Here is a 119,599-nt window from a genome sequence, read left to right as displayed (position 1 = left end):
CCCAATGCATCCTCGCTACTCCATAACCCAAATTGGTTTCTTTGCATTTTACCTGGGCAGGTGTTCAGAATCCAGGGAGGGGGAAGTATGACTGTTTTCAGGGCATTTCTGAGAAAGGTGGCAATGCTCCATGTTGATAGAAAGGAACTGTTCATGTACTACCAGTGCTGCGCTAGAACCTTAGGTATGTTCTAGCTTATGACAAGGTGATCAATTTGATAAGTGTTTGATAAAAAACATTCAACAGATCTCCTCAGAAATAATCTCCCAAAGAATGCCTTTGAAACTATGATACCTTTTTAAGAAGCAGCTAAACCTTAATTTCCAAATTTGATCAAGATTTTAACAGAATCCCTAACAGGATTAAATCAGCCCTTGCTAGGTTCCTTCAGCACACTGTGCCCTGTTCTTCTTAGCTTCTAAGAATGTCAGTTTTAGAATAGAAAAATCTGCCCATTTATTCTTGTGAAAGTAGCAACAGCCAGGTAAGTATATGGCTGTTTTCTGGTTCCTTTCTCCCTCTCACTAATGTTTGTCTGTGCTGTCACTGCTCTCTCAGTCAAGTCATGTTCATTCTGCTCCCATGCAGGTTTGGGGGTTACAGGTCCAGCAGTTTTTGCATTTTGCTTGTTGCAGTCAAACGCTGAGCAGCATGTCAGAGAGCCAGGTCAGAGTGTTCTGCTGAGTGAGGTGGTTACTGTTAGTTCCGTCTCTCTCGGATAACAAAACACTGAACTGTGTGCAAAATCTATGTATTGTAGTACCTGGCCCAGGTGTGAGTAAATCACCTACAGTAGAACAGTCCCTTGGAATTTTACCAACCCTGTTCACCATAATAAATAAATAAATGTTGGCTTTGGTTTATTTTTTTGCTAATGAGTAAACAAATATATGGTGAGAAAACTTTTCAATGGGATCTCTCTGGACAATGTTGCTCCATTAGTTCTGCTCAACCTTCAGTCCCAGGCCCATTATTAAATGCTACATTTATTTTTGTATAAACTGTACTCTTTGTATCCCTTAGTTTTTATGAGTTGATAATTTTATTTTGTATATTTCAAACATATTGAATTATATTCTAAGTCCTGTATTGTTACACTAAAAATCTTGTGATGTTCAGCTTCGGAAGAGAAGAACAAGAGGTCTGTTGTAACAATTAACAGAGCCACTCTCTCACACTGTGGCCAACGATCATTAGATCTGCTCTCGAGCTTAGTGAGCCTTTATTTATTTTCTATACCAATGTAATCAGAAAAAGTGGCTGAATTTTGTATGTGCATGGTTTTTGCTCACCTTTTCAAAGTGGTGGAATACCAGTCTCAAGTACGGCGTTATTTTGTTTAAAATATCCTGATTTCAGTATGCTTACACGTAAAACATGGTTGTCCAGCTAACATTTTATATATACGCCAGTGTCAGTACATGCACGTCGATGGGCTTGTTTAAAGGGCGCAATGAACAGTAAGATCTTGGGCAGTTCATCAAAAAAGGAAAACTGTGAAACTTGAAATCCACATAGGACGCTTCACAAGGGTGAAGTAAGCTTTTCTGTTGCACAGGAGAGGCGAAATTAAGGGTTACTGTACAAATAAGTTCTGTCTAATGGTCTTTTTTGAGTACTTTTTTTAAATTATAAAACATACAAAGGTAAAAAAAAAAAACAACTGTTGCCAAGTATGTTCTGTGTATGTTCTGTGAAAGTACCTACAGCACAGTTGCCTTTTGTTTCATTTATACATGTAAAATTATTGTATAATACAACACTGTTTTGTCCCAAGACGACTGTATTTGCCAAGCTTTGTGCATTGAAATATTTTTATTTATTTGGTTTTGGGCAGTATTAATATATCATATGGCTACTGTTTTATATATTCTAGTTCATCCAATTCATGTATGCTGTAAATGTGCTAGTCTTTAGGATGAAAACCAATAAAAGAACTGACAAGAATAACGAATGGTGGTGGTTGTGGTAAATTAACAGAAACACTTTTGGGTTCCTTAACTTGCTAGCTTTATCTGTTGGAGAATACATTAAGCCAAGTTGTGCATGGAGATATTTTACAGAGACCTGCGAGTCAGGAAGCAGTTCCTTCTAATCCCCACAGAAGTACAGCTGCTATCAATTTTCTGTAGTTAAGCCAGGCACGGTTTTGTCCCACATGCCGTACATTCAGCAGCAGTCAAAGACAGAAACAGTATGAAATTATTTTTGTTCTTAATCTTACATACTTTCTCTGTGAATCTTCTGAGACCTTCCTGAGCTTCCTTCTCTTTCACTCTTCCTTCCATTAATAGAATCCCTTCTCTGCCGCTGCTTCCCCTTCAGCCAGCTCATCCCTCCAGCAGCTTCAGTGCTGCTTTTCAGCAGGGGTAGGTTGTCATTGTTGATTGTCATTTTGGTTTCAGGTTAATTAAATTTTATATAATAGCATAACAGAGAATAATCCAGAGCATTCTGATTCCTGTACAATATGAAGAATAGGACATAAAAACGTAATTCTGCTGTCACTGGGTATTTGAGAACTGCCAATTACATTTTTGTTTGCATGACAGAGGACTGAGGACCGCAAGTGGGGCTCAGTGAATTAGTTACACAGAAAGAAAAACCATACCAGAAAAAAAACCCAACAAGCCCCCACACTGTTTTCATTCAGAATGCAAAGGGGAAGATTCTTGACAGGTGGGAATCCCTAAATTGCAAATGCAAAATACATTTACATACATGTGTGCACATATACATATCTGTATTTCAAAAATGTTTAAGTGTCAAAAATGTACCTACCAGTGTTCATTTTAATTTAAAAAGGTGAGGTGTTTCAAAGATGGTTGAAAGTTTAACATCTTTAAAAGGCATTCCTAGCTACTGGAGAGATTCTCACTTTGAAGCTGACATGGGTACCTATGCAATGATTGCTCCATTCAAAGCCCAAGGTGACTGTGGATCCGGGTTGCCTTGGAACTGTAGCTGTATGAGGGTTGTAAATGATGCTGTGGGGAGCTGCAGAGAGCAGCAATGACTGCGTGCCTCCATGTGAAACCAGAACTCGTTCCATCTCTTTGCCATGACTTTTGCTATACAACAGCCTTCAGGCAGGGCTTGAAGCTCTGGACCAGCCTTCTGTGTACAGGCACAGACTACACTTCAGAAAGGCTTGCCTGCTATCACAAATGTAACATCTTAAAGCTTGAAATGTACTCTGACAAAAGAGAGGGAGATTTAATAGATGCTTGAGATAACAGAAAAACAAGAAGATGATAACAAAACAATAGTAAAGCGCTTGTTTAAATCAGAAAAGGAGTCCTCATCAGAAGAAACTGTAGGCAATTTTGGTAAGCTTTTTCAGTGTTTTTCTCTTTGTGAATTCCTAAAAATTTCTAAGACCCGCCTCAGAAATACTGCATCTACATTGCTGCCAACCACATATGGGTTTGTTTAAAATAGCTCTCCCTAATGAATGACAAGACTTTCAGGCTATGAATGGGAAAGCTTAACTCGATAGCAACCTCTTTTCCTCACATCATTTTAAATGTCAGGCAAACCTTCTGCTCCCAATGAATGAAATATTTTCCCTGTTGCAACTCCCTCCCTTTGACGGCATGATGGTGACATGTGGAGCTCAGTAGTGTTCAACGTGATCAACTGATGGCATGAAAACATAGTTTATAAAAGCCTGGTATCCCTGCCAAACACCCCACTTTTTGTTGGTTTGTTGGGTTTTTTTTCTCTTTAAATTGTGCCAATGTTAAGTTGTTATTTGCCAGTCTGGTCCTGTAATTTCTGATGTTTCCTGTATTCCGCACTGCCTTCAGCATCAAGAACTTATGTTGTATTTGTACGTATACCCCAAGTATTCTGAACGTGAAGTTCTGCAAATGCGTGTTTCACAGATTTTACAGCATAAGGAACTCACAATGCATCCCCTAATGCAATTTATTGTAATGTTTTGGTCCTTACAGTCAAAATATTTGAGATAATGTGCTGGTTTATTATTTATGTGTATCGTTTTGTACCTAACCCCAAATCATTATGCTCGCTGACTGTTACTGAGGGAGCAGGGCAGAGGAGTCTCCGATGGTAACAGCAGCTGTAACCCCAGACTAGATCCCAAGGTCCAGAGCCAGTCACTGCCCATCAGGTTCACTAACTGTGTAATTATTCATAAAGGTGATAAGTTAGAAGAAGAGAGATTACAATGCCCAATGGGAAGAGCACTACCTGGAACGTGAGCAAATTACACTGTGGCTGAAACAAGGGATCTCGGGGTGGGGGAATGGTTTTATTGGTGCTCCCATCAGGATCACTGGACATCTTTTCGGCTGAAACTACACAGGGGTTCCTCAGAAAAGCCTCTGAAAAGGGAGTTTGAAACTATGTCCCAATTGGATGGTGTGGGGAAAAGGGAAAGATGTTCTAGAAGATTCTCAGGCTAATGATAAGGACTACAAAGCTGCTAATTACCCACCGGGTAATGAGGATCAGCCCTCATTGTGATAACTAATTGCTTCAGCCTGCTGCTTCACACAAGCCTTTTCAATCAGCACATCAAAGCATCACGCATGAAGCCCTGACTGCGGCCCAGGTCCCACGCAAGCTGTGCGGGCGCAGGCCAAAGCTGATTTCATAGAATCATAGAACAGTCAGGGTTGGAAAGCGGTAGCCGCCGCCTTTCTGTCGGGGAGGGCAGCAGAGAAGGGAGGCCGCTGCGGAAGGTGAGGCCGGTCCCTTGGCGCAGAGCTCCCGCCTCACATCCCATAGAATTGTAGAATACCAGGTTGGGCCTCAAAGATCAACAGGTCCAACCTTTCTGAGCAATACATGACCTAGGCTACGTGTCCCAGCGCCCTGTCCAGCCGAATCTTGAAAGCGGCCAGTGTTAGGGAATCCACAGCTTCCCTGGGGATATTATGTCAATGGCTTGTTGTTCTCATTGTGAAAAATTAACCTGTTGCTCCAAATTACTGTTCCTCGTGAGCGAAGACTGCTCATCGGTGTGGACTACTCCCTCTCCCTAGCCTGTGGCATCTCTTTCAGAAACATGGTGGTATTCTGTAACCCACCAGGATTGAGAACCCTGTTGGAGTGTTTGTTAGATCCTGCCCTTAAATGAAACTTCTGAAGATAAGTTACTCTGGGTGCTGCTTCTCTTTTAGATTTCTGTTCACTTGGCGTATTGGTGATGCTCGCAGTTTCCATTTTGAAATAGGCAAGTTGATGGGTAGAGTTCATAAAATATTGTAGCAATAAAATATTTATATGAAGAAAGGATAGCTAAGTGCTTTTAATATTGCTTAAATTGTAGCCATGTCTTGAAACGCTGCTGTTTGCCAGTATTGTAGATTTGAGAAGGCCTGAAAAGCAAAATTGAAATAATTTACTCATTTATATATTTAATTTCCCAATACATTTATGAAGTTGCCACTGACTGATGTTGGTACTGGGCAGATGATGGCTCTGGCATCTAACATTGGAATCCTGGAGATTAACTGCTGCCGTGGAAATGTTCTGTTTGAAAGTGTCTGTGACAAAGCCCTCCATGTCACAGGTTTGTAACAGACATGAGGTGGTCCGGCCTGTATGTGCGAGAGACATCTATCAGGCCTTGAGCAGCATTTGTTAGCTGTAACAGGGTGTAGTCATTCTGATATTTCTTTTTTTCCCTATAAATTCTTTCTACCCTCAGAACTTTCTGATTCAGGGTTATTCCTGCTCCGTTTTGTTCCGCTGTTGAATGCTGACTTTCTGTCGCATGTTCTTCATGTTGTATTTTGACCAAACTTCCATTAAGCTCGACAGGACTTTGCAGCACATGAAGTTACATTTTCAATCAACTTCAGTTGCATGAGGGTGTAGGTGTTCCTTGACATGCTGTGCCAGTATGCACAGCTTCATGGTCTGTAGGCAGATGGCTGAAGATATCCTGGACTTTTCTCAGTCCCTTGTCGGATTTAGAATAGTTTCCTGAAACTTTTAGGTCTTCCAAAAAAAGTGAACTTTCCTTATGAAAAATAAGGCTATGCAATAATACCGACGTAGGAGCAGTCTCCGGAAGTGGGTAACACTGCAACACCGCTTTGAGAAGTGACTCATGGCAGGAGCTAGGATAAATCTTTCTGGGGAATATCAGCTAATTAAAGCACTTAATGACTGACTTGAAATATGGCAGTGCTGCTAGAAATTGATGGGATTTATTTTCCTCAACCCCCGCCCCTTTCCTCTAGAGGGTTCAGCAGCAGCTCAGAAAACGCAGGTGCAGTCCCTGCTCTGCCAGGGGGCAGTGGCGCGGCAGCCCTTGCGGGAGTTGAGCGTGCAGGAGGAGCAGCCTGCGGTGTGGTGCAAAGCAGCACGGTGCCCTTGAGGCGCCGGTTGGATTTCCCGTGTCGCTACGGAAACTGGCATCTCCTTAGCTGTCCTTTGCCATGGCAGCAGAGCCAGGGGCTGCCTGCAGAGCTCATTGATTGCAACTTGTGTCTCCACGAGCTGATGCAAAGAGAAGGTGTGGGATTTGTTTTCCCTCGTTGTCAGGCTGGTGTGACTGAGCTCCATGTGTTTGCACCTCTGCGCTCCAGAACAGCTGTTTTACAATGCTCTGCAAAGTGCAGGGAAATGAGAGCTATTGGATACTAGAAAAGGGAAGAGGAAGGCATGTCAAAGGAAGATGAGAGGTTTGTTTGTCTTGCCTTCTTCTCCTGAGAGCAAAAAAGGAAAATGGGCAATGTTTGGTTTTACTATGTGTATCTAAACTGGCTCTGCACTCTAACATGGGCTGACTCAGTACTCGAACCCCACATTTCATCCTTGGCTGTGTGTGCTGGTTCTGCAGTGAGTTACACATTACCGATTCTGTCTCTGCTGCTGCCATCAGCAAAGCTTTGCAGGAGCCACTTTGACTAAATCTGCAAAGGACGCTTGCCACCCATAGCTTGCCTCATTTGTAGCCTTTGTTGTTGCCTGATGTGGTGTTGGGCTTTTTGAGGCTTTCTTTATTGGTAATTGCTAATGAGGAAGTTTATTGCTAAGACTCAGCTCAGCCTGGGCTTCCTTCTCCAACCCCACTGCTGGGAGAAGAGCCAGGGCTTTGTAGCTCCCAGGGATAGCCACAGCCTCCAGCTGTGTTTGTCACACCCAGTGAAGTAACCCAGCTTGTGGAGAAGGTGCTCCTTTGCTGCTTGCACCCTCTACTCTTGCTCTGCAGCCCCACGGAGCCCAGTCACCAGCATGCGCTGCTTTTCCCCTCCATATCCTTGTTGCAGCTCCACTGCATGAGCTGGTTGCACAGGATGCTGGGAGATGAGCTCTTCTTTTTCTCTTCTGTGCCTCTCTTCCTTTCCCCAGCCATCCTCAGAAGACAACTCCAAAAGCACCAGATGGCTCTTCCAGTGCATGGGTTGTTATCCAGTATAACCCCTTTCAGTAAGGCAGTGAAATGCTGCTGGTTTAGGTTGTGCGAGCTCAGTGGAGAGATGGGGAAGTGATTTCTCATCTCACCAGGATGGACTGGCTCTGAGGCAGGCAGGCCAAGTGCTATGAGGCATTTCCAGGTGCAAAATGTTTCCTGGAGTGAACTGAACCTAGGTTAGCTGCCTGTTTTTCACAGTTTGGGGTGAATGCAAGAAGCAGCCTCTTGTTCCTAATTCCATGGTCTAAATGTTCCCTGAGTAGGAGGGTTCTTGCAGTTAGGCTTACATTTCAAGAGCATTGCCAGTCTGCTGGTGTTTTCTTTGCTCCAGGAATGTTCACATTGATGGGGGCTCCCCAGGGTCCTGAGAAATGCTCGTTTTTTGGGTCCTGCTGGGGCTTGGGCAAACACAGAACTAGTTTTATGTGTCTTAAGAACTACTTAATTAAACAGGCAGTTAATAATAGGTAAGATAGAATAGATAGCTAGATTTGAGGCTTATCATCCTAGATTAGGAACCTCAAAACAGTTGTACTTTGTGATAGGAAAAACCAGCCCAGCCTCATGTCCTGTCTTTGACAGCGGCTTCTACCTGATAACTGTGGAAGGACAGAATTGATACAGTGGGGGATTTCCAAGTGTATTTGTACAATATTTTTATGACTTGCATTTTTGGAAGTGTCTGAGGATGTGCTTTGCATTGTGCCACATCATCTCTACTTCCACTTCTCTGGGTATTCATTTATTTCTTTCTGGGCTCTCATAATTTGAGTCCTCAGACAATGAGGATTATGAGGTTTATGCAGGTTATGCATGGAGTACCGGCACTAACCCATGAGTTTGTCATTATGGTGGAGGTTGCTAACCAGAATGTTGCTGGCTTGTCAAAAAACTGTAGCTGTTGTTTGAGGATTTTTGTTTTGTTTTGTGGGGTTGGCTTGTTTTTGCATTTTATTGCTACATTCCTGTCTCTTGTCAGACTACGGATCATGGTAGATCGTAATCTGATCATTATTCTTGTTCTCACGCTGTAAGTCAAGACTGTTACTACAGAGGGCAGCTTTTCCAAGGAAGGAAAACTTTTGAGCTCATGGTAGTTTCAGAAAACTGAAAGGAGTCAACTGCTGTTCTGGTTCCACCACTTACTCTACCAGCCTGATGAAAGATTCAGGGGCAGTCCGTACTTGCAGAGGTTGAGAATGACCATGTGAGGGAATGCAGGGGAAGTTCAGGGTAATCCACACTGAATACTCATGTGCCACTTCAGTATCTGACATGCAGGGCACTGTATTAACATTGTTGGATGGTTATTGGCAAGCTAAGCCAGGAGTCAGGGCTAAAATGGAGTAGAAAAGTGGTGCTTAGAAGGGCAGAAGCTTTGAAGCTGCTTAGACATAGGGTGGGTTTTGCTTTCAAACATTTGCTCTTTAATCAGTATTTATTCATGCATTTTGGCATGTAGGTAACTGATAGTGACCAGAGTTCTGCATGGGGGCGGCATAGGCCTCTTTTGGATCTCGGTAAGGAAGGCATAACAGCACATAGTGTAATAACATGCCATTTTACAGTGTCTCCCACCAGGCTCCCAATACAACCTGGAAGTGAGCAGGGCTGTGGCAGGGCTCTGATACTGAGACTAGCTAGTGGGAAAGAATAAACAGAAGTGAAATACTCAAAGGGGAGAGAATGCAAAGTGGATAAAGTGGAATGAAAGATGAGGCGGAGGGAGGATGGGGGAGTGGAGAAGAGCAGAAACCAGTGTGTTGGAGATTTGAACAAAAATAGAAAATACCTGGATAAATGCCTCAAGTAGGGGTGTAGAAATGAATTGTAAAAAGGTTCTGTGTGAACTGGAGGAGCTGAGTGTCTTGAACACATACAAGACATCACAGGTTAAAAGGGTTCAGCACTGGCGAAACAATTTTGTTAGGTGAGCAGGAAGAGATCTGAAAGTATGTAGAAGGAAAAAGAGGAATGGTTCATTTGTAGATATTTTGACGAAAGAAATATTAAGTACAAGAAATAAATAGTTTGCACTAAGCTCGTCTGGGAAGTTGTAATATTGCGCTTGAAGAGAAGTAAAAGCCTGGTCTGACTAACAGTGTGCTCCGATCTGTTGACTTTCACCACTGAACTGCACAAACTTGCCAGTTCCTCATAGGAGTTTTCGTGCATGAATCTGTTGAGGAACAGCAGGGAACTTTGCCAATGTACAAGTTTTTTAAATGCTACTACTATAGCAGAGATCTATTTTTTTCCCCAGACTTCAGGAAAAATCAGAGGAACTTTTAAGGCCAGGGGGCACTGCTGTGATGTCCCGAATGCTGTCTGGAGCCACAGAGGGGTGCTGTTTATCTAAATAGCAAGGACTCCCAGCCTTGTGCAGAGTGAGGAAATGGCATTACTCACATTTATTGAGTTAGGGGAGAGTGTTTCCGAGTTTGCTGATTTAATCAGCATTCCTGAAACCTACCGCGACCTTCTCCTGTGAGCTAATATTGCTGTGTAGACTAAATCGGTGACTTTTCACAAGGAGGCTCCATTTAAAAACAAAGCCAGCAGAAATGCTGTCCATTTGCTGAAACTCTCTGGTGCTGAACCTGCTGACTTCAGCAATATTCAGGTTTTATTGTTTCAATAGCTGTACCACATAGATTTTTGCATATGGTTGGTCGATGCAAGGGCCCTAAGTCAGCACACAATTTGCCTTATTCTCATTCCACATTCCTGGAACCATTCAACTCACAGCCAGCGGCCAGGTCCCACATTGGCACATCTGAAATTAAGCTCTGTATGACAGGTGAGACATTCTGTGTGTTGGTTGTTGTATCATTGGAGATTTGCTTTCTGTTTGAACTGAGGAGTTTGGAGCATTTCTTTAAGCTGCTCAGTTCAGCTGCTTCAAAGAAAGGAACCCTCTTTTATCCTGCCTTTCTTCCCTCCTCCCTGCCTTTTAAGGTCAACTGATCCAACTGGATCAGTTCTTGGATCTGAGCAGCCACCTTTATACAGCTCTGCTCAATAAAAGAATTTTGCCCAGGATAGTCCTCATGTGTCAGTAAATACAGCGATATTGGGGTTTTCATTGCTTCTTAAGACTCTGTTTTTATTAGTCCCCCAGAGTTTAGGCTAGTGCTTCATTATATTTACTTTGGCTTCTGCAGATGCTTGAGGCTTTGCTTTCTGGTGGTTTGATTTCTTCTTTTCGATATTAAAAAGAAGTCATGTTCCACTTGCTGGTGGATCACACAGCACCAAAGTAAACTAGTAGTAAGTCTGGTTAGCTGTTGCGTTCAGAGGGCTGCTGAAGAGCATGCTGATCCAGTCATCCTGAATACTGCTTTAGTATTTACATGACCAAAACACCAGTTGACCATAAAGTCCATCCTTGACTGGCATTAAATGAAAACAGGCATTGGGCAAAAGACTCAGTTTTGAAGCAGAACCAGTTTAACAAGAGGTGACTGAGCTCTCTTCCAGTTGCTGCAACCATTCCATAGAAGCTGGGTTATTTCCAGTCCCAGCATGTGGCTCTTCTAACAAACTGAGTCATTGAGAGCTGAAGCCATCACTGTTTCATGAGGCCAAAACACCAAAGCGTAGAAAACTTGCTCATAATTGCAGGTTGGGAAAACAGACGAGGCCTGTCAAAGCTGTATTTAGTGTAAAACATCACTCCAGGTGAAACAGTTCCAGCGAAAGATAGCTTCTTTCCTCATGAAGGCAAACACTTGTGCCCTCTCAGTTCTACCTATCATTACATTGCTGTGGGCAGCTTCAGCAGGATTTGATCATGCTTCTCCAGTGTGGAGATCTACTGTTCCTCACATTCTGGAGCCTGTTTTGTCCTACCGTTTCTCAGTTCAGGCTGTCTCTTGCAGAACAGCGGCCATGCTACAGTACATGACTGCTGACAGCTCTGGCAGGCCCAGGCCCAGGCCTGCTCATTGCTATGTTGATTCATTCCAGGTGTCTGTGTCTGAAACAATAACCGTTCTTTCACTGGGATTTTATACCCTGTTCCGATACAAGGTCTTATACTTTTAACAAAGTCTCTAATGTCTTTCGAGAACTTTTTGAACTGGAGCTCATGCTAATTTAACTGATTTCAGTTGTTGGGGCCATACTTACCTACTTAAGGCTTTCAGATTTTAATAATAGGCCAGAAACTTCTCAGACTTTCAAAGTCTAGTTGTTAGAGTTGGCAGAATAGAACTACCCTTTAGGAGCACCAAAATAATTACCAAAATTAACAGTAATTGTTTCTCTTCCTTGCTGGGAACTTTGTATTCCCAATGGCTCCCAGGTCTGGAAGAGAAGAGCTGACTCATGATAGTTTGGCCCCGATGCTGCCCTGAAGAAATGTTTTAATTATCAGCAGGGCTGTGCGCTTCCTAGTTTCCAGGACAGCACGTCTTCCAAACACTTTAAGCTGTTTTATCCTTTAGCCTTTTTACTGGAGATGGAACTTCCCTCATGGTCTGAGCTTCAGTCTCGTTTGTTCTGCTTTCAAGAACACAGTTGCCCCTTGCTTCCCAGATTGTGACTTACTTCTCCCTGTGTTCTTTTATCTTAAGTTGTCCTTCAGCAGGCTGCAACATTTTCAACCTCATCTGAATATTTATATAAAACTTTACAGGTGATTTGCAAAAAACTCCATTTCTGTTACTTTTTAACCTCATCATAAGAGGTTTGGTCTCTCTGTTATTCTGTGATATCTGTGGGTGCTTCCAGCTCATTCCCCCAGTTTTCAGCAATTTTAAAAGTGTTTTCAATGCACATGAAAGGTGACTATGCTGTAAAACCAGTAAGCACACACTTGAGGGAGAAGCAGCAAGCCCTACTTTTGCCCAGGTTTTATTTCACCTAAATTCTGTCCATCATGATTAGGACTTCTGTTTAAGGCAGCTCTTTGGCTTTAACTAGTCAGAGCAGAGTGAAGGTGCTTTCAGAATAACCTCTGAACAGAGGGAGGTAAGACAGGACACTCAGAAGTAAAAAGTCTTTAGGCCTAGGACCTTTTCCTTACAAGTTCAGGGACAAGGACATGCTTTTTCCTCTCTCTGGAAACAGAAAACTGTGTGTCAAAGACCTTGATAGCTGAGGTTGTTTCACCCCTGGAACTCCAGTAATATTTAAGTGGTGCTCAAGAGGAAACTCCTTAAAAGCAAGAGCTGATAATATTCTGAAGGTGGCAGAAGTTATTTGCATTAACACAAGGAACAGCTCATATTTTTTAGGGAAAAAAGTCTAAATTACTTGTGTGTTGCCTTGTCTTTGTTCAAAGGAAAGTGTTTTAAAGCAGAAAATTTCTCCTGTCCTCTCAACTGCTTAAACCACTGGAGGACTATTTGAATCTCAGAATTCACTTCTGCTTCTATCCTCCATGGAACCAAGTCTATATTAATATAAACACCTGCTGGGAAAAAGAGGAGGCATGTTACCTTAGGCAGCTCCATTCACCTTGAATAACTGCAAGTTACCTTCCCAAGTTCCATTTACAGAGAAGCAGGCCCTGGCATGTCAGTATCTTACCTACTTACTCTTTTCCATGAAGTAAGAGACTTGTTTGCCCAGTTACTCAAAAGGGAACTGCATACAAATCCAAGCTGAACATCTTATGACCTTGCATGATTCTAGAAATAGCCAAATTTTAAGAAGAAAGGAGTTCCAGCAGGTTCCTATTCCAGATCTGTATCTTTAAATTTCTGCTGGTGGCAGCATGAAGACAGCAATCTGACAGTTGTAAAGATTTTGTTTACATAGTGTGAGCTGGAAGAGCAGTCAGTCTCATTTATTTAACCCTCTTATTTTGTTGCACACAATATTCCTGGTGGCATAAAGGTTTTAACTAAAATAGAGCTCGTACTCTTTGAAAGGATGGATTCTGATAAAAATCTGTTGTAAACTGTAAATCAGTGCCACTGAGTCATAAGTGAATTTAAGTTGCTAGTGTCTGTTAATATTTTCCTGTAATGGAAGGGTTTGGTTTTACCTGACTTTAGCTTACATGAATGTATGTAGTCACTAGGGCTTGCCTTCCTGTTAATGAAGGGAAACAGACACCTTGAGACAGTTAAATCCTATCTAAAAATAGAAAAGTTCTTGTTCAGACCCATACAGGAAAAGTGTTACAAAGGTAGGGGCGTAGCATCAGCAGGGGCAGCTGCTATTATGCCTGATGTGTGGAAACTCAGTGTGGACATTTTTCCAGCATTTTGCTATCCAGCACATTTTCAAGTGGGTGGCCCTGAGTAACCCGAAAACAATTTCTAGTGCTCCACTTCTACACAAACCCACGCTGCCAGATCTCATCTGCAGTTAAGTTTCTGTTAACATAAAGCTCTACACACAGTAGATTTTGGCCTGAAGCTGCCACTGCAAAATGGATTCATGCACACACAAGTTTAGAAAATAGCAGAATAGAATTACACCAGGCAGATCTTGAAAAAAGCAGTATTTATTTTAAAGTACAACCCAAAGTTGTATCCGTAAGAAATGCACAAGGTATCTTGTTTCTTCCACAAGTCTTGGCTGTGTGCATTTCAGTTCAACTTAAAAATGCATTCAGGTTTACAAATGTACAAACAGCACAGAAAGTGTGTTACAGTCTCAACAGAATGCGCTTACATTCAGCCATTTTGCTCCTACGGTTGTGTGTTGGTTTTGCTGTTGTTTTTCTTGATTATTTTTTTCCCCTCTTTTTTTTTTTTACATTCTTAGAACCTGTGTTAACAAAGACAGCCTTATTTTAAAAAAATACTCTGCATTTCAGCACAAAGTGCCTTTTGATTTTAAATTAGAACTTGGACGATAATACTGGAAAAAATTTAAAAACCCAAACTTGTACTTTACAGAAAAGTTTTGCATGCCAGGACTGCTTTAGAGTTCAAATTATTTCCTACAGAAAGATGGCAGATGGTAAAACATGAAACCAGGGAAACTGTTGGGAATTACAGCTTTGGCTGCAGTTGGGATTTGTGGCCACACCCAGACTTTTTCAAGCTTATCCTCAATCTCACACTACCATATTGCAGGACAGACTTTAAAAAAGAGCAAGTGATGAAAGCAGGACGGGTGGGAGGTGGGGAAGGGGGAGCAATGACCAGCAACAGCCCAAAAATAATGTTTCAAAAATTTGCATTCAGAATTGTATCATGACCTGGATAAGAGTTCTTTCATTTTGCTTAACTTCAGTTTTCATGAGGATAGTGTGAATTAGACCAAGGATCTGAACTTCTTCTTCCAATTGTTGGGCTCCAAATTCTCCAAGGATTGTAGGTCTGTCCCATGTCTTCAGCAGGATTGGCAACGGTGGCAGCAGCAGGTGCAGGAGGAGCAGTGGAGGAGTTTTCACTGCCCATGAGATCGATGCCTGACAGGGTGTTTGTTGGAGTGGTGAAGGGAAGGCCACTGTTGAGGTTACTTGACCAAATGGAACTGCTGAATGGAGTAGTGGACCACAGGCCACTTGGGTTGCCTAGGATCGACTGCAGTAAAGACACAGCCAGGTAAGGAGCAGCTTGGTAACTTCTATTTTCACCCTGTTTACAGCCCCCCCAGTCCCCATTGAAAGAAAAGTATCTAAGCAGCAACAGGTGTGCTGTGGAATCCCTTCCAGCTTCACTGCAATATGGAGTTCCAAACTTCCTTCACTAGAGCTTGCCCAGAGGAACCAAACTGCTAACAGTCACCAAACGTGTCTGGTAACTGAACAGGCTACAGAGTGCAATTACATTACAGGCTTTTAAGCTGTTTTCATTTGAGCTTGTACATCCCCATACCATCACTAATTTAAGCACTACTAGTATCCAAGCTTTAACACACAAGAGCCAGAACTCTCCAGCTTAACTGAACTAGTTAGAATGAGGCAAATAAACATGGTTCAGGACTTCAAAAAAATCAACAAAATTCAAGTTGTAATGGAAGGTAGCAGTGAAATCTATTCCTTGATCCTGTTCTTGCTGTTTGCAAGCTTATCTCCTCCCATTCAGGCAAGGGAATCTGTTTAAATTGTACGCTTTAGATGAACCTACCTGTGCTGAGCCCCCTGTACCTCCCCATAGTCCTAATGTATACTTTTTTTCCCCATCCAAAATTTCTCCAGGTGAAGGGAAAGGGCATTGAAGAACTGGCCATTTTTCACAGAGTTCCAGTAAATCTGTCCTGGTTCAAGACATCTGGAAGTCTCTCACAAATGGTCATGGTGCAGATGCAGGTGCGCTGCTGCAAGATGTCACAAATGCATTTGGGATGCATAGGACAGGTAGCAGCAAGCATGGAGAACACATGCAGAAATTAACAAGACCCAGGTTTTGTCCACTGTTTTATTAAAGCCCAAACAGTAGCAAGCAACAAGCAGGGTAGACTTCTATCCCATGGTGTGGTGGAAAGTGATACCCAGAAGCAGACAAAGTTGGAGATGAGAAAGGTAGCATAACTTTCAAGCTAATATTAGCACAGAACCTGCTACATGTAGGCTTAATGCAACTACATACTTCAGTGCCAACAGATTTAGTGTACATATGCTGTAAATTCAATTTGCAAATATACAGTAAATATGATACACGCAAAAGGAAGTGGACTCATTGAAGAAATGCTGTAAGGTATAAACAACCTTATGTTTGGATTTACTGGGTGGAAACAGGCATCCCTTCCCAAAATCTCTGCCCTCAGGTAATGCATACTAAAGATTAACCAGTATCAGTGTACTCTGCATCTGAAGATAAGAATAAAAAACCCTTTAGAAAAGGAAACAAGGTAGACTCCAAGGAAAAGTGTTCCTTTCAGGGTTTTATTTACTTTTCTGGAATGAAGAAGATACGCTCTGTTGAATCATACCTGAAACTGGTTGGACACTAATACATTATCAAAGGGTCCACATAAAATTTGACACTGAGGGCTGGGCAGGGGTTTTCAGCATACTTAGGTTGGCCAGGCCAATGCTGTTAGAACTCTCCAATGTCACTTGGAAGCTGAGCTAAACTAGGGTCACACTGTAGTCCTGTTACATAACTACGCGGTTATATTTAAGCTACACAAACATTAGGCTACTGAGCCTGCAGCAGGAAACTCCTGCTCAGACATGGAGCCTAACACACTAGAAGTCCACCCTATTTCCTGATGTGGGCAAGAGCCAGTAACTGTTCCTATGTGTCCCCAAAGTGTTTGGGAGAGCTTAAGAGAAAGACAACTGCTCATAATCCAGGAGAGGAGCAGCAGACAAAAAATGAGCTCCCTTTCAGGGCTGGTGGAGGGAAATATAAAGTGGTTGGCACACAAAACTACAGGCAGGGAAATGGAGTAAAGCGAGTGCAGTTAGAAACTTCAGAAGCAGTACCTGCAGTGCAGCAAGGCCTGAGGGGAGACAGGGCCCCGAAGTCAAATGCTATTTAGCACAGAAGCAAAGTTATGCATAAAGTGTGAAAGCAAGAGGAATTATAGAAAAGAGGGTAATACAGAAAGCACTGTGTAAGTGTGGTTTGCAGGAACGGATTTGCTCTTTTGCCAGAAAGGACAGTGCTGGGGGCCTAGTACCTGCTCTCTCATCTAGCACTCAGAGCAAGGAAGTGCAGTAACAGAACAGCCAGGTTTTCCTGTTCTGGCTTACCATAAGCACTTGTAAAAATATCACTGTCATTACAAAGGCTTTGAACATTTCAGTCCGTTTGCTGTTTCTGGTTTATTAAGTGATCTCTTTGAATAACCTCCTTAAAAGGATTTTCTCCTCTGTCCATGAAGTATTTAGAGGGAGAGACTAACAATTCTTCTATACCATTTGTCTGGGTTCCATCTTGATGCTTCCTGAAGCACACTTCCAAATATCTTTTTCAGAAGCAGGCAGGAAACAGAAGTTGGGAGCCAGAGGATTGTTCTGGTGGTCCTCAATCCCTCCTTCTGGCAAATGCTGAGAAATCTGCCCTCCTTGTGACCGAAAAGCAAAACTCTTGCCTTACACAGTTTTAGTGAGAACAAGGGTGGGATCAGTGAGTGTGTGTCTGTAAGAAGCTGTGTGACCTTCTTCAGCCTGCTTACCCTTCCCCCCCAACCTTCCCCCACTCCATCTGAACTGCTACCAGGTGGAGTAAACACTGCCTCTTACTCACTACAAAAGCATTTTCAGAAGACATGATGAATGATTTCAGCTGGCACTGAAGACAGCTGTTGGAGTGTAAGTTTAATCCTGACAGACAGAGGCACAAGGATGGGAGAGCAGTGCTACAATCTGTGTAAAAGTTGCTTTTTCTTCTTCTTTGGCTATACTCAAGATCTCCATCAGAATTAGTGGACATTTTAAAGGCTTTGCCTTATGCTCAGCCCTTGAGTGTTTTTTCTAAACTGAAAATAATACATCTGCAGGCTTTTAGATGCGGTGGGGTTTTTTTTGACCTTTTGTTAATTTACAAGTTGGTGCAACACTGGATTGAGGAAGCAGAATTGAAGTCTGAAAGTTACTATATTGGCCATTTTGCAACTGTTCCTAAAACTGGAAGTGACAGCAGCAGTGCCCAGCCATGGCATGGGAGGAGAACGGCTCTTTCTGCAGTCCCAAAAAACATGGGAATGGAAAACTTTTGTAAGTGCTGCAAGATGCTCTTGGAAGAAATATTTTTATGTAAAGCAATTTATGTGGATTCATCATCCACAAGTGAGCAGACTACTCACTCTCTGTCTGACAGCCATGTCAACTTAACTACACAGAGACAGGAATACATATAACTTCCCTTTTCCTTATTTTTCCACTGTTGGTTTGGGATTTTTTTTACCCAAATTTAAAAAGCCTTTAAATGAAATCAAATGGCAGAGACAGAACAGGTTGGTAACAGGAATAAAACACTGGATTTGGGCTGAATACTTACTGTAGTTGTATGAGTCGGGGAACTTGAGCTTGTTGGCCAGGAGGGTACAGAATCTGTAGCTGAAGGATCCCAGATGGATGATGGAACATTACTGAATTCACTCCAGTTTCTCTGAACATCCTGCCCATAAGCAGATCGAGCTAAACCAAGTTTGCTAAAAACCTCTAAAAATAAAATGAAATAAAACTGAGTATGTTACTCTTCCTCTTTTTCCAAGAACTACAGTAGACTAATACTCTTCACAGTTATTTCCCATTTTTTTTCTAGCAGGTCCTGATGCAGCACAAGAACTGAGATTAGGAAGGGTCACACACAGTCTCATGTGCCCTGCGCTAGTTCTTCTAAGAAGTAAGTTAGCTGCAGGTGAAGCAAGCGAAGGTGCTGAAGGTGCCTCCCATAACCATAGCTCTCACTTGCTTTGCAGCAGTTCCCCCCTCCCAGGTAGCTCCTGGTGCAGGAGGCAGCACTGGCTGTGCCCCAGCCCAGGCCCTGTCCATGTTCTCAGAAGGGGAGGGCAGCACCAGCACTTGTGGTTCACCTGGTCCCATGCACAGAACTGACCCCCAGGCATCTTACTGACAGCCCCCAGAGCTGCTGGTGCTGAGGACTGCCAATGAAGACCAAAGAAAGAACCCCCCCAGCATTTTTCCATAAACATCCCATTTTTTTCAGCAGATAGTATTTTTTTCAGTAGACATACAATCCATTTTACAAATGGCACACACTATGTTTGCTTTTATAGACACCTTAAAAATTACCATGCATCCTCAAACATAGTACGCAAATCTGTACAAGTAATTACACAGAGCATCCATGCCCTGCAATACAGCCTACCTGCATCAAAGCCCATTTCAGTAGTCACTTCTGGAAGGTTTACCCAAATATTTAAGTACACGAATTAATTGCCAGGTTTAGCATGCATCAGGTCATCATGCAGCTATACAAACATTAGAGGAAAGCAACACAAGGGATTGGCCAGTGCTTCATATATACAGCAATGGCTTTATGCAGGTGTAAAGCGCTCAGGCGATCCCTGGCCTGGCAGCACCCTTTTGAGACCTACAGTAGAGCTTCAGGGGGAAGGAAGACTTGTAATTGAAACAGAGAAACTTCAAAAATTAGTATTTCCAGCCAACAAACATTAACAATTTCCACTATCTCTCTGGGCTGAAACGCTGGCTACAGCACCAATTTTTTTATACACCTTCCTATGCAGTCTCTTTTTGGGAGGCAGAGATGGGAACATTGTACTTAAGATCAGTGGAATGGAGACATCCCCTTTTTTTACCTGTGTTTGAATATGGAAAAATATTTGAAAACAAAAACTCACCTCCAGTTAAGTTAAAAGAATTGCCAAATGCAGAAAATGAGTTGAGAGGGGTGAAGTCAGGACTGCTGGGGCTGCTGACAGTACTCCACAAGCCAGAACTAAATATTAGGGAGAAACAGGAAAGCAATACATAACTCATTAACACAGTACTACTGACAGCTTTAACTTACTGATCTAGGTACACATGTATATGTGCAAAAGTATGTGCGTGTGTATATATTTAACTATATATATTTTTTTAATGGTGATAAAGAGTTAGGAAATCAGCTTGGCTTTGTTTTATCAAGAGATTTCAGTGAAATACCATTTTCCTGTGTATATACCCACTTTGGTATATATATACACACTGCTACAGGCATAATGCTCTAATCTACAGACTGAGCTCCAACAGAAACCTGAGAGTAGCTCTTTTGATCAGTTTTTCAGAAAACTTACTTACAGGGTCTAAGCTGTAGCACAGATTTTTTGACAAGCAGCTCAGAAGGGTACAGATGCTCCCACTCTGGCTTTTGGGCAAGCTTCTTGAAAACACAGATGAGTTAACTGGAAGTAGCGATAAACATTTACAAACCCAAACCAAAACACCACCCACAAACTTTGCTCACAAAAGCAATTCCATTGCGTACTGAAACTTGAATTCAAGTCTCTCTCCTACTCCAGAAAGATGACAGGACACTCACTCACTGCTTTTTACAACTGAGGCAGCCATGCACTACCAAAATATGTCAGAAGTACAGCATGCCTCAGGATACGTGACTGAGCACAGCTGTATTCTGCTCCTAGTCGTAACACAAAACCCAGTGATAGTTCAGGTCTCAGTGTTAAAATTGGGAGTGAAAGACACTGCTGTACGGCAAAGATACTCTGCCTGCAAACTATTTCAAGTAACTTTGGTACGCACTGCTCAATATTACAAGAGCCAAGCTGATTTCTCAATATTTGGATGCCCGGGAAACAAGATTGTTGAGTTACTTGGAACAAGGGGGAGAAAGTCCCCATCACATTCAGTACATCCTTTCTGCTTCTGAGTCACTCTCAAGTTCTACATTTTTTTGCAAGGTGAGAGATGCTGTGCCCAAGCTTTGAAAAGCAGTTTAAAACCCCAAAGGAACACGAATAAATTCTGTCACTACCTTCAAAATGCCATTAACAGCTTACAATATTCTTTTCTAGGGCCCTACGTATCTGCCTAGAGAATATAAAAATTACCTGTCAGAGCCATCATTGTCAATGACTGTGTGGGAAATGCTGATATTGCTGGAAACATCTGTCTTGTTCGGAGAAACCTTCGGTAAACCACTGCCACCTGCAAGAATACATATATACATACATACATATATAAAGTTACATTTAACAAAAATAACAAAATAACAGAATATTCAGGAAATACTCAAATATTTAGAACTACAAACTGGTTTTAGTACCTGGGCTCTTGTCATAACCTGCAGCTACAGCAGCAAAAGTGGGGTTACCATTCCTGCCTGGAAGAGAAGCTGCCTTTGCCAGCTTAGGCTTGGTACCATTAGGCTGCTTGCTTTTCATGTCACTTGAAGAGGGGGGGGGGAGGAAAGAAAAAAAAAAAAAAAAGGTAAGGTTTTGGACTTGAGCAGCTTGATAAAAAAGCAGTAATTTAAGCTAGCATTCATGAAGATGTTAACAACAGATCAACAGTTCATGTAATTTGCACATTTTTCCAACCTACCAAGTTGTCAGAAACCCCAGAACAGTATAAATAGCATGGTAAGACATGCACAGTAGTGTCTGCCAAAAAGCAGTTTCCACGGGAAAAGGAAATGGGTGTGAGAAAAGGGAGATGCACCCACTGAAGCACATGGGTTCTGCCAGCATTCTGCCAGCATTCTGCACTTGGGAAGTCAGTGGGAGGTACAGATTTGGACTCACTGGCTGCAGCTGCTGTTCACAATGCTGCTGTAGGTGCCTCCTCGTGGCCCAAAGGCAAAGGATGCAGGAGGAGGAGGAGGAGGAGGAGATGGAGAGGCGGGTGTTGGGGAAGGCTGTCGCTGCTTCAGGAAAGCATCTGCGTTCAGGGTTTGCAGAGAGAGTTTATAAAGGTTGTCTGTGGCTGGAAAGAGAAACACAAAACATCTTCCTGTAGTACCTACATTACAACAAGGCTTCCCAAACTTCTGCTATCCCTTCTGTTCAAACTGAGGAATTCTGACAAAGGCTGTTCCCAAGTAACAGCTCCTTCTCTATATTTATCTGTCATTATTCAGGTTATATTATACTACCTGTTTTCAGAGAGACTGTATTCCAGTAAGAACACTGATATGATTGATAAACTGATTTGTACAAAAGTGAGTGCTGTGGAGAGGGATGACTTTATGTAGACATGCAACCAAGAGGAAGGTGATTTAGCTCCCACTCAAGGGACTTATAACACAACCAGAAAGCTTATCATGGTGTCCCACACTAACCACTTCATTAAGGCATTTTCTCTCTCAAGGACAATCAGCTAATTAGCTTCAACTTTAGCTCCACTGGACTTGACCAAGCAAAACTCATCTGCTGTAGAAAACACATTTTGTTTTTGAGTGGCAGTTCTTATTTCCTCAGTTCCCCTAGCAGCTTCTGAATCCTCATCGATAAAGAGCTGCAGGATGGCCCATGTTCTGCTCACACTGTTTTCAAACCTCCCAAATCCTACCATGTGCTATCAATATGAGGCCTACAGCAGAAAACAGGAGCACTACACAGTGAAAAAAAAGACAGGGAGGTCTTGGACAGACCAAGCCTACCTACGGATGTTTACTGCAAAAGACCAATTCTGTCATCCTCTACCGATTACTTACAGCTGCCAGCCTTGTGAAGAGGCACAGAGTCCCACTCTGGTGGTGGAGAATCCTTTTCCCCTTCAGAGCTGCTGGTGTTTCCTAGCTCCTGTCCAGAACCACTGGGGAGAAATTTTGCTAATACTGATGGCCTGGTCTCCATTAACTTACTGTTGGGACCTATTAAGAGAACAAAAGCAAGTCCGTGGATAGTAAACTGCACAGCTTCCTTCACACACCAGACATAGAATTAAGCACTCAAAAGTGATTACAAACAACCAAACAAAACTCCCGAGGTATTTATAAATAACAGCCTTGCACTACCTCTCATTTTGGGGAGGTTTCTTGATTTAGACCCATTCGTCAAAAGGTGCTGTGTAGATATCTTGGATGGAAAGGTTTTGCGCTGCTTGTTTTCCAGTGGGGGTGTATAAGATAATTCCAAGGAACTAAACGAAAAACAGAGATCCATTTATTTTCAAGCTCTCAGAAGCACTGAAGAGATTTTATATATGCACACATACTTTTTTTATATATATATATATATATATATATATATGCATGATACGGTCTTACAAAAGACTGGTCTCCTGTGGCTGTCTCATGTCAAACTTGTGCTCATCTTCAAAGCTATTTGTAAGCAGAGTTTTGTATTTTTCCTACATGCAACTCCACCCTTCTTAGCCCTGGCTCATTTTCTATCCACACTGCTCCACACATTCATCAAGGCTCACTCACTTCCAGGAGAAGCTTCAGCCTGGAACTCCAGGATTACAAAACCTACTTGGATATATACAGAGGCAAAAAGAGATGGCAACTGCCATTTTTCTACTCTGCCCCCTCTCGCTCTTGTTTGGTCATGCTCTTGATGATACACTATTGCTCTGAATGTACAGGATCATCTTTTAGTTCATAGCACAGAACTGTTCAAACCCACCACTAAATTCATTTGGCTGTACACTGTTCTTTTTCTCCAGCTATTAGATTATGTCTCTGAAACTTTCTAGGGAGTACCTATTTTACCCATTTCTAGCAGAAGAATTCCAAACTGGCTCTCACTGTGGCCTTCAAATACTGTCACATGTAATAAACTTGTGATTCATGTGACTGATTTATATGACAAAGGAAAGTAGGTAAGAATAAATGAAATGAGGAGGAGACCTTGGCAGGCAATGTTTTCAGAAATTTTGAAGAAAATTAATTTATACTAACTCCTAATCTCAGTCTAGCATTAATTACAGCAACAGGGAAAACAGAAGCCTCAGTTTGGTGAAGTTTATTTTTGTGACACTTGGATAACTGTTTTCAGAATACTTTTTCAGAATGAACTAGGTGTAGTAAAATTAAGGTTATTCCTTTTTCTCTTTCCTATTTAACTTTTGCATTCAACCACCTGCCAATAGGGGAAAGGGCCAGGCAGCGGCAGCAGCCTCCTTTAATAACACATCCAGGACTGATCCGTGATACAAAAAAGTAAATTGCATACTGTAATTTCACCAAGAACTACAGGCTTGCATGTTAGCACTGGCTTACTCTGCTGCCACTAGAAGCTCCTGTAGAAACATTAACCCTATTTTGTATATGTGGGACCTGTTACAAAAAGCTTAGCATTGCTTAACCTGATTTGCTTCACTAGATTTGGGTTCTCATTTATGCACCATATCACCATTAAACAATTTATCATTTGCAAGCTTCAGATATTCCCCGATATCAGGAAGGAAGAAGCATCTGCTCAAAGGTACCTGCTGTTGGCATTAGCCACACTGACAGCCGCAGCAGTCAAATACACAGATTTTTATCACTCCATCTTCCCTTCAAGCATGATGGCTCCCCTACTAAAAGGCCTTTATTTAGCTTACCTGGTTTTCACATCTACAGGGATTTCTTTCTTGACACTTGTTAGCAGTTTTTTAGTTTTCTGTTTTACTTGGGCTGTTTCATTTTCAGGTTTTTCTGGTATAACTTTTCCCTTTTGTTTTTCAGGTTCCTATAAAAGGCATTATAACAACTTGTTACTACTTAGGAGAAGTGAAGTCCATCTTGCATCACAACATACATAGTGTAAGCAGTGCTGAGGAAAGAATGCTATTTGAACATGAGCATTTTTGCAGCTCTGAAGGTATTTTTTTAATCCTTAGTGAGTATACCTCTAAAGTGTGGTATCTGTTTTTTCATATTTGGAAAAGGAGAAATGGAAATAACCAGCAAATCAATGTGTTCCAAGCAGATTTGGTGTTTGCAGATACATAACTCCTCAGGCCATGGCCTCTGAGTCTGCTTCAAAAGACCTATACTGCACTTGTGCACAGTCCTGGCCACCTGAAACAAATTCTTCCACCAAGCAAAGAATAGGAGCAACTTCACCACCCAATTTATTGGTTTTTTTTTAACTGCACTTCTAAGTGTGCTGTCAAATAGCCATCCCAAAAAATCAAAGGTGATTTTCAAATCACCTTCAAAACCGTAACTTTTAAAGGATAGTACATGGATTTCTACACCCCGCCTCCCAGCTTGAATCCCTATCTTATCTTTTCCAAAGCTCAAATTTTAGACATGTCAAAAATTAGGCTTTGTATTCTTCTCTTTGCTATTACCTTTGCTTTGGTTGGTTCCCCTAGCACATGCTTTAGGACAGAACATTTACAACAACCTGACCACCACACAAATTCTTAGAGCTTTAGTCTACTACCTAGAAGCATATAAGCCAAATGAGTAATATAAAGGTAAGGGTACTGTCAAAAGCAAGTCAGTTAACTACCTGCTGACAAATTACCACCCCTGAATTGACCCTTTGTAACTGTTGAAATGCATGGGTTTAGTCCGCACCTTAATTATTGAGTAAAACTGATGTCTGTATGTTGGCATTTCAGCCTGGAAATAGAATAGGCTAGGAGTGTGTGGAGAGACAATTACCCAATGCTGCTGACAGCCAGCAGCTTATTGAAGCCAGTCACTCAGGCATGTTCAGTCCTCAGAATGCATGATTCAAGCATGTTCACACTCACAGATGAACAAATCTTACAGAGAAGAAGTGAAGGCGAGAGTTGGGAGAGGTATTTTTAAGTTAACATTCTTCCTTTGTTAGGTTTTATATGAAAGCTGGGGGTGCGGTGGTGAGAAGAGACTGTTCCACCTTTAACAGGTGACCCGCCAGCTAAACAAGAGCCTCCTTTTATGAGCAGTGCCATACCTCTTTGAGAAGTGGTTCTGTATCTGGGTTGGAGGTTTCGGTTGTGGTTGAAGAACTGTCATCATCTGCCAAGGAATCCTTCAGTTCATCCTCCTGTTGCTTTCCTTTCCCTCTTCTGTCCTTTTCTTCCCGCTTCTTCTGTGGCTTAGCCTTGCGCTGAAGCGTTTTCCCTTTCCCTAAGAAGGTAAGGATGCTTCAGTTTTCAGTAGCAGTACTCAAGAGATGAGCGAATTCACTTCATTTTGGAGGATGACCCCCATGATTAAGCCTCTGAAATCCACCATTTGTTTCAATACACCAACCATTTACAGCCACCTCAGACCAAATGTGAGAAACAGCATCACACCTGAAGAACCCTGATCTCATCCATCGCATTTATGCTCCTAAGCCACACCTCTGTTGCCTCTATAGACAGTGGACACCTAGCTACTGTGATTCTTCCCTTCTCTGGTCCTGGCATTCCTTTTAAACACCTCAAAATCCAATCTGACAGTTTAACTATGTAAGAGTAGATTCTGAACTGCAGAAGCTGGCACAAGCTTTATAATCCAAACAAGTGAACAACAGAAATCATTAGCATGTTTGTCAGTTAAAAAGAAAAACCAAACCAAACACAACTTGTAGTAGAACTAGAGCAGATGAGAAAAATCACTAATAGTATTTTAGCAAAGATGTGTAAAACCCCAGCTCCCCAAACCTGAAAATCTCCCACCCAACTGCACCTTCTTCCCCTTGACATATTTAATTTTTCCAGAGTAGACTATTCTAAGAGGTATGACTAAGCTGACTGTGAAATAGTTTGGCTTGACAAATTAAAGTGCTACTGCATCTCCAAGTAGGGGAAACAATGCGTTAAACACTCCAGGGGATGTTTAATCAATTTTCTTGAAGCAATCCCCATACAAGTAAATAAAGCTACTGGAACAATTGCATTTTTTCCTTGCGATTTCTACAGGCTAACTGAAACGTAGCATAGGATAAGCTCAAAATGTAGAGGTTTAAGAACCTTCCCAGTTAAGGTCCTGGCACAATGATAGCTGTCCTATTTCATTTGGCAAAAATGCCCCTCAGGTAAAGTTTGTACCAAAACGTAAATTTGCCTTCAGTATTTTGTCAAATACCAAATACATACCAAAGGAAAGTGCCTGGGTTTTTTTCCAGACTTAATGACTATCAACAACTACAAAACCATCAGAGATAAAATATTCCTTTTAGTGTGAATACAAATAAAAGTGTAAATACAAGTGGATCTTTGTACGGAAACATTCAAAAGGTTAGCTTCCAGCTTATTGTGGGCATTGGGGATTTGCCTCAGAAGGCCTCATTCTAAGATTTAATTCAAATTTCCTCTACATTTGGGATTGCTAAACAGTGTAATGTTCATCATTAGAAAAAACTATGTAAAATGTTATCATGACATAAAAATGTAACGTGAAGCAGCTGTTTGACAAAATACTGATCTAGCCTCCACAGCAGTCTGCTAGTATCCAAGTTTCAGAAAGCTGAGACAGAACACTATGGAGACAGGAATCCTGCATGGGATGTTGAGACGGGCAGTTGTAGTCCAGAAGCTGCTGCTTCTGCAGATGTCTGTGAGTACAGTTCTAGTTATTTAGACAAAGCCAGACAGCAGTGTGGGTATGCAGATCCAGACAGATACCGGAACTTCCCCTGCGGTTTTACATTTTTAAAGAGGGCAAATGGAGATGGTTGGGTTTTATTGGATGCATGGAGCTTTTGTGAGTCAAGTTATGGTTTATAGATACTGTTCTATAAAGCCTGTCCAAAAAGCAATCTACATGCTTAAATCTGATTTACTGATTCAAGATGACAAAGAGGTCAAGAAAACGATCTGAACTGCAAAATGTAACATTCATAACATACTTTGCAATACAGAGTATGTTTAAATATTCAGCATACCACCACGTCAAAGCATAAGTGAAGCAAAGCCTCTGTACAGGGGAAAACCTATGAATTTATCTGAATGAATTTGTAGTTAGAAGAAAGCTGCAAAAACAGGAAAGTCATACTAAAAAAAAAAAAAAAAAAAATGGAGCCCCTGCATTATCACATCCACTCTGAACTGATTTAAGAAGTTTCTGCTCATTGCTGCTTAACAAGAGTGAAGCTTTCATCTTGGTGGTATGTGATCATACAGGTGCTTCAGGGTTTATATGCCTTTCCACATTCATTTTCTTAACTTTAATAAGGAACACAACACCAGCACTGTTTCTGTGCAACAGAGTTGTTAGGAAAAGGTGAAAAAAATCATTAGAATTGAACATAAATTTATAACCAGAGAACCCTAGGACACAACTGAAATACCTATTACAAGAAGCATGATTAGAAGTTTTACTCTAATGGAGGGTTTATAAGAAGGAGTATAACTGACAATTTTATAAATCTGAACGTAGATAATGTATGAAACGCAACACATTATTTTAAGCATTAGACAACTGAAGAGATGGATAAACAATTCAAACTAACCTCATGCAAAGATGAATGGTACTTATAAGCACAGGTGCCATATATTCATTTGCTGACCCCATATCACCAAGGATTTTCTACAACTGCAAGTCCGGGCATGACGAATTCCATTCCCAAGCAATACCCACAGGGTTATACCCATCTCTCCCTCTCCCCTTCCGCTTTCCTGACACACTAGGGTAACTTCCTTTTCCTTTCCTCAAGCCCCAGGTACAAACACTGGAGGTATTGAGGGATGGAAGCCAACCCAAAGACAAAGGATAGCAACTAAAAGAATCTTCTTCAGAGAGTCAGATGCTTAAATATTCATACCTGCTTTCATCAAAACATTCCAAAAACACTGCATGAAGAATCACAAGCTAGCATTGTAGAGAACGTCACTGCCATAAAATAAAAGAAGTGCTCAAGACACAGGCACATCCAGCAGGGTAGGGAACAGCTGAGAAGCTATCACTTTCCATGCTATGAAAACATGACCTTTACAGTTGATTAAGTCTTGTTCTGTGGCTTATATAATGAATCATCCCATTAAAAAAAAAGCAGAATTGCATTACCTTTGTTTTTTGCTAGTGGAGATGGGGGCTGCTCTGTAAACACATCTGGGGGAGGGGATTCTGGGTGGTCAAAGTCTTTTTCCATAGTTTCTATGAGCCCGGTTAGATCTGAGTCCTCTGAGCTGTGCCTTCTGCTCCTGGCACATTCACTATGAGGTGGGCTGAGGAGCGGGAGCTGTGGCAAAGCCCCTTCAGTCTGGTGCTCTTGCTGCTGTTGCCCAGGTGCAAGGGGTTGCTGGAGGGGCTGCTCTGCCAAAGCTGCTGCCTGCTGCTGCGTCGGCTGCTGGTTCTGTCTCGTCCCCTTGGCTCTTTTGCCTGCAGCATGAGTCTGAGCTGTGGCACCCGAATCCAAAGTAAACGGGCCCCCAGCTCTGTTCATTGACTGCATGGAAGCTCCTTGTGCTGAAGTCCTGTTAGGTATGCTTGAACTGGGTTTGGATTTGATGTTTTCAGCATCAGGTGCATTTCTATTGCTGTGAAGGTGTGCTGTTGCATTGCATTGTTTATGATTCCCTGCACTGGATCGTGAAGATGAACTGCCTGCTCCATAGATCCCTCTGGATGAACTGTGATTAGAATCCGATCCAAGTGTGTTCAAGCTGGAAGAGCAACAAGTGTTTAAATATACTCTACAATGTTTCCATTCTTCCACATGAAAAAAAAATAAATCACTATGCCCAACAGAAGCCTTGAACTACACTGTTCTTGGCATATAACTGGCAAAAATGTCTAGCACTTGTTTGTCAAGTCAGCAGCCTTTGCTATTTCCTGTGCGCTTGCTCACTGTACACGTGAACAAAACTCCAGTAAAATGACAGTCAATATATATGTTGGAGAGAACACTGAAAGGAGAAAGTAGTTTTTTTAACTTAAGCCACCAAAGGCAGGAACTTCTGGCCTGCAGTGTTTCTGCAGGCTACACCTTTCTTTTTGGAGAATATTAACAAGAAGCTTGACAGGGTTTGGTTTCAGTGGGGTTTTTTTCTTCTCCTTTTTCCCCAAAAGTTGAGTATTTCTCATAATCACAAAATCCATCTTTTTATCCAAGCCATCTTTTATAAGTAACTGTGAGGATCTTAATTTATTCATTTGTTCTAAAGTATTACTTTCTCATTGGCCTTATAAGTAAAAAGGAAGAAAAGAGGAAAACACTCCACAAAACCCCCAAACATATACTTACTTTCCATCAGATGAAATTCCAACTATTCTCCTGAGATCAAGTGGCCTTCCCATATCAAAGGGAGGGTTTGAGGCCTCAAAGGACAAGCGTCTCCTAAATGGCTCCCAAATTCCTTGAGCTTCTAGATAGGCTGTTCCAATTACCAAGAGAAAGAGAACACTGCAGAGAAGAGAGGCAGTCATCTCAGTATTGCTTAGTTTTGAGCATTTTAAGGAAAATGAATCTAATTACACGAGGCACAAAGATTGTATCTAGTATTGAAAACTGCATCCAAACCACACCTTTGTCTGATAAAAACATAAAATGCATTAATCTAGCATGGTATTACACATCACTAGCACTGAGAATGGAAGCTAGATGCAAATCTGACACGCAGTTGCCAACAATATTAATTGAAAAGAGAAAGATATATAATTAAAGCATTAAAATGGCTTCCAAATGGTCAGGTCTCGCAGCTTGTGGGTGCGATCGCATTTAAAAGCAGAGACCCTCTGTAGAGACTTGGACTGCTGCTCAGGGAAGTAAAATTCCAGAGCACTATTTCAAGGGATTTTACGGCTAACTGCATCTGCTGCAATACCGTGTTGGAGTTCTCCACTTACATAACGCACTGCAGTGAACTACATTTTTGAATGAAGCAATAAAACCACTGCAGAGACCTTCATCGCACTGCTATCACTTTCATCTTCTAACAGGTGGGAGGAGACACAGTGACGATGACTAAAGCTTGCTTTGACTAAACCCTAGAAAGTTTATGAGAAAAGAACTTTAAATTAGCAACTTCAGTTTCTGTTCTCTCCCCTGTTCTGACTGCCGGTTTTCAAGCCAAATGTATGAAACCCAGCATCAATTCACAGAAAAGGACGAGACACCTCTTGCTTCATGTTAGCTGAAAGAATCTTCTCCAGAAGATACCACCTTTTAACTATCACCAAAAATACAAGCAATCCTGGAGACCAAGTCAGCTGTTGATACCTGGTTATCGGTGCTTTTTTCCCCTGCCACAGGGATTAAGAAGGATTCTAGATGCAGAACCAGATGGGAGAAGGTTGGAAAGATAACTTTCATCCAAGATGTTAATAAGCAAGAGAAAAATTAGAGAAATAGCAGGGTTTTTCAGACAAGCTTATATAAACTCTTACTCAAAGGAGTAATTTTTGCTTTGGGTGCCGTGCCATCAAAAATGGAATTATCTTTGGGATGTAAGGAATAAGACATAATCTCTTTCACTTGTTAATTGCTAATGCATGAGGCTAGTTGAAAGTTTTACAAGACTGATACCAACAAGAGCATCATATCTCTACCACCATAGTGCTACACAAGCTTGGAATGGAGTGCACAGGGTTTTGGTGGACTGGATGGCACCTTATCCTCAGCCCCCTGGCACCCTCCTCCATGGCATCAGTACTGGGCTATGTAGAGGTTGTACAGGGGAGGCTGCAGCAAAAGGTCACCTTGAGCTGGCTCTTTTTCACTTCTCCTCCTCTGCCACTCTCTGGGGTAAGGACTCCACTCCCTCTGCTGACGTCGACTTTGGTGTTTTGATACATGAATATGAGCTTTGAAATGAAAATGGAACATATCTTGTTTTGCGTCTTTTTAACTGCCCTTTCTGGTGCTGGGCTGGTGGGGGTGGGAGCAGTGGGGGTTTGGGGTTTTTGACTTTCAGAAAAATTACTACTGAAAAGGAAAAAAGAAAAAAAAAGAAGAAAAGCTGACCTAGCCTGAAGTGTTCAGTCACTGAAATGCCAAAACAAGTTAGTGTGAGGAACACTACACAGCGGGCAGTAACATGGTCTAGACACCCAAGAATTATCTGGGTCCATCCCTCTTCCACCCCCCACAACATGGCTTTATCTTGGCGCACACATATGCCCAGCTAGCAAATTCTTCACAAAAAGGACTGGCTCCTTTGTTGCATTTTCTACATATCCTGTTAAGTTTGACTTAAAACCTTGGAGCCACAAGTATGGTAACAATCCAAACCAACAGTGATTTAGGGAAGGCAGCAATAAAAATATGAACTAGACAAACTCCTACAGTTGTTCATTCCTAGAAATTAAGGACAGCTTCACAACAATATGGAAGTATTGTTTTAGGGGCAACTAACAAATCCCTATGTGATAGCATCCTAAAAGTCAGAGGTTGTATACACACAAGATCCTTGGAATATTATGAAATAGTTACATCAGGTCTCTTCTCTAGTTTGCTGCTAAGAAGGAGGTTTTATACTTATAGGAAAAACATATAGTGAGGGAAAGGATCCGTGTTCTTTTGTAAAGCCTAATTAACACATACAGTACATATAAAATTACCCACATAAGCTACACCTGTAAACTGACAAGCATTACTCATGCTATCAAGAAACTAAAGAGAAAGTAAACTTTAGAATTTCTAGCAAATGTACAGAAAGCCACTTCCTCAGCACTTTCCTAAGTAACTCAAGTATCAGCAAGGAAACAAAGTTACCTAAGTGGACAGAATTTTCCTGTTACTTAGGAAAACGCAGTTTCCTAACTAACACTGCATTACTTAGGAAAGGACTGAAGAGTCAGAAAAGAAAATGTAGCAGGCAGTAACTTTCTTTCCTCAGTCCCTAAAAGGAAACAGAGAAGAGCCAAACTGAACATCAGTGCAATACAGCACAGCAAAAACACCAGAGCCAGCATCTTAGTGAAAGAAAAAAAAAAAAGCAGGACTAGTATGTGTCTGCGATAATGCTTTGGATCCGCAGCACACTCCCCTTTTTCATCATAGTCATCTACAGCAGCAATCCATCTTGCACTAACATAGAAGCTTAACACTAATGACAAAGGAGAACAGCATTTGTTGTTACTGATAAGTAACAACTTGGCTTCTAAGCGTCTATGCCAGGACTTTCTCTGCGTAAAGAGAGTGGAGGAAAATGTCTCTCATCCAAGAGGTGAGCAGGGACACACTGTTTATAACCTCAGATTTCAAACAGATAAAGATATGTAGAGGCTAGACTAGGAAAATGCAGTGGAATTTTCAACTCATATTTCAAGCAGTCATAGCTAACACGTCCCCTTGCTGACAAAAAACTGCACTAATATGCTACTACATAACCTCCAAGTGCACAATGTTGCAAACAACACCCTTCAGTTCTCAGAAATCCCATTATTAGCATCACCAGTTCCCTGTCACATACAAGTGGCAGCGAAGTTTATAATTCGTCCAAGGCATCTGCTAAGCTCATTACAGTCACTGCCTCCTATCTCTCTAAAGCACAGTCCTCCAGAAGGATGCTTAAATTCCCATGGGAATTCACAGTTAGCAGTGCTTTAATACTTAATTAGATTCAATTTTGGCTTAATTCATCAAAAGCCCTACACATTACCAGAGTAAACAGGAGTACATACATCACTTTAGGAAATAGACCCAATCCAGAAGTGTATTATTTTATAGTATAGAACGGTTTGAGTTCGAAGGGACCTTAAAGCTCATTCAGTTCCAACCCCCCTGGCATGAGCAGGGACATCTTCCACTAGGCCAGCTCCCTCAAAGCCCTGTCCAACCTGGCCTTGAACACTGCTGGGGATGGGGGGCAGCCATTTTGCCCCTGGTCTGAGCAGGAAGGCAGTACTCCTCAGCCTTAAACTTTTAGTTCACACTCAATCCATAGGAGTGTTTCTCTCCTTCTGACCTCACCCTACTGGGTTTTTTTCACACCAATAATTTTACGCCAATACAATTTTACACCAATGGTAGTACTCACTGAATACATTATCTCCTTCTTTATAACCTACATGCAAGCAGTGGTAGCTTGTGTGCACATACTAGTAGGAACAGACACACACACACTACCTCATTATTCCTGAGATGATTATGTACAGTGCCAGTTCCCAGTTGGGTCTGGGTAGTGCTTCTGCACACGTTGCTAACATGTGATATGGAAGAGATGCGTTCAAGATAAATACAAATTCAGAGCCGCCTGCAGTGACGAATTTTAATTCCCGTATAACTCTGGAAGCAGTGAAATCAGGTGTAAACCTGAAAACAAAGTAAAGCACATTAGCACGTTTCATATGAACATCTGAAAGTTTGAGGTAATTGATATTAATCACAAATTAAAACAAAACAAGCAAGCAGCCTCACCAATTACTGCCATGACTGGCATCCCAATCAAATATTTACAACAAACAGCCCTATTAGTACAACTAATAACCATCCTCCTCACAATTAGCCTAAAAATACTTGTGTCTTTCAAATACCTCGATACTCTTCACTAAGTTCATAAACACCTATACTTAGCACATCTGATACTGGATTACCTCTGATACACAATATGAAGATATAAGAACTGAAAATAAGTTTTGACCAAATCTGTTACAATAAAGCTATTGATGCAGTAAAAAAATATTAACAGCAGCTGTAAGCAAGCAATGGAACTGACCATTATGTTAGCTACGAAGTTTTTCAGCACTTCACTTTAAGTCACAGCAGCATGCCTGTTCAAAAACATCACCCCTACATTCCTGTCTCATCACAAACTAGGACTGGTGCAAAATCCTAGTGAAGCTTCACTGCCTGCAGTATCTTGTATATCCTCACAGAACAGAGCATCTTCTGAACTGATACTGTACACTGAATAGTTAACTTTATATCCAAGCAGTTAAAAGATCAGTGTTAGGTGTAGAGATCTTTTACAATAAAAGCTGACAGAGTTAAAGAATTATTACCCTTAAGGCAACAAGACATTTAAGACTGAAATGCTGTGCAATACGGTAATAATCCTTAGACTAAAGGCTCTTTTCCACTTACTGCAGCCCACCAAACCCACATTAAATCTGTATCTCTCACTTCTATCTCACTTACAATATGACAATGTCTTTAGAGGCATTGGCGCTTAGTGCAAACTCGTGACAGTTAACTACTTTAAATCCGTATCCTTCACATGTGTAGCCACTGATTTCCATGGTTTTCACATTAATCTGCAGCTGCCCTGTGTTTTCCACTTTAAATGTTCTTCTCAGTGTGAAATTCGGTTCTTTGTATTTCATTTCTAGGAACAAACAGCAGAAAGTGGTTAGCGTTGTGCTCGACAGATATCCTTCACTATATTCAGATTCCAGAGCAGAAGAGTCCTGTCAGTACCGTAGCAGGAAAGGGGCTAGTGAGGCCCATGGAAATCTTTACGTAACCTGCAGGAATGTATCTCTGCAGCCAGACGCTCATCACTGTCAAGGTAGGGAATGTGTACAATTCCAGAGCGCTCTTACTGGGGACAAAACAGAAACCTCCAAACCTCTGACAGCACTGCTGCCTCACAGAAAAAACAAACAAACCCAAAGCAAAACATCTAAGCTGTAAAGTTCTTTGATGTACTGCTCAGCAGCCTGGTACTCCGTGAAAAGTCAGAGCATGAGAACTAAAACTTACTCTTTTGTGTCTCAAAAATAAAATCCATGGCTGAGATACTGTCCTGGTTTTGGCTGGGATAGTGTTACTTTTCTTCCTATTAGCTGGTGCAGTGCTGTATTTTGGCTTTAGTTTTAGGATAATGCTGATAACACACCAGTGTTTTACTTGTGGCTAAGTAATGCTTACTCTAAATCAAGGACTTTTCAAGTCTTTCATGCTCAGCCAGTGAGGAGGGGCACGAGGAGCTGGGAAGGAGCAGAGACAGGACAGCATGTCATGCCCAGTATATAAACTGAGGGGAGTCACTCAGAAGGGCCAGATCAGTGCTCGGATCAGGCTGGGTTATCAGTCAGCGGGTGGTGAGCATTTGTATTGTGCATCACTTGTGCTTTTTTCACTTGGGTTTTATTCTTCTTCTCACCCCTCCCTCCCTTCAATCATTATTATAATACTTTATTTCAATTATTAAACTGTTCTTATCTCAACTCACAAGTTTTACCTTTTGTCTGGTTCTCTTCACCATCCCACCATAGGGGGTAGGGGATGGGGAGTGGGCAAGCAGCTGCATGGTACTTAGTTGCCAGCTGGAGTTAAACCACAACAGCTATGCTTATCTTATTCACAAACATATCTGTGAACCACAACATGCAAGAGGTAGTGACTAAGCTCTACCTGAAATTTTCTTACTGATCCCTCAAAAATAGGGATATAATCTCAAATAATAATTAACATGATACCTTACAAATATGCCTGGAGAGCTGCAAAGCACCAAAGGAGAAACATCTCCATACCAGATACAACTAAGATACAGCTAAGGCTCTTTTACCAGTTCTTTTGGTAATACAGGTACTCTTAGCTGTACTCTTAGCTGACCTCTCAGAAGCAAACCTGTGGCCACAGAGCAAAAAAACCCTGACCCCAGAGAAGAGTCTTGTTGGGATTTAATTTTCATCAAGGAACATACCCTTTTTCCCCCATTGGCTACGTACATAAAGATTCTGAAGGTGTGAGGGGAAAAGAACATACAGAAAGTTACATCTGTGATCCAATTTGTCTTAAAGGTAGGAATTGGAGATTATCCTGTTAAATATACTAGGATCTTCACCTCCTCTCCTTGGATTTCAGTGGATGAAGGGCTTTTTTGTTTCCTGACTTTAAAATTAAACAAAAAAGCTAAAATACTTATTTCTATGCCTAGAGAACAAATTTTAATGTATTTAGATTATTTAAACTTCTGGGGCACTAGAACAGAAAATGTATTTCCACACATTTCAAGTTGTACGTGTAGAATGCAAGTTCTTTTCTGCCCAGTAGAGCAGCCCAAGAAATACTCACTTTCTGAACAGTCTTTTAATAATGCTTCTGTGATTTTAAAGCGTAAAGAACTTCCTGGACCAGGAGGTTTGCCTGCAACCTTCAAGCTCTCGGTCGTTCCTTGTCCTTGTACCATTATGGCATCTATTACAGTCAAATTATTTCTGCGTACAAAGAAAAAGGGGAAACATACATAACAGGATTACGCATTCTACTGCTCCTGCGAGCTTCTCCACAGACAATGAAGTTACACCCCAAACCTAGAGGACAGCAATATAAGCAGTTCCACACTTCATTCCCCACAATATGGAAGTAAATAGTGGGGGTCTCAAGCACAGCGCTTGCAAGACAAAAACCTAAGAAATCGCAACATAGCATACAAATAAAACCCCCAATGAAGTACTAGTTAAAGTTCATATTTCAACATTATATTAATGCATCATACCTGATACAAAACTGAAATAGTTATTCAAACAGAGCTCTTTACTAGAAAGATTGAACTTACACTGCAGCTTGATCTTGCAAATGGCATCTATGACTAGAGTCCCTACTTTCAAGGCAGCATAAAATGTATTTAAGAATTCAAGTCTCCAAGTACTGGTGGATGAAAAACTGAACATGAGCCAGCAGTGTTCACTCGCAGCCCAGAAGGCCAACTGCCTCCTGGGCTGCATCAAAAGCAGCGTGACCAGCAGGTTGAAGGAGGTGATCCTGCCCCTCTACTCTGCTCTCGTGAGAGCCTACCTGCCGTACTGTGTTCAGCTCTGGGGCCCCCAAACGCAAGAGGAATATGGACCTCCTTGAGTGAGTACAGATCAGAGGGCTGGAGCATCTCTTTTATGAAGGCAGGTGAGACTGTTGGGGTTGTTCAGCCTGGAGAAGAGAAGACTCCAGGGAGACCTAATTGAGGTCTTTCAGTATCTAAAGGGGGCTTATAGAAAAGATGGGGGCAGACCTTTTAGTAGGGCCTGTTTTGACAAAACAAGGGGTAATGGTTTTAAACTGAAAGAAGGCAAACTTAGATTAGATACAAGGAAGAAACTTACAATGAGAGTGGTAAGGCACTGGCACAGGTTGCCCAGAGCAGCGGTAGATAACCCATTCCTGGAAACATTCGAGGGCTCTGAGCAACCTGATCTAGTTGAAGATGTCCCTGATCATTGCAGGGGGTTGGACTCGATGACCTTTGAAGGTCCCTTCCAATCCAGACTATTCTAAGATTCTGCGATGTTGATTATATATTTACTGAATACAGTTTAATTACTATATTACACAATTACATTTATCTTTATCCAAACATTTATGATTCTGTACCTATTATTGTAAAGCAACAGTTTCTCATTAACAGCTAATAATGAGCATGATATTATCTATAAGTGAAAAACATCAGAAAAAAACCCCACTCATTTTTGAAATAGCTATCATACCTGATAACAATTAATGATGAAACAGTTTTATTAAGAACTGGAGTGAACTTTACTTTGACAGACTTTCTCTCACCAGGTTTTAATATTAGGCTTAAAACTGAATGACGAGCCATTCCCTTTGTAAGTCCTGCAGTGCTCTGTAGTGGCTGTACCTTAAAAGAGTAAGGAAAACAAAAGGATACTTTGAAAAATATGTATTCTTTACATATATTTGATAGAAATTATATTATTTTAGTTAGAAAATTGGTTTTGTCATAAAGAGGTGTACTACCCAATGACATAATGGCCTTTTTTAACCAGGTCTGATAGTACATGTATTCCCCTACTTACTAAGTAAACTATCTGTATTTCTTAAGAAGCAGAACACAGCAAGACAGAACTGAACTAAACTACACCCTGTGGATTAATAAAGTTCTAGTACAAGAGAGAGTTCAGAAGTTCTTAAATGTGCATTTAAACACTAAATTAGCATTAAGCCATTATGTAACACTTTCTATCCTCAAAGTTTTCTATTGTTAAAATATTTTGGGAATGTAAAAGGGGGGAAAAGCAAAGTAGAAGAACTATTGAAAAAAGTGTATTTTGCTAAATTTGCCTTTAGACACCGTAAGCATTGAACTGTTAATTTAAACCAAAGTGCAAATAGAGGGGAAAAGGCGTGTACATTGCACAAGAAAGTGTTCAGGATGTGGCACGCTCTATATAAGAGAGTATGCACTTAAAGTTGTCCACAAACCCTGAATCACCTGAAGAACAAAGCAATGGAAAACTCAATACTCCGCTAATTTTAGAACTAGCAACCACTACACTGAAAAAAATTATCTTGTATCAGCAAAAGAATAATTAAACACAGTTTTCCTGTAACTTCCACAACTGTATTATAACGTAAGCGTATAGAAAAGTGACATTTTAACTGCTACATCTGAAGAAATACTGTTTTTCCCAATTTCCTGAGAGTATCCAACAAAAGCACCACATTTTTCCCATTTGAAGACACATACAACTGAACTCTTATTAAAACATTGAAAGTTTAAAAACATAAAGAAAGTACTGAAATACTTACACAGTTTCTGAAGACCTGGAATTCTAGAGTCCTCAGGTTGAAATTAGCTGGCTTACTCAAATTAAACCTGAAACAGACGTACATTTTGTTTTTCCTCTGCATCAGGGAAAATAACGACAAACTTGCATTCATGGATTTCACCTACCTATGGTAGGACTCAAACAATATGCAGCTGAAAGGATCATTTGAGGTTTTTTTTTTTTTTTTTTTACATCCCTCCCCCATCCATCAAGTTAAGGAAGAAATTAAACATAATTTTAGCTCAGCGAAAAATACAGATGTGTGTTCAATGGCAATCAGCCTAGATTCAGTTCTCAACTGGCCTCATGATTCAATTCTAAAAGTGGCCAACACAGCTGCCAAATACTGCATGCAATTTTGCAGAACACATTTTGCTGCAGAGTGAGAATGCCCAAAGTACTCTAAAACAATACTTACCGTTCTAACATCTTATCAACAAAAACGGATGGGTTAGAATACAGAGCGATAGGAAGGAACTGAACATGCACAGGAACATCAGCTGGATTCTCTAGAAAAATTTCTTCTTCCTGTTCATAAACACAATTTAAGTTTACATTAGGGTGAATGTAATTAGAAATACTTATTAGAATGCAGTGCCTACAAAATGATACTATCAACAGAATAACTTACTGATGAACCGTTAGTGTTGGTAAGAGGGAAGCTTAGATGGCGTGGTGAGATAAGTATGGACGGCCAGGCCATTTCTGCTGTAATTTTCAGCCGGACATCCTTCTGGAGATCTGTGTCTACTTCAAATACGGCATTCAGTCTGGAGAAACAGTTATAAAACTTACTTTACAGGTAGAAAATAGGAAAAGCCTGGAAAAATCTGAGGGCTTAAAAGCACTTTGACAACACTAGCTTGAGAAACAGTACAATACATTATATTTATATGCACTTTAGAAACCCATTAAGCTCTGCCCATATGTACTGTTACTAAAATGCACAACAGAAACCATCAAAACATGCTACAGGAGTCCAACCCAAAGATTCTTAAGATGTTCTCTATGAAGTGTTACTGTCAACATCCATTCATTCATTCCAGGTTCTGTTATGGCCTTCTACAGATAAAAGTGAGCAGAAAAATATGGTATGCATATGCATGCTTATGCACTGCATCACAAATCTTTTGGTATTTGTATTTCTCTTAAATCACTGCTCTCTGGACAGTGAGACAAAGATGCTCTCTTTCATTAGAAAGTGCCCAGCTCCTACTAATGCAGAAACAAATTTTGATAACATAACTGAGATTCAGATCAGTATTTTTCAGTAAAAAAAATAACCCAAAATATGTTTGATGATTTGCAAAGGCATAAGCAGTAGGAAGGAAAAACATCAGTCCTGCTACAGTCTGCTTTCAACACATTATCCAGACATCCATTATCCAGAACATGTATTCTGCCTGCGCACGTGTAATGTAATGGATACACCCTCTCTATCCCTGGAGAGAAGGGATGTCATCCAGTGGGACCTTGACAGGCTTGAGAGGTGGGCCTGTGCACCCATGCTCATGGCAGATGGCTAGATTATCTTTAAGGTCGCTTCCAACCCAACCATTCTGTGATAATAAGTGCCTACACTCCTGCTTAACAAATCTAAAGCAAAGCTGACCCAGTCACACTTCATGACAGCTATTTCTGTCGGTGAATGAAGTTCTTTGCTATCAACCCACCTCTGTAACAGACTTAGTTCCTGTTCTTTCCTACAAGCTCTCCACCATGAGCTGAAACAAGACTAACAGTATTGAGTTCTCCAGTCAGCACAACAGATGAAATGCTAGACTTCAAACCTAGAGAAGCAGTTTGGAGACACTTCAAATGAAGTCAGAACCTCTCTGTATTCAGAAGGAGCAGTTGCTCCTTTGCTGAATGCTACCTTGGTTAATTTTAGCTCTCTTTAACAGCATTACATATTTTAGGTTATATATTATATTGAATAATATTAAAACATTGTATATTATTCTAGCTAGAACTGCTACTTAGTCAGTAGTTTTTAATAGAATTGTCCTTCACTGTCCTCTTACTGTAGGTAATAGGACATTCTTCAAGTTAAACAGATTTCGTTTAGATTGAATTTGTTCAGGAGTTACCAGTATTAGAACAAAAAAGTGATAATGGAAGTATGCTTTAATTACTCTATTTAGCCATGCACAGTCTTTTGGTTTCTCCACAAACACGCATACATTTTTGGAAAGGTAGTCTGGATGTTATCATCACAGAAGACACATGCCCTCATTGTTAATGCCAACTCTGTCTCTTGGAGATTATATCACCCTATGCCTGAGAAAGCAGATGTTTAAAAGGTATACAGCAGCCTACAGAGTTTAACTTTTCCTAAATATTACACAGCAATCATTAATCACCTTCTATTTAGCATACCTCAAGGAAGAATACCAGGCAATTTGATCACTCACTGAAATGCAATAATCTTAGAATAGCAGCAATAGGAAACCTCATGAAATATTAGCGGGATATTGAGGTTACTACCTTAAAATGGATTAAGCAGGGACACTGTATAAAGATTATAATCTGATTTTGGAAATTTCTGCAGAGCAGAGACTGCCTCGCTGCTGCCGTCTTTGCAACAACTGCAGCATAATCCAGTGGAAAGTAACTCTGAGTACGGTGTCTGACTTGAGGAAATTAGTACTGCTTTTTAAACTTCTGAAATATTCCCATTAGAGGTTTCGCAGAGGAAGCCAAGTAACTCCTTCTTGACCCCCTCTCAAAGAGCACTGCAACATTAAGGAACCTTGTATTTTGTAAAAGCACACATACACAGAATTATCTTGTGATTTAAGGCTTGAGAAAGTAACAGGAATAAAATACTTACCTATGGCTTGAGTTCTCTTTAATTTCTGTCCATTCTTTGAATAAGTTCTCATGCAAATCCCAGTCAGAATCCCATGCATCTTCTTGCATTGCTATGCTGTGCTGAGCTTTAGATTCCGCTTTAAGAAATAATGCAATTTTAAACTCTTCATGTAAAATCACTGCTTACAGAGAAAACTTTAAGGCTTTTATTAAAGTTGAAATTACTTACATTTAGATAGAAAAGGCAATCCTACGTAACAACGATCTCCACATTGTAAACCAGGATCAAAATAAATATTTGCAATCTGCAAAACAGGTAAGAACAGATCAATTAAGAAACAGCACAGTAAATCTAATGACCAAAGGAAAACAAAAGAAATATGTTTAATTAATTGTCAGAAATCTTAACATATGGTATATATACGAGAGAACTTGTAAACATGTATAAATGAGGTATAAGCAAACCTTTGACTTTTTTCCAGGCTCTAAATCTTCTTTATTGCTTCTTAGCCTCTTATAATAAAACCTTACATCTTCTGTCAGGGAACGTATGTGTTGTATTTTCACTTTCTGAGAAAAGGAGTTCATGATGTTCAGGCTGTGGTGAACCACTTTCCCCTAAAGAAAAGAAAGGATAAAGAAAGTCTGCAGGATATGCATATGTATTCACTTCTGCAGGCTGGCAAAGACCACAGCAGAGGGGAAATGTTAAACTGAGATTTTTAATTATGTTATCTTAAAAAAAAAACACTTGTAACACTTCCAGGTAAGTTTCTGTGAAGCTGTATTCTCCCCTCCATCTGCTTCCAAGCACAGTTCATCCCTCTTTCAAAATTAAGTACACCTTAAGTGTCTCGAAGAGCTGTAACATGAGCTCTGCTTAATCAAATCATGTTAAAAAAATAGCAGAGGAGGAATGGCAAAAGAAAACTTCTGGTTTCTGAGCCTCCTATTACAAAAGGGAAACAAGCTTCTTGTAAGAGATCCAGTATATAGTTGTTACTATTTAGAAAGAGCCTGAAGGGAACTTCGGTAGTGAAGGTACAGGTTACAAACACTACAGGTGACAGAGGGCATTTAAGAAGACAGGTACAACCCTCCTTCTCACTCCCATAGAACATGTAGTTTAATTGTTAGTCATGATCAGGATCATTACAATGCTCAAGCTCTCCCCCTGCTCTCACTTGTAAATCCATGATTCCATGGCCATGTTTTTCACCTAATCTCAAAACCAAACCCTGACAAGCAGAGAGTAAACAATAAATAAAAAGCAAACCAAACCAAAACAATGGAAATGCACAACTTGGGACCATTGACAAGAATCCAGATTTCTATATACTAAAGGAATACAAGCACATTTAAATACTCAAGACTATTTTCTAATGAGCACGACTGGAGTTTCTCATGTTCCCCTTAAATCAACACTTTCAGCTTTCTAAAAATTTCTTTAAGGTCATGACTGAAGTGGAGGGATGGGAGAGATGCACTTCTGCAGGCTCCTAATCTGCCTGTGGCCTCAGGAAACAGTCACGTACTATAACAGTCTCAAGAACAGCAGCTGCAGAGGGAAAGAAACTACAAGAATAAATCTCTAAACAGTACAGTCTTGTTAAGCTGAATAGGAGGTATACCTGAGCTTCAACTATGGAATTCTATGAGTAACAAACTACCATAAACTGGGCAAAATAAAGGTTTGTTAAGCTCTGTAGAAGAAATCAACAGTATTTTACTAAGGCCCTTATGCAGCATTTAGACATGAAACAACAGATAAAGGAAGTCTTTACCCATCAGTAATAAGAAAAACAGAACAAAGCTACTTAACATACAAAGATGAGCTTTGATCAGGGAAGAGTTGAGAGGTAGCACTGTGAACTAAAAATGCCATTATAAAGCACAAGTCAGTGCAGTTAAGATCTGTTTAAATCAAGACACTGCTCTTCACAAGGCCTGTATACACTGGCAGTGCACTGCTGACAGACTTTGACAGAATACCAGAAATCACACTTAGGTGCAAATACACTAAAATTATAAAGCCAGCACTGGGAACCGGGCAGCTGCAAGAGGATTACATCCCTGGTACGAACTGAAATCAAGTGTTACTGGAATTGTAGTGCCTAGTTATTCCTGGACCTTATAGCTGCCAAATGCCTCTTCCAACACTGAAACGAGAAGAACTGATGCTATTTTAGGCTTATTGTCATAAGAAATGGATGCATTACAAAACAACTACATGTAAGAGTATCATGAATTCAGTGATCAGAAGTTTAGTTTTAAATGAATCTAAGAAAAAGGAAGACTGCTGTCAATGTTCTCAAATATCAAAAGAGCTAATAAGCAGTAAGTGAAGCTGACTGCTCTGAAAAGCTTGGGGCTCAAACAAAGAAAACAGTCTAGAATCTTGTCAAAGGTGATAATTACATCTGAATCTATACCCCTGAACAAAATGCTGGAAGCCAAAGGTCCCCTGAATGAATGTGCAAACTACTAGAAAAGAGCATGAAACCAATAAAAACCACAGCAGTCTGGGGATGAGAAAGAATGACGACAGCTATGGCTTAGGGGCTGAGAAACAGGTGCTACAAGTAGTAGTACCTGCCAAAACAAAACAGAACAAAAAAATCAAGCTGACCAAGACCCTGGGCATATACTAACATACACTGAGCAGCCCTTCAGCAATTCCAGTTAGACCAAACTAAAGCAAAGATTTAAACAAAATCACTTCTTTGTGGCCCAACATGGAACAAAGTATTTTCATGTGGCATTCAAGAGGGACAATGATTTTGCCAGGAATCAGGATATATAAATTAGGATACAGAATATAGAAATTGCTCTCTTTTTAGTGAAAGGGAAACAGACCTTTAAGTTATTTCTGTTTATGAAAGGCTTATCAAGTAGCTCATAGATGAGGTTACAGATACAGTAGTCAGTGCAATAAATATTCATATAATGGTGAGGCCATATAGTCAAAGAGAAAACACAGATCCTCAAGATAAAAAAGAACAAGTGATCTTTGCAACTGTGGTCATGATCTCGAGAGTAGCAAAAGACTTCAGAACAAATCGTGAAGTGGGAGCACAGAAGGGAAATAATGGGGCAAATGTAGCAATGATTTACTGAAGTTCTGCTGTCTGACCTATCTCCCTCCGATGAGATTAGTGCGTTACTTTGTCAAAAAATTACCATTTATCTACTAGACATGAGGTAAAGCATTTAGTAAAGTGCTAGTAAAAAATTACTATCTGAGACTGCACAAATTGTAAGATTGGCAGGACATACTGAGGAGCTACTGGAAGAGGAGGTGAGAACAGAGTGCTCTACAACAGACAGACTATGCAGGACAGACAAGAAGCAAAATCCATTTCCACCCACATGCATGGAGTCAGTTTTATCCTTTCAGAAAACTGCAATCTCTTTTTGATACTTCCCTCCCTCCCCCCCAAGTTTTCAATCTGTGGATTTTCCTATGATTTTCCCTATGATTATCCATCATATTACATTCCCCACTAACCAGAAAGTCACAAAGTTCAGACTTCAGTGAAACACCAACTGCAAAGTCAATATACCTTGACTGCCTATGCTTCTATGGCTATTCTGAATGCCAAGTGGGAACAAGTATTATCTGGTTAATAGATTACTGCCTGCATCCGTAGCCCTGAGCAAAGAAGCTGCTTTCAGCACTCACCGAATAAACGCTACTGCAGGAGTAGGCATGAAAATAACCATTACATATTTTGGCAGAGAGCTGCAGACCCACATGGCTTGCTTGATTTCTTGTTTATGTACTTTACCATGCACCCTCAAGAGATCTGCTTTCAGAGTGGAAGGACTACAGTAATACTTCCACAGTGATCAAGGACTTCTTATACTAAGATATCAGTTAATTAACTGACTTTGTTGTCTTTGGTATTACACCTGAATTTGAAAAATGCATTTGTGCAGTTTCATCTCTCTCCTACTCTTGGTGCTCAATAACATGAATTAGTAATAAACTGTGACCTCAGCTATGTCAGAATGAAGCTGCGAAGAAATCAAGTTTGGGATCATATCAGTATTCCATGATCCCATTCAAGTAGGCAGTAGAGAAGATGTAGGGATAGCTCATGGGGGGGGGGGGGGGGGGGGGGGGGGGGGGATAAAAAAAAAAAACAAAACAAAAAACCAACCAAAACTAGTGACAAACTGAACCGTAACGGTTCAGTAGCACAATCGTTCCAGCAATTTGACATGAAACAGCTCAAGACAGTGGTTTCTCTTGAAGAGAACAGATAAATAAGAACACAGCAAGGAAGCATGAAATGCTATGACCCAACCCTCTTACCGGAAAAGAAGGTGGAAGGAAAACATGTTTGGGGGAGCAGATCAGCGAGCCTACAGCAATCACTGCCTTCACTGGTATGGTTAAAATCTGGGGAAAAAAGAACAAGTAAGTTTATAAAAAAATATTTGAATTTCAGCCTTTAAATATCTCTTCCACTTTTAAACTGCACAGAATAACAAACCCCTGAAATTCTACAATTCATGCAGTCTAGGCTTATACACACATTTAGAACATGAAGATATGATTTCAATACATCATCATATTCAGAACAGTCACTTCCTATCACCAGGAAGCACACCTTTGCTTAGTTACACTTAGCACCATTCTACATGTAAAACAAAAGCACAGTTAAAATAGAAGCTCTCCAGTGGGGTATTATATAGGTCTCACTTGAACGGGGCTTACTTTGTTGGAACACAGGAGGATAACATCTTTAAATGAGTATGAAGAAAGAAGACAACATAAGTAGTCATGCTAAGACTGCAAAATAGATGTAGACTTAGAAAAAAGGAGAGTGAAAGTGATGGCAATGAGATCCTTTCTATGTATTAATAAAGCTGTATTTATATATCATACATATGTATATATAAAGCTATATAAATATAGCTTACACAGATTCTATAACTGAAGGGTCACATACCTGTATGAGCATATTAAAAAAAACAAAAAAGCTTAAAAATCACAGCTAACGCAGAAATTGGGAATTTCCCCTTTTCTGTAGCTTCATCAGAACCATACAATAAGTTCTGTAGTTTTCTGACTTCCTAAGTCGTGTCACTTTTTTTTCTCCTACCCGTATAACTCAAAGACATTTAATACAGATTCCATTATATATTAGAATCTCCCTTTTGAAAAATAATTTATTAACAGGGAAAGCATAAAAAGGTGAAAATTTACTGGTTGTTCTTCTCTCCCTTATTAATCTTAGTGCAAGGACTCTGTTTCATCAACTGTCAGCAAACTGCAATTTCTCCAAAACAAATTTCACACCGGGTTTTGACATAAAAAACCCCTCTGAAATTATATCTCAATTTCAGTAAATGACAATGTACCCAAAAGTACATTGTCAGCATGTGTTATGCCAAAAGATCCATGTACTGATGCTTTGAGCATGTGTCAAGTCATTGATGAACCCATGCCTCAAAACACTGGGTCAGATTTAAGTGAGTATTTCTGTAAGCCAGATGAAAATCATAATGAATATAATTCTTTATTCCTTCAGAGAAGACACAGCATAAGCAGCATTACTGTTGTTTGACATGAGGTTAACTTGCAGAGGTAACTTGATCTCCGGAGGTCCCTTTCAACCTAAACTTCTCTCTATATTGCAATTTGTCCACTAATACAACTCTTAAAACTTCACATTTACAAACTGGGCACTTAAAAAAAAAACATAGGGGCAACACTCATGAATATACAACCAATATACCTCATAATCTGTCGTGATTTGTACAGCTCCATCATGAATTCCTTCAAGTTCTTTTGCTATTAGTTTTACTCTAAACACAGCATAATAACCCGATGCTAGTATCACCTGTAAATGGTAGAAAAAGAGTTCATTAAACGAAAAGAAAATTCACTAAAAAAACATACCCAACACCATCTTATTTCTTTTAAGTGACTCAAAATCCAACTGAAATAACTGTCAGTGGTAAAAAGAAAAATTCAAACATGTAAGATACTAGCACAAAAATTATCGATTCCTTGAGGTGATAAATTCCACTCCTCCCAGATAAATGATGAGCATCATCTGAGGGTATTAAAGTTACTGTTTCTGAGGCTTCCCCTTTCAAAATCCAACCAATCTGAACATAATATTGCTTCCTAAAAATAAATCCTTAAAATTCTATATGCTTTAGCATAGTCAAATTCAGATAAAAATTAAGAATTCATACCCTCCCTCCCCCCGATAAAACAAAGCTGCAAGCAGTTGCAGAGATTCATGTTTATTCCCCCCCCCCCCCCAAATCTAGCTTTAAGCAATGATTCAAAGGATTACTTACTGAAGACTGATCAGATGCGCTAGCATTTTGTAGCTCATGGTGGTTTGCAATTATTGTTGTTCTGTTTCCCTTTTCAGTGGTCAGAAGTTCTATGGCCAAACCATCCCCTATAATATGCCAACTTTTTATAGCCAGCTTAAAAAGAACAAAAGGGAGTGTTTTCAGTAACAACACTGACGTAGAGTTTTTTAAATGGCAAACTAAAAATAAATCCATCCTTACCTCTATTGGATTGCTGTTGATGACTGCAAATAAAATGCTCGTAGCTTCTGTTGCACTCAATATGCCAAAATCTATAAACCGTTCCTCAGTTTTTGGAGGCAGTACAAAGTACTAGAGAAAGTGATAAAGGAATTCTAGCATAAGCTAAATAGAAAAATGTGCTCAAACTCTAAGCTCATTAACAAATGCATTAATAAATCTAATACAGCAGTACTGGGACAACCCCAAAACTCTGTACGTTTTGTATGTAAAACTAAAGTGAATAAAAGAAGAATTTTTCAGCAGTGACCAAAGCTGTTTGAGGAAAACCATTTTTGGTAAATGATTGGTAAAATCATTTTGAAATTAAAACCCCCATCCTCCCATAGAAATAGAAATAGAATAAAGAATTAAAACAGTCCTATGAAGTCTGCCTCTAATTAGACTAAAATACCTAAAGAAAACAAAAAGGGGAAATACTTACATCTAAAAATCCTGTGTACGCTCTGACAGGTAGGTGAAATTTAGAAGCATTGGTGATAAGTAAAATATTATTATCTATATGAACAGATGATGTGGAAGGCATAAAATGAAGGGTAAAAATATATCTGGATTCATTAGGCGGAATTAAGACCGGTTTACTGAAGTTCTGCACCTAGATCAGTGAACAATTAAGATCCATGTTACAATTTAACAAAGTGCAGCACATTTTAATATTTACTATTAGGTAAAAAATGTTCACTGAAATGGGGCTTACTTTAAACATTGGTTTTGCTTCTTCTGGTAGCACAACATCATGTATAAGGACTGCAAAACTGAATGTGTTTGTTAGATAGATCAGTCTTTCCACGGAATCAGCAGCACTGTCACGGATGTGAAACAGTGTGGCAGCATGATCAAATCCTAAATATCTATTAAAAAAAAATAGTATGAAAAAAATGAAGGCTTTCCTCAAGCATACAGTGTTTTTCTTGCACAAAAGACTAAAATTCAATTAATAAAACAGCAAAAAAGGTACATATCCCACTGCATGCTGAAACTATATTATTAGCACTACAGGTACATTGATCATTGAGGAATTCAAACAAGATAAATACATAAATCAGCATATTAAGAAGAATAAAAACAAGTGTTGAAGTATTAAGACAGTCTGCAAATCATGTGTATTCCCTATTAACCAAATCAGCCATCTGCAACACAAAAATTCTGACAGGTAAGGTTTAGTCTGTTTGCCTTTAAAACACTGTCAGTTCTGTTGATAAAGTTGCACACTGGATTTTAACAGTATTTTACAAGTCAACTTTGCCACACTTTGTAAATGAATATCAAAAATAAGGAAGCCCTGACAACTCTTTTTTGATTAAAACCATTTTCTCCACCCTTATTTCATAAAGCGATAGAGGAGCAAATGCAAAACTGGAAAGATTTCCAATACTGCACTCTTAAACTGTCTCATCTGCAGCCTTAAACCGCTCTAAAAAAAGAACTCACTACCGTCACTTTGAACCCAAGCCTTGAAACTAGCTTATGCATTAAACTAAACCCACCTCACCTTCTAGTGTGAAACCTGAAAAATTCAAACAAGTAATTGCTCTTCTAAAGGAACTCCAGATTGAGAAAACCTGGGTATTAATTCTTTATATCCCCTCTCTCCCTGAAAGGGCTAAATTTCCTGCTACATCTGCTAATATACAGCATTTAGTTTTTGAACTATGCTCAATTACTGCAAGCTTACCCATCCAGCACTTCTGCTTGATACGGTATTTCAAGTTTAGAGTAGCTCTTCTCTTTTGCTTTAACAGTTATTTTCCCAGAAGACTGTGATGCCTTTTTTGCTTTTGATGCTGTACATGTAAGAATATACGAAGTTTGTTAAAGCAGACAAGAAACAAAAAAAACCCCAAAACCAAAAAATCCATTAGGTTAGACCAGCATGGGTAGAAAAATAAAAGCACAGAACTAGCCCAGAAAGAGAAAAATGGCTCTTGAGGAAATTTCAGTAGGCAACTGACACGGAGTAAGTCTAGGAAGTAGGAGATCGGAGTTCTGAATTCCTCCCCTTTAACACCAGTTAGCTGATCTGCCTGAGTAAGTAAGCTTATCTGTGATAGCAAAGCCTGGTTATTCCTGTAAAATATGTATCTTGGACATATGATTCTATGATGCTATGTCCAGAGCATAACCCAGATCCCAGGTGAGCGGAATTCCCCACTTAAAGGTATGAAATATACATACACCTCTGCTAACATAAACTTGACATGAACGGGCTCCTCAATTAGAACTACCAGACGAGCAGGACTTTGGGCAGGACATTTTAATTATGAAGAAATCAAAGACATACTAGACTTGACAGAAATAGAATCGGAATCTATGCACAAACCCAAACTACACAAGCTCCCCTCTATCCATTCAACTTCTAAAATTATGTCTGAAATGAAAAACATTGCATTTATAAACTTCCATTTTTGAGCAATCCAGGCAGAAAAACTTACAGCGCTAATAAATACCCTGAAGTAGTAACATCATTCTGACAGCTAATTAGAACACCTACAAAAATGGAGGTCCCTTTCCTACAAAATGCCAGCATAGTGTTTTACAGTCATAGTATATAGGCGGAAAATGACACAACACTTCTTCCATGAAGTTATAAGTGAAAGTCAGTATCAACACGCATAACGTACCTTTGTAGGAAAGGTACCAGTAAAAGGTTTTTCCACCTTCACCTCCCTTTTTCTTGAACATGAATTCAAGATAGCAAAATAAAATAAGCCAGCTTTCAGAGCATGGTTCTTAAGAGCACGACAGAGCTTTGTTTCCATGGGCATTCCATCATAAAATTCAGAAATAAGACTTTGGATTCTTTTTTAAACTTCGTAAGGATCAAAGGGCAATTTCTTCTAATACGCATTACTGTGAGGAACACACCCTGGTTTGATTTCTCAGAGCTAAATCTCAATTCAGACTAATACTGTATTTTAAATAATCAGTGTCTTAACATAAAAACAATGCTTATTATTTTTAAAAATAGGGGATTTTTTTTAATAGAAGAATGAAGAATTCCTTCTCTTCTCACCAGTATTTACCAGTCTAAGTTACCTGCTGATTATGATCTGACAATCCCTTCAGAAATAACTGAAGGCAGAAGAACTGTAAGCTTTTTCCAGGTAGGAAAATTCCATTTCCTTCTCAAAATTATAAATAACATTTTGTTAAGAGAGTGAAAATAACTCACGACATTTCAACAAGTTTTAAGAATCACTTGAAAAGTTCTAAGAAGACAGAAGTAGTACTTACCATCAAAGCTAATACTTGCAACTTTGGTATATTTACTTTCGGAGGCTTTTAACGTAACTGGCTTGAAATGTACTGTAATAGCTTCATTCTGTGGTGTAGGTCTAACACTCTGCAAACAATCAAAATATGAAGCACCTGTAAATTTATCATCGTTAACACGCTATAAAGCCTTCACATATCCTTCAAAGTGATACAACTGCAACTAGTTCTGGCTGAGTTCCTCCAGGCCTGTCTTTCCTATAATAAAGCAACATTATAAGAGGCTTTCAAACTTCTTTCAAGTTCTGCAAACTACTCAGCCTGTATGCAGTAAAGAGGGCAACAGAGTTCTGCCTGGGAATACGGGATGAAATGAGAATATAGCCAGAAACATCTTAATAAAACAGAAAACAAGCTTTATTTAAATTAGTACTTATTTTTTTTGTCTTAATGCTGCAGAGGTACGCTAGCTAGACTATTTGCTTCTGGTGCACGCATTAACAAAGTTTTTAACTTGTGTAATTACTAGTGCTGATACAGACATCTACCTTGTCTCTGATCCCATGCTATCTGCAGAGCTGCCGCACTAAAAACTCAAGCCCCCAAACCACACCAAACTGCAAAGAGAATGGTTTTGCAAATCTGAGATGGCACTCGTTCTATACCAACACTTCACAAGATCATCTTTTGTGTCTGAGGACTACTGTTTTAAACTAAATGAAAAAGGTAAATTGTCCATTACTAGAATAGCAATTGTGTCAGTTATCAGGCAGAAATGATTTGTAGAGATACTCGTAACTATGCAGCACGATTATGGAATTCCATGTCAACATCTGAAAACTCCATAAAGAGTGCTAGCAAAATCTTTATCTAGATTACATAGAGAGAATCTGGGCATAGAGTATTTAAATACTCTTGTTCTTGTTTTGCTTAAAATTAGGATGGCTGCCATGATTTCTCCTCCCCAGATGTCTTCTCCTGATGTAAGAACAGCTCAGTTGCTCATGCAGCAGCTGTTAAACTGCCACAAATTACAGGATGCTGTATTAGGGAAACTAAAATGAGTGCTGGTTTACCTTATGCTGGGCTACAGAGGTTAAGCACCTGCCTCATAAGCAACTGAGCCCTTCTTGGTCAGAGAGGAGCAAGGGGAAAGCTAGTGACACAAACCAGTAACAGTTCTTTCAAGCTAAGCTGTCCTTGATTGTAAATTAAAGCCATAAAATCATGCATACATAATTAAGTTCTGCAGACCACATGATCCTTAGAGGAAACGGGCAGCACTGCTCCCGCAGCTAATGAATAATCTCTGTTAGCTCAACCAGAAGTTCTGTATTTTGGATTTATAGCACTGACCTTTGCGCCAGCCATCTGCATATACAGAGTGCAAATATTTGCTATTTCTCTTAATGAGGCAGTTCATAATTATCACCATTTTCTTCTAATGAAAATCCATGCTATGTATCTGAGACCTTGAGGTATCTTTAAAAATAAAAGCTCTTAAAGCAGACGAAGCCAAAGCTGCAATCAAGTTCTCAGCTTTTGCATAGCAGAAAGCATAACCATTTCTAGCTCTTCTCATGCAAGAGCCTGCTTTTTGATTATTGAAGTTTGAAATTATGCTGATTTCATTTAGTAAATCAAACTGAAAATACTCACAAGGACAGCCTGTTGCCAGAAACCTAGCAGGTTTCACTTAAACCACAAGTGTAACATTCTAGATGTATTTACCCAAAATGTCTACAGCTAATGAATTTAGTTAAGGAAGGAATGTACACTGTTTTGGGGAAAATTTCTTAACTGTACCATGCACATCTCTCATTTGCTGCTTGACTGCATGCTATAAAAGGAAATACAGAATTCAGACAACTAAAAGTAAAACAAACATCCTTAAGAATCCTTCCAACTTCACTTTCCCCAAATTTTAACCTATATCTAATAAAGCCCAAGCAAAATCTGTCCTGAGATGTGCCTTAAGAAATATCAAATATGGACAGGTCATGAGGATACAGGCAAAACAAGTTCTATCAAGAATTTAATACCACCAATTCTCTCAGAAAATCTCCTAACAGCAACATTTGTGGGGAAGAAGGATTTAAAACAGATACACTTCAGTAACATTTGACTCTCCCATGGAGTGCATCCCAGTCAAGATTCCCGACCCTGCTGTGTGAAGATGCAGTCAATATTTAGCATAAAACCATAAAATTATGACCTTAAATGTTCTTGGAGAATACAGAAGGGGAAGAAAGATTTGTGCCATTGCAGCAGTTACTGGGAAAGACTTCAAAGGCTTAAGGACTCTCAGACTACACCTATTCTAATAAACTAAAGAGGAGTATGGGTTGAAACACTGGCACATGTTCATCCATACTGTTTACCTGTCAGCAGGCTTCTGAAAGTAGTTTTGTCTTGCACAGCTAGCATGCTGCTCTAAAGACTGAGCTGGCTGTAGACTTCTGCTTTACAAATAGTAAAGACACAGCTGTCCTGCTGCAAGAGGTAAAAAGCCCTGTGGCTACAGGCAGCAGACTAAGGCTGATTCCATTTGTGTCAGAATCACCTCTGTATGGTTTTATTTGCTTTTACAGACAATTATTTCGTCAGTAATAACTTGGCCTTCAGTTTAAACAGGGACACACCTAACTAACTAAAGCTCACTTTCACCATAAAGCACCATTTAGAACAGCCACTACCTACTAGATATTAATCCTTTAAGGTAACTTTCACTTGGTAACTTTGAGACGCGTGCAGACTGAAAACACAATGCAGAAGTAAACTACTTCTTGCACACTGATGAAGAGGAATAAAAATCTACTCTGAAGTATGTGAATTGTGACAGATTTAATGTAAATGCTTTCTTACACAAACACTTATCTTCAAACCAACAGAACACAGCTTCAATATATGGCTGTCCTGAAGTTCCTGGGTCTTATATATGACTCAGGAGCTCAAATTTTGAAGTGCACCTTTGCTTTTAATAGTCAAATGGGCTTAAACTGCCCTAAAGAAATACAAGATTTTCATACTAGAAAAGGTATGAAGTGCTCAATAATCTATATTCACTAGATTTTTGACAACATGGCCTAATTGCTGCAGCACATTCATCCACGCTGCAGCAGTTCATCCACTTACGAACAAACGTGATTCTCCCTAATAATGGCAAAACCCTACAAAATGCACTTAAAGAAGTTTGGTTTTTTTGAAGAGTTCTAGAACTCAAAAAAAGGAAGTCAAGTGACTTGCTCTTATTTTCCTCCACCAAGTTGCTGGACCACATCATGACTAAGTATTTAAAGGCAGAACAACTACAACTCCGGCAACAGTATTAGCAGTCTCTCACACACAGATGACCTGAAGATATTTAGTTCCTCCAGTACCCAGCTTAAATATACGCTAAATATAGCCTTGGCCTTTTCTTCTGACATTAAGATGAAATTTATCACAGAGCTTTGTCCCACTGCTTCTAAACCCTAGCTCTAAAGGGCCAGAAATCAATTTCTCAAGCTTTCCTAGAAATAAGCTATTCACCAGGCTCCTTCCAAAAATTCTTTACCCTTGGTTAGCACTTTCTAATTCCTTGATTGGCACAGCAGCAGAAATTCATACCATCACAGCGCTTCAAATGCTAGGAAGGTTACAAACTTACAACAAAGTTGTGTCTTAATGAGAAGAACAATTGATTTGATGTGCCACATGTGGCACACTAAAAATACATCATATCCGACACTTATCTGCACCACGTTTACTGCTTTTATAGACAGCAAAAGAATAATCCACCTGGAAAAGTTCTGTCATGGCATGTATAATGGTTACCAAATGACAGCCAAAGACTGCAGTCTATGATTTATAGTCTATGGTTCAAAGAACATAGCTTAAAAAAACTGGGTAGTTGGGTTTTTAAATAGGGGAGTATGAATTGCGCACTACGTTATGTTAGAAGTGATACTGATGGTTTGAACATACAGTTATTTGCACCCAGGAAGTTCTACACATTTTAGGAGGAAAAAAAAAAATACCAAAAGAACATAACCACAGAAAACCCCGACAAAACAAACCCCACAAAATCCATTCCTGCACAAAACCCTGGCAAACCTAAGATGGACATGATATAGGACAGCAGACAGATGGAAAAATAATTTAATAAATTTACCAACTCTAACTGTAAAAATCATATACAGGAGCTTTTATTTTTTCTCCATTAAAACCTCTTCATGAATGGCCACAAAAGATCTTTCAGGATCATCTGACCTCACTAATGCCATACGCATTAGAACTTTGATGAAGTAAATTCTGTTTGCGTTACACTGCAAGTTTCTCTCCACTTGACAGTTATTAGTAAAGAACAACTTAGCAAGCATTGCAATGGACTAGTATCACAGTGGCAAGTTATCCTCATTACTAAAAGAGTGTCCTGTTTCTAGTTTAAATTCATCGAGCCTCAGTTTCTACTACATTATTGTTAAGTTTTTATTAGACCTCTTCTATTAAAATACCCTTCCCTACAGTTACAGCTATAAGCTTTAGAAACACAGAAATGTTCTCCAAGAGCTCAACAAGAAACTTTTGCCAATCCTTTAGTCATTCTTCTGGCTCTCCTGGTTTCTTTTCAACACTTCAACACTTTCTGAAGTGCACTGGGACAAGGTATAGCTAGCTATACAACTAAATCTAGAAAACAAGGAAGACAGGAAGGGAAGAAGTGAGAAAAATAGTGGGCAATAAGAAAAACGACACAGGAAAAAGGTATGAATGAAGAAAGGCAAACTACCAGACTAGGGCCAAGATTCTGTAATAGAAACAGAAAGTAGAAAATCCAAAACCTAGAATTCTGAAGCTGTCTGCAATAGATGTGCAGCTGCAGTGATCTCATTGGAAAGGGCTCTAAAGTGTTTGCAGTCCTTTCTTATTTCAAGCTACAAAGCAGCTAACCTCAAGAAAAAAAAAGGTCATTTTACAGACTGCTCTTGAAAGCTACTCCTTGCTCGTCTTAAAAGATAATGTTGGGCAATGACTTTATACACTCTCATGGGAGTATGTGAGGGGACAAAGAATCCCACAGACTCTGCATTCATCTCTCACTCACTGAACAGGAGTTCATGTTCTAGAGTATAAAAGCTTCCGGAGCCTTAGATATTACAGGCACAACCCATAAATGCCAGAACAGCTATTCAAAGAAAGGCATGAAGCAAATGTATTTTACCATGCACACAGATTATTTGTCTTACTACTAAATCATATTTGTAGCCACACTTGACCTATCTTCCAATTCTGAACTTTACATGATGAACCTGTGAATGGTTAGTTTTTAAAAGTAAAGTCAAGCACAAAATTTCAAATGGAAAGGAAATAAAACTTACTGTAATTGGCACATCTTTTGTTCCTGAATTTAATAAATGGAGATTTAAAATTTTTGGCAGATCTGTTAAAGAATAAAAAAAACACACCTGGCTATTAGGGTATTTCAACACAAGAACTTCATACAAAGTCAACTGTACTAGCTGATTTCTCATAAATCTGTTGTTCATTGTTAAAAAGTTAGACTAACATGACAGTAAAACCAAAATAGCTAGTCTCAAGAATGACAAAGCTGCATTTTGGTGTATCGATAGGTATTACATGCTTCAGCTAACCATTTATACTTCTAACACATTAAGAAATGAACAAATAATTCTAAATTCAAATATACAAATAAGGCTAAAAAGACACTACAATGAATGATTTTGCTAGGTGCACCAGTATTCAGCAGAAACTAATCTTACTTAAAAATCTTTACATGTAAAGTTGCAGAAAAAGTACTTCAGAAGCTACCTTTTTTTCAGCTGAAAGAAGATACACAGTGTTTTCCTTTGGTAATGAGTCCCTTTTACAGTTTCAAAAGACATCTTCAGCTTTACCACTTTCTGCCACATATATACATATTTAGTTTTATTAAGTAATATTAATTTTAAATGTAAAATGTTAATCACAAATGTTTGTATCACTTCAAGAAACCAGAAGATCTCATCATAAGAAATCTGATTCAGTTTGCACACTTCCACTATTCCTGTGTCTGAAAATCATTTAAACTTCAGCAGAGGTAAAGCAACGTTTCAAAAAAAGTTCACAAATTAAGTAAACTGACAATAGTTTTCAGTTTAAACCATGTGCAACTGTTTAAGACTAATGTTATTACTAGACTTACAACTGGATGTGCAAGCTACTGCTTGTTTGTACACATCTCAAGTATACTTGCAGAAGAATACATTTGTGCACTATTCTAACACTGTTATCCTGCTCTTGAAACTCTGGCTTTTAAAAAGCATTTAAAAGTTTGCAGACTTTGCCAGAGGCAACCCTGAAGAGCACAAAGGTAACAGGGCTTTCTCCTCCCCACCCTACTCCTTACAAATACTTTGAGACCTAAAGTATAGTTTACCTTGTGTTCGTAGTGTACCAAAATCTAGCATTTCTGTCGATGAATAGATTCCTGGTGCTTTAAGAAAGAAGAAAAAAAAACCCAAACAGAAAAGTTACAATTTTCTTGTTATACTTGATATACTTAATTAACTTGAAAGTTAATTAAGCTAACTAAAACCAAAACCACCCAAACCCCAACAAAACAGCTAAACAAAAAACTCAAACCCAAGCAACAAAAAACCAACCACTTTCCTACAAACCTGTCGTAACTTCTACTTCAACAGGGAGAATGATAAATTCTGTGCTGTCTGAGGCATTCGTTTTTATTCTAATGAAGGCTGTATGATTATCTGCTTCTCTTGAAGAAAAGCTGGCTCTCATCACTCCTTTCGTTTCATATGGAGGTATTTCCTGATAAATAATCAAAGCACATCTATGAGAGAGCAATAATAACGAAAAAGCTGCCACACGCACACAAAAAAAAAAAATACAATAGAAGTATTCGGTATAATTGCATTAAGAGCAAAACCTGCAATATCAGTAAGACATTAGCTACATGTTATTAAAATTACCACTAAATTTAGTGAGGATAGTTGTAATCACCTAATATGACACTGATTAAAAATTGGCATATGCAAGAGGATTTTCACACCCCATTTGATTATATTTTATGTATTAAAATCATGGTAAAATACAGCAGATTAAATTGACAGAATTTCTTTGTTTGTTTTCTAATTGAAGATGAAAATTTGAATTTGAAATTTGGAGCTTCTTCCATTTTAAATCCAAATAAATATGGCAGAAAGTAGGAATATTTGATGAGTAGTCCTTGTATCAATTGAAGCTGTCAACTGAAACTGTTATTTCATTTGACAGCTTCTTTCTTTTGTGCTTTTGCTGAAGGAAACTAGACAGGGCATAAGCCATATAGAGGCTGATCATATTATATACCTCTTCCGGGCTTTCTGTAGTACAAACTTATACCAATCCATTCTGGAGGTCAAGCTGTATTTTCCATAGCACAATGGCTATAGATGTATTCTTTGAAAACTGTTGAACATCAAACTAACTAGCTTCAACTGCTACTACTTGGCAAGTCCCTAAACTAAGAAGCTTTCTAATTCTGTTTTCACACTCATTCACAGACCCAACATAATGCAGCCGTTCATTAAAGTTTCAAAGGCTGTGGTTTGTCTCTTCCATATGTGTAACCAGGGATTCAAGGTTTGTCAGATCCCTGAAGTAACTTTGAACAGCGATTACAAAAATACTCATACATATGCAGATTGTTTAATCCAATCATCCAATTGATTTGGCATCAAAACAATTATAGACAACGTGTTATCACCATATTTCAAATAATTTCTGCTACTTAGCAGCTTTTTCTAACTGCAGCACAGCTCTTGATATAACCAATACAATAATGTATCTGGGTGTTTCCACCTACTAGTTGCTGCAGAATTCAACATTTCTCTGGAGTTCTTTTGACAACAAGGAAGGGGTTCTCTTTAGAAGCAACTCCATTTGACTAAAATGTTGTCAAAACACTAGGATCTTAATTTTTTTAAATCTGTTTTAATGTTTCCATCTAAACCTCAGCATCTGTTCACTCTTTCCATTGCTTTTTTTAAATGCTCATGCACTGTATTCATACTCACTTGTTTGCAACTTTTGTATTTAGAACTAAGATACTGCTATTGTCATGGATTTTCTCCAGAAAAGCCAGAAAGTTTTGTGATTGTCCTTCTTAGCTCACTTGGAAATATCTTGGCTTTATTTATTACAACAGATGTAACTGTCAGTGACTGAAATGATAGACTTGAGCAAAAGACAAGTTTTGGAGCCCAATAACTTTACAGTATCTCCAAACAAACAAAAAAAAAGTCATCAAAAAAAGGAATAATTCTAATTAATGAGCAAAACAGGTTTTGTATCTAGTTAGAAATTCCCAACAGTGTGATATACAGCACAGAGCCAATACTTTACCTTCAAGGTGCTTCTATAATTTATTTCACTTAAAGGTATCAGTATGTGTTACTTCAACATTACATTCAGCGAAGAACACAATGAAACAGATCTAATGGGCCAGACTGAGTCCATCCAACCCACTACTCTGTCTTCAGCAGCAGACATAAGAGTATAGAGTAACTGCAGGTACGCATATGGAAATACTTTCCACAACTGTTTCTGGCCACTCTTGATTCATGATCTATAGCCGTCAGAAGCTCACAGGCCATCAGAAGGCTTACATTGTCCTGAACACTCAGGTAGGTGCACTTCATTTTACTGGGAATCACTTTATTCATTTTAAAAAAGCACAGCTCAATACACATCCTTTCTTTCAATTAAAACTTTCCTTCAATTCCTAGTACAGACAATTAACAGACCCTGCTATAATTTCAATTTTTATGGAGTATTTTTAATGATAATATGACAAGAAATAAATGTGGCAAAAAAAAGCAAACCAAAACCTAAAATTGTGTCAAAACAAACCCTCCCTAAACAAGTACAATGAACGCTGCAAGACATGATTACTCACCCATAGCTTCCTTGTACCTCCTTGCTGGCCTGTTGGAAGCTCTAAATGGAGATCACCTCCACTGGAATACATTTCTACAACCTGAAGTGGATAACAGGAAAATGTCAGCACTCAACTTGAAAGGGAACCTGTTTCAGTTATCAGGTATTATAATGTATAATGGCATTAGATAGCAACTATCTGACTACTGGAGTATCTTATTAATTCACTTCTAACAATGAATGTACAGACATTAATCCTGCCTTTAACATAAGAATGCTTGCCAGCATTACATACTGAAGTAGTCCATAAAGACACCTTATGCTGTGCAAAATAAGCAGAAGGAAGCAAAGAGGCATGCCTGGATTAAAAGGAAAGGATCTATTTTACTTTGCTTCAGTATTTTTCTTTATTACCAGTGAAGTTTCTTTATTTTGCAAAATTAGGACAGTTTTAGAAACAGACATTTCATAGTAACTCCCCAATTTAGCAAATTAAGAGATCTGGGAGCACAGTCCACAATTTCTAGAACAACTGATTTGCATTGATACGGAAAAACTTTTACATAACATGAAAGACTTGGCCTCAAATAGCTTCGAAGTTCAAATAGAATTTTAAGCAGTACCAAAATAAGCAAAAATTCAGTTTATTATTATAAACATGAGAGAACATTCAATGATTTTCTCTTAGGCTCACCTGCAAGGGTTCACTGTGAGGGTTATGTATATTTATTATAGGAGAAAAACTGCTATTTACAGGAACTCGTGCCCCAATAAACGGGCGCAATCGATAGGGGTTCGGTACTCCAATCCCAAACACCTGGTTCAGAAAAAGAAACAAACTTCAACATGCACCAATTATAGCCATCTACCAAGTACCCTTTTCAATTTATTTTATACTATAATTCTGACTGAACATTTAAACCCAGCATCATGCTAATAAACGGGCTTAGTTTGCAGCTAGAGGATATTTCTCACAGCTACTGCTTCCTTACACTGACATATTTAGAATATGAGAAGTCAAAACACCTTCCCCCCTCCCCCCTACTTTGAAGCACTAGACACCAGCTAAAGGTTAAAAAGATGTGAAACATCTTTTAATCACACTGTTACAGAACAGACTATCCCTATGGGACTATCCATTTTTGTTGTGTTTTCAAAACACTGCCATGGTAAGCATCATATTCTTTCAACAAGAAGATTTCTCTCACTTTTCAGGCTCTCTCATCTGTCTGGTTTATCTCTCTGAATCTCGAGTAATTTTTTGCCAGTTTAATGAATAACATTGTCTTGTCACTGGATCAGATGAGTAGAGACCTAAAGAATGAACTAGATCACTGCAATGAGCCACTAAAATAACACACACAAACAAAAAAGTTGTTGAGAGGATTTTAAACCCTACATAATTTCATTGATCAGTCTTGCAGTACTACCCTACAGATATTTACACTGGTATACCTCTGCGTTACAACAAGCAACGGGGATGGAAATGTCTTCAACCAGGCTGATAAACACTTGCCACTTCCCCCCACTATACTTAGATGGTTAAGCATGCCATAATGTCCTTTCCAACCCAAACCATTCTATGACTATGATACTGCGCTGGTTCATTCACACTTTCTGAAAGAGTGTAATTTTCTTACCTGATAAGTAAATACCCCATGATTAGAAGTGTTAATAAATAAAGTGTTCTCTACATTTCCCACTACTCTTGCAAGGAAAACTACATCAAAGGATGTATTCCCTCCTGGAAGAATTTTCTGGGGAAAAAAAAAAAAAAAACAAACATAAAAGAAAGCATGCAGAAGAATAAGTAAAGACATTATTGAAGACATTCCACTCTGCAGATGAACAATAGTTTTGTGCTATGTTCATTACGGAAAGCTGAAGTTAGAAAGTCTACTGCAGATTTGGAAAAAAAGTACAAGTTTCAAATAAGAATGTGTAAAAAAATAATAGAAATACTATCATGTTACAACTATTATCTAGTGCATGATCATATTTAATTGTATCTGTATGTTGAATTCTGACCTTAGGAGTTCAGATTATCATGGATACATTTTAGACTGACAGTTTACAGAACACTGGAGAAAGGCAATTACCATAACACTGAAGTGAAATAGGTTACTTATAGACAGGTTTCCCGAATTTTTCAGTGTTTACATGGCCCCACCTGCCCAGCCACAGGCCCTGCAGGCAAAACTGAAACTAGGCAACTGTATCTGACAGCAAGGTGGTTACAAGTTAACCCTGCTAACACCATGGTTTTTAAGTTGCAAGTTCCTGTAACAAGATTCCAGGAGTTTTAAGCACTTTGGAGAGACTGCTTCACACTAACAATTTTCAGATAAAAAAGTAAGAACAGCTTGTTCCTTTATGCATTCTAAGGCAATGTACACAGTCACTTCAGCAACAATAGAGATCTGCTGTTCAACTGTCAATTACCATTTACACTTCCAGTGTAGTCAGAACCCCTATGCAATATTTCATTCCCTCTCTTCTATTAGGGTCTGTGTGTGCTTCTGTGCTCAGTTCAAATTTGCTCGGTAACTGATAGGGGATCAAGAACTGCAGTATCTTAAAACTTTAAGGTATGTAGTTATTGCAGTAAGTAGCTTATCTAAAGACAGAAGGGCAATCAAGTTCCCATTTGAGGGAGGAAGGTAAAGCTCATTTTAAGAAAGTGGAATAACTTACCCTATTTTGAAAAAATGATGCATGAAAATGTGATGTTGTAGCAGATATTGATACTAACGTAATTGTTTCTTCTGAGCTAGGGTTATGTAGGTAAACTTTTTCCATTTTTGGCATTCCAACTGGCCTGTCAAAACAGAGAGAGAAGATTTTTGAAGTGTTAGAATTCCAGAAAATGGAGCACTCTGCTTTGTCCTATTAAATCAGATAGGACGTACCAGTGAACCCCTCATTACATGTTTTTTTCAAGTAGCATCTGTAAATTCTACCTTGAAGAATTACTTAGTAACCATCTTTTCCATTATTTCACCTATTACTTTTTCTGAAGGCTTACCTGACACTTTACGATCCACTGAAATGGCTCTTACCCAAAATGAAATTCTATTGTTCGGGTTTTTACGTCAGAACCAGAAACGGCAAAGTTTTCTATTTCTGTGCTAGAACTTCTAAATAATTATCTTAAGAAAGGTTCACAAAGGAACTTAAAATGAACAGAACAAACCCTAGGCAAAAGCAAAAGTCTAACCAGACTTTTTTTTTTTTTTCCTGATCAGGGTAAGACTACTTCTATAGTCTTACCCTGAACCTAGAACTTTTCAGGAATTGTATCCTGTGATCTACAGAATTAAGTATACAGACATGTGCAGCAATAAATATTTTTTATATTGCATGTGAATCTTTATCTTAAGGGGAAAAAAAAAAGAAATGCTTGAGAGAAATTCTAGAATTTAAGTTGTCTGAAACAGGGAAGTCAAAACAGTTGAACAGCAGCAGCATTTTCAGTAACAAGGCGTGATAACAGTTTATTCCACACAAGCATTAGGCTTGTTTCTCTTTGCTTACAACAGCTGAGGTGCCAATAAATTCTTCAGTTTCACCAATTATTTCTCAGACTGGTGTCTCTTCAGAATGTTTTTCATTCCTTTTAACACTTGTTAAGCATCAGCACCAAAGCACCACTAAAGCAGGTAGATTATAATTCACTCCAAATTCAATTTTGGAATCCAAAATATTTACCTCTTAACTTTCTAGACATATTCCATGTACCATGTCACCTGCTCCAAATATTGCAATGACTGCAAAACTATTGATGAGAATTGCTATCTGTAGTACCTGAAGTGACGATGACCAATAACAGGCAGTTGTTCTGCCATCCTCAGTTAACTTTAATAGGCCAAATTAATAAGCGCTACTGTAGCTGCACATTTCTACAACTTGGAGGGGAGGGGGGGAGATGTGTCTCAATAGATAGAGCAACATAAATTTCCTATAAATTAGAGGTTGCATTGAATGAGCATCTAGTGACACTAATCAAACTATACCACAATATAAAAAGGGACTGCAGTTAAGAGACAGGACCTGCTACTTATGAAACGTGGGCTAAACAGATAGATGCTAAAGACCATGTAATTAATTCAAAGACACAATTATTAACCTTCAATAAATTTTATCGTCACTCACAGGAGACTATATACGCACTCTGCAACTGCTTTGTTTGCTGAGTCCTCCTAATTTCATGTCTCCATCAGCAAATACTTGTTCTTGCTCCTTCTTTCACCATCAAAAATCTAATTTTTACTTCTCTAACTTAAGTATCTAAGACAACCATTTTAATCATTACCTTTTAAAACCTGTACAAAACTTAACACCCAGGCTAAGCCATAAAAGTACTCATATCTGTTATGAGTATACAGGGGGATATTAGTCATTGTTTAAGAGAAAGCGGTCGTGCCTTAAACAAGTACTCTCTGATTCTACCAACACAACAAAAAAAACAGAAAGAAATCAAGCAGAACAGTTCCCACCAACCACAACAGCAGGAAGCGAGAGAAGATGAGGTAGATTTTAAGCTCTGTATTACATGTGAGCAAACTACACGATTAGCATATCGCCTGTGGTCTCTACAGAGAACCAGTTCTGTACTGAAAGCCTAAGATCAGAGTTGACTGAAGTGACACTTTTCTGTTGCATAATGTATGAAACATCACAAAGCCAAGAACCCCATGTTGAACAACTCTGTAATGGTGAAGTGCCAGACTGTTGCTGTCAGAAAGGCAGTTTGGAAGTAAAACTCCATACCGGGAAATGTTTCAAATATTAAGAATCTCTTACAGCCCTCATAGTTTCCTGGTACGGAAAAGAAAGAAATACAAGACAATATATTTGAGAGGCTAAAGCCTATAAAAACAACTAGTAGGGAACCAGCAGATACAACAGTTCATTAACTTCTGATTCCACACTAAACCACCACAGTATGATTACAGGTGATAAAGGCAGAAGTCAGTAAAAAGGAATTCTGTTGCTAGGACTATGTTTCATTTTACTTTTGTTGACCATTCTGATTTTGAAACAATGAAACCAGTATTATGTTTTCCTCACATACAGCTTTCCTTACATGCTTTAAGCTTGATGTTAGCCAAATCTACAGAAGTAGGACAAACCTCACTTGCTTTTTCTGCCACCAGACATGGTAAAATCCAGGTAAAGCAGTGGGCACCAGACACCCCTATGAACCTACATCCCAAGCAATAACCACATACAGGATGCTTCTCCAGGCTGTGGATTATCAAGTCGCAATGATCTGCACAAGTATAGTGTTATGTTGTGCCAAATTTTACAGCAGAATTTCCTGGAGCACTCACAGCACTTTTCATTGCAAGAAACTGGAACAGACACACACCTCCAGGCAAATACGAACTGTCAAAGCATGTAAGATTTTGCTCTTGATCTTTTTGTCCCTGCATAATGCTAGGTCCACCTACGCTGATAAAAACCAAGATACCACAACCTAAATGAGAAGATGGTAATTAACAAGGGTGAGGTGCCTGTTCAAATGGGTAAAAAAGCCTGCATTAATGTTCTTTACTGCTGCAACTCACGTCTGTCTAAAGTCTGGGTATCTGCAGTGTACTGTCAGCATGTCCTTGTCATAGAATTCATTGCTGCTTTAGGGATTAAGAGATAGACCCTTTTAACATAGGAAACCAGTGTCTGCATATAGACATTTCCGTAAAATGCTCACTTAGTTTATGAAAACTGATACAAATTTATTACTGAAAAGCAAGAGCTATAAATTCAGCAGATAAATTCTTCTTCTTCCATCTCCTATTCTTTCTAATGAAACTGAAGTCAACCAAAAGCTTCCCACTTAGATTTTATTATGCTGGGAATATACATAATATACTCAAGATTCATTTCAGACAAAACTCCTAATGAATTTGGGAGTTTAACAAATATGTCTTCCCCCAAGTATTTTCTTCTTTTAGAATCTTTGGCAACTGCTGAAACAATTGTAAGATCAGTTGTCGCACAGCATAAAAGTTTCACATGGGTTAAACCAGTATCCTGTGTCAGACAGGAGAGCAAAGCAGATACCTAGAAGGCAAAAGGGGAATGTGAAGAGCATACTAAGTCAGGTGCCCAGAAAAGTCTCCCAGCCTCTAAATACATGCAGCTTGAGAGCTTCCTGAACCAATGCAGATGCTTCTCCAGTCAGAAGATCAGAGGGAGTCAGTTCCAACAATAAGAACTTGGGTGTTGACTTGTAGTGTATCCAGCTACTTTTAATGAAATGAAATGAGCTGGTCTTGCAAGGTTTCTTCTCTAGAGACTAAAAGGGAATGCCTTTTGTACCCCATTCTGAAGAAAATGCTAGCTCCTGCACCTAGAGAATTAGTGACTAGAGCATTCTTCCTGTTTCACATGAGCATTGTATACATCACTAGTTGAGTGACATAGACAAGTTACTCTAACTTCAATTAAAGAAGCAACTGAATCATCTAAGTTTGAGAATTTAAATGCATCTTCTTGGAAAAGCAAAAGAAAATAGAAAGTATTTGTTTTCCTACATGTACTAGCCTCTAAACCAATTGTTTCCCAGCTTCCAGACTTCACTGGCTTTAAACAAATCAATAAAGCTCTTTTAACAGCGCAAATGCCCCATTTTAAGTTAGGAATCTAACTTGGATCACAGACAACAAATCATACCTCTTCCAAACAGCTAGCAAAACCCCATCTACAAAACACTAGTAATAGTGTCTTATCCAATCATGTCATCAACTGTGATTTGAATGAACTGAAGAGTGTAATAAACTCTTATTTCCTTTGCCAGCATTTTGCAGTCTATCATGATACGCTAACAAAACCAGAGGTAGAATCTGGACTAAATGTCAATTTACTGTCAACAGTTTCTTACATTTAACAAGCTCCAATGGAAACAAAAACTGGATTTTGCAACATTTTTTAAAAATTCCAACCACTCTCACACATTACATGCATATCGATTGCAGTGTGCAAACCTCTGGCACATTATAGAAACCTCAGAGGTCCTTTCACCATTTGTTAATGCAATTGTTTGAAATCTAACAACCCTAGTGAGCTGGATGAACTCTCCAGTTGCTAAAATTCTCCACTACTTACTGTTAAGAGATCAGAGCTCCTGAGGAAAGGAAGTTAACATAAGTTTAGGATAATTAGCTAAACTTTTGCTAACGTTATGTTACTTCAAGTAACATAGATCTCGCACGGTTCCGAAGGCCTGCAAGAAGGTCACTAGAAGAAGGTACTTGAGCATCTCCAAGCAACTGCTTTCAAGGCCTGCTCAAGCCTTCATACAACATCCTGCCAAATACTAGAGCTCACAAACAAACATGAAAACATTATAAAAAACCCCTGAGAAAAACATTTCAAAGGAAATACAAAGTGAGGCTGTTGATCAACAGAAAAGCGAAAGATAGATTTTCAGAATACTGTCCTAGCAATGAGAAAACTTTGCAGAACAGGGCCTTGCTCAAACTGAGTGAGGCAAGAACCTCCGTTCACCACAGAAACATATGTTGAGCAAGGATTAAAATACCACTTTTGCTAAAAGTGTAATTTCATACACTGCCAATCACTTCTATGAAGAAGGGGTAAGATGTCAACTTTGTCTTTAAAATAATTCCACATTTCTAAACTTTTAAGGTAAGCAGTCCTAACTTATGTTAGTAACCTAAAATACACAACACCCAAGGGCTCCATTACCGAAAGATACTTCTACAAAAAATTTAATTGCGAAGAATTCACAAGTTTACTTTTGATATAGACAGAGTTGAAGTATCACAGATGAAGGCAATGTATTCAGATCTATGAAGATTCAAGGTCTCCCACAAAGCAGGTACAAGAACTGAATATAAACTGCCTTGCAACAGTATTCTTTAGTCTTCATCCAGATGGGACACCTGCAAGAGCCTGAACCTGAAGACTTGTCTCAAACACAGAAAGCCATATAGGTAATGACTATTCTGCCAAAATAGCCACAGAGCAGCCAACTATGGAAGACAATGTAACGGCTATTTATGTGTTAAGACCACCTCAGTTAGAATCATAGAATCATAGAATAGTTAGGGTTGGAAAGGACCTCAAGATCATCTAGTTCCAACCCCCCTGCCATGGGCAGGGACACCTCACACTAAACCATCCCACCCAAGGCTTCATCCAACCTGGCCTCGAACACTGCCAGGGATGGAGCACTCACAACCTCCCTGGGCAACCCATTCCAGTGCCTCACCACCCTAACAGGAAAGAACTTCTTCCTTATATCCAATCTAAACTTCCCCTCTTTAAGTTTTAACCCATTACCCCTGGTCCTGTCACTACAGTCCCTGAAGAAGAGTCCCTCCCCAGCATCCCTATAGGCCCCCTTCAGGCACTGGAAGGCTGCTATGAGGTCCCCACGCAGCCTTCTCTTCTCCAGGCTGAACAGCCCAAACTTCCTCAGCCTGTCTTCATACGGGAGGTGCTGCAGTCCCCTGATCATCCTCGTGGCCCTCCTCTGGACTTGTTCCAGCAGTTCCATGTCCTTTTTATGTTGAGGACACCAGAACTGCACACAATACTCCAGGTGAGGTCTCACAAGAGCAGAGTAGAGGGGCAGGATCACCTCCTTCGACCTGCTGGTCATGCTCCTTTTGATGCAGCCCAGGATACGGTTGGCTTTCTGGGCTGCGAGCGCACACTGCAGCCGGCTCATGTTCATTTTCTCATCGACCAGCACCCCCAAGTCCTTCTCTGCAGGGCTGCTCTGAATCTCTTCTTTGCCCAGCCTGTAGCTGTGCCTGGGATTGCTCCGACCCAGGTGTAGGACCTTGCACTTGTCGTGGTTGAACTTCATAAGGTTGGCATCAGTCCACCTCACAAGCGTGTCAAGGTCCCTCTGGATGGCATCCCTTCCCTCCAGCATATCAACCGGACCACACAGCTTGGTGTCATCGGCAAACTTGCTGAGGGCGCACTCAATCCCACTGTCCATGTCAGCGATGAAGATGTTGAACAAGACCCGTCCCAACACCGATCCCTGAGGGACACCACTCGTTACCGGTCTCCAGCCGGAGATCGAGCCATTGACCACAACTCTTTGCATGCGGCCATCCAGCCAGTTCTTTATCCACCGAGTGGTCCATCCATCAAATTAATTATCTCTCCAATTTAGAGAGAAGGATGTTGTGTGGGACAGTGTCAAACGCTTTGCACAAGTCCAGGTAGATAACATCAACTGCTTTACCCTTGTCCATCAATTCTGTAGCCCCATCATAGAAGGCCACCAGATTGGTCAGGCAGGATTTCCCCTTAGTGAAGCCATGCTGGCTGTCACCAAGCACCCTGTTGTTATTCATGTGCTTTAGCATGCTGTCCAGGAGAATGTGCTCCAAGATTTTACCAGGCACAGAGGTGAGACTGACTGGTCTGTAATTCCCCGGGTCTTCCATTTTCCCCGTCTTGAAAATGGGGGTTATATTTCATTCCCATTTTATATTTATTTCGTTCCCATTTTATAGCAGAACAGAGTAACAGATTAGAAGAGATTACAAGGAACAGAAAGCAAGTAAGAATAAAGGGAGTCAGTTGTGGAGCTGGTTTTGAGTGGAGGGCTTTATGCATGTTCATTTTCTTTAAAGCCCCAAATCTCTGATAGCCAACATGTGGCAGAACTTGCTCCAGGGGAAGACTGGTGTTGCTTCAGAAACACAAGCAAGCAGCTTTCATATTAAATAACCAAATGAGTATTCCACTTACTCCAACCAGCCCCCTGGAGCAGTGATATGGGAGAACCTGCCTCTGTTCCACCTCATTCCCAGAGGCTTAATGTATACAAAGAACATTTGGGATCTCTTCAAGTGAGCTAAAGATTTACATATCCTAACATACAGCATACATTTCCTTTGATAAACGTGAAATTACCTGGCCTGCCTTCAAAGTGGTAGAATATGGTAGCATTTATTTTATATTAAAACAGCATTAAAAAAAAAAAACCTACAAACTAGGAGTATAAGGCCACTGTAATCTCATCTCCAGATGGATCACAGGAAGTATGTCTACAGAATCTATTTATCAACTTAATTCTGATTTTGATTTTTGGAAATCCACAGATAAAGTAACTTTTAATATTATTCCTGCTCAAGTTGGCATGTTTTTGAAACATCTGATTAAACCCACACATTTAGCAGACCAGAAATGTCACAGGAAGAATGGGTTAGCTTACAACTGGAATTAAATATTGCAACTTTCTTTAGCCTAGGAACGATACATGCATAAACATGAACTTTGAATAAGCTTGCTCTGGTAATTTTTGCATGCTACCTATTAACAAAATACCATTTGGGTGCAGTATTTATTCAGAAACTAAATATGCATTTTATGCTTTTCCTAAAATCCATTATTAACAAAGAAAGAAGAAACAGAATTTGAATGTGAAAACCCTGCCTATTTTAAAAGGCAAAAGAGCTGAAAGCTTAAATCTGCATCATTTAACTTCCAAGGTGCTTGGCACCTACAGTCTGTTCCCACCATAAGGTTGAGTTACTCAGCATTTCTCAGAGTTGGTTCTTTTTTAATTAAATGCCAAAGTACAGATTTTAAACTGAACTTTGGGGCTTCATATCTAGACCTTTTCTAAAACTGTTTCTGACATCTTACGGAAGTTTTAATAAATCAGAATATGATCTCTGCTCAAGATTATAACCTAAAGTATAACAGATACATTAATTCGCATCTACTGTCAGAAAAAAACCAACATAATGAACCAGGATCTTATACAGGTTTCCTATTTTAATGGATAGAAGGCAGCAGTCCCCCAGTACACTTCTGCACTTATTGCACAGAACCCTGACAAGCACACAGTTTATATAAAAAGTCAAAATATAATGAAGAACAGCTTGAAGTATTTATGATAGTGTCTGGGATCTATTTTTTTAGCAAGAAAATAAGAAAAAAATGCATCTTTGGAAGCCCACAAAGCAAAGAAGCACACGTGGCTTTCTTCAGATTAACACACAAACTAAGGATGACAGCAAAGCAAGGTATTTCAGAGCACATCAACAAAATACTTTATTAACGGTAGAAAAAGGTGTATAAAATACATTTCAAGTGTCAAATTCTGCGATTGCCACAAACTGAAAACCTTTACAATTTAAAATTACTTAAAACCAAATCAATATGGAAGTTTACGGTAAATCTAAAAAAGAGCAAACTGCTTTACAAGTTTGAGTTTGTACTGCACTCACCAGTGTAATTTGTAATCTATAACCTTGCAGCAACCAGCTGCAAGGTGGAGCATGGAGCTGGGTTCTTGGAGGCTGTTCTCCTTGAGGCTGTGTTTTCACAAGCCTACATTACTACTCTAATTACTGCAGATCCACCGACAAAGTTTTTTTGCCACCAAAGCAATAGTAAAATGGACATGCTAGAGTAGATGCCCTCTGACATTGGTTACGTACAAGCAGAAAGGTAATCTTACCTCAGTACGTTAAGTTCTACACTTACAACTCTTTCCACTATGCAGAGCAGCTGTACAGGTACCTAAAAGTAAGTACAAGTACTTACACTACCAAAACCATACCAACTTGTATGTCGCTACATGATGTTTAAGACTGAGTACACCAGCTCTCTGCAACAAGTAGGTCAACTACATTTACAGATAATCTGTCACTGCAATTTGTGTATACAGCCTTCTCTGTCAGGTTAAATGCTCTTGAGATTTTTTTCTATTTGTCTAACCAAAGAGATCAAAAGGCTTCAACTTACTGTTCATGGAAATCCAGCATCGGTGGCTCAAACCGGAGAGGTCGGCAATTTCCCCGATATAGGGATACACTGCAAGAAAAATTAAAATGCTGTAACAGATACTGTTAAATTACACATTTTTGCTCCTTTCCCATCTCAAATTGCCCTTTCTTAGTAATACATTAATACTAATAACAGAGCAACTAATTCAAAAGAAGAAACAGCCTGACAAACTTGTCCAGCCAGAATACTTCCATTTTACCAGCACATACATGATTATGTGATGTCTCCAAGAAAGATTATGCAAGAGTACGTATCTTGGGAATGGACATAACTGAAGTGTTAGTTTTCCTCTATACAGTAAGAACTAAATGAAACAGTAAGCTAAATAGATTAATATCATCTTTCATAGCAATATCCAAACATCTTCTTCAATGTATAACAGTAATTTACATGCACATCAAGCTACATCTATACTAGTATATAAACAATCCTGGATCCACCTGATGGTACTGAGGCCACATGGGAGAAAACAACCCATGTCTATACTGTTAGAAACAATCTACAGGAGAGAGCGACTCTTCTCTAGCAACATTCCTTAGCTTTGCCTATACTAACCTCCTACTGCAAGCATTCTAGGAGAATGTTAGTTGATGAAGACTAAAATACCACATTCCAGCAGTGAAGGCAGCAAAGAGTCTGGAAACATTCTCTGCTATTGCTTGGTTTACCAGTTCAGTTACATAGAGCACAATCAATAACCCACAATGTAAGTTACAGGAAAAAGTACAAAGCAGTTTCATTGACTGAAGCATTTTCTTATTCAGAATGATGTGACTGTGATCACACTTCAGTATCTCTATAATTCAGTAACACTTTATTTTGGGCTGAGTAGAAATCATATCCTTGCAATGAAACATAAAACACAGAGACAATAACATGAAAGAAATAAACAGGAAAGGCTAAAGAACAGCTCAAGACCAGTGGCTTTCTTTTTTCCTTAAATGCTTTTGTATAGCATATTTGTTTTAGACCTTTGTTTTCTGACTCTATTAAATCCTAGACACCCAAAGACAGAGCTGCAGCCACATGTCCCAGGCAAGCAAAGCCTCTTTACAAATCCAGCCAAGGCAGCAGAACCACCCAGTTCTGTCTCAACATGGGGAGAAACCAGGAGATGGAAGATGTCCTCAAACAGGCACGTGTCTAGCCTTATGAAAGCTGAGGCCTTGAATTCAATCAATATAATTCCATCCAGCATGCTTCCAGTAAAACTAATTACTGACCAGATTCAGATGTCTTTCTATACTCCAGAACTACTTCAACAAGGAAGCTATTTACAGGAGCAGAAATTTAAGAATAGGGTATGAAATCTTAGCTGCATTCTCTAATAGCACAGATCCGGGCAACAACACCACTACAACAAATCAACAGCTTTTTTAATAAAAATACTATGTCGCACTGACTCACTCTAGTACTCCACAACTGAATAGTAACATCTCAGGTATAATACATGTGTAAGAGGGAGATCTATGCATACTGATCGATTTACAGCTCTCTAAGTTTGGATGTCCAAGCATCTTCAATACTACTTAGAGATTAGTCATTAAAAATAGCTTCATTCACATAATATAAATAAAACACTACTGAGGCAAGAGTAGGCATATTACAGACTGCTTTAGTGCATACTTATATATGTATGTGTATACATGTGTGCATATAGATACCATAAAACAATAGAAGTGAAGATGTAATACACACTAATAGAAGAACTGTATTCAGGTCTACAGAAAATGACAATATCTGCTACTATTAATTGCTACTGTGACCCGTTAACAGTTGTTGAATGAGAGGCAGCTTGTGTGTATACTTTCTCAGGCTTTGCAGAACAAGTGCCCAAAAAAATGAAGTTTACAGAGTCACGGGCCATAGGAGAAAGTTGGAAAATTATATTAATAGTGATAAAAGGATAAAATAAGTTGGTAATAAGTCTTCAAAGAGATCACCTCATATGTCAACATTTATGATCCAGTTTTGAATGACTTTTTAAATAGAAAAGGACAAAAAGCTCACATACCTCCATTGTCAAGATAACACTAAACAGAAGCTGCCCTTCTTTGATAATGATTTTTAAATAGCTTTGTCAATTCCTTCCCAATTTAAAAACTCTGAGCAATGAGCCAGAACCTGTTGTTTTTTTTTTTATTGGTAATGATTGGTAAAAGGGCATACTATTGATGGAAAAGTTACCAGAAATATTTACAGTATTTACAAAAGTGATAATGAAGTTCCTTATTTCAAATAGAGCCAACAGTAATTTGACCCAACTTGGAACAATCAAGGCACACGTGAAAAGTTCAAGCAACATTTTTTCAGCTATATTACCCTGGATAGCCTTTTAGACAACACAGGAGTTTTAAATGGATGAGGTTGGTAAAGCAGTTATATCATAATGAATTCCATCTGTTATTATAAAAGTAACAATTGTAATAAGGTTCAAATGGGAACAAGCAATATTGGAATTCCCAAACTTTGCGTATGGAAAGGCTCAACATGAGTCAACTTGCAGCAGACTTCCAAATGATGATAATGTCTGCTCCGCTGGGCACTTGCTCACTGAAGGCTGGATACACCCATGGGTAGGGCAAGTTTACAACATAATGACATTTAAGTTAATTACTATTTTGTGCATGTAGAGCTATGGCTCCGGGTCTTATATCAGAATTCAAACATTTTTCTTTCCCTACCCCTCCAAGTTCTCTAACTTTCAAAGTCAAGAACAACATGAAAAGATGCATTTGAACAGAGAAGGGACTACTGACATCTGCAACAAGCTCCAGCAGACCAAGTATAGGCCAGAAGTCATCTGGACCTGTGAAGTTTCAGGAATGACTAGTTCCTGGCAAGGATTTAAGATGGTCCCTGCACTTTTTCCCTTCAGTAAGAATTCTGATTAAGAAAACAAAACAGAACAACAAAAACAACTCAAGAGTGAATTACAAACAGTCCCTGACATGATCATTACCCTCACTGTACCATCCAGTCATCCAATTTAGAGGGTATTCACCTCAACTATTAACTGCTGTAGTGCTATCACCCAGAAGCAAACTACTACCAGATACAATTCACTAAAGCGCAACTTCATGTCTCAATAAGGTTAGGCACAGATGCAGTTATAAAGATAGTCAAAATATCAATGCCTGGAAAGATTTTAGGTGATATTGATGTCCATCTGTGCCGAGACACGATTTTCTTCTAAGGACATTCTGCAGCATTTCTATAATGTCTTGCTGTTTATTACAGAGTACTCACAGGCACTCAATTTTAAATAATCCATGCACATCTCTACATTTGAGATGAAGAAAATTCTTGTAAAATAAAGTATTTAAAGATATCTGCAAAGTTGGGCAGTAACTGTTTCTCTGTATCCTCGCTTTACTTTTCTAGCTGTTCTGGGATTTCTGGAGGAGGTCTGTGCTTTGTGCAATCTTATCTATACCATCTTTAATTGCTACTGTGGAAAATTCAAATCTAAGCATTGCCCTACATGTATTTTTCCCACATTACCAGTTGTTTAAAGGGTTTTATTTCCTCTCCTGTGCCGTAAGTCCTCAAGAAATAAATACAACAGCATTAAACTGTCAAATAAACCGTCAATAAATAAAAAGAATTTATTCAGCAACAAAAACTCTTAGAAAGCCGCCACGATGTTATTTCCATTGCCACAAAGTAAACCAAAAGTGTGTCTAAAAATAACCACATGAACTTTGAAAATGACAAACAGGCAAATACCTCACAGTGGGTACTTTTTGTGTCAGAATGTCCTTGAAAGTCACCTCAAAGACAGATCACTTTGGGCTAAAAAAAAGTAAGTAACCAATCATATTTCCCCAAGTACATGCACGACTTGTTATTATTTAAAAATAAGGTTGAGCTGCACACATGAGAAAACATTTAAATTTTTAAAGTCAGAATTATTTTAGAAATATGGGTATTAAACACAGCCTCAGTGAGAAAGTGAACTCCCACAGAACATTTGACCTTTTTGGTATCTAGCAGTAGCCACTGCTGTAATTGCAGACAAATGAAACAACTAGCAACAAAGGTTCTTCATAAACTACACCTAGCTAGTAGTTGGCTCAGTTATGCCAACATTAAGCCTGTATCAAGAAAAACATCATATCAAACACTAAACTTCAAAGCTAACACTTCCTAAGGGGGCTGTGTGGGGAAAGGGTGGGGAAAGAACAGGGTGAAGCTTGAATAGATGCACTGTAACCTGACCATGGGCAAGAACAAAAATTAATTTGCTAGTTAATTTCTCTCCTTCCAATTAGTGCTAAAAAGCAGACCAAAGAACTGAATAAACTTTCTAGATAGGGAAGAAATACCTGCAAGCTATATAAAATAGGAGATATTCTAATTTCTAATAAGGGCAATGAAAGACAAATACAGAGAAGTTAAGCACGCGGACCAGAAACTAGGGTGTTTTAGCAATACCTTTGAAAAAAAAGCCAAAGAAAACCCCAAAACAAAAACACCCAACAAAGCCACCTAGAATGATACTTGAAAGATCCATACAAAACCAGTACCAACAGAGATAGAGAGAAACAGACAGTAAATCAGGTATGTACTTTGCAACATGGCATCTTGTGATACAGAGCTTTATTGTATTGCAATTGAACCCCGAATAGGCTAGCGCTCTTAAGTATAATGGACTATTTCTCCTTGGCAAACCTGGTGATATTTCAAATCTGTAAACTGGTGTTTTATTAGCACACAGAATGGATGGAAAGATGGAAATGAAAATGAAAAAATCCAGGAAGCATGTCTAATCCATGGCCTCAATCTCATTCTCGAGGACTGTCAATTTCAGTTGTTTCCTGGGAGACAAAAAAAATTGCACATAATCCCTAGGTCCCAGTAAAGGTATCTTCCTGCCACTGAGACTCAACGACTGAAACAATATACTATTCCGTTTAAGCTATCTCCAGAAAGTTTGACTTTACCCAAGAAGTAAAATACAGTGATCATGGTTTTCAGAAGTTCAGCTGCCATTCCTATATTCATGTTCTGATACTTGCAATCTGACTGCAAGTATCAGTCAGATTCTATGCACCACATAGCTACAGCTGTTTAAGCTCCTATCCACAGCCGTGTCCCCTACCATTTTGCAATCCTCTAGCATGTCTGGAAGAAGGAAACACGCACAGCACTACAGCTCCAGTTTACAATCCACGTACAAACCCATCATCACTGGCAGGATAAAATAAGTCACTGGACCACAAACTGCAGCAGCTGAGCCACAGGTGCACATACCCACTTTCTCTGTCACAGGAAAAGAGAATCTTTGGCAGGAAGGGCAAGTAAACAACAACTGGGGTAACTAGCATCTTAAACAACTCATATCATTTGTGAGTTACGAATGACCAGAAGTCAACCATGACAGGGAAGAGAATACAACGATCACTTAGTTTAAGCTACTTGGCTTACAAAAATGAACGTTTAGGTAGTTAATATTAGTTATACTGTTCTGTAACCTATTTTATTTGTTTATGCTCTTCTGAAAGCATTAAAAATCTTCTTATTTATCTTTCAACATACAAGAGAAGTTCAATAATGATATTTAAGAGCTTCTTTTACTGCTGTGCAAAGTCTGAGTGCAGGGTTTCACACAAGCAGCAAAATGGAGAAACCCCCCTAGTAAACACATTATTTAAAGTACATAATTTTATTTGATCTTTAAAAACCAACTGTTACTTAACTTTGACCAAGATGTTATGATGCGTATGATTGCAGCAACCAGGAAAACTAAATTCATGTAACTCTAAATGCATGGTAACTTTACATGTGGTAATTCATTATCCTGTCACAGTACAGTTACACACACGGAGGTGTACATATAGCATGTGTAACTGCTTAACAAGGAAACTAGTACTAATACATCTTTGGAAGTTACTATGTATGGGAAATGCATGTTCTGCTTACTTAATCCAATATTAACATGCAAGTAGAAATCAAATAATTTAGTAAAAGCAGCAGGTAGAAAGTTTAATTTGAGACTTCACAGATAAGAAACAAATGGTCAGAAGACCTAAAGGGCAGAGAGAAGCTTCCATTGCTGGGTAAGGAGAAAGAAGGGAGGTTCAGGGAAGGTACAGCAGCACAAAGTCTCAAGTTTTATGCAGAACAAGATACATCTTTTTAATTAAAAAAACAAATGAGAAGTTCATATAACACAAGTTTGACAAAATTCACATTACCATAATACACAAATTGCCTCAAGCTTCAGATCAAAATATAAAGTAACTGCCTTATTTCAATACATAATAACTCTTTAACATTATCATAATAGTATGAATTTGTGTTTTAATTTCACCTGGAGTGAAAGACTTGACACATCCTCCTAAGATTCTTCAGCATCTTCATGTTCCCTCTTTCCCCTGGATACCCTGAATTTCAAGCATACTTAGAAATCTAGTACTAGGTAAGCCAAAGTCTATAGCATTTTCATACAATCCAGGAGATTTACATTGCAAGATTAAGGTCTGTATCTAACCAGAAAGCAGCGCAGATTAATGGCAAGTGATACAAACAGGATCAAGGTTTTTAAATTAAAAACATTGCCTTTTTTTCCCCTCCAGAGATTTCTCAAAACTTGTTGCAAAGAGAATGCTCTTAAGCCCATGTTTAAGCAACTGTATGCATAGTAAAATGAAAAAAGAATGGTCATTTTACTAGATTTCCTGGGAAGGAAAAGGACCACGACAAAAATCTAGCTGTATATACTGAAAACAAGGTATGTTTTACATGACAGTCTGTGGAATGCTATTGCATAAGAAACAAGCTTCACTATTACTGCTCAATGTATTCACTAAATAAACAGGAATATTCGAGGAGCTCCCAGTGAAAAATTAGAGGCTACTTCTTTTTCTTCTCAGATACTGTATATGCAGAGTTCTTTGACAACAGATTACATTGTGGGGAAGGAGAGGCGGCGCAATGGGAAGGGGGAAGAACCTATTGAAGGTAAAATCATGAAGTTTTTCTTCAAAAGGACCCCAAGAACTTTTGAAGCAAGTGAACAAACCTACTGCTTTCACAATAAAACTTCAGTAAAATGACACAATAAATCGCAAGCTAGGTCTCAGTCTGCCCCCTCTTTACACAGAATTACACTATGGTATATATTACAAAGCGAACTAAAGAATCATTCCATTTCTTATCCCATACGTGAAGGGATTTGGCTGTCCAATATTAAAAAATATTTTCAGTTTAAATTTCCTCTGTAGGAGACAAATAATTGAAAAATGACGCGCTTTGTATTTTATCTTGATTACACTAACACTTCATTATTAAAACTACCACAAACCTCCCAATAGGATGCCTGTATTAAACTTTCAGAAAACCATGCTTACCTCTTCTGTTGATATGAACTGAGGCCTATCGTTGTCTCAGTCTGTAAAAGAATAAAAAATAATTTTAAATTTGAAACACTGACAGCATTATACTTTCTGTGGGGGAAAAAAAAACCCAACAACCCAACAAACAACTTCAAAAACTGAGAGGAGGAAAAATGTCCAGGAAATTGTTAACATTGTAAGAAGCAAAAGAAAAACCCTGCATAGATGTAAGAACCAAACTACAAAGAAAAGAATATAAGCCAAATAAAAGTCAAGCAATTATCTCACTGGTGTAATTTAATGAACTAGAAAACAAAGAACACTGTAATTGCTATTTGATTAGGAAAAGTCATCTCCTTCCCTGCTAATCATCTTCTAGCCTCTATTATTCATATACCTTTACTACCACTCTGCTGGACACTACAGTTAATGACCTGAAAACAAGGTGATTACATTGTCTAGGAAATTACAGCTAGTTTACCCTTGTCTACAAAACTTAAAGTGGTTTAGAAAGCTGCATATGGAATGTCCTCCTGATCCACAGGATTTGGGGATCAAACTGAGGATTTCAGTCCTTCTCTCACGGGCAATTCATGGCCCAGATGAATACTCATCTTTTGGGAGCAGGAAGAAAGCTTACAAGTATGACAAAGTCTACGGTGCACCTTGGCTCATCTGACACAGTTCACCTCTAGTATAAGGATGTCATTTGTTTGCGTGGGGAATGGGAACTTTTCATATCTGATTTCAGAACCAAAATCAAGTCCCTTGGCTGGACACTTCACTGATTTCTATTTCAATTATTTTAATTACTACAAATTAATTATACTTAATTTCCTTTTTTTAAAATACGAAGAATTTATTTTTTCTTGAAATGTTTTTTAAAAACTATCTTTATTTAAAATATAGACTTTCTAATTAGAGAAATTTTTATTTTGGATTTCTTTTTGTTGAGACACTTGTTTGAAATTTTGTAATTACTAATATTAAATCACTTAGTCCACAAACAAGAATATTTGATTCATTTCAAGGATCAATTCTGGACTCTAAACCTAAGTAGTGTTTCAGATTTAAAATAAAATTATTTCATTTTTCCACCCTCGAATTTGTAACAAACTAGCGAAAGCTGGAAGCGTATTATTTATCATTGCAAAGCAGAACTAACTGCAAATAAATCCTCAAGTTATAGGATTTATTAAATGTCAAAGCAGAACAACAATTCGCATTTTTGTTTGAAAACTTCTGAAATCTAAAGAATTTAATCAGGAAAAAAACACAAAACCAAAAAACCAAAACAACCAAGAACACATCTCTTTTGCCTTCTATCCCTTATTTTTATCTCAGACTAGAAAGGTGAGAGCAAACCTTCCAGTTTTAAACTACCACCAATCAATTTCTCAGCTTAAAAACTAGAGAGGAAACCGAATCAAAGTGAAGCAACTGAAAATATCTTCTCTTCATCTGGAAACGACCTGTGCTGTCAAAAGTTGGTTTAGTACTTCACACAAGCACTTGTTCAAAACACTAAGCCAGTGATTTCCTCTACTTCACAACAGCATGATTTTATAAGCTCTGCAGAAAATACATACTGCTTGCATATTTTAAAAATGGATTTAAGAAGTTTCAAACAGCTACTTATAATTACATATGCTTATTATCAACTTTTCTATCAAAAATCTGACAACCAAGAATCACTGTCTGCCTTTCCAATTTTCTTTTTCTTCTTTTATGATTTTAAACTATGTAACTGTTGCCTGCAGCTTGCAGATGTAGCCATTCTCTGAAAGCACATCAGACTACACCTGGCTCTGAGGGCTCTGCAAGAGATGCTGCACAGCCTATTCAGTAGAAACAGACTAGTGCTAACTCACAAAGGACCAAACAGCCCAAGTTGTTTGACTGCAGCTGAGACCCTGATCTTCACCACAGTCAGCTACCATTAATCTAGGCTAACAGACAAATTGCTCAGTAAGTCTCAGCATTTATGAGCTTTCTGCACATCTATGATGCATGTAGCAAGCGGTATACTCTTTAAGTGTTGATGTTGAAGAAGTTTTGGATGTGGAGATGTATGCAATACAATCGGTTATGCAGATGTATTTGGGTCATTATTGGGTACACTTTAAGTGTTATCTCTACTGCTGAAATCATCTGTTATTCCTCCCTACCAAACAACTCCATATAACTCTTTTTTTACTATAGCACAACCATCTAAAGTTATTCTCCTCCCAGTTTCACCAGTTCCATTCTTCCATGTTGTGCATTCACACCACTGATTTTCCTGCCTACTGGAGGGAGACAACTAAGAATTGCTGATACAGTGTTCTGTGAAAAAATGTTATACAGCCACACTTGTTTTGGCTGGGACAGAGTTAATTTTCTCCATAGCAGCTAGTATGGTGCTGTGTTTTGGATTTGTGCTGGAAACAGTGTTGATAACACAGGGATGGTTTTTGTTACTGTTGAGCAGTAGTTACACAGAATCAGGGGCTTTTCTGCTCCTCATCCTACACCATCAGTGAGTAGGCTAGGGGTATACAAGGAGCTGGGAGGGGGCACAGCCAGGACAGCTGACCCCAGCTGACATCCCATAACATATGGCATCATGCTCAGCATATAAAGCTGGGAGAAGAAGGAGGAAAGAGGGATGTTCAGAGTGGTGGTGTTTGTCTTCCCAAGTAACCATGACGTGTTGTAATGCTCTGCTTTTCTGGAGATGGCTGAACACCTGCCTGCCAATGGGAAGTAGTGAATGAAATCCTTGTTTTGCTTTGCTTGTATACACAGATTTTGCTTTACCCGTCGGACTGTTTTTATCTCAACACATGAGTTTTCTCATTTTTGCCCTTATAATTCTCTCCCACATCCCACTGCAGGGGAATGAGTGAGCGGCTGTGTGGGGGTGAGCTGCCAGATGGGTAAACTACAACAACCACCAAGCTTACTCTATGAAGTTAACAGATGCATAAACACCTGTATTCCTTACCAACATCCTTCAAAGTGCATTAATCACTACAATTAAATACAACTTTCAGTAACTGATTTTTTTTAGAAACTTAACTAAAGCACATCATTAAATTACCAGCAGTTACTTAACAGTCAGGTGACGGAGCTAACAAGTTCAGATCCTATGTCAAAGCAATCAAAATAGTCATTACCAGCATTGTCCCATCCCTGACAAGTAGCTTTGGCTCCAACAAGGGAGCATTTTTTTGTAAGTTTTAAATTTTTCAATGGAGAAAGTTATTCATTATCTATGCTCTTAAGCACCATAACTTGCAGCCAATACCCCTAACATTTAGTATATTATCTACTATTATATATTATCCAGGTCATCTTACAAAAGGCAGTGGAGATCAAATTTAAAACCAGAAAAATACAGAAGCAAATGGAAATACATATCATAGACAATTGCTCAACTACTACATAGCTACGGCTGCAGTTAACTACTGAGAATTAAATTCTCTGGCTGATCATACGCTCAAGCTTTGCCTCCTATGTTCTGAAAATACAGATTTGCTACTGAAAATATCAGTCTCGTAACTATACATAAAGTTTAAAAGCACAAATTACTTTGGTAGGACACCAAATACGAAATATATTTAAGAGCAAAAATCAAAGAGTCACACTTGTAAAGAAAAGCTGGTTTCTGCTAAATACAAGCTAAATGACAAATTCATTTCAATAACACTTTCTGCTTTGAGAAGGAGATTGTTCCTTTTTTTTTTTTTTTCGGGTTGTTTGGGGGTTTTGTGGGTATTTTGTTTTGTGACTTTGGGCTCATTTTGGTTTTCGGATTTGTGGCTGGTTTTTAGGTTTTGCTCTGGGTTTGTTTGGGGTGCTGTTTTGGGGGGGGTTGGGTAGGGTTGGGTTTTTTTGTTTGGTTTTTGTGTGTTTTTGCTTGGTTGGTGGTTTGGTTTTTACAAATCAGGGTCAATCAAAAGAGAAGAAATGGCATACTAACTTCAGCCGTTCAGCCATGGTATCATGGAACTAAACCAAAAATAAATCTCATGTGGCAGTTTCTATAATTGCCACTATTTTTATTTCATGCCAATCTTTAGCGTCGTGCACTGAACAGAAACATACAAGTGTGATCACTGGCATGTTCTACGATTTTTTTATTTATTCTTTCAATTCGATCTTCAGTGCAATCAGCCAGCACAAGTTTCAAGACTTAATTTCACTTCAGAGGCTCACATCCTCAAGAAAGATTTCACAGAGAACCTGTACCTGAAAGCACACTTTGCAGACTCAGCACAATTGGGGGGCGTGTCGTGGTTTAAACCCAACCACAAAACTTGTCCACGCACTCCCCCCCCTTTTTTCCCCTCCCCCTGCTCCTGAAGGGACGGAGAGGAGAATCGAAAAGAATGCAACTCCCACAGGTTGAGATAAGAACAGCCCAGTAACTAAGGTATAACACAAATCACTGCTGCTACCACCAATAATAACAATGGTAAAGGAAATAACAAGAGGAAAGAATACAACACCTCAGCACCAACCGACCAATAACTCGCCCCACTCCCCCTAGCCGAGCACCGACCAATACCTCGTCCAACCCTGCAGTCCCATCCCTTCCAGGTAACTCTCCATTACATCCTGGGCATGACGTGCTGTGGTATGGAATAGCTCTTTGGTCAGTTTGGGTCAGGTGTCCTGTCTCTGCTTCCTCCTGGCCTCCCCTCCTCCCTAGTAGAGCATGAGGCTCAGAAAGTCCTTGGCCAGACCAAACATTTGAGCATCAACTAAAAACATCTGCATTATCAGCACTGTTTCCAGGCCAAAAAATCAAAACACAGCACTGCACTAACTACTAAGAAGGAGGAAAATGACTGCTATTGCTGAATCCAGGACAGGGTGACACCAGACAACAATCTTGGGCACACAGAGAATCAAAAATCACATGCAATCTTAAGGCTGTCTCTATAAAGACATAGCCATGCCAGTTAACTTCATCCAGAAAGTGGAAAAAAAAAAAAAACCAACAAAAAAACTCCCACTGCCACCAAAAAAAGTGATTTTAATGTGTCACTAGTTTGTTATAATAGTTATTCTTTACTTCTTGGTAAAAGGTCATATTACCTAGCACTACAGTCAGTCATCTAAACATAGGCATCTGCTGCCACTGGAGATAAATGTCCTAGGGCAGCTTGCCTGGTCTCAGACTGACATGCAGAAAGGCACAGTTTCTCCTATGCCCTTTGTGATATCTGCCAGGCTCCTGCAGATGCCTGGGACAGCCTAGGGCATCTCAAATAGCACTTGTTACCTATGTTCAAGCAACTGAATTAAAGCCCTAAAGTCTTAAAGGACAAAGGACGAGGAGGGACACAACAAAGCAGGGAGACTGTCTTAATCAAGACCTGAGGTTTCTGGACACCAAATACAAACACGTTTCTTGAATGTTAGCAGCATTCTCAACAACCAAAGCATTCTGTTTTCCTACACAAGAGTAGCCACACTACCTCAAGACTCTTTCAGGCTGAAACTTTCAGTATATTTAACATACTGTTATTCCCTAGTAATGCTGGTTCCTTCTTGTAAAAAAGCGGTATGTTGCTTCAACTGAAAGTTGAGAGCTACAAAACCAATATGTAGATGGCAGCTTAAACCTTTATTGCTCCATTCATGAGCTCTATGCTAATAAGTAGGATAGTTAAAAGAACTGTAATTAATGATGAATATCTTGCTAAATTAAAAAAAAAAGAATGATGTAATCTGAAAGTGGACTGAACTGAGTCATTCTTGCCATGCTATCTGTTTTCATGACACAGATTCACATAACAAAAACATCAGTTGACTTTAACTGATGCAACTGATACATTATTTTTTCTGAGCAGCAGCAGGAGTTCAGCTGCCCACAAGCAATGGCAATGAACTGAGATGACTTTTACTCTTTTGTAAAATCACACATGCTGGAAGGAAGCTCCAACGACCATCTAGCCAACCCTTGCTCAGAGGAGGTCTAGTTAGTGCAGGTTGCTCACAGCTTTGAGACATCGAATTCTGGGTATCTCCAAAGACAGAAATTTCTACAACTTCTATAAATAACCTGGTCCAGTGTTTGGTAACCCTCAAGTCTAAAAGCTTTTTTCTTAGATGGGTTTGGAATATCCCATGCTGAAATTTGTGTCTAAAGCCTCTTATCCTTCCACTGTGCACAATGAAAAATCTGGCTCTTTGTCAACTCTACGCTACCCACAGCAACTAGTTTTCTCCTTGGTCTTCTCCTCTAAAGGCTGAAGAAAACACATCCTAACTTGAGAAGCATTCCAGACCTCTGATCATCCTGGTATCCCTCTGCTGTGCTTGCTCCACTGTATTAGTGCCTTCCTTGTACTGGGTAGCCCAGACTGGACACAGTACTCCAACTGCAGCCTCACAAATGCTTAAGGGGAGAGGGAAAGGGGGAAATCCTACCTATTATCTTCTGGCTCCATATTTGCTCAACGGGCTGCAAGGGCACATATCTAATCTGTTGCCGATGAGGCCCCCCAGTATCTTTTGTGCAGTGCTACTTTCTAGCCAGCCACTGCCCAGCCTGTCCTGTTACACAGGGTGCAGGACTTGTATTTGCCTTAGCTGAATGTCATGGAGCTTCCTGTCAGCCTGCCAAAGTCCCTCTGAATAGCAGCCTTGCCTTCCAGTGTATCAAGCACTTTGCCAATTTGGTAGCACCTGCAAACTTACTGAGAGTCTCTATACCTTTACAGAGGCTGCTAATGAAGACATTAGGCAGTACTGTCCTCAGTATCAAGATCCATCATGGGTAACTGACTGCCAGCTGAACTTTGTACTGTAGAGTATAACCATCAACATCAATGGTCCAGCCACTCTATTGCCTAATTAGGCGATCAGTATTATACAGTTCGGCTATATGGGTATCAGTGGAAATCACACAAAATGGTTTGCGCTGGAAGGGACTCTAAAGATCACCTAGTTCCAATCCCCTTGCCATGGGTAGGGACACCTTCCCCTAGACCAGGTTGCTCAAAGCCCCTTTCAACCTGGCTTTGAACATTGCCAGGGATGGGGCAGCCACCGCTTTTCTGGGCAACCTGTGCCAGTGCCTCACCACCCTCACAGTGAAGAATTTCTTCCTAAAATCTAAGTATGCCTTTTTTAGTAAAGAAATTTTTACATTTCAAAACCCTTTTAAAAGTCAACATATAATATGAAAACTTGAGGTAATAAAAAATACAATTAAAATTTACACCATGAAAACACTATCACTGATACACCAAAAATAAGTTGCCACTTCTATTAAGATACTTCTTTACCATGCCATATGGAATGAAGATCATGCAGAAAATATTAAATTCATCCAGTAAGAGATCAGCATTGCTGATTCCCACACATGTAACAGTCATGTAGCTTCCCTGTTGCAAAGCTACTGCAAAACATGTTACGTTTCTAGCTATCTGATATTTAGGACCATTGTAATTCTCATTACCCGCTTTTGCGACTAGCAGTTTACAGCAGCTTATGAGCAAAGACATAAAATATGTGTTAAGCATACATAACCACAGAGGTTTTTTTCCTCTATTTTAGCTATTCTGCAAATCAGTATCAGTAAAGCAATTTCTAGGAGTTATGCTATAAAAAAGCATTTCATACACTTAAGATTACTGCATTAAGTGTAGTGATTCACATTAAGAGAATATCACTGAAGAGTCTTAGAATTTTCCTTTTTCACTTTAAGAATATGCTACTTTAAAAATACCACTACATAAGCAGAGTATTTTCCAAACACTTAGTCTGCACAGAAGATTGCTCACCGTGGAAAACAGTGGCTCTGACTACATAGTACAGAAAACATGAGATACTCAAGGTATCTAGTCCTGATCTCCTGAGGTCCATTCCAAACATCTATGACTCTGAAGTGCCAATCAATTATATAAGCATCTGTAAGTCACCTGCTATTGAAAAAAACCAAACCCTGCAATGCATTGAGCAATGGACAACTTACATGAATACAATTCCTGCCCTATGTTCAGGATCTAAATAAGTAATTTGAAGAGCTCAAAAAGTTGTTGAGTCCTTAAGTGAACCGATTCATGTGAAGAACAGACAGAATTAGGAAATTCTCTCATTATTGTAATTTAATCTATAGGCAGAAGTAGCATAAATTTATTCAGATATAAACCTTTAAGCATATATTCTAAAGAATAAAAAAAATCTCATTTTTGCTCTGTTGAAACAGAGGGGAAAGATACATGGTGCAGCACTTTCCAACCCATGTACTGGAAGTCCATACCCAAAATGTATGGTCTCTACTTCACTACTCTTATCTCTACTATGAACTAATGAAATTTCCATTGCCAGTTCACTTTTCCTAGATGTAAGGGGTGTTTATGCTCTTTCAATAACTAACTGCTTTAAGTCAGCCTGGTCAAACATAATTTTCCAACACATTTCATTTATTTTTTTTCAACAGAAGTCCTAATATGCCACTGAAACACGTAAGAAGTGTTTCATCAATAGTACGTAGTCCAGGTAAGGCGAAAACAGTATCAAGAGGATATACTCCAAGTAGAGGGACGTGCCAGGAATCCCTAAGGATTAACTTACGTAAGACTCAGCATTTGATTCACCTTACTTGGAAAACAACTCCTTCAAACAAGAAAACGGCCTGCTGCCACTGTGAAGATACCAAATTTTCTGAGGTGAGGAAACAAACCAAGGCTGGAAATGGCTTTGACACTTCAATGATTATTAATCACTTTATGCGCTGGTTGTTTTTTCACATTTAAAAAATTCACCAGAAGGTGACATAACATTAGACAATACTGAGTTATTAGAGCATAAATACGATGATGTAGTAGTGATAGATGACCTACAATCAACAAACACTTATGAAAACCTATAGAAAGCTTGAAAGAGAAACATTCAATGACATTATGCTAGGTTTAAAGCTGTAGTGACTGCTGTTCACAAATGTAAATCAGTTTTTACAAGAATGTATTTACTTTGGGTTTAGTTTTTGATTGCAGTAAGTAGTCATGAGAGGTCACCAAATTGAAATCTACAGGAAAAGAACAAATGAATTGCAAAGCATGCTGTATCATTCTGATTAAAAGGAACTGGTTTAACTTATGTAGGTATTTTTGACTTCAGAGCCACAACCATAACATAAAACATTTAATCCATTTCTTAGAAATTTTGTCTCGCTTGATTTGTTTCAAATCAAATATTCAGCAGTGTATTAGGATAAATGGCAGCCAAATGCAATCCAAAGCACTGCAAAGTTTACAGTGCAACAGTGAAAATTGCTTGACTTTGTCCCACCATAATATTTAAACTGATTTTCCTGTCTCTGTTGCATCTTGCAATAAAGTTGGCATGATTAACAATCTATCTTAATTTCCGTCTTTATATGAATTAGGAGATGGTTCACAGTAGCGCCATTGCTTTCTAGTCATGAGAACTACACTGATTAATGGAGTGCTAGATTTCCGTTATTAAAAAAAAAAATCCTAAAAAAACACGTAAAATATAATGATTGAATTTGACTACACAATTTGTGTCTTAAATATTGGGCCAATGCCTGTCTGCCATTTTTAAGGCACTCTTGTAGAACAAAACATTCCTATAGATAAGTAAAGGAAAGAAAGAAATCCTAGTGATTTTTTCCCCCCTCACATTTTACTGATACGTGGTCTCTCCACATGCAAGCTAAATTCCGAGTCAAAAAACTGCAATAATTGAGACTATAACCACTATATGGAAAACTTCCACCATTCTACTCTCTCAATATCCAAAAACACATTTACATAGTTGAGTATTATGAGAACGTGTTCAGCACATGGTATCTAAACAACTGTTTAATAAGAACCTGTGCCTTTTTTGTTTGCTTGTAGGGTGTTGTGGGGTTTTCTTTTTTTTTTTTTTTCCCTCTGGGGGGGTTTGTGATGGCGGTGGGGACGTTCATTTGTAACCGCAACCTTTTCTGTCAGCAGTTCAGATCATTTTGAAGTATCTCACCCTTGTACAACATAATCTTAAAACCTATAGCATTCTTAAATTACATTAAGGACCAAGCAGTCAAAGTAAAAAAAAAAAAAAAAGAAAAAGAAACAACAAACCCATACAACTTAGGTAGGTGGAGGAAAATCTTCATAAATCTGAAACAAATAAGCTTACCATCAGTCCAGAACTATACAGCTTTTACATTTGTTGGCCCTTCTAGAGTAGATTGAAGGTAGGAATTGCAAATCAGGCACTGCACTGCTAATGAGTACCATCACATGCCATGTGATCTAATCATATAAACAACTAACTGCTTTCTTTTTTCTCCTCTCCTCCCTTCTCAACTACCAGGACTAACATCATCAAGGAGTTTTAAACAGAAGATATTCACAACATAAATACAATCCACACAACATGTGTATGAAATCCTGATCAGCAGAAATTCAAAACCGTTCTACAGTATCAAGCCATGCTGCTACATATTTCATCCCAACTACTACCACCATCTCAAAATATCAGCATGTATTCTTTAAACTTTAACTTTTTGTCTGTTTTGACTTACATCAAAAGAAAACTGACAGGAATGCCAACATTATACATGAAAAATACGTATCTGCAACAGCAATTACCTCACTGCAGTAATTTGAACTTCCTTTAAACCCAGTGGCTACTTGGTCCCAAGGGCCACCTTTGCATTTAGTACATAGAGTGCTCTGTGGTTTTACCTGTGGGACCATGGAGAGGACATGAGGAAGTGCGATAGAAAACCTACTTTGACCTTAGAGGCACATGAATTGCAAGGAAAAACAACCACAAATAGTGGCTCTTGAGGAAAGTTGCTGCTCCAGTCTCTGGTGGGCAGTTACCCAGAGTGGGAGAGCTGATTTTACTCCTGATCCTATGGAAAGTAATTCTAGTATGTTTTTACAGAAAGGAGGGGGAGAACCCTATGAGAAGTACTATGGGGGCCCTGCCTTCAGACAGGTGGAAGAAAGGGGCAGCTGTGTTCACTAAACTGTGTGGATCCAATGGCCTGGCATGTCAGAAACACAGGAGTAAAAGGAGACACTGGTGCACAGTGTACCCTAATACCATCAAGTCATCAAGCGGCAGAACCCATTCGTATTTCTGGAGTGACAGGAGGATCCCAACAGCTGACTGTATTGAGCCTAAAATCAGCCTGACTAGGAAAGAGTGGGAAAAGCACCACATTGTGACTGGCCCATAGGCTCTGTGCATCCTTGGCACAGATGATGTTAAGAGAAAGTATTTCAAGGACCCAAGTGGGTACCAATGGGCCTTTGGTACAGCTGCCTTGGAGACAAAGGAAATCAAGCAGCTGTCCACTTTGCCTGGTCTCTCAGAGGACCCTTATGACGCTGCTGAAGGTTGAAGAACAACATATGCCAATCACCACCACTACAGTATTGCCACCGGTGCACTACTACAGTGCACTAGTAGCAATATTGTAACTACTGAGATTCTTTGATTCCCATCCATGAGCTGATCGATCCAGTGGAGAGCCAATACATGATCAGCAGGACCCACTCACCCTTTAAGAGCCCCATATGGCCAGTTCAAAAGTCTAAGGGAGAGCAGAGATTAACAGTAGACTATCATGGCCTGAATGAAGTCACACCACCATTGAGTGCTGCTGTACCAGACATGCTAGAACTTCAGCATGAACTGGAGTCGAAAGCAGCAAAGTGGTATGCCACAACTGATACTGCCAATGCATTTTTCTCAATCCCTTTGGCAGCAGAGTGCAGCTTTTACTTGGAGGGGTGTCCAGTACACTTAGAACCAACTGCCCCAGGGATGGAAACACTGCCCTACTACCATCTGCTATGGACTGATCCAGACTGCAATGGGTCGGGGCAAGCTCTAGAACACCTGCAGTGCATTGGTGACATTATCATGTGGGGCAATACAGTGGAAGAAGTTTTTGAGAAAGGGAGGAAAATAACCCAAATCCTGCTGAAAGCCGGTTTTGCCATAAAACGGAGTAAGGTCAAGGGACCTGCAGAGGAGGTTCAATTTTTAGGAATAAAATGGCAAGATGGACGTCACCAGATCCCCACAGATGTGACCAACAAGATAAAAGCAATGATTCCACCAACTAATAAGAAACACAAGCCTTCTTAGGTGTTGTGGGGTTCTGGAGAATGCACATCCCAAATCACAGTATAATTGTAAGCCCTCCCTATTACATGACCTGGAAGAAGAACAGTTTCAAATGGGGCCCTGATCAACAACAAGCCTTTGAACAAATCAAATGAGAGATAGCTCATGCAGTAGCCCTTGGACCAGTCTGGACTGGGCAACATGCAAAAAAATGTGCTTTACACTGCAGCCAGGGAGAATGGTTGTAAAACCATCACTAGGTTGGAAAAGATCATTAAGATCATCAAGTCCCACCTCTCTCCCATGACTGCCAAGTCCATCACTAAATCATACCACTGAAGGCCTCATCTACAGAGTTTTTTTAATACTTCAGGGACAGTGATTCCACCACTTGCCTGGGCAGCCTGTTCCAATGCCTGATCACCCTTTGGGTGAATAAATTTTTCCCAACATTCAACCTCATTCCCAAACCTCCCCTGGTGCAGCTTAAGGCTGTTACTTCTTGTCCTATCACCTGTTACTTGGAGATCAGCCACCTCCTCACTTCACCCTCCTTTCAGGTAGTTACAGACAGCTGTAAGATCCCCCCTGAGCCTTCTCTTCTCCAGACTCAACAACCCAAGTTCCCTCACCTTTTCCTCAGGTCATATCTGGAGCCTCTGGCAGAAAGCACCAGATGACTTGAGGTCAACCCCTCGGCTGTTGGAGACAGGGATGCGCAGGATCTGAGGCCCAGTATACTCCAAATGAAAATTACCTCATTGCAGTAATGCAAACTTTCTTTAAACCCATTGGCTACTTGGTCCAAATGGCTGCCTTTGTATTTGGGAATCTTGCAACACTTCCTTGTTGCTCTAGTTGTACTACCCAATTGCATCCCAACTCTACACCAAGATGAATCTTAAACACGAAGCATCCCCCAGTTTTTCTGAGGGGAAAAAAAACCCTGGACAAAATGGCCAGACAAAGCTCTACCGGTTTCCCAACACACAAGCTGTGGAAACCAGAACCACAGGACACACTAAAGCATACTGTTGAAAATAACTCGAGAAGGTCCAAAAGTTTTTTGATGCTTATTTTCAGAAGCCCACTCACCCACGAGTTTCAAAAAGTAGATGTCCAAAAGATGAAATATTGCTAGTTCAGGTGATTTGCTCAGACTACATACCTGCAATAGGTCTCCTTCATCAAAACGTAGCATTTCTATTATGCCATCCGACTGGATGAAAGCTGCAAATAAAAAACAAACAAAAAAAACTAAGTAACTTAACAGAAGAGCATTTTGTTAACATCATTAGATTAGAAAGAGCAAGTTAAAACATCTAAAATCTGCTGTACCTCATTTTGCAGACAGAGCTATGACAAACCAAAATAACAACACAGTCTAGTAAAATACCAAACAAATCTGTGATACTAATCTTCCTCTCAGCTCCAATTTCAAGAGGTTCATATTAATAAGAGTAACACACTTCATAAATCAGTCTTTTAGCATAAAAATTATTAACTCCAAAGTGAATAACTTCTTCTAGGTTCCCTAAAAAGACTGGCTGTGCTACCAAGCTAACTCAGTACTTCAACCAATATGCCATACTGGGTACCTAAACAACTGAGTTTAATACCTTTAAGCCCACAAGGAATTCCGATGGTTATGAAAAGAAATTCAGTTTCATTTATATGCATCAAACCTTATCTGTACATCTGGAAAGCCTTGTCCATGCTGTTCCCTAAACCTCTGTGTGGCAAGAACTGTCTTGACAGTAACATAACAAGATTTTAAACCATTTAGAAGTGTTTGAACCATATGACCAAACTCAATGAAAAGTTCATGCCTCAGTCTCCTATAAGATCCTCAAACAAAGCATTCCTCCTCCACTCACTTCCTCTAAATACTTGGTCAGGCAATTGTTCTTCAATTCCTCTCAAAATGTAGGGAATGCTACTTTCTTTTAGAGACAAAGAAATAAAGGCATTGCCCTTCCTGTAAAATATAATAATTTTCACAAGAATAAACATGAGTTAAAGAGGAAAGAAAAGTTCAAAGGGTTTAATTTTTACTCCCCAAAACACTATTCACATATACACACACACAAGAAAAGCACAGGTATTTAGGATAAAATACAGTAGCAACTTCAAACTGGAAAGTTGTACTAAAAAAAAAAAAAACCCAAAGAAAAAGACCAAAAGACCCCACCACCCTATATATACCACCTTTTCCCACGACTGCCTTTACCATTCAGCTAGATGAAGTCGAGGGAGCAATAACATACTCCTTTCCACAAAGAGGAACAACTTCGACAGGAAGAAGTTAGTTATTTCCCAGCACACAGAAGCATAGTGTATGCTTCTGAAAGATGAAGTTTGAATCCCAGTCTGAAAAAGATTTAAATCTTCCTCTCTCACTTTGAAAGTCAGTGTTCTAACAAGAACAATTATTATACGGTCACCAACATTGCCACTTGTCCGTACAATGTTTTGGAAGAAAGTGACATCACTTTCAGAAAGCAAAAGTAAGAAAAAAACAGTCTTGGTAGACAGGAGTAAAGCCACCTTCCACACAGAGAAATGCTATTTTTGACACGTTATTTTTTAGGGTTAGGATTATTTGATCCAGTAATTTCCTCACTGGCTGCTTAAGTGACACCTTGACTCAGCACCCAAAACCTAATTTGCTATGTAACATACCACTGTTTGCACATCCCATTCTGCACCCCTGAATCCCCCCGTATTTTGATACCTTCTCTAAAAAGGTACAAATTCCACAACCTTGCTTTCATATGACCAAAAGTAAAAGTTAACATAAAACAAAGATTCCTGCTGTCATCTCCAGAAGTCACTTTTTGTAGGTAAAAAAGGCAAACTAATAAACAAAACCTCCAAACCACAAGATATTACACAGTTATTATCCAAGCTACCACACCTCAGAATTCTAACATTTAATGACACAGGCTGAGAAAGTGGCACATGGAAGTGTGCAAATCACTACAGAGAGGAAGGGAGGGCTCAGATTATAAGCAATATGCCTATCCTGCAATATTAAAAGTGGCATGAGCAATACTAGTCAGTCATGTCAGCAATATCTTGGACATATTTTTGGGGGTACTTATTAATGATTTTCAAAACACACAAAAGCCATCCTTAATCCAAGAATCAGAGGTTTAGGCCAATCATTTATATTGAAGAACTATACAGAACATTGGGAAAGAAATTAAAACAAAACAAAAAAACCTCAGCATTTAAACAGCTGCTATGAGATCTAGTCCTACATCTTATGAAGATTTGGGCTCTTAAAACTTATATTACTCGACTAGGTCTAACAGTTTAAAGTTTAATCCTAAAAAAAAAGAACAAATGGATTCTTGTAAATTCAACTGGCAATACATATGCAAGACATTCAAGTCACTATTTATGTCTTCAAAACCATTCAAACAAATCTGTAAAGTGAATTGCAGGGCTAGTTGTAAGAAGAGGAAGTTTTGACACGCTAGTTTGAAAAGCGAAGTATGACAGTTAACCACACTTTCATACAAATGCCATGCCTATCCTGCCTACCCTCCATGCAAAAAAAAAAAAAAAATCCCAAATTATAGATGAGGTGATACGGAAGGGAAATTCTCAATTTTTAATTTAAGAATGATAATTTTTAAAAAATACCTTTTTTTTTTTTTTTCCCCCCCCAATACAAGCACACCTTCCTAGCAGTCGAAAGGAATTGCACCTCTGAGGTTGTGCTTTTTGGCATTCTTTTGTTTTCTAGCTTTCTGCTTTGGAAACAATAAACAGCACTTGATGATGATACCAGGCACAAAGAAAAATTTCATTATAAAACAGCTTTTTATATTCATAACCTATCAACAACCAGTAAAACACAAAACGGTATTTCATCAAATCACACATTCTTAGGGTTTTCCCGAGGCTTTTTTCCCCCTTTTGCCTATGATACACTGTAGGTACAAAGAGCAGAAAGCAGCAACAATTCTTCCACGTGCATAACACAACCAGAAGCTCACAGTAACTAGCCAAAGCTTTCTACCCAAGCAGCCTGAAAGCAGGCAGCCCTTCTGTAAACCCCAAACACTTTCTCAGACACTCTTCAGTTATTTCATCTTTGTTGCCACTTAGGAACAAAGCAACAGATGTTACAGAACATTTTGAGTGGATGACACTGTTAAATAGAAATGCCATTCATCATGGTATCTTTTAAGAAATGTTTTCAGAGCAGATGACAGTTAGTGCCAGGTGAAGTCATATGCACTGCAAAGTTTGGCTGCTGGCCATTTCGCAGCAATCACATCTCAAGTCAAACTGTGATGAAGTTTCTGTGGTTATACCTTTTATTTTGCTTTAGATTAACTTTCAAGCCCACTTTATTGGTTATTTCATCAAAACAAGGAAATGGCAAGTAAATACATACACCTTTGTGAGATAAAAGCTTGTTTTTGCAACTGACTTCAGACTCCCAATTCAGAATGAAGTAATACGTCACCTCATTCAAATGAGGCAAAGCCAACTACATCTTAAAAAAGCTCCACTGACAAGTCATAAAGAATCACCCAAATCCCTATAAGAGCAGCTCTCAAACTGGCCAATATGGACCACAGAAAGGACAAAGGCTTCTTTAAAGTGAAATGTACACAGTGCCCACAAAGCAGAATGCCTCCTTCTGGGTATTTGCCCATTCCAAAATTAGAAGCAGTTGCTCACCATTTGCACTCATACCACCTGAGCTAAGTAAACTCACAAACTTCAGTACAAGTCCAAAAATAGTCTTTACTCTCCTTTTACACAAAATACATATGTCACCCATAGAGAACAGGTTATTACCAATGCCAAAAGATTCTGCAAGCAATTAAGTATGAGATCACTTGGGCATGCTTCACTAGGTGAACCATTCCTCATGCTACAGAGGAAGATGACTGTTCCTGCAAAGTCCCAAACAATTTCTCCTGGAAAAACTTCCCAACATCTGGGCTGCTACTACCATCATGCCCCATTATCAGTCTAATACTGTAGCAAATACCTTCATACTCTGGAATAGTAAAGTGCAGCAAATTAAGAACTGCCAACTGTGCCACTTCACTCACCCCTGCCACATGACTGGCAACTGCTACGAGAGGGGCACAACTTAACATTTAGGGTAGGAAGCATTTCAGCTGTCACAGCATGATCTGCCACTGCACAAATCAGCAGCCAAGAAGCTAAATTACACATTAGGAAAATAATTCCTTCCTGATCCTGCAAGCAGTTGAAGCCCTGAAGGCTGAATATAATAGTTATTAGTCAAACTTTAAATGTTATTAGCATGTTCACAGCCCAAAGAAGGAAAAGGATGAAGACTCATATCCACAGATTTCAAGCCCAGAAAAATCACAGGCTCCTTTCCTCCTCCTCTCCTTTCACCTATGCACAGCAGAGTATTTTCTTCTTAGAGGTATACACAGATCCTTCTCAGCAGAAAACAATCTTTTCAAGCTCCCACAAGAAGCAAATTTATCAGATTCACAAGAACCCGAGACAACTTCAGTCACTCTCACTACCAGGATATTTAGTGATTTCAAGGTCAAATTTTTCCAGCTTCTAGCTTACGTATCCTGGTTTCCTCTTTTCAGACAGTAGGTTACTATTAACAGAAGTGACATAAGCAGCAGAACACACTAAAAATATCTTAAGTTTCATTTTCTATTTGTTTTCAAGCTACAGCCTTTAAAATCCACCTTCTTTAAGTCAGCTTTTCTATCGAAAGCCCATAAAAGATATCACAGAAAGACCATCAATGTAGGTCTTTGCACTTGCTCCAATACACTTTTCCTGCAGAGAGCATTTTCTAAGCTTTCCCAAACTCTTCAAAAGATGACAAAACCAAAACCACCACTGCGGCCATAACCCCTACCCCCCAAACCACAGCTTTCTGAAACAGTACTATCTAGTCATTATTGCCAACAGATTTCTAAATGCTTTCCCCTACCTTTTATAACATCATCTACCAGTTAAACAGCACGACTGAAACTGGACGAGTTGGTTCTAAAGCTTTGACTATGAATTAACCGCACATACAAAAAATCACACAATTTTAATTTTCCTGAGCAGCAGAAAACTGAGAAGCATATGAAATACAGGCAAGTGGATGAAGAATGATAAAACGACATTATTATGAAAGAAAAATTGCACTGTAAAAAAAAATAAATACCACACAGATAAGGAAAAACAGTATTATGCTGTAATGCAAGCAACCCTTTTTATCAGCTTCAACAACGCAAAAGTCTGGTGAGCCTAAAGAAACATGAGCAGGCAGTGTACACTCGCAGCCCAGAAAGCCAACCGTACCCTGGGCTGCATCAAAAGGAGCGTGACCAGCAGGTCGAAGGAGGTGATCCTGCCCCTCTACTCTGCTCTCCTGAGAGCTCACCTGGAGTATTGCGTGCAGTTCTGGTGTCCCTAACGTAAGAAGGGCATGGAACTGTTGGAGCAAGTCCAGAGGAGGGCCATGAGGATGATCAGGGGTCTGGAGCACCTCCCGTATGAAGATAGGCTGAGAAAGTTGGAGCTGTTCAGCCTGGAGAAGTGAAGGCTGCGTGGAGACCTCATAGCAGCCTTCCAGTATCTGAAGGGGGCCTATAGGGATGCCGGAGAGGGACTCTTCACCAGCGACTGTAGTGATAGAACAAGGAGCAATTGGTTTAAACTCAAACAGGGGAGATTTAGGTTAGATATAAGGAAGAAGTTCTTTACTGCGAGGGTTGCGAGGCACTGGCACAGGTTGCCCAGAGAAGCTGTGGCTGCCCCATCTATGGCAGTGTTCAAGGCCATGTTGGATGGGGCTTTGAGCAACCTGGTCTAGTAGAAGGTGTCCCTGCCTGTAGCAGGGAGGTTGGAACTGGATGACCTTAAGGTCCTTTCCAACCCAAACCATTCTATGATTCTTTGTCCCAGTTCAGTGTTCAACACAATAAATGCTGTTTAAAGAAAGCCCTATTCTTTGAGTTGGAAAAGTGAGTGTAGCTATCAACCTGAATTTCTGCCTACATTCCAACAAGTAACTGGCAATGTAAAAGATCTTTCTCTTATGAGCCAGTGAATCTCAGGCAAGATGCTCTGAGAATCACCAGCCAGCAGCCTCCTTTCCAGCCAAATCCTCTTGCACTTATGTAGCCAATCCGTTGTTTCTTTTCCAGTAGTCTGTAACGAAGGGAAATCGATAATTTTTCCAGCAGACCACAGGAAAAGCCATCACAACCAAGACAGTAAATACACACCAAGAAGTAAATATCACACGCAAAAATAACTCACTTTGAAGTCTTTTTACGTGGAAACATATTCATTCTTTTTCTTTATAAAAACCCTAATTACCATCTCTCAAAAAGCCAGCTTGGAATTTTTTATTTTCTGTTTACATATTAGAGAGATGAAATAAAAACATTCCCAGATGCACTTTAATCACCACATGAAGCTAAAAGCAATATATTAAATTAAATAACAAAAAGACAGACTTCTCATTGAAAACCTCATTTTGTACTCCTGATGGTGAAAAAAATACTTTTATGACTTTGCACAACTCATACCCACATAAGTTCATATGCTCCAACCTACAGCCAAGTTACTACAAGCTAAACAGAGACAGTAGATCACTTGCATTACAGTAGCTGAGCACACAGCTCACTATTCCATAGTGGTGGTGGGGGGGAAAGGTCAAATAATTTGTATTTTACTGCACACAACAGCACAAATTTGAGTGTATACAGTTACCCAAGTAAGTCTGCATATAATCTTTTGCTAGCTTACTTGTGTCATTTCTAACTTTACATACAAGACAAGCTTCTTTAGACAGCAAGGCCCTTCCTTAGCAAGGAGAGCTGTCACACTGTGTTCATCCACTCATCCCTCTTACCCTTAGTTAAGTTCGGTGTAGATTTTTAGGAATTCAATGATCAATTCAGTCTTTAAAGGCAGCTGCAAACCAGAAAGTAACACCTCGATTCTGATTCAAACACAGGCCCTAAACAGACAATGAAGCTACCACTAAGTCTGAGAAAGGAAAAAAGTGGGTCTCCATCCTGAAGACATCAGTTCACGTATCTGGCTCAAGGTATTTGTTTCATGCTCCAGAAGATGGTGCAGCTGCTTGAAGGTTTCTTTTATGAGGTTTACACTGATTGCATGTGTTGTGTAAAAGATGCATCTCTGCAACAGAACTATAGGAACACCTAGAAACAAAAAAAAAAACCCTCACTGAAAGTAACACATACTACACCTAGCATTCTGCTTTTGTTTTTCTAAGAAAATTACTTTTGATTATTTTAGATGGACAGATAACAGACTCATATATTATTCAAATACCTTTAATCTCAGAGGCTCGTTCTGTACTCTGCCTGTGTTTCCACCTTACAGATATTTGAATTTTCATCCACTTCAGCTAGCACAATTTTTATTCTTCTTTTTTTTTGTAATAAGATTTTAAAAGGTTATCTGCCATTGACCAAAATGGTCTATTTCAGATGGCAGCAATATCATCAAACTTTAAAACTTAGAATAAATTACAATAAATTAAAATACTAAAATAAAAACAAAAACTACTTTAAAAGCTGCTAAATGCTTTAAAATACCTATTAAAAGTATTTGCTTTGAAGTTGGTGCTTTAAAACATTTTAATGATTTTATTTGTTCCTCCAAAGACATTTAATTGATGGCTCCAAAACGCTGCTCAGAAAATAATACCCAATTCTAGTTTTTTCACAAAGATTTCATAGGAAATATGAATAAGAACACTTATTTTTAAATAAAAATGAAAATAGAAAATTTAAAAAAAGAGCAAGGAGAAATAATTCTGTCATCTGGAGAACTTGGCCAAAGAGGACAATATTTCTGACACTCACTGAAATTTCCCATAAATCATTTAAAGAGAGGGAAAAACGTAAAAGGAACTTAAGAGAAACCCAACATCTGCAAATAGCATCCTTCTTTCTGGCTTTGGGCCACACAAAGTGTGGCTTTTTATTCTTTCTTATGATGGCAATTTTAAATATTTCAGATTTTCAATATGCTAACTTAGGTTATACCCCTAAGCTTGTTGTTACTGAGTTTGTACAGACATAAAATTAACTGGAACTAGCCTTAAACAAGACGACCTGTCCTGCAAAGAGAGAGGGGCAAAGCGGCAGCCCCTCCAAACTATTCCTAAGCCTTCATCACACTCCAGTTCTCAAATTTTAGGTTAGAAATTCTAATTGTGCCCATAAGTTTTACTGCTTATGTAGCACTGCATATTGATGTGAGCACATATAACATGGTCTTACTGGAATTCTAACCTTTTCAGCATACAGAAACAATATGTAGTTTACAGGAAATTACAGTCAGTTCATAGATTCTGCAGCCTCAGGAGAACGAGGCATTAGCGGACAATAATTGTAACCATTATCATTAATGTCAGTCTTCCAAACTTGCCCTCTTCTGAAATTAGCCATTGAAAGATCCACAAAACCCACTTACTCAAAAAAATGGATTGTGCCAACACAGTGCAAAGGCGTACTTAATAAACGTATGTTCAGGCTGATTAATGATCTTAACAAACCTACACAGAGAGCAACAACTGTTCTCTACATTGAGAAAAGAAGAAGGAGGATGGGATTTCAGAGTTTCAAAAAAAAAAAACAAAACACCCAAAAAACAAACAAACAAACAAAAAAACAACAAAACCCACAGAACAGGAAGACACCACCACCAGACATACCCTCCAATATCTAAATGTCTTGCTGGCAGCATTAATAATACCAAAAAAGAACTACAGCTTATGCTTTGTGGACACTGATCAGTTTTCGATCCTTACTCCTACCTTGCTACAGAGGATTCTCTGTATCACTCGTCTTCACCAATGTTATAACACAGAAACAGTGGCCTACTGAGAGTTAAGAGTTCTGCCCTCTTCCCTGCCCTCAACATCCCTTCCTCCAATCCCCCATTTTTTCACTCACTTATTAGCGTAGAGCTGCATATATTTCTAGAACAACAAGGAAACCTGGACAACACACTAATTTAGATTTTGCTGCATAACACTTTCAGCTCGGTTAAGACTAAATTACAACTGTAGAGAAGAATCATTAGGAGGAAGGAGCACAGTTTCTCCACCCTTTCTATGCTCATGTAGCAATTGTTACTCAAGTGGCCACTGGAAACAGCTATTAAGCCTGGAGGACAAGTAAAAGAGCAGCAAGATAATGCTTCATCAGCTACTATACAAAGTCTATAAATACAACTGAAGATCAGCAAAAGGTAGAATAGCCTAATGATAAAGTCCTAATGTTAATGATGTAGCAGTAATGCTACTTACTGATTGTTTAGCAAAGCAGTCTGTTGATTTGCCATGTGGGAACACAGACCAGAAGGAAAAAAATAGCTGCGATGTCTGATAAAGGCCAGAAAACAAATGGGTGGAGAACAACAACTGCAGGAAGTTTTGAAAGAAGATGAAATATACAGCAAGAAGAATGAAACAAAACAGGGAATTCCAGTTTTGGGGGGAAAATGTGAAAACGCTAATGATAAATTAAAGGTGCTAGTAGGCTATGGAAATCACAGAATCACAGAATCACAGAATCCCAAGGGTTGGAAGGGACCTAAAAAGATCATCTAGTCCAACCCCCCTGCAAGAGCAGGGTAACCTACAGTACATCACACAGGAACTTGTCCAGGCGGGCCTTGAATATCTCCAGTGTAGGAGACTCCACAACCCCCCTGGGCAACCTGTTCCAGTGCTCTGTCACTCTTACAGTAAAGAAGTTCTTCCTGATGTTAACGTGGAACTTCCTATGCTCCAGTTTACACCCATTGCCCCTTGTCCTATCACTGGATATCACTGAAAAAAGCCTAGCTCCATCTTCCTGACACCTACCCTTTACATATTTGTAAACATTGATGAGGTCACCCCTCAGTCTCCTCTTCTCCAAGCTAAAGAGACCCAGCTCCCTCAGCCTCTCCTCATAAGGGAGATGTTCCACTCCCTTAATCATCTTTGTGGCTCTGCGCTGGACTCCTTCAAGCAATTCCCTGTCCTTCTTGAATTGAGGGGCCCAGAACTGGACACAATATTCCAGATGCGGCCTCACCAAGGCTGAGTAGAGGGGGAGGAGAACCTCTCTTGACCTACTAACCACTCCCTTTCTAATGCACCCTAAGATGCCATTTGCCTTCTTGGCCACAAGAGCACATTGCTGGCTCATGGTCATCCTCCTATCCACCAGGACCCCCAGGTCCCTTTCTCGTTCACTACTTTCCAGCAGGTCAACCCCCAACCTGTACTGGTACATGGGGTTGTTCTTCCCCAGATGCAAGACTCTACACTTGCCCTTGTTAAATTTCATCAAGTTTCTCCCCGCCCAACTCTCCAGCCTGTCCAGGTCTCGCTGAATGGCAGCACAGTCCTCTGGTGTGTCAGCCACTCCTCCCAGTTTTGTGTCATCAGCAAACTTGCTGAGGGTGCACTCAGTTCCCTCATCCAGGTCATTGATGAAAATATTAAACAGCACCGGTCCCAGCACCGACCCCTGAGGAACTCCACTAGTCACAGACCTCCAGCTAGATTCTGCGCCATTGACCACAACTCTCTGCCTTCTTCCTTTCAACCAGTTCTCGATCCACCTCACTACTTGATCGTCAAGCCCACACTTCCTTAGCTTATCTATGAGGATGCTGTGGGAGACAGTATCAAATGCCTTACTGAAATCAAGAAAAACTACATCTACCGCTCTACCATCATCCCTCCACCTAGTCACTTCCTCATAGAAGGCTATAAGGTTGGTCATACATGACTTCCCCCTCATAAAACCATGTTGGCTGTTCTTAATGACCCCCTCATCCTTGATATGCCTAGTGATGGAGTCAAGAATAAGTTGTTCCATCACCTTTCCAGGGATGGAGGTAAGGCTGACCGGTCTATAATTACCCGGGTCCTCCTTCTTGCCCTTCTTATAGATTGGTGTGACCTTTGCCATCCGCCAATCCTCAGGCACCTCGCCCGTTTCCCACGACTTACCAAAGATGATGGAAAGTGGCCTAGCAATGACCTCCGCCAGCTCCCTCAGCACCCGTGGGTGCATTCCATCCGGACCCATCGATTTACAGATGTCCAGATTGCATAGCTGATCCCTAACCCAATCCTCATCTACCAAAGCAAACTCCTCCTTTGTCCTGACTCCTTCTGGGGCTATAGAAATCCGGGGCCCTCGGGGAGAGTCTGCAGGAGTAAAGACAGAGGCAAAGAAGGCATTCAGCACCTCTGCCTTCTTTATATCCTCTGTCTCCAGGGTACCCACTTCGTTCAGCAGTGGGCCTATATTGCCTCTTGTGTTAGTTTTATTTGCTATGTATTTGAAGAAGCCCTTTCTATTGTCTTTAACCCGACTAGCAAGATTGAGTTCCAAGGAGGCCTTAGCTGTCCTAATTGCCTCCCTACATCCTCTAACAACTGTCCTATATTCCTCCCAAGCGGCCAGCCCCTCCTTCCATAATCCATAGATTCTCCTTTTCCACTTGAGTTTGCCCAGCAGCTCCTTGTTTAACCACGCCGGTCTCCTAGATCCCTTACTTGACTTCCTACTTATTGGGACGCTCCGATCCTGAGCTTGGAAGAAGCGGTCCTTGAATGCTAACCAACTATCTTGAGCCCCTTTACCGCCTAGTACACTTTCCCATGAGACTTCCCTTAGCAGTTGACTGAAGAGGCCAAAGTTGGCCCTTCGGAAATCCAGAACTGTGGCTTTGCTAGGTATTCTATTCCTCCCACACAGGATCCTAAACTCCACCATCTCATGGTCACTGCAGCCAAGGCTGCCATTGACCGTCACCACTTCGACCAAACCCTCCTTGTTGGCGAGTACTAAATCTAGCAGCGCTGCTCCCCTAGTTGGTACATCCACCATTTGCATTAAGAAATTATCATCAATGCACTCGAGGAACCTCCTAGACTGTGAATGACTGGCTGTGTGAGTCTTCCAGCAAATATCGGGGTAATTAAAGTCCCCCACGACGACTAAGGCATGTAGTCGCGAGGCTACTTCCAGTTGCCTGTAGAAAGCCTCATCAACTCCTTCGTCCTGATCAGGAGGTCTGTAATAGACCCCCACAACTGCAGAAATTCAACTCAGCTACCCAAAATACCTTGGAAGCAGTTACCCCTCAAGTAAATAACCTCTCCTGCTCAGACTTTCAGAAGCTACTATGATGACCTAGGTTAAAACCCTGCACAACACAGATCCCAGATCCTAGGCTTATTTACAGAATATGCTTTTGACAGATACCTAATTCTCCTTCAAAGACTGCAATCCCACTAAACTGCCCCTCAACTAAGGTAATAGTCAATTATCTTCACTCAAAAATACCTCTCATTTCTACTTTGATATGCCTAGCACCAAGTCTCAACCTAAAAATGCATACTTTTGATAGATAAAATGGCCATTCAGCATTAGAATGTTTTTTTCCCCAATACAGGTACTTTAAAAGCACAATTAAATAATAGTAAATAAATATTTTTAATTCAATTTAATCAAAACAAGAACTCATGGGAGTCATCAAGTATTGGAAATCTGATGAAATTTTCCCTGATAAACAGGAAGTTTGTTTCAGTCTTCTCTCCATCAGATAACGACATTCAGCAGTACTAATAGGCACAGTGACTTCACCCGTTTAGATTCCATCTCTGTCAATGACAACCATCTCTCCTTCAGCATCAGATATAATCAGGTTTCCCTCCAAACAAGGCATTTATTCATCTTTTAATTATTTTGGAAGATACAGTTTAGCCAAAGCTATTTGGGCAGATCATGATCTAGTTAAGCTACATGGAAGTATATAATAATATAAAAGCAGATATATCATAATACAAAAGTTCCCCATGCACACCTTCCATTTAATATATAGGAGAAACAACTTAGCAGGCAAGAGGAGTCTCGTTGCTATCACTGAGTAAAGTAGCGGGATGGCTGGGGGCAAAGCTGTCACTAGATAATGGTCATTTCTGGTACCTCAAGACTGTCCACCGCTGGCTTCACAGACTGGAATACACAGAGATTCAAAACACCAAACCACATATACAAGACAGAAATGGTTTGTAGTAAGGACCAAGTACTCCATGCCCCCCTGCTGCAAGAAAGGAACAGCCAAACTTGGCAACCTTCAGTATCCAGATCTCTCAATATCTCCGCAGCTATACCACTTGCACAGATTTTTTAGTATTACTTTAATACATCTTGTATATTAACGTGTCAACCACAATCCAATTTATTGTCGTATTACCAGCAGCCAGAAAAGTTGGAAACTAATGGGTATATTATGCTTTGTGTGAAATATGGTATACAAATATTCCTCTTTTAACAAGTTTTTCAAGAGAAAGAATGGAAACTTGGGGACAAATAAAGCCTATGTGATGCATGATTATAGAAACAAAGAATGGCCAACAGGGTCTTTTTATTATTCTACAATCATATTTCTTTAGTGATGCAACATGTTAAACTTTCTGGATCCAATTCCAACTCCACTTCTGTCTAAATTCTATCTACCACCATAGAACTAATTCATAGAACCCAGAATTTTCCTGCCTTATGGATATTCCCATCAGTTGCAATGAAGAGACCCAAAACAGAGAGATGGAGCAATTCAGGGTGGAATGGACCTTAAGATGTCATCTAGCTCAACCTTGTGCTGAAGCACAGTGAAAGCTGAATTTGGACAACATTGCTTAGGCTTCTGTTTAGCTGGGTCTTGAAAACCTCCAAGGTCAGAGATTCCACAGTCTCTCCAGGAAACCAGTTTCAATGCCTGCCTATCCTCATCATGAAATACAGTCTCTCTATATCAAGCCAGAACACCGTAGAGATCCTGACTGGAAGGTGGTAATACATCAAGGAGTCAGTGATTCACACAAGAGGAAACCTGAGTAGGCCTATGCCTGTGCTGCATGTACGGGCTGGCTTTCAGGACTGTGCTGTGCTGCCATATACCCCCTGGCTGCAGGATGAGCTCAGCCAGCTCACTGTAATAGAGGAGCCTGCAGGCAGCTCCCACTTAGTGCCAGCAATTATGCCACCTGGGTGGCCCTGCCTTTATCTAGAAGTGAAGCTAGAAGTTCTCATGTGAGCATGCTTTCTGCTTGACAGTAGAAATTAAGTTGTTTTCTTGTAAGGAAATCCAACAAGAGCTCCAAACAGTTCCAACAAGAATCCAACAAAGGACCAACACGGGATAACCCTTTCCATGGACAGGGTCTGCATGTTGCACCGGACTTGTTTGATGCAGCACAGCTCAGGATTCCCAGCATCAAAACAGATGTAAGATTATACTATTTTCTCTTTACAGTGTTAGCTCTGATAAACTGCATTTTCAATGATATTTTATATTGTCTGAGTGCCTTTCTTATTCAGATCATCGCACACCAGCATCTCCCGGGTACAAAACAAACTTTCCCTGTTTTACTTTGACCACTGTCTCTCAGGATCCTACCATGCATCTGAGGAGTCCATTTTCTTCCTAATGTCTACTGCAATATTGGCAAGCTGCCACAAGTTACCTTCAAAGGTTCATCTCCATGCAGCTTTGGATCCCTCATCCTCTCTTCATAGGTCATGTGCCCACAGACCATCTTTGCAGCCTTCCAGAGGGATGGTGGAGAGCAAAACTGGATGCAGTGGTTTAGGTGTGGTCTCTTAAGTGCTGAGTAAACAGGAATAATCACTTTGTTCAGTCTAGTGGCTACACTCCTGTACACAACACGGGTATATTGCTGACTCAGGTACAGCATTTCCAGCTTGTATTCCCCACAAGTGGTTATTCTGTCCCACATGAAGTACTTTTCATTTATCCTTTTCGGATTTCATGAACGTCCTGCCAGGTCATTCCTCTGTCTTGCTTAGATGTCTCTGAAATGCAGCCCTGCCCTTGAGCATACTGACTGCACTCCACATTTGGTATACTCCAACTCCAGATCAGTGACAAAGATATTAAGCAGGACAGGTCCCAGAATAGAGCCAGGAGGAACTCCTTGTAACCAGCCTCCAAGGCAGAGCACGAACCACTGCTGGGAATAATCCAAACCCAAACACACTGCAGTTTATCTAGTTGCCTCAATAGCTTCTATCATTACCTATAAACTCCACTGGCAAATGTTTGTACAGAATTTTGGTGTAAATCACTGATTCATTGAGACTTTTTCTATATTGCTAGATAATTTCAGATTTATTAACAAGCTTCAGATAACCAGTTTTTAAATTCACTTAACATATCAACATCTCAAATGGGGGACCCAAAAATCCCTTAGTGGAAGCAGATGTCACAAAAAATAGCTTATTTCTTTATCTCCATACCAGTATCTTCCATCATCTTCAATCCGAGCCAGACATTTTAAGTCTGCAGCTTATCCACTACAAAATAAGTTTCCTAAGCTAGTCACATCAAACTATGCTGAAGCCATCCAATTTCACACTGAGGAAACCACCTTGAGATGTTTCCAACAGAGTATGCCTGTAAGGAAACAAAGTTTTCCATTTTCAAAAGCTAAAATTGCCTCTTTAAAAACCTTCTCTGAGACCTTTTCTCAGTCTTTTTTTTTTTTCACTACTACCCTCCTCTACAAGGCCCCCATTCTATTTCAGATCTATAGATCTAGAAAGTCAAATTGATAAAAAGTGGGTATATAAGAGGTTTAGCGAAAGCAAGAGTTTAAGTCAGTCCCATGCTTGTCTACAACTTTGTCTCCTATCCTATCATTCCCTCAAATGGTGATTTAATCTGTTAGCTGTACCCCCAATTTAAATAATTAAAAAAAAAAAAACCTATAACCAAGGGTTCTTCAGGATTTTTTTAAGTTTAACTTTTAACAGTCTGTGTATATTCTATTATGCACAAATTGTACACTCCAACATAGATCAAGATGTTGAACTGAAAAAAAACCTCAGAGTTGTCTTAAAACATCACTGTTAATATGGATCGCTTTATGAAGACTAGTTAATGGATGCACTGATTAAATCACTTTTAAAGCCCAGGCATGTTGTACTAGTCAGTTAAGCAGTTCTATTGGATAACATGTTGTAACTTTCTACAGCACACAAACAGAAGGAGCTGTTAGGTACATAGTTTCACTTCCTGTACACCTCCTTACATTAAATTTTATTCAGGTATTCCTCAAGGCAGCTCAGTAACTACAGTACAACTCCAGTTGTTCTCAAATCGATCTCTACTGCTATGCATGCCAGGCAGTAGGAGGAGAGGTATGAAAATCCCTTTATGATAGTCTTAGTGAGAAAACAGAGCTGGTAAGTAGCAGGAAAATCTCAAACTGGGGGGGGGGGGGGGTGAAGGGGGGGTGTCTCCTTTTCAGACAGTGGAATTACACTGCAATCCTTCACCTCTTTGCTGTTTTGCCATTACATCCAAGGCTTTTAAAAAGAAAGGGAGCATCCAAGTGCACACAATCCTGCTTTAGCCTTTTTTATATTCCAGAATACAAGTTATCCAAGCCAACTTATCAGAAAATTTCTGAACCAGATTTATAGTGTTCAGTGCAGATGATGCATCACATCCTTCTTGCTACACCCAGTAAATCACTGATTATTCCACGTAGACAGTTCAGAAAACAGAAGTAGCCAACATTCCTGCATCACTTGTTAAAATTTTACCAACTGCCTCTAACAAACCCATATCTGACAGGATTATTCTTTGCCTGTATTTACGACTAGAAAGATAACTTTAACTCTCACGGTCATTAGTTCCTTTGGTTTCCTAAATCAGGCATCTACATATTCAGTTTACAAGCTTTACGAAACAGAAAAAGGGAAGTTGGTGGCAAGAATTACTGCCTCCATATTTGGACTGTTTGTTAACAATTCCTCCACATAAGAAAGGTGGGTGGCAGTGAGCAAACTAAGTTGAACTATGTTCCTATTTCCAAATTAACAAGCTCCATTACTAATGCCAAACAAGTCAATCACAAAATAAAGGCCATTCCAGCAACGTGCTAATATACTCCCCATGCAAGAAGAAATTCTGCATTCCCTATCTGGGTATGAATAATTAAAAATGCTGTAATACTTACACAAACTTTTAGAAAAAAGCATAAACAATTTTTTTAAGATAACTGTAGTTTAAACTCAAATAGTCACAAATTTGGCAACTACCACAGGTAGCTGCTTCTGTTTATTACAAAGCATGCAGTGTGCTCGCCTTTTGTTAACTGCAAGATAACACAGGCTGGAAGTGACCCCAGAGGCCTCCAACCCAGCCGCCTGGTCAGAGTGGGTCCATTCAGAGCAGGCTGCTCAAGGTATTACCCAGTCTAGTTCTGAATACCCCCACTTATTCCCATGAAGAGTGCAGATCTACTTCAAATGCTGTCTTTTAGGGATAAAAAAAAAAAAAAAAGACGACTTCTCACAGCTTGTGCTACACCCTTGTAAGTTCATGCTGTAGACTGACAAAGACACACCACACTGGACAGCAGTCGCTAGCCAGAGAAAAAAGCAGATCTTTACTGACTTTTCTTCTTGCCAAACCCACAAACATAGGAACAAACCAAACCCGTTGTAGCCTCTGCTTCAGTCACACAACTTTTACTGCTGAACCACAACATCCACCATTCACTGATGAACTCCCAGGTGACTTACCAGATTTACAATTTGAAAGATTCTTTATAGTTACAAACTTAGTAAATTACACCATGGAATCATAACACGGATGGCTTTAATCAGAGCAAAATGGAGCAGTTTTTGAAATAAAGTGACATGACACACAGCAAATGCCCGAGCTTTACTGCAAACAGCTGAAATCTGAGCATGCACAAATGTATCCAAATGACTCAAAGTAACCCCTACTGCAATACTGTCAATCAAACACAAAAATCACACCTGAAAGTTTTAAATAAAACAATGCCTATAGACTTCTGCAAGCTTTGGAGAAGCTTTGTCATGTTAGGTACTATACAAATACATAACAAGTTGCTTCAAGAGTTTACAATCCAAGGCCCTGAACTGAAGCACACTGTCCTTCAATAAAGCTCAGGTAGGTGAGGGTACCTCAGTCTGCCTGACGCATGCAATATAACTGGATGCCAGTGAGGGAGAAAGAGATGCAGAGGGGAAGAGCAACCACTTCAGCATTACACAGAAGCCCATAGAGAACATGGGGTCTCAACTTTCTGTCCATTGCATTATCATTTTTCCTTACATTTAATTTAGCCCAAAGATTCTGCAGACAAGTATGAGACCTTTCAATCCAAGCACACTGTTAATATTTATCATTCACAAGAGCAAAGACATAGTACAAATCTAATCAGCTCTTCCATACTTAAGTTTCAAAATGACAGTGAGATAGCATGGTCAATTTTTATTCTTGCTGTTTTCCTCACACTGTTCATAATTTTGATGTGCTACTTCAGCTGCTAGAGTGTTTTTAGTTCTATTGAGGTCATTCTTTCTGGAATCTTTAAGTCAGGGTTAAAACATTAACATTAAAATAAAGGGTAGCATGCTATCTGTTAGTTCTGACAGCAGGATATGACAAACAAGCAGCATACGTAAAGAGATTATTTTATATTATTTGAGACATAAGCCTCACCTTCCACATCACCTTACAGTATTAGTCTACTTTTGATACTCTTATGAAATATCCTGGATTGACATTTTAGATACTGGTAAAAAGTCAAAAGGAAAAGATACTTGTCTAAGACAGAATGACAAAACTGGAACCAGGACTCCAGCACCCCAATGCACTGCTTTAATGACACCTCACTTCAACTCCATGATTATTTTACCTATCATTTACACTATCTCAGTTTCTACCATATTAGCAGAGAACATGTCAAGCTTTAGAAAAAAGAAATAATTTTGCATTTTCACTGACCTATCTTATATCAGATCTTAAATGTTTAAATAGCATTTTTTCCACAGATCCAGCACTAAGACATTACTGCAAAAGTTATAGTTAGGGATTGAACCTAGACTAGATATCAACCTTGTTCTAATTGCACCAATTTTGTGAGCAGGTGGGTAGATAAGAGAACTACCAACATAGTCCCAAGAGGCCTGCAGTCAGCTGGCCAAATAAAAAGTGATTTTAAAGAAAAGTAAATTTTTGTTGTATAAAATTAAGACTTTTAAAACACATAAATTAATATAAATACAGGAACAACCACAAAACAGCTCTCAGGTAAAAAAAATGCTGATGTTAGACATCTGTCTTCAAAGCATTTTACCACAGCGTTTATGGGATTACTACAGCTTCCTGAAACCCAAAACGCTGTTGTGTCCTAAGACCCCCCAAAAAAATAAAAAATAAAAAAAAACCCAAAGAAAAACAAAACCCACAACAAAAACCACCCCCCCCCCAAATATAAACTGAAAGTTGTCCTCAATCCATGGGGCAATATAGAACATGATAATTACACTAGGAAATTATGAGCCTACAAAAAGCCTGAAAATCATATGTATTTGCAAAAGAAACCCTTACATTATTTTTGCCCCTCCTAAATGACAAGTGACTCTGAGACTGAATGCAGACTTCTTTCCCCTGCCATGTCATTCTTTTGCTATGGGTTCACAGATTTCCTAAGTGAAACAAACAAAACATTTTACAACCTCCTCAGTCTTATTCAGTCCTCAGCAATACATGGGCACTGAGGACACAGCTAGACAGAAAGAAAAAAAAAATGGAGAAAAAGTCACATATCAGTGTTTAGTCTGAGACTGATGGGTTTTGGCTGGTCCACATGCAGTTTTCTCTGCTCTCATATTCGTTCAGATACCAGACACTTCCCACAAGTTCTATTTCTCCATCACAGAGAGTGTACAGCAGTATCACTGTTCCCTGTGAGTCTGATTTACAGTTTGTCTATGCAAAGGATTTCAGTTTTGCTTTTTGTTGTTAGATAAATGGCAAAGCTGTTTATGTTGTAATTTCACCCTCAAACTCCTTAATTCAGATTGGGGACTAGAAGCAATCATGTCAATCTGGGAATATTCCAGCATCAATTTTCTTCCTGCTCATGACAGCTCCATGAAGAACTGCTTGCTGCTCCTTCTCCATAGAAGCATGAAGCCAGCATACTCTTTCATGCACCAGCTCCATCTCTCCCCAGTGTCGCTCATGTACATGCAACGTAAGAGGAAAAGAGTGTCTTCCACCTTCATTTTTCACTTTATTTTGCAATATTTTGATATATTCCTCTGTCGCTTCTATAATTTCTCTTTTAACAACTTCTCTGGAATATATACTAAGCTTTGTCTTACTACAGTCACCTTTCTCTAAGCAGTGTAGAAACAGCACAGGAGCAAGAAGAATGCACAACCAATTTCTCTCCACAGCTTCCTTCCTGCAGCTGCAGTGAAACATGTATGCCCACATTTGGGAGACGTAAAGGATATTCCTAGCTATTTCCTTACTTCCAGCTTTTTCTTTTTAAACTCTGTTTTACCATGTTTAAATTGACACAACCCAGCAGAAGGCTAAGGTACTGAAGGACAAAGCCTGAAGCACCCTTCCCTCCTTCATTTTGAGCTCCTACCTTGGCCTAAAGGACCACTGGCCAAGCTGGTCCATCTTTTCCTATGCTCAGTTACTGCCCCTTAGACTGCAGTTTAAGATCAGTGGGAGTGGATCTCACAAGTCACTTTGACTTTGTCTTGCTTTCTGTTCTTTCACCCAGAGTATCAACAGGCATTCCACTCAGCAAAAAAAAGGCTCCAAGACAACAGTTCCCAAAGTGTGACCCACAAATGCAGCATCATGAAGGAATTCTAAGGAGTTCATATCAGATTAAACTACCACCATCCCCCTCCCCCCCCCAAAAAAAAAGAAAAAAATCAAAACCAAAACCACCAAAAAAACCCACAAGCAAATTAAAAAAAAAAATATATATCTAAACCAACAAAACCCCAAACCACCAAACCAAGACTTAGTGAGCTTAAATGCACCACTTGTAGACTACACTCAAGCAGCAGAAATCCTGGGAAGAAAAACAAGTGTCGGAAATCAGAAAAGGAAAAAAAAAAAAAATATATATATATATTCAAATTGAATGCACTTTTTGAAAATGACAAAAGTGCTGCTAGGATAAGTTTTAAATATTAGACTGTATCAATTGAAGGAAATGGTTATCAGTACAAGCTAGTCCATTTTTTTGAAGGACTTAATCGCATCCATTCAAACTCTGTGAATCTAAACCTGCCTTCATTTATTTATGAGTGCCAAGGAAGCCCATAGAGAAAAACAGTACCTCCTTCACAAATTAACAAAGCCAGGCCATGGCCCCAGCTGCCACAAGTTTTAGGGCATGAATCAACTCCATCATACCGGTATATGACATCACTGATAAAGCTTACAAAGTCATACAAGCTACTACCTGTAAAAATGCTATGAAAACCAGAATCAAAAACAGGTATTTCTGAAGCATTTGCACTTCTAGCACCTCACGACAGTATAGTCTGAGCTGCCAGACTTACAAATTCTCCTCACTAAGGATACTGTATCTTCTTCACACTGTTTTCTAAATGTCACATTTTCTGAAGAAAAATAAAAAAAGAGTGGCTGTGATACAAAATGGTTTTTTTTTACCATCTTAATATCAGCATCATCATATTTGTAAAAACGAATTACTGGAAAATTACACAAGTTGAGCACTTCATTAAAAAATGAAGGGTGTACCTACATTTATTCTTATACATGCACTGCTAGGATGCATTTCTTCCCTCAAGTTTGGTCTTGAAACATAATTAACTAAACTAAACTCACTAAACTGTTACTTCATACCCTTCTTATTCTTTTCTATTCATCCCCTCAGACCTCATCTGCCCTGATACACTTCAGGCGCCTTCCAGTACACTGTCCTCCAGTGCAGCAACTTGCTCGAAAAGCAAATCCTCGTGTCAGACAAGGTAGATCTGTTTCACCTACTTCTGCAATACATTACATTTATCTGCTGCTTTTCAAACACTGCCACAGCTTTAAGTAGACCAGGAGCCTGCACCTTGGAAATGCTTTAATGCCGGTCTCAGCAATGGTACGGAATATGCTTAGGTGTTTCGCTCGGGGCTCTTTTTGCCTAGTTAAACCACAATGAAAAGACAATGTGCCAAAATCAAAGACGCTGCAAGTTAAGAAGTCCCCGTCCGACTTTCACTAGAGTTTGGGGAAAACGCCGCCGGCCTGGGGCAGGCGTCAAACACCTGTCAGAAGTTCGGGGAGGCGAAAGGGGTCCCGCTGTTACTTCCGAGCCTGCATTTCTGCCCTTTCTCAGCCAGGTCTGCCCGCCTGTTTGCCTTGGCTCGCTCTCCTGCTGGAAGCTTGCCGCAGGGAAACCAGCTCAACGCGAGAAAGCGCTTGCTTTTTTTCTTTCTCCCTCCCCTTTCTTCCCTCTCTCTCCTTTTTAAAGGGCAGCTTCAGCTCCATCTCCACCGCTGTCAGGGAGCAAGAACCCCATCGAGCTCACCAGAGTCAGCAACCCCCCCCTCTTTCACCACCACACACACAGACCCGCCGGCGCGCCCCGGCAGCCGCGGCCGGGAAGAAGGGGACGGGGACGACGGAGGAACACGGGAGCGCACGGTCGGCGGCTGCAGCACCCGGCGGCTCCGCCGAGGGGTAAGGGGCGAAGAGGCCGCTCGCCCCACCAGCCGCCCCCCCCCAACCCAGACACGCGCCCGCGTCGTCCCCTCCCCAGAGCCGCAGCCGCCAACGGCTCCACAGCAGCCGCTGGAGGAAGCACATAAAGGAAAAGAAATCTGGGTCTCACCTTCCTTCTCGGCCCGGGCCGTGTGGAGAAGCACCGCCAGGGCCAGGCGCAGCGCCGCGACCCGCCAGGCAGCCGCCCGGCTGCCGGCGCGAGGGAAGGGGGAGCCGGGGCAGCCGGGAGAACCGGGGCCCGCCGCCGCCTCCCGCCGCGCCGTCATCGCACTGCCGCAGCCGGTGCGGGTCCGCCGTGTCTCCGGCCGGGCCGCGGCGCGCGAGCGGAGGAGCTCGGGGCGGGGCGGGGCGGGGCCCGGGGTAGATGGAAGGCGGGGGGGGGGGGGGGGGGGGGGGGCGGGCACCCCGCCGCGCGCTGCGTCCCGGACGCGTGTGTCACGGGGCGGAGCGGGGGGGGGGCATTCCGCAGGGGTGCGCGCACGCACGCACGCACACACGCACGCACGCACAGGCGCGTACCTTGCTGCCTGGGGCGGGGCTTCCAGGCGACGGCGGAAGCAAGTGCCATTTTAAGTGCGGGCAAGCCGCCGGCTTTCCCCGTCTGTGGTAGGGACTTCGGGCAGGGGCGTGTTTGGGGTTTTTATTCGGTTTTATTTTCTGATGTAACGTTAGGTCTCCTGTAGGTGCTGGCTGTTCATGGACGGGCCATTGCGCCTCCTCAGTAATCTCTTCACCCTGCCTTTCGAAGGGTGGGGGTGTCGCTGTATTGTTTCCTTACAGGGAGTAGCGGGGCTAGTCCTGCCCACATCCAAGATGGCGGCAGGATGGTGGCTGAATGCAGGGCTGTGGCGGAGGGAGGCCAGTTTTTCCTGGGCTGTGTGCTGCGTCCTGCGGCCTCGCTGGCGAGCACGGGGGCAACGGCCTCTCGGCGGGGACGTTTCTGTGTGGTGTTTATGTCCTGTTCCATGTCTTAGCTTCCCAACCACGCCTCTGGAGGCCCGGGATGTTGAGGGGCCCCTATGTCAATAGCTGTCCCAGTGTGGGAATCCGCTGGGCTGGGCCGGGCCGGGCCCGTCTGCACATCACCCTCGCCGGCAATAGAAGTCAGAGGACAGGGAGGTATTGTGCGCCTGAGGTGTAGTGTGAGGCCCTCTGCTAGAGCAAGGTGTTATACCACATGGCGGCCGCTGTTGAGGAAAGATTTGTACCTGACACTGTTTCTGACACGAGTGACCATAGGGTGTTTGTGAAATGCGTGAAATGAATTTGCAATGGGGAGGAAGGCATGTTGTTACAAGTAGGAGGTTGATGCCTGTCAAGTGGGTGTGCTGGCAAATGGCCATGTTTTTCCAGTCCTGAAAGGAGCTGTGATGCCAGGCATGCAGTGTGGCTTTGCTGCTGATAAAGAGATGTGAAGCACAGCCGCAGCTTGGTCTGAATATCATCTGTCTGAGATTGGGGTTGATAACTGCTAAAGTCATCTCAGATAAAGTGGCAGAGAAGTCTACAGTACAGATAGTACTGTTGAACTGGCTTAGCTTCTAAGAGTAAAAAGCTTTTTGCACCCATGCTCTGTTCCTTAGTCATTTGTTTCCGTACATGATCAACACGTTAGGTTTGAAGTGCTTGAACACGTGGTGGAATTTCAGCTGTCACAACAGTGTAATAGATTGGGATAGTGTAATAGATCCTAAGTCTCTAAGGGACTGACTAATGCACAGCCTACCTAAAAATAGTAACATTTATTATGGCTCTTACACAGTCATAACATACACTGTTCTTTATTTTCAGAATGCCCTAAGGACACCTTGAAATTCTGGATACTGTTGTATTGTTGAACTATGGTCACAGCACCAACTAAGTTTATATTAAAGGGGAAAATAGAAAGTGAGAAATGTTAGGTCAAAGTCTTCCTCAGCAACAGTGATCGTTTCCAGAAAACGTATGAAGAATCACATTAAAGGCTTCTTACTAATCTTTCAAACTTGCATAATCTTTTGACCACTGCATTGAAAAAGGGTATATATGAATTGGTGATTTAGGCACATGAGTCTCTGTTCACAGTTCTTGGAACCACCCAAACCACAGTAAACACAAAGCCCAATCACTGCTGTGAGCAGGAGCTCACATCTTGACTTCTGTGGGGGATAGACATGTACATCAAAGAGCACAATCAAATCTAAGTAAAGAACTAAGAAAGACAAACAGCTGCTAGTGCTGCTTATTTATTATGGTGGGCCCTGTAACAGTCCGATTTTGCCTTCTTCACTAGACTACTGCTGTACACACACTATTTTTCTGGAAAAGGAGTCAGCTCTTTTCTGTTTATTGTATTTCAAATGCAGAGTTGCACAACTGAGCAGCCAGACTTTCTTGCTGTAATTCATGCTGTAGAGCATCCTACCCACTAAAATGAATGGGAACTCTAATGAAACTAAGATGTAAGGATGGCAAAATCTGCCTTAGAGTAAAAATGGAAATGCCAACTGTGCTATTAAAAAAACCCCGCCATGATATAAATGAGAGAACAACTGTGAGTCCTACCATTATGGGATGTATGATTCTTAAACCTTACAGCATTAAAATATGGGCAGTTTTAAATTGTTCTATATATAGAATGTCTTTTACAAAAGATATTATTAGATGTGTATAAAACAAATAGCTCACAATATGTATTCTCCCTTTCATCTTTGTCCAGAACTCCCACTGTTTTCTGTGCAGAAAAAACAATACAATATGGTTCAATGTCTGTAAATGATAAAGCAAAAAGCATTCTGTTAATTTATTTCATACATGTTTGAGGCTATTCAGATTGCTTGGTTTGTGCATGCAGTGTGTATAAATATTAACATTTGGATATTGCAGTATTGCTTGAGCCTACTGAACAGTTTTTTTAAAGAAACCAATTCCCATACTAAAAAAACCTCAACCTTCTTATAATAAACTATAAGAAGACATAGAAATGGTTCTTATGGAAGTGTATTTGTGTTGATAGAAAGAAATCACATAAGTGCATACACACTTAAGTTCAACAGCTGTCTCATCAGATGAAGAAATCTCCTGTTCTGCTGGAGAACACATCAGAAAGGCTTTGAAATGGGGAGCCACGCTCTGAATTCTCCAGCAGTTTTGAGCTTTGTTAGCATGACTGCTAAAACAGAGTAAACTTAACACCAGAAGAGGTATGGTGGGTCTGCCTTCAGTTTTGCCTGCCTTAAGTGAAAAGGTGCGTACTCAAAGATCGGAACATTTCCTGACCTACAGTAGTGTAAACTATTCCTCTTAAGCACACCCAAGTGTCAGCATCCAACTGTAATGTCACAGAAGTCATTGATGGTTTATCCTTTTTTTCTGGGCAAGGAACCAGGATGTCTAGAATACAGCTGTGTGGTTTCTGCCCTGCCACCTTTTGCTATAGAAGCAGAAACTTCTGGGAGGGTGACAGAACAGTTGATTAGAAGCTATAACCCCTTAACTGCTGGTACTTTTTAGAGGTGATCTGCCTCACAGACTGCAAAAGCAAGAATCAAATGTTTGAACCACATTGTCTGTCATGCATGGGGTTACCTCTTCTGTGGTACATGAAACGAATCCAGGTGATGTTGCACTTTAATAAATGAGAAATGTTCATGGGGTCCCTTTCTTAGGTTCAACTGGGAGGAACTCATGGTGGGAAATAGGCTCTTAAACTGGCATTGGCATTTCTGACACAAATGTGCATCAAGTTGCTTTCTCTCTGCTTTTACCAAATGTTGTACATGGTCAATTGGTGGAAAATAAACCAAGCAAAGAAAGAAATGTGGAGAGAGGAGGCTGTTGGATTAGCCAATCAACTTTCTGGCTAGTACAGTCTTCCTCCTGGTGGCTTGTTTATTGGTATTTTTCAAATTCTTTTTTAAATAACTGAAGGAATTCCCAACCACTTCCTCTGAAAAATTTGCACAAGCTCTGCTCTTCACTGCCAACAAGATTTCCTGATACTCAGTCTTTCACCACCCTCTTTTCATTTGCTCCTACTTTTTCCCATATGTATAATCCCAAGTATTTCTTCCCCATCCTTAAGGTTTGCGTTACTTAAGCATTTGCTGGCTGGAGACATGCCTGTATGCTTTAATGAAACTAGATGTATTAAACTCTTTTAACCTTTCTCTATAAAACCATTCTTCCAGATAACTCTTGCCGCCGTTCCTTAAATTGCCTC

The 119,599-nt window shown here is 39.8% G+C and overlaps 1 protein-coding gene across 1 annotated transcript; it reads right to left on the bottom strand.

The window, feature by feature from the left end:
* Positions 1–13,841: 13,841 nt before the first annotated feature.
* On the bottom strand, positions 13,842–115,699 carry TMEM131 (transmembrane protein 131). Its single transcript, XM_065677643.1, has 41 exons — positions 115,508–115,699; positions 92,921–92,982; positions 79,672–79,712; positions 72,275–72,343; positions 63,218–63,341; positions 62,164–62,280; positions 61,218–61,340; positions 60,543–60,623; positions 58,264–58,414; positions 58,023–58,079; positions 56,965–57,026; positions 51,626–51,734; positions 50,067–50,175; positions 49,089–49,242; positions 48,816–48,986; positions 48,353–48,463; positions 48,131–48,265; positions 47,557–47,661; positions 46,128–46,214; positions 42,275–42,427; positions 42,039–42,114; positions 41,829–41,946; positions 39,627–39,765; positions 39,414–39,523; positions 38,976–39,042; positions 37,913–38,064; positions 36,507–36,649; positions 34,626–34,812; positions 33,615–33,800; positions 29,790–29,948; positions 28,610–29,208; positions 25,569–25,744; positions 24,238–24,365; positions 22,703–22,827; positions 22,400–22,558; positions 21,489–21,669; positions 21,011–21,132; positions 20,796–20,892; positions 19,587–19,684; positions 18,257–18,420; positions 13,842–14,887 (listed from the first exon to the last, which is right to left on the bottom strand). The coding sequence occupies exons 1-41, from the start codon at positions 115,662–115,664 to the stop codon at positions 14,591–14,593; spliced, it is 5,661 nt and encodes a 1,886-aa protein (XP_065533715.1). The 5' UTR covers positions 115,665–115,699; the 3' UTR covers positions 13,842–14,590.
* Between the last annotated feature and the right edge of the window lie 3,900 nt (positions 115,700–119,599).

Source organism: Lathamus discolor, chromosome 4 (genome assembly GCF_037157495.1).
Source record: "Lathamus discolor isolate bLatDis1 chromosome 4, bLatDis1.hap1, whole genome shotgun sequence".
Classification (NCBI taxonomy): Eukaryota; Metazoa; Chordata; class Aves; order Psittaciformes; family Psittacidae; genus Lathamus; species Lathamus discolor.
This window is presented reverse-complemented; position numbering and strand designations above follow the sequence as displayed.

What these genes read in the sequence shown, in the direction of transcription:
- TMEM131 (XM_065677643.1), bottom strand. Translation starts at nt 115,664, where the DNA reads ATGACGGCGCGGCGGGAGGCGGCGGCGGGCCCCGGTTCTCCCGGCTGC. An exon ending in TCCACTAGCAAAAAACAAAG is followed by an intron (nt 25,745 to 28,609) that starts GTAATGCAATTC and finishes TTACCTTCTTAG; the next exon opens with GGAAAGGGAAAACGCTTCAG. An exon ending in AGGTTATGACAAGAGCCCAG is followed by an intron (nt 20,893 to 21,010) that starts GTACTAAAACCA and finishes GTATTCTTGCAG; the next exon opens with GTGGCAGTGGTTTACCGAAG.